A 142401-nucleotide genomic window follows, 5' to 3' on the forward strand; every position below is an offset into this window, starting at 1 on the left:
CGGCTGCGGGGTGCCCCAGGCTGTCCGGCTCCGAGTGAGTGACAGCCCCATGTGCGGTGGGGCGCGGCGCCCGGGGCCTGGAAATGCTGACAGAAGCGCTGGTGTCTAAAAATAGCCGCTGATGGAGCGGGGCGGGCGCTACGCAGGGAGCCGGGGGCGCAGGATAGGTCGGGGACCGCCCCGCGGGCAGCCCGCTCCCCCAGCGCGTCCCGGGACGCGCAGTCCCCCTGTCGTCGGGGCTCCGGGAGGGCGGGCGCCGCCGGGTGGAGATGGGCTCCCGCCGGAGACCCCTGAGCCGCTCCTACTCGGGCAACGGGCGCTACTCGCTCTACAGCCCCAGCAGCTCCCCCGGCCCCGGGGCGGAGAGCGAGGAGGGCGAGGGCCCCGGCTGGAGCGCCCGGCCCGACAGCCGCAGCTACCTGCTCAGCATCCGGCCAGAGAACAGGTGGGGGCCGGCCGGGGGTCTGGGCGCTAGGCTTGGCGGGAGCCCCGGCCCCGACGCGGGGCTGGGTCCGAGCAGCGGGGCGGGGCGGGGGGGCAACTGGGTGGCGGGGCCGGGGAAGGGGTTGGGTGCCAGGCTGGAGGTGTCTAAGAGCAGGGCTGCGGGCCAGGCCGGTGGGGGCGGCGGGGGTGGGCTAAGGCGCCGGGGGCCCCGCGGGCGGGCGCTGTGGCTGCGGGGGAGGCCTGGCGTTGGCCCTGAAGCTCCTTGCGCCCCGCAGCTGCAGCTTGGCGTAGCTCGGGCCTGAAGGACGCTGGGCGCAGGGACTGCCGCCTGTCGGGTCCCTGGCACGTGGGGCAGCAGCCAAGGCTCCCGCGGTGGAGAGGGCCGCCCTTAGAGGAGCACCCACGTGTCGGATCCAGGGTCAGTGCTGGCCAAACCCCAGTGCTTTGTCTCCTCTAGGGCACCTGTGCCCTCCCAGCCCAGCCCGGACTAGCCAGGGTACAGCCGGAGCCTGTCCCCTAGGGAAGTTCCCTTGGTAACTGGCCCAGGTGCAGGACTGGGGCTAAGGCCAGCTGAAGAAAGCCGGGCTGGTGTGTAGGACTCAGTGCTGGGGCCGTTTCTGGAAATGGGTAATCCAGACGGTCTGATGTGTGTGTGCCCTGTGTGTGGCTTTGGGTCATTTCGCCTCTCCCCTTGTGAATTTCCCTGAGTGTGTTTGTGTAACTGCCAGCCATTCTGGCAACCAGTTTAGGTACTATTGGTAGGGAATGCTATTATCAAGGCTTGCCCTGAAGTGTGGGTGAGCTCGCACTGTGCATTACACCCAGGTAACTAACACAGAAACACAAATGGCATCAGTGGGCAATAGCAATGAATATTGTAGGAAGCAGAAGAGCAGTAGCATGCTCCTTCTAACTGTAATGGGAAATGTAATGGCAGAAAAGCCCAAAAGCCCAGTGCTTCTCTTCTACCTAAAGTGGGTCCCTTTCCCCATTCCCCTGACCCCCAAACAGTTGCTGAGTTTGTGTGGAACTTGGGAAGGTTTGTTGTAACTCTTGTATAAGCACCTAGTAATATACTTTGATGGATGACTTATAAATCAATAAAAAGAATGACACTTTAGGGCCCACAGTGGAGAGGCATTATTCCGATGAGGCACTTGTTTCTGAATGATAGAACAGTCCTTTGGAACAACACATAGCTTTGCACTTAGGAGACGCAAGGGCACTGGCTGGCAGTGATCCTCAAGAGAGGAAGAATGAGCTTGTATTTGGTGTGACAATCCTAGCTCTGTCACAGATTTCCCGGGTGACTGGGCAAGCTGCTTACACAAACTGAGGGCTGACTTTGCAAACTCAGGTACCCAATCTGCCTCCTGGAATCTGTGCTCCTTATGAGAAGAGAAGCAAGTGCATTGTTGCTGCCCTCTGCTTCAGTCTCAGGTTGGGAGGGGTAACTCCTGTGAGTGGTGTTCTGGTTTCATTGCTGGTGGAAAGCTGAGGAGCAGGAGGTTGGATTTGTATCTGGAATAAGCTCTCCCTCCTGCTCTCTGGAATCTCATTCTTGTTTAGAATGTCCTGATTTTATAGGGACAGTTTTGATATTTGGGGCTTTGCCTTCCATAGGCACCAATTACCCACCACTCCATGTCCTGTTTTTTCACACTTGCTCTCTGGTCACCCTAGTCTTGTTATGACAGCTCCATTGTACCTGAGGGGTGCAGTTTTCTTGCAAGGCTTCTGTGATGGAGAGGAGGAGATTCCTTTGGTAGCTTGGGCCCACTATATGGTGGAGTGATACATGTATGCCACAAAGTCCCTAAAGTTGCATAGCAGTAACCTGTGATTCACAGTATCAAATGTTGTACATATGTCCAGTAATGAGCACAGAGATGTGCCTGCTGCCCATGGCTGAGGAGATCAGTGTGATCAAAGAGCTGTGTCCCGCTCTACAGCCCGTGGGAGAGGGCTCCAGGTCATGGGTGAAAGGCAGCTACTACTGGAGTTGGCTCTTTAGTAGTGTCTTGAGTCTTGCCAAAAAATGGCAGCTTAGACACTGGGTTAGTGGGTTGGAAATCTGATTGTGTCCAGCAATTGCTCCTTAAATGCTCTTGGCAGAAGAGTGAAAAGTGTCATGATGTTCTGGTCATTTGTCTCTCAATGACTGTCAGAATTGCTCTGCTTACAGGTAAAATCATCTGCAATCCTTACAAACTCAGCCTGGGCTCTGAGACTGACACTGGGTTCTCTGCTTCTCACGTGTCCAGACTCTAATCAATACCCTGCAGGCCAAATTATGCATTAAACCTCATCTTTGCAACCTATGAATGTTATGAAGGGGCCAGTAGAAGTTGGCAAACAATTGTCTTAATTCACTGGAAAGAAAGTAATTGTTTGCTACATTTTACAGGAGTAAAAATACGAGTTGAAAATTAGGTGCTGAGGGAATTTGAAGAGCAATTGTTTATACATAAAACAAATTCATGCATTTGAAGCAGGAATCTTGTGAGAATTTTAATTCAATATTTAATTTAATCTTGTGAGAATTCTTCACAGGGAGTGAAGAAGCACTTAAGTGGGATAAGAACAGTGCAGAGAGGACAAATTGCATCAGTCTTTGCCACACAGGATGCTAGAGGTACCTACCTCAAACCTATACTTTTTGGGTAATAAAGAGGTACTAAGAGAATGAAGTGTCAAAAAGAGGTATTGGAACAAAGTCATAAATAGCAGAATAACAAGTCATCAAAACCAGATAATACATGCCAGAGTTCTGAATGAATTTAAGAATGAAGTGGCTGAGCAGATACCAAATATTTGCAGTCTCATTTAAAACAGTTACTATACCAGAGAAATAGGTATAATATTTTCATTCTATAATGTGGGAAGAAAATGAATTAGGGGGACCGGAGAATTACAGATCTGTGAGGCTTCCTTGGTGTGATAACTAAAATAAAGGAAAAAGTCATGCCTTTGCAATCTGCTAGAATTCTTTCAACTTTACTGGATAAAGGAGAGCTGATTGCTCTAATGTATTTGGACTGTGAAAAAGTCTTGGACAGTTCTTCACAATTGCTAGTAAGAAGACTAGGGATAGGTCTTCATTGTCAAAACACTTGTGGTTTTACAGGTTGAGCTGACTTCAGATGGTTATCTTGCTGTAAAATCCCTCATGGAGACAAGGTCCTCTATTTGGGCTTATCTACACTGGTACTTTACAGCGCTGCAACTTTCTCGCTCAGGTAAACCTCCCCCCCGAGTGCTGCAAGTTTCAGTGCTGTAAAGTGCCAGTGTAGACAGTGCACCAGCGCTGGTAGCTACGCCCCTCGTGGAGGTGGGTTGTTTTTTTTATAGCGCTGGGAGAACTCTCTCCCAGTGCTATGCCGCTACTCAGCGCTTTCACATTGCTAGTGAAGACATGCCCTTGGTTTACTGCAGTATAGGTAGGTAAAGTCAACTGTTGGTGGAGGGGGAGACAGTATTGACTTCAGTTAACTACCTGTGCCTTGCCTCCACTAAGATTTCACAGGGAGTGTGTGTGTGATCATCTCACTATAATTTTACTGCTAAAAAGGGGTGTTGACATAGCCTAGGTAGTCATGAGGAGAGAGATGTAAACTACTGTCCTGGATTAGAAACGGGCTAAAGCAGTAGGAATAAAGCCTTTTCTTCACTAGGAAAAAAGATGTGTCACTGTGCTAGCTAACTAAAGATAGCTAACTTGAGGTAATTCTTAGTGAAGACAAGGCTGTTGGTAGTTTTCACACAGTAGCACGTCAAGGTAAACTTTAATTCACATGAAGACTACAGACTCGCTTGCTTTCACTGGGATTTTAACGTGAGTTAAGAACACATCTATTTTCTAGTGAAGAGACACGGTCAGTGGTCAGTTTTCAGCATGGCAAAAGGCTAACGGTGCCCCAAGGATTCTGGGGTTGGCGGCAGTAAATATCTACCAATTATATACAGAAAAATCAAAAGAGCATGAAGATTGGACAGTCAGGAGCTCAAAAGTTGGGAAGTGTCAGAATTAGGGTTGCCTGGGCACCCTACTCTGCACAGTTTGTGTTATGATGCACTCTCTAATTACATGATCACATGCTGTTATTTCCACAAGACTGCTGCCTCACCCAGTGCACAGGACAGATGGTGCTCACAGAGTGGCTAGCTGTTCAGTATTTATTATTCCCGTCATTCAGTATGATCTCAGGCTAGATATATTGCACACCCTCCAAAACCAGACCTGAATACAGAATTAATTTCTTCATTTTTATGGTGGCTGTCTCCACAGTATCTGAATACATTATGAACATTAATGAATTTATTCTTACCACCACTCTGGTGAGGGGGTGGTATTATCCTCCATCTATAGCTGGGAGCTGGAAATAGAAATGATGTATAAATCATTCATTGATTTGGTGGGGGTGGTTTGTTTGTTTTATTTTGGGTGCCCAACATGAGGTGCCTAGGGCCTGGTTTTTTTTCCCAGAGAACTTCGTATGTTCAAAGCACAGCTCCAGTCAGTCGACTTTTGCAGCTGCGAGTGCTTCTCATTTCTGCAAGTTAGGCCTCAAGTTGGGCACCTAAGAAAATGAGGCACACACGATTAGTGACCACTTGGGAAAACTTTGGTTTAAATGGATTGTCCAGCATCACACAGGAACTCTGTGGCAAAGAGAAAATCCAATGCTGCTGATGGCATGCAACTGCCCTAACCACACAACCATCCTTTCTCCCTGAAATCACCTGCCTCCTTCCCAACACACCTTATTTCTGCAACAAATGAGGCAGGGATCCTACAGCCAACAGTCTCCCTCACTATACAGCCCTGATTCATTCCCTAAGCACTGTCCATCCTGTGCACTGAGGGCTTGACCTGGCTCCCATTGAAGTTGATGGCAAAATTCCCTTGTCTTCTGTAGTACAGGGTCAGAGACTGAATAAAGCAAGGTACTGTGGGGAGTAAATAGTTTGCAATCATGTAATTAAAGACTGCGCCCTAACAAGATTGAAAAGGGAGTGAGCCATGATGCTGTATCGCTTGTAGATGACCGCTATTTAGTTAGTCCAATCTAGATAAGACTAAGGAACTTCAGAAGGACCTAAAAAGTTAGGTGAGTGAAGAGCAAAATAGCAGACAGAATGCAATATTGACACATGCTAGGTAATGCATATCTGAATTACTGATCAACGCTTCTGGGTTCTTAATTAACTGTAGGCACTCAGGCAAACTCCCTGGGCATCACTGTGGCCATGTTAAGGAAAACTTCGGGTAACTTCACTGTGGTAGTTAAAAAAGCAAACTAGATGTTATGCTTTAAAGAAAGGAATAGATAACACTGACAGTACAATGCCATTATATATAAATCAGGGGTGTCCCTTGACCTGGAACGCTGCATGCAGTTCTCCGCACCCTCACTCCAGAGAATTAGAAGGGGCGTAAGATGGTGAAAATCATTAGATGCATGCAGGTTTCAGAGTAACAGCCGTGTTAGTCTGTATTCGCAAAAAGAAAAGGAGTACTTGTGGCACCTTAGAGACTAACCAATTTATTTGAGCATGAGATGCATGCAGACTTCTACATGAGTAGAGACTGGGAAGAACTGCTTACTTTAGAGGAAATGAATAAGCAAATACATAACCTGGGTAGTCTCTGACCTTTCTTACAATACAAGAACAAGGGAGTGTCACAGGAAACTTAAAGGGAGCACATTTTAAACTGGTAAAATATATTTATTTGGGAGTTAACTTACTCATTGCCAAAGCCAAGTGATTTGCAGTATTAAGAAGGGCTAGACCTGGACCAGGCCTCAGAGATTGGGAATATTTGGGTGGATGGGTGTGTCCCCAGAATATCCAGTAGCTCAATGGTTAGAGCACTCACTTGGGTAGTGGGATCCAGATTCAAATCCCTGCTCTGGCTGACTTGGACCCAGGTCTCCTATCTCCCAGGTGAGCACCCTGATTACCAGGCTATTGGATATTTTGGGGTGGTGCTCTGTTTCTCTTGTTGAAGCCCTTCGACTCTATAAATATTCATTACGCAAGAGCAAGAAAGAGTTTGAATCTGTAGCCCGCTGGTCAGGGCACTCACCTGGGACGTGGTACAGTCAAGTTCCAGTCCTGCTCCAAATCAGCCAGAGCAGGGATTTGAATATGGGTTTCCCACATCCCAGCTGAGTGCCCTAGCACTGGGCTATCGGTTGTAACGGGGTGGGGTTCCCCTTTCTGGTTGTGAGAAATGACTGATCTGGCCGAGATTTCTTACTGCAGGAGAGGTTGATGGCTAAGAATCCTGGACAGAGTTCGGGGTCTCCCTCCCGCCTGTGAGACAGGCACTTAAGCAGCTGGGACTGAAGTCCCAACGCTTTTCTCTGCATGTCAGTCCTGGCTGGCTTAGACAGATTCCCACTCAGTGTGCTGGCTCCCGAAAGGTGCCCAAGGATACGTCCACACTGAGCACGCCTTACGGTGGCCTGTAGAGTACATAGATGGCACACCAACTACCATGGGTGTATATAGCAATGTAGATGGTGAGGCACTGCTTAGGCGAGGAGATTAAAGACACATCTGAACCCTTAGGGTACATACCCTACACTGCTCTGCACGTGGCCAAGCAGTGCTTCCCCTGCCTACACTGCTATTTTTATAAGTCTAGTGTCCCACTGCCAGAGCCTTTCCCCACCATAGGGAAGGACTCTGGCAGTGGGGAAAGGCTCCAGCAGCTCCCTCCTGTGAGAGCCTTTCACTGCTGCTTGTAGCTACACACTGCAGTATGGATGCAGCCCACTTTTCACTGCAGCAGGTAGCTATGCATACTCTACATGCTGCCACCACTGGTGGCAGCATAGAAATAAACAAACTCTCCCAGTGCTTTGTGTGAGGAATTTGGGTGACTAACTCAGGGCTGACAATATCAGTAGGTGGCAGGGTGCATAGGAGTTGGCATTTGGCATTGTCCCTTTATGGATCTAGCCCCTTGTCAAGGTTTCTTCCCCACTCTGAACTCAGGGTACAGATGTGGGGACCTGCATGAAAGACTCCCTAAGCTTATTCTTACTAGCTTAGGTTAAAAACTTCCTCAAGGTACAAACTTTGCCTTGTCCTTGAACCCTATGCTGCCACCACCAAGCGTGTTAAACAAAGATCAGGGAAAGAGCCCACTTGGAGACATCTTCCCCCCAAGCCCTACACTCCCTTTCCTAGGGAAGCTTGATAAAAATCCTCACCAATTTGTACAGGTGAACACAGACCCAAACCCTTGGATCTTAAGAACAATGAAAAAGCAATCAGGTTCTTAAAAGAAGACTTTTAATTAACGAAAAAGTAAAAGAATCACCTCTGTAAAAATCCGGATGGTAAATACCTTACAGGGTAATCAGATTCAAAATCCTTCTAGGCAAAACCTTAAGCTACAAAAAGACAAAAGAACAGGAATATACATTCCATTCAGCACAGCTATTTTACCAGCCATTAAACAAAAGAAATCTAACGCATTTCTAGCTAGATTACTTACTAACTTTTTACAGGAGTTCTGAGCTGCATTCCTGATCTGTTCCCGGCAAAAGCATCACACAGACAGACAGACCCTTTCTTCTCCCTCTTCCCCCCACCCCCCTCCAGCTTTGAAAGTATCTTGTCTCCTCATTGGTCATTTTGGTCAGGTGCCAGCGAGGTTATCTTAGCTTCTTAACCCTTTACAGATGAAAGGGTTTTGCCTCTAGCCAGGAGGGATTTTATAGTTCTGTATACAGAAAGGTTGTTACCCTTCCCTTTATATTTATGCCACCTCTCTTAGCCTTGTCTTGGATAACTTTCTTGCATCTGATGAAGTGAGCTGTAGCTCACGAAAGCTTATTCTCAAATAAATTTGTTAGTCTCTAAGGTGCCACAAGTACTCCTTTTCTTTTTGCGAATACAGACTAACACAGCTGCTACTCTGAAACCTTTCTTTTCCATTGTAGACCAGCTCAGAGAGATGCTACTATCACCCAGCATATGGAATGAATTTCTAAGTTCTCTGATTTTCTGACCCAGCAATTGCTCCCAGACCTACATGTCGTGCATCAGCGTATACTATAAAGTGAAGGTGAAAGATCTGGCTGTAATACAACAGGCTGAGAACATGGGCATCCATTTAGTTCCTGAAAAGCATGCTCCGCTTCCTTATTTTATAGAAGTTCCTTCTTGGATGGTTTGGCTTTTGTAAGCTCCTTAAAGAGTTTGCTTTGTCAGTAAATGTTTGCCAAGAAACCAGTTCAAGGAAGGCCTTAACATCCTTGTTATTATGGGATGTGGGGATTTCGGTGTGCTGATGTTGTCTGGACAATGTCCCAATCTTGGAAAGGTAGCGGGACCATTAGTTGCTCCGAAAGCATAAATAACTCTTCATGAGATGGTCTCTAGATAGTAGCTTTTTAGGGCAGAGACCTCTCTTTTTTTCTGGGTTTGTGTAGCACCCAGCACAAGGAGGCCCCGGTCCATGACTGGGCTGCATTTTCAGGCCTCTTCTGAAGAGACCTGCCAATATCAACTAGCTATATCGTGAGTGGTCAAGTGCTGTGCACCTGTGAGCTGGTCCAGAATCAGTGTGTGGGAAGAGACTGAAACTGACCCCCTTTATAAAGCTCTTTGAGATCTAGTGATGAAAAGCTTTATATAAGAACTAGGTATTATTACTTGGTTGTGCCTCTCTCTTCTAGCATTAAGAAAAGGAGTACTTGTGGCGCCTTAGAGACTAACCAATTTATTTGAGCATAAGCTTTCGTGAGCTACAAGTCACTTCATCGGATGCATACTGTGGAAAGTGTAGAAGATCTTTTTATATACACACAAAGCCTGAAAAAGTACCTCCTCCCACCCCACTCTCCTGCTGGTAATAGCTTATCTAAAGTGATCACTCTCCTTACAATGTGTATGATAATCAAGTTGGGCCATTTCCAGCACAAATCCAGGTTTTCTCATCTCCCCCCCCCCCCCACAAACTCACTCTCCTGCTGGTAATAGCTTATCTAAAGTGATCACTCTCCTTACAATGTGTATGATAATTAAGTTGGACCATTTCCAGCACAAATGCAGGTTTTCTCACCCCCCTCCCCCACAAACTCACTCTCCTGCTGGTAATAGCTTATCCAAAGTGACCACTCTCCTTACATTGTGTATGATAATCAAGGTGAGCCATTTCCAGCACAAATCCAGGGTTTAACAAGAATGTCTGGGGAAGGGGGGTAGGAAAAAACAAGGGGAAATAGGCTACCTTGCATAATGACTAAGCCACTCCCAGTCTCTATTCAAGCCTAAGTTAATTGTATTCAATTTGCAAATGAATTCCAATTCAGCAGTTTCTCGCTGGAGTCTGGATTTGAAGTTTTTTTGTTGTAAAATAGCGACTTTCATGTCTGTAATCGCGTGATCAGAGAGATTGAAGTGTTCTCTGACTGGTTTATGAATGTTATAATTCTTGACATCTGATTTGTGTCCATTTACTCTTTTACGTAGAGACTGTCCAGTTTAACCAATGTACATGGCAGAGGGGCATTGCTGGCACATGATGGCATATATCACATTGGTGGATGTGCAGGTGAACGAGCCTCTGATAGTGTGGCTGATGTTATTAGGCCCTGTGATGGTGTCCCCTGAATAGATATGTGGCCACAGTTGGCAACGGGCTTTGTTGCAAGGATAGGTTCCTGGGTTAGTGGTTCTGTTGTGTGGTATGGGGTTGCTGGTGAGTATTTGCTTCAGGTTGGGGGCTGTCTATAGGCAAGGACTGGCCTGTCTCCCAAGATTTGTGAGAGTGTTGGGTCATCCTTCAGAATAGGTTGTAGATCCTTAATAATGCATTGGAGGGGTTTTAGTTGGGGGCTGAAGGTGACGGCTAGTGGCGTTCTGTTATTTTCTTTGTTAGGCCTGTCCTGTAGTAGGTGACTTCTGGGAACTCTTCTGGCTCTATCAATCTGTTTCTTCACTTCCGCAGGTGGGTATTGTAGTTCAACTTGTGTGTGTGAATTTTAGTCTTCCTTTCGAACAGTAATAAAGTGATGGCCACAGACTCTGAATGAATCCCACTAACATGTCCTGCACTTGGGCTTCTCCCATCTGATGGAGGGATGCAGAATGGTCTCTGAAACATGCAGCTCCTGTGTCAGTACAGTGTTCTGTCAAGAGTCCGTTCCAGCCTTTGCAGTAACCTTAACTTTGAATCGTCAGATGCAAACCAAACACTACAAGCTCTTTGCAGAAATTATTTTCAATTCAGAAAATGTCTCCTACTATTCATTGAGCCCTAATTCTGACACTTCCTTTGTGACCTTGGCCAAGTCACTTAACCCATCGGTGCCTTCATATTCCAGTCCATAAAATGGTGAATGATACTACTAAAAAATTCTTGTAAAGCTCTCTGTATTCTGCCGATAAAGTAGTGCCCCATACTAATTATCACTGTGCATGAAGCAGTAAGCACATTTGTGACATAAATGCTGATGCATGATATTTGGTAGGAAATGGGATACTTCATTACAGGAAATACTTGAAAGCAGACTAAGATCACAACATGTATGTGATAGCTTCATTGTTTTTTTGGTCTTAAACTCAAAATGCAAACAAAATCAACTCAAACTCCTTCAGAGTTCCACCACAACTTCAACACCGACCTGTCCATTAAACTCTCTGGAATGCTCCCACACTAGCATCAACTTCCTGGACACCATGATCAGCTTCAACAATGGAATCCTACAGCCAACCATATACAAGAAATGCCTGGATCACCACACCTACCTTTATAGATCCAGTAACTACCACAAACACACCAAGAAATCAGTTATCTACCGCCAGACACTCAGATACTGCAGAATGTGCTCTGCGAAGAAAGTCTGGGATATACACTTTAGCACACTTAAAACCACATTCACCAAACAACGAACGGGCCTCATTGAACGGGCTGCCTAAATAGCCTGAGAGAACCTGCTTCAATACAGAAATAAAACCCCTCTGACCTCACACCCCTACCACCCCACATTGGAACCCATGTGGGGTATCATCAAACAACACTGCCATACTCAATGGGGTCCCCATCCTGAAAGAAATCTTTCCTGAGCCCTCACTTCTGGCCTTCAAACCACCCCGCAGCCTCTCCAAGGGGCAAGTTCATCATCAGAAGCAAGCTCCCCACAGACCAGGACACACCCACTCAAAGCGGCACCAGAACAACAGATGGAAAACCTTCAGACAGCTCTCCAGTGCTACAGTGATCAACACCCCCCACAATTCACCTTTCAAGAGTCTCATGGATCCTGCATATGCATATCACAGCATGTGGCAGTGTACCTCATCCAGTGCGCTAAATGCTCCAATAACCACTATGTGGGTGAGACCAGACAGTCATTACACTCTCAGATTAACTCACACAGGAAAATAAGAAACAAATACCCTATTGCTTGTCGATGAACACTTTTCACAAAGCAATCACTCTGTATCTGACCTATCAGTCCTCATCCTCAAAGGAAACCCATACAACACTTCAAAAGATGAGCTTGGGAGTTTAAATTCATAACTCTGCTAGACACTAAAAATCATGGACTTAATAGACACTAGATTTATGGCTTATTACAACAATCGGTAGCCCACTAACTCCCTCCTTTTGTGGTAAGACTGCAGAGGTGTCGATGGGCAACTCCTACCTTGTATGATCCTTTAGAACAGTGGTTTTCAAACTTTTTCTGGCGACCCAGTTGAAGAAAATTGTTGATGCCTGTGACTCAACGGAGCTTGGGATGAGGGGTTTGGGGTGTGGGAGGGGCTCAGGGCTCGAGCAGAGGGTTGGGGTGAGGGCTGCAGGGTGGGGCTGGGAATCAGGGTTCAGGGTGTGGGAGGGGGCTTTGGGCTGGGATTGGGGTCAGGGCTCCTGGGTGGGGGTGCAGGCTCTGGGGTGGGGTCGGGGATGAAGGTTTTGGGGTGCAGAAAAGGGCTCTGGGTTTGGGGGGGGCTCAAGGCTGGGGCAGGGGGTTGGGGTGCAGGCTTTCCTTGGGCAGCTTCTGGTCAGCGGGGCTGCTAAGGCAGGCTTCCTGCCTGTCCTGGCACCACAGACTGCGCTGTGCCCTGGAAGTGGCCAGTAGCCAGTCCGGCTCCTAGGCAGAGGCATGCAGGCACTGTCCCCTCCCCCAGCTCCCATTGGCCGGGAATCGGCCACTGGGAGTGTGGAGCTGGTGTTCGGGGCAGGAGCAGTGTGCAGAGCTCCGTGGTCCCCCTGCCTTGGAGCTGAACCTGCTGTGGGCCGCTTTCGGTGCAGCATGGTGTCACAACAGGTAGGGACTAACCTGCCTTAGCCGGGCAGCACTGCCAACGGGACCTTTAACAGCATGGTCGGCAGTGCTGACCAGAGCTGCCGAGACTCAGTGTGTTACATTCTGCAACCCAGTACTGGGTCGTGATCTGCAGTTTGAAAACCACTGCCCCTTAGAATATTTGCTAACTACTTATGCTAAACAATCTGTTCCACCTTGTATTTAGCTGTGACCTGTGTGGTACCTTTCCCAGAGCTGAAGAAGAGCTCTGTGTGGCTTGAAAGCTTCTCTCTCTCTACAGAAGTTGGTCCAGCAAAAGATATTACCTCACCCACCTTGTGTCTCTTAAAAAAAAAATTCAGGGTAGTTACTGGACAGTAGAGAGATTGGAAAATGTTCAGTCTGGCTCATGGCTCTAGAGGTCCCTTCCACCTCTACATTTTTTTGATCCTATGTTTCTGTTTCCAGTACAGTTAACCTTGCAGGCAGAAAAGTTCAAATGAAATCTTAAACCAACCCATTCGCATGTGCCAAGCGGTATCGTGTGTCAGAGTGCAGTAAAACAGATCCGACTATGTCTAGCACTAAAGTAATCATCCAGGAGATCCCACCTTCTGTCACCAGAGAGAATGAAATCCTAGCTTCACTTTGTGTGGGCCCGACTCAGATCTTTTGACCTGTGGGACAATGGCATGCAGGTGTGTGCGCGCACCCCCACTTCCCCCTCTGAGGTTGCTTAAATGAGCTGCTGTGCGGGAACTGAGGATTGAAATTTGTTAGTGACTTGCTGTGTCCACTGCAGCACATGCAGCTCACTAACCAGCTATAGTGTAAAAAGAACAGGAGTACTTGTGTCACCTTAGAGACTAACAAGTTCATCTGCATATGTATGTGTGGAGCCATGCTATTCAGGTAGCCCCTCACCAACTTCTGTCCATTCCAGTATGTAGGCTTGACCAGGAAGAACACTGACATTTAACTAAACAATTAAATGGCAGGGATGAGGTGAAGGCAGATATTTTTGGGAGGGAGGGGGAATTCTTTTCCATCAGAGGACTTACAATTAATTGCACCAGGTACTTCTATCTTTAAAAAAATCTTACGCAAAAAATGTGTTTGGGGAGTGGAACCAACACACGCACAGGTTGTCCAGTGTTGTCTTTTTTTATAAAAATTGAATGCTGTCAATTGCTCAGCCTCCTTGGCTTGCAGGAGAACTGAAATTTGGCAGGTATTACAGTTGTACATAACAGAAGGCTTCCCTCTTTTACTGCCCCCCCCACCCTTAAAGGCAAGAAATCCCTGCCTTATACAGGGCAGATGATGCTTAGGGGATAAATCCGGTGTATTTAGTGAAGGAGGCTGTTATATGTAGGACCCTTTCTTGATTTGTTGCAGAAGTTGGAAAGTATGTAGTTCACAAGACAAATTGCAGGAAGAGAATGGATAGTCTTGTAGCTATGACAGATGACTGCTACAGAGAAACTGAATTCCATTTCAGCCTCTGCTACGGAATTTGAATGTGATGCTGGTTAAGCCAGTTAGTGACCAACTGTGAAAATATTGGTATAACTGGGGTTGCCTCACTTCTTGGGTGTCCAACTCAATAAACCTAGGGCCTGATTTTCAGAGGTCGAACGCTCCACTGCAACTGAAATCCATGGGAGCTGTAGATGCTCTCACCCTGGGCAGTCAGGCAGCAGGGTCTGCAGGAATGAGCAGGAGCTGGTGTAAGTTTTCATACCCTCATGTAAATCAGTGGATCTGTGATAACTTGGATCAGCTGAGGATCTGCCCCAGGGAACTCTGAGTTTGAATCTTTCCTCTACCAATGGCCTGTTCTGTGGCCTTGAGCAAGTGACTTGGAGATCGTCCTTACCCACCTCCTGCCACAGTGTTGTGGATTAATTAATGTCCGTAGAGGGCTTTGTAAAATCATATAGTACTCTGGAAAAATAGGGTCCTGGGAGTCTCAGGTTAAGCTCTGTAATTTTGGCACCCAATTTAGGCCTTGTCTAAACTTAAGCTATACCAATTGAATTAAATCTGTTTAGAAACTGATGATGTTCCCCTTGTGTGGAAATGCTTAAATTGGTTTAACTTAGTTAAATTGGTGCATCTGTGTGGAGAAAAGGCCTTAGGGGAGTTTTTCAAATTTTGGCCTGAATCTGCCTGTGCCAGTGTCCTGTCCATAAGACCCAGATCCCCACTCCTCACAGGGGTTTTGAGAAGTTACATCTGTTGTTTGAGTTGCTTAGATCCTTCAGTTATGAGCAACAACATAGAAAAGCCCAAGACCCAATGAATGACACTCCCATATTCTGTGCAGGGTTCGTAGAGGGTTCAGTAAACAAAGCAGTGGCCACACATTACATGTCAAAGATCAAAACAAATAACTGAGCAGCTTCGTTTCCTTAGTCCTGTCCATCCTGTGCACTGAGTGAGGCAGGGGTTCTGTAGAAAATGTGTAATTAGGCTATACCGTAATGCGTACACACAAGGAAACTGAGCTGTGGTTGTTCACATACCACAAATTAAGGGAGCCTTAATTGTGGCACTTCCTAATTTTTGAGTGATTTACTTTACAACCTGAAAAAACAATTTGTAATGTTGCTTTCTTGTATGTGATAAAAAGCCACTGTTGTGAACTTCCCACTTTCTCCAATAATATCTTCCAGTCTCTTTCCCAACTACCCAGGAAAAAAAGCCAGACTGGAAGGTCAAAGGGCCATAGAAAGCCCAGTTCAAAGTGACTAAATGCTTTAAAATCCCTGTCACGGAGCACTCTGTTCCTAGTTCTGCATCTTTGCCTAGCAACACGCATTTCAGAGAAACAGCTCCATCTGGGGGCAGCCCAGAGCACGGGTGTGCTGCTTGAGGACACTCCACATCTGTGCAGCTGCTGCTGTCTGCAGTCCTGCCCCGGACAACTGCTCTGGGGAAAGCCATGGAGAATGCGGAGCCTGAAGCACATCTCCTCTGTATGATCAATGGGGGAGGAAGAGACAGGGAAGAGAAGTAGTAGGATGTGAGTTCCCTGTTTGGGTATTTGGAAGGGTCTGTGTGGTGGGGAGATGAATGGTCTCTCCTCTAACATAGGCTGGCCAGTTACTGTCCCCACATGGTGCCCTGGGAGAGAATGTGTGGCTTGCAGAGTATGTGTTGTGAGGCATCTGAGCAGCAAGTCCCAAGGTATGTGAACAAACCCGCTCATCCTATAGAGGAATTGGCAAGCAAAGCAAGCTGTGGCACTGGAGACAGACAGGCCTACACAGATGTGACTGAAGGTTCTGAGTGGGGCTAGTAACAAAGCTGAGAGACATGGTTTCCAAAACTATGATTTTCACACTGTGTCCTTCTAACTTCGGGGTTCTGGTGGACCTGACAGAGACAATGTTCCTGAGCGGGACCTTTCCTGGAGAGCAAGCCTTAGATCACAGCTGGAGGAGAGACATTCCTCAGGTACCCTAATCCCAAGTGATGGTCAGTAACACCTCAGACTCCACCCAGTGCCATTCCCAGAGCATCAATGTTACCTGCTGCGCTTAATGAGAGAGGTGCTGCCTTCTGGATTTGCCTCTGCTTCCAGGTAGACTGAAGCTGTAGCCCCCTGTAAAGTGCATTGGTTGTGTTAACCAGCACCGGGCTTCTCCCTGGCTCCGAAGTACACACTGTCACACCCTGTCTCCGGCATAGAGATTTGTTTCTTCAACAGAAGTTTTCAAAAAGAAAACAGTCTTACCTGTGTCCTTCGCCCCAGGACCACACCTCCGAAGGGTCTCTGGCATACCAGCTGCTGGCATTCTCCATCCTAGAATCATAGACTTTAAGGTCAAAAGGGACCATTATGATTGTCTAGTCTGACCTCCTGCACAACACAGGCCACAGAATCTCACCCATCTACTCCTGTAACAAACCCCTAACCTATGTCTGAGCTATTGAAGTCCTCAAATCATAGTTTAAAGGCTTCAAGGTGCAGAGAATCCTCTAGGAAGTGACCCGTGCCTCACGCTGCAGAGGAAGGCGAAACCCGCCCAGGGCCTCTGCCAATCTTCCCTGGAGGAAAATTCCTTCCCGACCCCAAATATGGCAATCAGCTAAATCCTGAGCATGTGGGCAAGCAGGGATTTCCCCACCCCCAGTTTTGAGAACTAGTTACATGCAGTGTTGCCAATTTAGTGATTGTTTGGAAATTTGAATTGAAACATTAATACACACTTTAAAAGCATATACAGTATAGGATAAAATACGTGGATCTGAAAAAGTATAATAGATTTGAAAAGTATGAACATCGACTAGCTTCCTTGTACAGCAGTTTATGACCATGTCAGTGCATTCATTTCAGTGATGTTGGCCAACCTAATAATTTCAAATTATGATTTGCAAGCAAAGTCTAAATGAGCTCTCCCTGACAGCTAGTGATAGGCTGGGGGGGAAAGGCTTCAAGACCAGATTGTATTTACATTCACACCTAATCTACCTAGGTATCCAGCAAACAGAGCTGTGTTGCCCAAGTGATAGATTTTGGCTGGGGTTGGGTTACAAATCACTTGAATGCGGGGGGTATGTGTGTGTGTGTGTGTGTGTGTAATGAAATGTTGTTGTTCTTATTGTACGAGTAAAGGGCAGCAGAACTGTACTTAGCCTGTGCTGATTGAGGGCATTGAGAGAGAGAGAGAGAAAGAGAGAGGTGTTTTGCTTGATGGTCTGCCTGAGTCACAAGTACTATTAAACCTGCCCCTCTCCACTGTTTAAAGACAGAGCTGATTAGGCTCCATAGATAGTCTTTGTTTGTTAAGTGATCACTACAGCTGAAATCACTGATGATCAGGTCTAAGTGCTTAGACCTGCTGTGGGACAGTGTTTCTGTGGAAGAGACGGCCCAGCCTGCACTAGCAGCGAGGTTCCTCCACTGAGAGCTCAGCTAAAATCACTGAGAGCTGCTGGAACCTCAAGAGACCAACTCGCAGAGGTCACAGTGGCAGGTGGCAGCAGAAGGTGACGTTGCAGGGCCATTGGCAACAGAGTGATGGAGTGAACGGTGGCACAATGAACAACAGTGTCCAGAGTGAACAGTGAACAGCTGGAGGAACGAGCAAGGTGCTTTCTTGCCCCCCACCTGGGAGATGAACTCATGCGAAAGCACCTCTGAACTCTGAATCTCCACTGACCAAGGACAACACTGGTGAGTGTTAATGAGGCTGTTCAGAATGTTGGAGACACAACACAGTTCATGCGAACAAACATGGCCGTGGCATCGTACTTTCTATTTAAGCAAGAGATACCACACACTACAAACTGGAGGCCAATGTTAAGTCCATTGTCACTTGTTCATCCTGAAGTTGAACACTGGTTCCGAACAAGACCAGCAAATGCTCACTATCTTTCTGCAAGAAACTCAACTGACTGGCTAGATGCATGTAGTGCAACAGTGAAAGACTCAACAGTTGAAAAAGTGAAGAACTCTCCCACCACATTCAAAAAATTTGCATACGTGGCTGATGAACACACCAATGCAAATGGGCATCAAGTATTAAGTCATTGTGTACGTTATCTTGATGTCAGTGGTAGGCCAGTGGATGCATTTCTAGATGTTCAAGTTATAGAAGACTGAATGGCTGCGTCTGTGACAACCCACATCTTAGAAGAGTTAAATGCATGTCAATGGGACCCCAAAAAGATGGCTGCTTGTGAATTGATGGAGCTGGAAACTTCTCTGGAAGACATGGTGGAGCACAAGCTTTGCTCAGCGAAAAGTGTAGCCCTAGTCTCTCCTCTACACACTGCAGAGGCCATCTACTCAAACTAGAGCTAGTACGAGCTGCAGACTCTTCAAAAGACATTTTAAAAAGCTATAAATTTAATGTCTTCATTATATTCTTTTTTCAGCAAGAGTCCAAAAAGACTGAATATCTTGGAAAATATAGAAGATACACTGGGACTGAAGTTCAAATTAGTCCAACCTGGGAAAATTCTCTGGCTTTCTCACAAGTGATCCTTGGGTGTTTTCTTAAAATTACTCCAACCATTATTACTGGCTTTGGAAAGTATCTACCAAGATGGGATGGATCTAAGTAGTGAGGCTGGTGGATTACTTTTGTTACTACGTTCAGAGAAGACTATTGCCATTCTCTCTCTTGTAAGTCTACTGTTGAAACCACTGCGGTCATTAAACAATGCCATCCAGGCATCTGCTACAACAGTAGTAGATATTTGCCCAGCAATAGAAGCTACATTTGGATCAATCAGAGAGCTATCTATTGAAAAAGTACTGGAAGAAGCAAAGACTTCAGTCCAGAAGTTGACTAATGAAGGCGATTCATAGATATTAAGGGCAGAAGGGACCATTATGATCATCTAGTCTGACCTCCTGCACAATGCAGGCCACAGAATCTCACCCTTAAGTGAAGAGGACAAGAAGTGTTTAAGAAAACTGAAAAAGTACACAGACTTGATTCTTAAAAAACCTACAACAGCGACTTCTGGATTCTACTCAACCTCTATGTAGCTTTTACAGATCCCTGTCCTATAAAACACCGACTACCAGCAATGGGGCGGCCATGTGCTCAGGACAGAATAGAAAATTTGAACACAGAGTGGAATATCATATGACTAAAGAATGAAGATTTGACTTCAACTTCCTTTTTATTATCACTAGTGGCTCGACCTGATCTTTATGCTATGTTTCCTGGGCTGAAAGAAGTAGGAATTCATCTCTTGCTACTCCCAGTCACAACAGCTACAGTTGAGCATTCTCTTTCATCATTGAGTAGAATTTTTTGTTTTGAAAGAAGTCGCCTTCTGCCTGATCATGTGAATGAACTAATGAGCATATCAATTGAAGGAATGGAAGTACTGGACACACTAGAAGCCACCAAAGATGAATGCATTGCATTCAAGAAGTTCATTAACAGAGTTGTGCAAAATTATAACAAGAAACCAAGAAGGATGTAGATGTAGAGCTTCATAGAAGGCTTGAGTAGCCAACTTTAATTTGTGTGATGATTTTAAAATCTAATAAAATGGTCATGAAACATTTTTCAGTTTTTTACTATGGTGCTATACAGCTTCACCCTCCACGGTTTCCCCCTCATTGGTCCTGACACCACCCCCCCTGTAAATTTGAAAAAAAAACCCCAATTCAATTCCTGAGGAAAACACTGTGGGCAAGACTCACCAGCCAGACACCCAGGAAAGAATTCTCTGTAGTAACTCAGATCCCATCCCATCACAGGCCATTGGGCATATTTACCGCTAATAGTCAAAGATCAATTAGGATAGCCTAACTTTGGCAACTATCATACCATCCCCTCCATAAACTTATCAAGTTTAGCATTGAAGCCAAATATGTCTTTTGTCCCCACTGCTCCCCTTAGAAGGCTGTTCCTGAACTTCACTCCCTTGATGGTTAGAAACCTTTGTCTAATTTTAAGTCTAAACTTCCCGATGGCCAGTTTATATCCATTTGTTCTTGTGTCTACATTGGTACTGAGCTTAAATAATTCCTCTCCCTCCCTGGTATTTATCCCTCTGATATATTTGAGAGCAATCGTATCTCTCCCTCAGCCTTCTTTTGGTTAGGCTAAACAAGCCAAGCTCTTTGAGTCTCCTTTCATAAGACCGGTTTTCCATTCCTCGGATCATCCTAGTAGCCCTTCTCTGTACCTGTTCCAGATTGAATTCATCCTTCTCCACTCCCTTCCTGGAGCAGCAGCCACAGGGACCCACCACAGCTAGCTTCCCTCCCCAGGGCTCAGCCTGTCTCAGGCCTGCTACTAGCCCTCTTTTTAAGTAGCTGGATTGGGCTCACCTGCTCTGGTCCAGGGGAGCTGTGCTTCGTCTGGCCACACGGACCAGGAGTGGGTCTGGAGGGGTCAAGGGCCTGAGCATATGTAGAAAGGTCTGAGTTGATGGATGTTGCTCCCTCTGGCATGTACGTGAGCTGACGCACGTCGGAGCATGGTCTGGAAATCTGTTGTGTTCTGCTCTGTGGGGATAGGGTGGCCAGGTGTCTGGTTTTCATCCAGAAAGTCTGGTTGAAAAGGGGACCTGACAGTGTCTGGTCAGATCTACTGACTGGACACCCAAAGTCCAGTTACTGCGGACAGGGGAGGCAGGGAGGCACCGGGTCATCACCTGTGCCAGCCCCTACTCAGCTGGGCCACCTCCTATCTGCATCTGGTGGCTGCAGCTCCCAGTCCCTGCTCCACAGGCAAGTCCCTTCTGACCCAGGGTGGGAGAGGCAGGGGGCAGAGTAGAAGAAAAGCAGTGAGAACCGGAGGAGGGAGTAGAGGAGCGAACAGGGGTGGGGCCTTGGGGGAAGAGGTGGGGTGGGGCCTTAGGGGAAGGGGCGGCCGGGGGGAGGTTCCAGCACTCTTGCTAGTGTGTCCAGTTTTAAAATATTACAAAATTGGCAATCCTATGTGTGAAGCTGTCATGCTAATCCATGAGATTAGTGCCAATGACATCAGCAAAACCAGGGAACTGGACTCTACACAGAGTGCTGTAAAATGCTCAAAGCAAACAACAGAAAACATTTCCCCCCACCTGTTTTCATTGCTGATGAACTTCCAGTCACAAACTTATTTTCAAGTTGAGTGACCTTTTAACCCTAGGTAGTGAGAGTGTCCTGTGCGAGGGAATGTCACCTCTTGGTTTGCCACATTGTAAAAAGTCTCTGTGCAGCCATTTGCAAAAGCAAGTGACCTATAAGTTTAAGGGGTTTGTTCCCATTTTTTCTCATGTTGATTAGGGGCTCTGCCTCCGCAAATGGAAACACTGGCAGGCTTGCCAGGTGCAGTTTTCAGAGGCTGTCTTGTGTTACTTTGCTAGCATTAGACTGAGTGCCTCTTTCTGTGCAATGAGGGGTGTAAGGTCTCGGATGTAATTTCAGAAGCTCAGTGGGAGGCTTGACGGTTTTGAACCTTATTTTTGTTCCCAATTGTACTGTTCCCTCATCATAGCATCTTCCTAAAATGAAGGGGAAGCTTCTTTTGGCTGTTGTGTCCTGATCCGAAGCAAGATTGAGTTGACTCGATCAGTTAACAAGTACCTACACTGACAGAAGACTCCTGATAGTAGAGGGCTCTTTAGTCTGGCAGACAAAGGCAGAATAGGATCCAGTGGCTGGAAGATGAAGTTAGATGGATTCAGACTGGAAATAAAGCAGATATTGCAGCAATTTACTTCGGGCTTTGGCAAATTCTCTGTCCCTATCTCAGGATTAGGGATCTGTCTGAAAGATGTACTCTAGCTCAGTGGCTCTCAACTTTTCTGGACTACGGACCCCTTTCAGGAGTGTGGCTTGTCTTGCATAACCCCAAGTTTCACCTCACTTAAAAACTACTTGCTTACAAAATCAGTGTGGCTGTGACATTTAGACATTAAAATACATCACTGAAAAATTGCTTCCTTTCTCATTTTTACGATATAATTATAAAATAGATTACAATGTAAATATTGTACTTTCATTTCAGTATATAGAGCAATATAAACAAGTCATATGAAATTTTAGTTTGTACGGACTTCGCTGGTGCTTTTTATGCAGCCTGTTGTAAAACTAGGCAAATATTTAAATGAGCTGATGTATGCCCCAGAAGACCTCAGCATACCCCAGGGCTACATGTACTCTTGCTTGAGAACCACTGCTCTAGCTCAGCCAGAAGTCATTAGGCTCAATGCAAGACTCACTGGGCAAGGTTCTCTTCTGCGGGAGGTCAGACTGTATGATGATGGTCCTTCTGCCTTTAAAAAACAAAAAAAAACCAATCTCTGGATTAGTGCCTTCTTGCTCATTTACATGTCTCCATCCATTTGTGTAGCCATTTGCAACATGACTACAGCAGCTGACCACTCCTGTACTATGTTCTGCTGAATCTCCTTTGGAAACAAGAAAAGTAAAGCAAACTTAGTTAGCCTCTCATTGCTCCTAACATGTAAACTAATTTGTCTCCTAATTCCCTAAATTCCTCCTGGATAATAGCTGGCAAAAGAATCCTGTGTCTCTGATACCCTTCAAGTAGAACAAAGCTTCTGCTCATCTTGGTTTGTTTCTATATGGATGATGATGTCATTACATAAAATGGCTCTATATGGGCAGCCTTCTCCCATCCCTGTCAAAGATGAGAGGGAAATCTATAGCTGGGAGAACCCCAAATCAAGGTGGGTTATACCTGTTTTGTGAGACACCGCCTCCAGAGTCCCCATAGGAGCATTGTGCCTAGCCACGGGGCCACCAAATCTCTGTCAGCAGCAGTTGGCAGGTCAGGGGTGCATTGCATAACTTGCTTGAGCCCAGCATATCATAAAGGGAATAAACTCCCCTGCTCCCACCACATAACTGTTCTTCAGTTCCTCGTCAGAGTGGTCACAGAGCCAGCCTCTCCCTTGCTCCATGTTTTACATATAGTTCATGAACAGGTGGACAACGTTGTGATGGGTCCACCCGGGGTGCCACCTGGAACTGGAGTACCACTGAGCCCACCTGACCCACCAGCCTGGGCTACCTTTACACTGTACTGCTGTGACAGGCCCTCCAGCACACATACAGGTAGGACAGACCCAGCTACAGCTACATACAGATGCTGAGATCAGCTCTGCATGGGGAAGCTTCTGCTAAGGACCTGCCCAGCTACTCAAGTGCACCCCCCGCCCCCGGAGTGTAAACCCAAAATTATACCGTTTTGCCCTGCACAGAGATCTGTACAGGATAAGCTCATGAAATTCGCCCCCTCCCTCAATGTGGAGAGGAAATATACAACAGCTTTCGGCCCCAAGTTATAACTCCTACACACCGGTTCGTGATATACCAAACACAAATTTATTAACTACAAAAGATGGATTTTAAGTGATTATAAGGGATAGCAATAGCAAATAAACAAAAACGCAATCTAAGCTTAATATGCTAAAGAGATTGGATATGAGCAGCAAATTCTCACCCCTAAATGATTATTTAAGCCGGTTGCAGAGATTCTTAAGGGGCAAGCTGCACTTGCTTGCAGCTTCAAATCCCAGGTATAAATTCCTTTTACAGACTTGAAATTCCTCTAGCCTGGGTCCAGCACTTCCACCCATTCAGTCCTTGTTCCTCCAGGTGTTTCCAAGAGTCTCCTTTGTCAGGGAGTCAGTGAAGAACCACAATTATGTCACTCCCCTGCCTTAAATAGCTTTTGCATGTGGCGGGAACTGTTTGTCTCCAAGTTTGATTCCAACGCCTTTCAGTGGAAAAACACTGGTATTCCAAGATGGAGTCCAGTACCAGGTGATCTGGTCACATGCTCCTGTAGTGTCATGGCAGCCATGACTCAGAAGCTGTTTACAGCATCCTCAGGAAGGCCTCCTGGTGGGAGATTATCCTCTTCTAAGGCCTGTTGTTTTCTCTAATGGCCCTTGTCAGTCAGCCATCTATATATAGCCAGTGATACTCAAAGTGGTGGTCCGCAGACTGGTGCCGGTCTGCGAGCCATCGGCTGCCAGTCTGTGCGCACATTGGAAAAAAAAATTGCTGGTCCCTCACATTTGATAGCTTGAGAAGCACTGGTCTAGACTGAGTGTATTCTGCCTAGTGGGCATTCCCAGGTGTAAACATATTTGTAATACAGATAGACAGTCAATATTCCTAACTTCAGATACAAAAATGATGTATGCATACAAATAGGATAATCATATTCAGTAAATCACACCCTTTCCAATGATCTCAATGGCCGATGTATAAAATACATCATAGTTATGCCATAATCATAATCCTAATATCTCCCTGAAGAATATGGGGTGCAGTGTCACAGTTGTGTCTATACTACACTTTAGTTGGACTTGGGCTGCTGTGCTGGATTATTTTTCTTTTTTGTATTGCCTCAGGCTTTTCCCAAAAGGGTTTTGAAAATGGGTTTGCTCAAGCTAGGGACCTTGACTTGAATGCTTGTGTTCCCAAGTATGTTCTATCTACCATGTACCTGCAAAAGGGTCCACAGTGTTCAGCCATCCCCCTAATAAAACCATTTTTAAAGGTTTCAGAGTAGCAGCCATGTTAGTCTGTAGTCGCAAAAAGAAAAGGAGGACTTGTGGCACGTTAGAGACTAATTTATTTGAGCATAAGCTTTCGTGAGCTACAGCTCACTTCATCGGATGCATTCAGTGAATAAATTTGTTAGTCTCTAAGGTGCCACAAGTACTCCTTTTCATTTTTAAAGGGTGTCTCAAACTGTCCTTCTGGGACTGTAACTTGCCATTGAACAAACCCAAAGCAGCCCTCTTGAGCCTCCCGGATCTTGCAATCTCTGCCATTTCTCACTGAAGTTTTCATTTTTAGAGCCATTACTCGGTCAGGAGGGTCTGAGTTGCACACGCTTGGAGCCAACCAATTTATGCTGTGTTCCACACACAGCAGGGTGGCTACGCTTACCCCTTGACTTATGACAAAACTGCATCCGTTTTTTGTCGACCAGGCTGTGATGGAGACTGTCTCTGCTCTAAAGCCACACAGGGGAAGGGAGGCTACATGCTCTGGATGGTAGTGATGGAACAGACTGCATGTGGTCTTTGGAGAGAACTCTGCACGCCATCTCAGTTTAAAGTCTATTTCTGTGGATAAGAGACTGTGCTTAGTTATGCTATGAGCTAGTAGGCGTCCTGTATCTGAATGTCTCTGGGATCACTTGGCTAAAGGGGTAGCGTGTTTTTGCAGCATTCCCCAAACTGCAATCCATAGGACTGCTACCTGGAGTTCCATTCACACCTTTGCAAATCACTGTTCTCTGGATATTTCGGCAACAGCAGATGTTGGTTTTGAGGGGGCAGGGTTTCAGTCACTGTTCAGCACACGGGTTTCCTCTGCTTGCCTGCTAAGGGAAGTCCCAGTGGCCAGGCACCTTTGGCCAAGCTCTGTGGAAGCAATGGAGGGGAAGAAAGGCTCACTTACCGACAGTAGCTCTTGCTCTCCAAATGTGTTGCGGCCTCAGAGCTGCACTGCCGCTTCGGCCCCCGCCCCCCCAATTCCTTAGGCATCTCTGTCACAAATATGGAGCTGAGGGAAGGTTGGACAGGTCACGCATTCATGCCTTTAGTCTGTGTGGCGTGTTAGGCTCCAGGGAACGGCACATGCCCCATAGCTGCCAAATACTGCTCCAAAATGGTTCTGTGGACAGATGTGTGACTCCCTGGAGGCAAAGTGTTTGGCGAACAGGCTCTGCTCTTGGTAAGTAACTCATCTGCGCCCATCAGATATAGGTGTTAGCATTGGAGTGTGTTTTATAAAACAGTTAGCCTTGTAACAAGTTACCACAAAGGGAATGGAGACCATGGAAGTTTTTGTGAAATGTGCTTACAGTAAGTTCTCGCTGTGACTTGGTTCAGAGCATTACGAACAGGGAGCTTTTCTGCCTCCTGGAATTCCTTCAACATGCAGATCCCACCTCTGAGCTTGGAAGTGCAGTTTGTGGCAAACACACTTGTTGCCCATCAGTAGGTGGCCAGGCCCCAGGCCTGCTCCTCAGGACAAGTAAGTTGGTTCATGGTCTCAAGTGCCATCTTATCAGGATACCCTCTAGACTAAGTGTAGTTTCCTGCCTTGCGCATACACCGCTGTAGAGAGTGCTTGGACCACTCAGGTGCTGTTTTTTGGAAATCTAGCCTTTCAGACCCACATAAAATGTTCTTACATTTCTGCTGTTAATGACCATTTCATTTCAGTTTTGGTTACAGTTTACAATGTAGCTCGCTTATCCTGGCAGGCAGGCTAAGGCAGCTGTGGCCTTTTAATAGAGACTCTGACCTGTGCAAGATGACTTATCATTAATCTGTCAACATAATGGTTTAATTTCTGCTTCTTTTCATGCTTTGTGGTCTAATGGTTTTGTTTGCTGTTTCTGCTTAGCTTATCAGGCAACCGATTATCTCCCTCCAGCTTTAGAAGGTAAACCTCTATTCTATTAAACTTCTCTGACCAAATCCTTTCCTGGACCTGTGACATCGCATGACTAACCTTTAGTGCTTTGGTACTAGCTGAAGAGAGCATGGCACTTATATAATGTGCACGCATGAGATTCTGCATGCTTGAGTCTCTACTACTTGCTTGAAGTGCAAACAGTCAGGCTGGTGTTTATCGCGCACAATTCTGGTAGATGCAAGGACTATCCATCTTCACCATTGAAAGGGTGGAGGTGGGGAAAGGTCTGTTCAGCTATTTCTTACTATTAAAGAGAGACTTTCATACAGGGATACGCTTTAAAAAATAGACATGCCACCTTGTTCAAATAAGAGCTCTCTCTTCCCCACAAGCTGCCCTTGCAACCCAGATTCTCCTTAGCCAGACTGCAGTGAAGCCATATTTGTGCCATAGATCTATTGTCAACGTGGACTGTTGTAAAGTCAAAGATGTCACTATTGCTTCCCTGCAGAAGTAAGGAGGAGAGGATGAGCTGGTGGGGAAGAGGTCCTTCCAGAGTGATTGCTAGCCTCCAGGATTGCTGCCAAAAGGGGCGAGGAAAGAAAAACCACTCCAAGAGCCACAGAAAAGGGGAAGAGGTTTTTTTTTTTTCAAGTCCGCTTTGTCCAGAGGTTTCCCTAGTACAGAAGTCCCTCTTTAATGTAAAAAGGCTATTGAATTGCCGTCCTTTCATACTTCCTTCTAGAATCTGCTCAATTTATGTGCTTCTGATCTGCTGCTGCAGACAACATGCAGATGTAGGAAGGTTGAAAAGCAAACAGATACTACTTACACTCTGCAAAATTTCAGGAGCACTCAGAAAATGGGTACATCGATATATGAAGCAGCTTGAATTAGACAAGTTTTGCTGTGGCCAAATGATAAGGGATAGTGCAGCACTTTCAGAGATTCAAGGAGTTGCTGGGGAAATGACCTAAAACTGGAAGCCTCTAACAAAAAGTCTCCAACATTTACCCAGTGGCTACTGTGGTTCTTCTTCCTCTGCAGAAGATTAAATGGGTCACCAAGGCCACACTGCTAGCGACACATCTTGTCTGAGGCCCAGTCTCTGGTGCTTTGCCTTTTATTCAGCAGTATACCTCTGGCTCTGGAGTTTGCACAATATGGGCCTAGTTTATCCCTGGCGCCACCCACTGTCATCAGTGGCGTTACACAAGGGTTGAACTCAGCTGTATATTTCAGTGTATGCATCACTAGTTTGTGGAGGATGCTGTATGGTTGGCACTCTGTTTATTTTGCTGCTACATGAAATGCTGCACTGATGCTTGGGAAGTTCTTTGAATTTAATCTACATGAATTTGGAAAGCATTTTCTGGGACCAGGACTGAGACAACACTCTCATGAATTCATAATAAGGCCACTAAACCCCCACCAGTGACTGTCTTCATGCAGGATTGGCTGCTTTACCCTGTAGCAGTGGGAGTAGCCCCATGAGCTCTTCCTTATGCTTGTGGAATTCAATGTCCTGGATTTCCTGCAAACTGCCCTTAGCAGGAAGCAAGAGAATGGAAAGGGACGTAGCAGCGTTGTGATGGATCGCTTGGTAAGCTGGGCACAAGAAAACAGTATATGTTTTAATATGGCTCAATGTAAGTGTATACATCTAGGAACAAAAAATGTAGGTCATACTTGTAGGGTAGAGGATTCTGTCCTGAGAAGCAGAGACTATCCACCATGAGCCCAAAACTGTTTGCAGAATCAGCTGAACGTGAGCTCCGAGTGTGACACTGTGGCCAAAAGTGCTAATTTAATTTTTCAGTGCATAAACAGGGGAATCTTGAGTAGGAGTAGAGGGTATTTTATCTCTGTATTTGGTACTCGTGCAACTGTTGCTGGAATCCTATGTCCACAGCTGAAGAAGGATGTTGGGGAAAACTGGAGAGGGTTCAGAGAAGAGCTAGGAGTATGATTAAATTAATTAAAGGATTAGACGCTGAGCTCCTTGAGTGTATCACTATAAGGAATAATCTATTTAGTTTAACAGAGAGAAGGTTAAGGGGTGATTTGATTAGCCTGTAAGTACTGTAGTAAACCCAGGACAAACAGCTATGGGGAGGGGAGTAATCAGTCCCAGAAGGTTAAAAGGCCCCTCCCTATCCACTGAGGAGAGGTAACCACAGGTTAATAAGGTTCAACTGTAAAAGGGTAGCTAGAGAACCAATTCGGTTCAGCTGACTCCAACTGCTTGAAACCTTTTTAAACCCTCCCCTGTTAGGAAAGGGGGGGGGTGGGGAAGAGGGAGAGGGAAAGCTGCCAGTAGGCTGGGTGCAACTAGACACGGAACCTTTCCAGGAAGGGAGGCTGCATCCCCTCTCTAGAAGGGAAAGGAAAACAGGCACAAGGGACTGACTGAGGAAAGGTATAGCTTGACCTTGTGCCACCTAGAAGGACTGCCTTGCCTAAACCCTGTGTCTCCAAGGCTAAAAAGAACTGAGCCTGCTGAGGTGAACAAGGTACTTTGCCACAGTACCTATATGAGGAACAGATATTTACTAATGGGCTCTTTCAGTCTAGAAGAGAAAGGTGTAACATGATCCAATGGCTGGAAGCTGAAGTTAGACAAATTCAGTGTGGAAAGAAGGTATGAATTTTTAACAATTTACTGAGGGTCATGGTGGATTCTCTATTGCTGACCATTTTTAAATCCGATTAGATGTCCTTCTGAGAGATCTGCTCTAGGAATTACTTTGGGGAAGTTCTGTGGCCTGAGTGATACAGGAGGTCAGATTAGCTGTTCACCATGGTCCTGTCCGGTCTTGGAATCTATGAATCTCCTGCTAAATCTGTAGGTGATGTAGGTCCCTGCTGCCGTTGGAGCTGCGTAGGCAGCTGTCACAGCTCAGAGCCCTGACAGTGGGCTCTGCTCTGGGTCCAAGCTCTGTGTATCCATTTACTCTTTAAAAATGTAATGACGAGAGAGTATGTGATGAGAGGAACTGAATTTCCAGACCTCAGGGCTGACGTTCGCTCACTGAACAGGTCAGCAGCAGTGCCTGCCTGTGACCTAGGAGGACCCCTCTAAGAGTCAGGGGAGTACAGGCTCCTGGGACCTCCCACTTGCTCCTCCTGCTGATACTGCCCATACTGAGGCCAGCTAGCACCAGTTGTGGAGCTGTCAATAGTTGTTTCTATGAATCTCCACCCCCTACACACACTCTTCCTGCATGTTTATGGACCTAGGAGTGACAGTGGACGAGAAGCTGGATATGAGTCAGCAGTGTGCCATTGTTGCCAAGAAGGCCAATGGCATTTTGGGATGTATAAGTAGGGGCATAGCGAGCAGATCGAGGGACGTGATCGTTCCCCTCTATTCGACATTGGTGAGGCCTCATCTGGAGTACTGTGTCCAGTTTTGGGTCCCACGCTTCAAGAAGGATGTGGATAAATTGGAGAGAGTCCAGCGAAGGGCAACAAAAATGATTAGGGGACTGGAACACATGAGTTATGAGGAGAGGCTGAGGGAGCTGGGATTGTTTAGCCTGCAGAAGAGAAGAATGAGGGGGGATTTGATAGCTGCTTTCAACTACCTGAAAGGGGGTTCCAAAGAGGATGGCTCTAGACTGTTCTCAATGGTAGCAGATGACAGAACGAGGAGTAATGGTCTCAAGTTGCAGTGGGGGAGGTTTAGATTGGATATTAGGAAAAACTTTTTCACTAAGAGGGTGGTGAAACACTGGAATGCGTTACCTAGGGAGGTGGTAGAATCTCCTTCCTTAGAGGTTTTTAAGGTCAGGCTTGACAAAGCCCTGGCTGGGATGATTTAACTGGGAATTGGTCCTGCTTCGAGCAGGGGGTTGGACTAGATGACCTTCTGGGGTCCCTTCCAACCCTGATATTCTATGATTCTAAGGCAGGTGTTGGGTTGTCATAGAGTTTAAAGCCAGAAGGGAACACCAGATCATCTGATCCGATCGCCTGTAAATCACAGGCTGCCAGCACCTGCAAACTAAACCCAGCCACCAAAATTAGAAGAAAGCATTACAGCCCAGAGGCAACTAAACTGTTCTGTGCCCCAGCCAGAAACTAGGGGAGCGGCTGCACTACGCAGCTTTTAGTGACATGGCTGGTCTGCTACAGCCGCTAAAAGCTGTGCAGGGTAGTTGCTGTTTGTTGGCAGGAGAGCGGTCTCCTGCTGGCAAAAAACTTCCATCCCCCATGAGCGGCCACGGCTTTGTCGGCAGGAGACTGCTTCTGCCGACAAAGCACTGTTTACACCAGCGCTTTTCATCAGTAAAACTTTTGTCGTTGGGGGTTTTTTGTTTTTTTTTGTTTAAACACCCCTGAACAGCTGCCTCTGCCTCCCCGGTCCTTTAAATAGCTGCTGGAGCCCCGTTGCTTCCCCAGGGCTCCTGCAGCTAATTAAAGGACTGGGGCAGTAGAAGCAGGGGAGCCCCGGGCCCTTTAAATAGGCCCCGGAGCCCCAGGCTGCTGCTGCTACTCCGGTGGGGGAGGCACTTACCTTACAGGGTGGGCTGGGGCTGGCTCTGACCCCCCTCATCCCTGCCCCTTCCGCCCTAGGCCCCGCCCCTTCCAGGGGCCAGAGCTGGCCCCAGCCTACCAGTAAGTCACTCAACTTACTTTCCCGCCTGCCCTAGCATATAATGAGAACCAGTCAGCCAAGCACATTATTTGATCTCTGGGTGGAGAACCCTTTTCTTTGTTTCTAGTAACCTAATCTGAGCTCTAAGAATTACTTCTTGATTCTTTTAGGAGCACCTTCTGCACAATCATTGCTCAGCTGACTGAGGAGACCCAGCCGCAGTTTGAAACTACCCTCAAATCTCGTGCTGTGTCTGAGGACTCTGATGCCAAATTCACATGCATAGTAACAGGTAATGATGCCTTCAGTGAAGTGACCCACCCCTGCTGATCGATTACTGCTCCTGGTTAGTAGTAGTAAAAGGGGGGAGGGGAATACAGTGTTGCCAACTCGCTCAATTTTATTGGAAGATGCATTTTCATTGAATGGCTGGAAGTTGAAGCTAAACAATTCAGACTGGAAATAAGGTGTAAACTTTTAACAGTTTGGAGAGTGATTAACCATTGGAACAATTTACGAAGAATTGTGGTGGATTCTCCATCACTGGCAATCTTAAAATCAAGATTAGATTTTTTTTTGAAAAGATCTGCTCTAGGAATTAGTGTTGGAAGTTCTCTGGCTTGTACTAGTATCAGGAGTTCTCAACCTCATTGCACCGTGACCCCCTTCTGACAACAAAAATTATTATACAACCCCAGGATGTGGGGACCAAAACCTGAGCCCACCTGAGATCCACTGCCCTGGGTAGGGGGGCCAAAGCCCGAGCCCCACTGCCCTAAGCGGCGGGGTTGGAGGGAGCCAAAGCCCAAGATCTTCAACCCTAGGCAGGGGGCCTGTAACCTGAGCGTCACCAAGGGCTTTGGCTTTGGCCAATCCTGGCAGCCCCATTAAAATGGGATCATGACCCACTTTGGGGTTTTATGACCCACAGTTTGAGAACTGCTGTGCTAGATAACAGTGGTCCCTTCTGGCCTAGAAATCTGACACTCTCTCTACATGGTATCTTTTCTAACCCTCCAGCTGCTGGAGACAAGTGATTACATGAGAACAGCTTGAAAACATGACCCAAGTGAGACCAAAACACAAATGCAACTAACTTGAAAATCAATTTTAAAAAAAATCACATTTGAGGAAGGAGTAGGGGGTGATTCATGGGTGTTGAATGCTTGGGGTTGTTAATACTGCAGCTTGCTCACTGATCACTTACAATAAAAAGCTCGCACCAGAGCGAAGCTGGCATTGGTTACTAACCGGGAAGGCCAGAATAGAACTATTTTCTTGAGTGCCTCTCAGAGGTTTGCTATCTCAGGAATGTGCAGTTAGCAGCTGAATCTCGCTCTGTTAAAGAGCATGTTTGGTCCCTCACCTTTGATCTCACACAGGGTACATATACACAGCAAAGAAAACCCTGTGGCTGGCCCATGCCAGCCAACTTGGGCTTGTGGGCCTTGGACTGTGGGGCTGCTTCATTGCTGTGTAGACTTCCAGACTAGGGCTCCAGCCTGAGCCCAGACATCTACACAGCAATGAAGCATCCCCACAGCCTGAGCCCCAAGAGCCTGAGTTGGCTGGCATGGGCCAACCGTGGGTTTTTCTTCACTGTGTTGACATACCTCCAGGCAGAGCACAGATGGGGTTGTGCCAGTGGAAAACCCGTGCTTCTTAGAGTGCTGGGCCCTATGCATATTCCACTGTGGGTATGCACGTGCACCATGCTCCTGGAGCTGGAGAATTTTGAAAGCTGTGCCCATTGGTTTATGCATGTGCCCTTGCTCTCCTCATGCCTCCAGTCAAGTAGATAAAGGGTGGAGACAACTGACTACCTCTCCAGTTCCTTCTTACCACCACATGGCCCAGATTGGAACCTCCAATATCCAGAGCTTTGTCCCCTTTATTTAGGGTGACTATATTTCCCTATGCTGAATATGGGACACCTGGTAGAATTACTCGTATTTAAGCAAGTTCAATGGCAATCAATCAGAACTATGCAATACAAATGGTCAAATTTAACATTAACTTGACTGAGCCCCTGTTAAAAAGAAATACTGCTGGAAAGCACTCTTCTCTCCTTCCCCCCCCCCCCCCCGAGCTTGCACGCAGTGGGGGCTGCGCTGATGGCCTGCCACCTGCCTTTCACACCCAGCCCCCTTGACACACACACACCCCACTGATGGTGGGTGGGTGAATGGCTGGCGAGCAGGGAACAGGCCAGCAGCCAGACCCACTGGTACTGATGGTGGGGAGAGGCAGAAAATATGGGACAATTTTCCCATTTTTAAGAAAAAGTTGGGACACCTGAAGGAGGGCTTAAATACGGGACTGTCCCTTTAAAAGCAGGATGTCTGGTCACCCTATCTTTGTTTATCTGTAAAACATATAATATACCTGTGAATAGTGTTTTAGAAACTTTAGAGTTTATTCAGTGTTTTTTTCTAAACATTTTTATAGTTTTGATAGTCTAGCTTCCCTGTCCAGGCATGCTCTGCCCTCCATACTCCCTTACCCCATTATGGGGACAGGATTATGCCCAGAAGTCCAGTCTTCAAAATGTATGCTTTCTGACCACATTCCTTGTCAGTCAGTGATGGCCATCACTGACTTACTGCCTCAGGGAAGCCCACATTGTGGTAAGGTGCAGTATCTCCCTCTCATTCCCCAGTCATATCAGAGAGGGGTGAGAGCTTCCCCTTCAGAAGCGCCTAATGGAAAAGGCCATGAGGTTGCCAGTCATCCAGGCACCACCCACCCCATATATCATCCTGACTCAGCAAGCAGTGCACCTCCCGCCATGAGGTCTGACTGAAGTGAAGGAGTCTACCGCCAGAGATCCCTTGGCAGGGTCTTCTCAGGACAGCTGGGAGCATTCTCATAAACATGAAAGCAAATCCTCCTCCAAATCCACTTCAAAGCAGTCTGGTTCAGCTCTGCCTAAATCAAGCAGCTCTTCAGAGAACGTAGGATGCCCTAAGTCTCAGGAGCATGACAAGAAACCTTACAAGTCTAAGGCTCCGGCAGTACCAACTGGGATCTGTACCATCTAAGCATGAAGTCTGTGGTCCGATGGCACTGATAAAAGGGAGTCATCAGCTACCAACAGAACCGACTCTGTCTTGCTCAAGTGTGGCAAACACTGTTACTACTCTGACTCCATTGGTTCGGGCAGACTCCTTGCACTCTGGGAAGAGCCAAGTCTTAGGCTCCTCCTAGGATGTTTTTGCTGTCCTGGATCCAGTGTCTCCTTCCGTCACAAGGAAGGGCCTGACTCCACTGGGAGATGTGACTTGCGGGAGAAGCCTGTCTCCCATGACTTCCCTTCAGCAGGACCATCAGTGCCACCAGTGGATGCAGAATCATCCTCTTCTTTCTCGGGAGACTCTGAGCCACCCTATGAACCAATGCTTCCTTCTCTGAGGCATGCTTTTAAAAATTTTTGTAAGCACTGTGTGGAACTGACAGCTGGAGGTCCCTTCCCTCCCCGTGCTGACAGCCTGACCTGCCAGCCAGGCGCCGGGCTTACAGACTCAAAAGACTGTCAGCACCGGGGCAGGGGGTGCCCAGCTATGAGCCCTATGCCCAGCTGCCAGGTTGGGCTGTCAGTGCCAGGGGTGGGGGCAGTTGTGAGCCTCACACCTGGCTGCTAACTGGAACTGTCATGCTGGGGTGGGGGGTGAGGCAGTTGTGAGTCTGGTGCCTGGCTGTTAATGCCGGGGCTGGGGGGCTCCAGCTGTTGGTGCCTCTCAATGCCTCCCACAGTTCAGGCAGTGGAAGCACTCCTGGTGAGGATGTGCACCACCACCAGAAGAAGCAGAATGTGGATGTGAACTGCGGCTTTAATTACTGCAGGGCTGTACGTCGACTTGGCTTAAGCTGACTTAATTTTGTAGTGTAGACAAGCCCATAGTCAGTTGACCTGGGATCTGAGACTTGCTGCTGCAAGTTGTTGTTTTTGCAGTGTAGACAAACCCTGAGTTTCATGGATGTGCGGGAGGGAAGAAAATACTCTTCCCTGCCCCAACCACTGCATCGTGCAGGGTTGTCCAAGCTATTTTGGTGCCCCACACAGCCCCCCTGCGGGGGGGCGAGTGCTGTGTGGGGCCCCAGGCCTCCGTGGGGGGGCTGTGTGGGGCCCAGCCTAGGCCTCCATTGCAGGGGGGAGGCTGGCCACTTCCTGTGGGAAGTGGAGTGACCAGGCCCCAGCCTGCTCTGCTCCCCTGGCTCCCAGGCTTGGGGGGAACTGCCCCCCAGCACTTGCTGGCTGCGCAGTTGGGAGCCAGGGGAGCGGAGCAGGCTGGGACCGGGTCGCTCTATTTACCGGTGGGTGCAGGCCCGGCCGGCTGCCCGGCCGCTTCTGGAGTCCTTTGGGGAGCGGGGGCGGGGCAGGGGTGGGGCTGGGGCAGAGTGGGGGCGGGGCTGGGGCGGAGCAGGGGCAGGGACCTGGGGAAGAGCTGGAGCAGGGGCTAGAGCAGCATGCAGCTGCTCAGGGCACCAGGAAATTTGGTACCCCAAATTTCCTGGTGCCCTACACACCTGCGTACTTTGTGTATGGGTAAGGACGGCCCTGGCATTGTGGGTAAGTGACCTATGAAAGAAGTTTTTAAAAACTTGTTTGTGACTCTTCTTGCTACTTTTGGTTGCTAATGAAAGAAACTGGCAATATATTCCTGCTTCTCTGCCTGTCATGCATGGTTGGGCTGACACCGGTGTTGGGGGTTTCAGATATGGAATAGGAGCTCTTTCATTGAAGGGGTGGGGATGTTGGCCCTTTACCAAGGAGATCTTTTCTTCAAAGTCTGTATTAGCACCTAGTTAGCTGCAATATCTAACAAAAAAAAGCCTTTCCAGCACTCTCCCTCTCTGTTCTCACAACACACTAGTTCCCCAGGCACCTGTTTCCCCTGGAACGTCACTGGATCTGATTTTTTCAAATGTACAACTCCAAGCAGCCACACACCCATTTTGACAAAAATCTCTTTGGTTTCATTTCTCCATTATCTAGTCAATTGAAGAGGGAATGGGCATTCCTCCTCCCAGCCTTTTGCTGTGCCTGTATCCCCTTTATTGGTCTAGTTAATCCAGCTGGTTTGCACCCAGTGGCAGTTGTTTTTCTTGGCTCAAGTGCTCCAGTTTTCTTGGGATAAGAGCTCTTGGATGTGGACTGTGCTCGCTACCCCTTGGGGTCTTCTCTAATTGAGGGTCACAGATGACCCTTGCTTGAAGCTGTGTGATGCTACAGCAGGGATTCTGCTAATGGCACAGCAGATGGTACACAGCATGTTCTTATAAATACGGTAGGTGCCTCAAGACTCTTGTATAACATGCTGGTGCCTATTGTGCACATGGGAAAATGTCTAGTGAATAGCTAGTCTTTTAATGAAAGTGGAAGAGCCAGTAGCAAGCCAGTGCTCCATCGACCACTCCTGAGGAGGCTTTGTGCTAGGGGCTGTGATCAGGGTTCCAGACAGTGTATGCTGGAATTGATTGATAAGGCCAGGCTTTAGGAGTAAGGGCTAGGCCTGGCTCAGAACTGTCACTTGCCATCATCCATGTCTCCAAATGTTGCCCATTTCTGGGGAGGAATGCATGGGTCACTTCCTCCCTGCTGCTCCCCAACTCCCCTGTCAGCTGGGCTCCACCCTCCCTGCTGCATTATTCCCCAGTCAGCTGAACAAATCAAAGGGGCAGAGAGGGGAATGATTTGCCTGAGAGTTGGCTGGTGGGAGACTTGTGTGTGTAAGTTTGGGAAGGCAGTGGGGTAAGTGGGATGGATGAGTGGATAGTGCCAGTTATGTTGCATGATCGCAGCAGGCAGAATGGGATTTATTTGATGGGTCCTCGTCCTTCCTAGTGCCACTATTGGCTGATTTCCTGGGCTGGGCTGCTGCAGTTAAGGTGATGGGAAGAAATGTGCAGGGGCTAGTGTGATCGGTTCCCCCTGGTGAGCCACTTGAAATTGGGATACCACAGAGCCCTCCTCTCCCACCAGTCTGGGCTCCTATTTATACTGTTCTGCTGTGACAAGCTGCCAAGCTCTCTCCAGGCTCCAGCCTGCACTTTCACCAGCACGTATACAGGTAGGGACATGCCCAACTGCAGTTACATGCAGATGCTGTGACCAGCTACTGCCTGGGAATGCTCCAGCTGGGATACTTCCCAGCTACTCAGGCACGCACCTCCTCTGGAGTGTAAAACCCCAAATTATACCATCTTGCACTGCACAGGGAACTGTACAGCATAAGCTCATGAAATTTCTCCACTCCCTCAATGTGAGGAATATACAACAGATTTCTGCCCCAAGTTATGACTCCCACACACTGGCTGTAGATAAGGCAAAAACAAGTTTATTAACTACAAAAGATAGATTTTAAGTGATTATAAGGGATAGCAAACAGATCAAAGCAGATTACATAACAAATAAAACATGCAAACTAAGTTTAATATACTAAAGAGATAGGGTGAGGATCTGCTATTCATATCCAAAGTGAGTATACAGGCTGCAGATTCTTAAGGGGCAAGCTACACTAATTTACAGCTTGGAATCCCCAGGTGGTTCAGTCACAGGCTCAAAATCCCTTTAGGCTGGGTCCAGCACTCTTCTCTCCCCCCACCCCCCGGTTCAATTTCTCTGTTTAGGTGTTTCCAAGAGTTTCTTTGGGTGGGGAGTCAGTGAAGAGCCATGATGATGTCACTCCCCTGCCTTATATAGCTTTTGCATAGGGTGGGAACCGTTTGTTTTAAGGCTTGTCAGTGGAAGAATACTGACATCCCAAGATGGAGTCCAGCACTACGTGACCTGGTCACATGTCCCTGTAGTGTCTCAGCAGCCATTACTCAGAGGCTGATTGTAGAGTTCTCAGGAAGGCTCCCCAGGTGTGAGATAAGCTTCTCCTAAGGCCTATTGTTCTCTCTTGTGGCTCATCAACTTGAATAGGCCCTTCCTAGCCAAACATCTAGACTTTTGCCTAGTGGGTGTTGCCCAGGAATGGCTATGTGTGAAATAGATATAGTCAATATTCATAACTTTTGATACATGCATACAAGTAGGATAATCATATCCAGCAAATCATAACCTTTCCAATGACATCTCACATGACTTATCTTGCATAAAATACATCATAACTATGTCATAATCATATCCTAATAATATCACTGTGAAGAATATGGGGTGCAGTGCCAGAGGCAGGATCTGGCTTTGGAAGCCCAGAAAGGAGCAGACCCCACTCAATAGCTTTTCCCACTAGTTCCATGTGCAGCTGGTACTCTTATTCAATACAATCTCTTGAGAGCCAGTCCCTTCTCTCTCCTGGGATTTGCTGATGAGCCCTGTATGTCTGTGCTTTCTGCCCCAGAGAGCAGGATTTCTCCTCCGAGTTACAGAAGATTAAGCCCAGATGTGTGGGATGAAGTGCTGTACTGTGCATGTGTAGAACCCCACTAGTAGCCCCAGGGCCACTATGGGGATACTCCATACCAATGAGGGCAGCAGTATCCAACCCAAGCATGCATTTGTCTGTGGTTGCCCACTGAGTGCAGACAAATCCTGCTGAGGAAGATGATCCTTTGTGCATAGTAGTGCTTCCAGGGGAGGCTCCATCCCCACGGCTTTTGCTCTCCTTGAGGAGACAATAGGAAGCTGTAGAGGACGAGCCCCTGTCCATGGAATGTAATGTGCCACACTAAAAGGGGGGGCACTGGCTGGCTGATGTACAAGATCACCTGCCAGCAAACCCTGTTTCTGTGCTGTCTGCATAGGTGGCAAGTCACAAAAGATCAAATGTACAAATTATGGCCACAATTACCAGCAGACTGTCTGTGCTGTGGTACGTGGCTAACCCCAGGGGCTGTGTCTTTAGGGCATTATCATACAAAGTCAGCTGGTTGGGTTGGTTCCTTCTGAAATCTGCTCATCAGCCCCAGACACCAAGCTACTGCAGAAGAGAGGGGTTGGGGCTGCAGGGGCAAGTAGACTGTGAAGGACATGTCCTTGTTACTCTCCCAGACCAGGGATGGTTTTTTAAAACTGGAATTGTATTTAAAAAAACCACCATAGCTGGCACAAGCCCTGTTGCTGCTCAGTCCTTTCAAAGCACATGCAACTGTGCTGCGGCCCCTTTGGCCCTCTCAGCCGTCCTTCAAGCCTTAAAGGGACAGGGCACAAGTCAATCTAGCCCGTTCTCTGATGTGTGCTACACCCCTAGCCTCCAGGGTGTTCATCAGAATTATTCCTCCTGCCTTCAGGGAGGCAGCCTGCAGCTAGAGCTGCCAACCCTGCGGCTTGGCCTACCCCTAGGTGTGGGGGATGAGGGGATGCTGAGGGAGGGGGGAAGGAGCTAGTTGTTGGAAGTTTGTATTCAGTAATCCCTCCTTCCCTCTACCTCGCTGCTGGGAGCATAGATTCATAGACGATTAGGGTTGGAAGAGACCTCAGGAAGTCATCTAGTCCAACCCCTGCTCAAAGCAGGACCAACCCCAACTAAATCATCCCAGCCAGGGGGCTTTGTCAAGCTGGGCCTTAAAAACCTCTAAGGCTGGAGATTCCATCACTTCCTTAGGTAACCCATTCCAGTGCTTCACCACCCTCCTAGTGAAATAGGAGGAGGGGGAGGTGCAGTGGGAGCTCCCGTTACAGCTGCTTGCTTCCTTCTCAGAGCTTCCCAAAGTGTCCAGGGCCCTGCAGCAGGAAGGAGGTGGGGGTGGGGGAGGTTGGTGTTCCTAACTTACAAACCAAGCAGGAAAGCAGCCTGAGGGATGGCTGCTCTCTTTAAACTCCGACTCCATCTGTACTGATGAGAGGGGGCAGGCCTGCCCAGGATGCAGCATTTGTGGTCTTTGGTCCCCTGAGACTATTTTCAACATTAGCCAGCGGCTTGTGCTGTGGGTTGTAGCCAACCCCATGGGAATCAATCCCTTGGTGCCTGGATTGCCAGCTGGCTGAGGGGCCATAGCCGCAGCGGAAATGGAGAAGTTGGGGAAAGGGAGCCTGCAAGGGACAGTGACTGGGGCTGGTCCAGATTGAGGGTCTGCTGCCATGCACCCTTCCTATGGCACACAGCTGAACTAAAGTCAGTGGGGCTCTTCAGGGTGGGCAGGGTTTGCCGGTAATTGAGGAAGGGGCACATTGGAGGGGTTGCTCCAAACCCTAGGGAGGAGAGAGAAATGCAAAGGGAGCCAGAGAAACCAAAGATGGGAGCTGTAGAGAGCAAATCCTTGTACAGGGTATATTGCAGGGCTGCTACTAGAAGGTCAGGCTTTTGTAGCAGATGTGGACTGGCCACCAAGCTTCCTTCCCAGAGACACATTGGGTGTGTTCACTGTAAGATCCTTCTAATGCATGGCCAGGAATGGCTCTGTTGTGAGCTGAAGGTGTATTACACATGGCACAGCCTAGTGACTTAACTGTAATAAATGCTGCTCATGTATCTGGGAGGAATTGATCCCAGCCTGTGGGGGTGGGGAAATGGGGGAAGCAGGAACCACCAAACTAGGCCTGAGAGTGCCCAGGGAAGGAGGCATAAGGCTGCAAGGGGACTGAGGGTAGGTACATCCAATGGGCTGGAAGGGATTGGTCCTCCAGCCCCACTTGGTCCGTCTCAGCTGCAGGGTGAGGACTGCAGGTACCAAACGATCTGTGTCTAGTTTGCTAAGGGAGTGGGGGAAAGACACAGTTGCCCACAGTGTGGGAAAGTTCAAGGCCAGAAAGGGCTTGTTTAGGGCTTGCTTATTTTGTGGCAGCTCACTAATTTCAGTGAAGGATTGTTTAGGCTTAACACCAGGAAACGTCTCCCAGTAGGAGCACTATGAAGCTATAAAAGTACATGGCTCTTCATAGCTAAGTGCTAACTAGCATGGACAAGGAAAAAGGCTATGAATATCTGAAACAAGTGCCACGTGGGGGCTTCACTGGAAATGATGGGATGACATTCAGAGAATTGGAGCTGAATATCTGGACGAGCTTCCTGCCAGCGAGCTCTATGGCTAAATGGAGGTGTCTCCGAAGGGTGGGGTGAAGGGCTGGTGCTTGGGATTGTTAAAAAGGGTCTAGACAAAGCACTGGGCTGCTGGAAGAAGTGGTCTGTGCTGGCCTCAGGGAGGAGACTGGGCCATCTCCTAGGCCAGAAGCACAAATGGGCCCACACCGAACACTGGACGAGGAGTGCCCAGAGTTGCCTCCTCTGGCTGGAGACCCCTCAACATGTTCTCCAGCCTCCTGACTGTTCTTGGGCAGCTGCCAGAAATTTGTGGGTTATCCCTCTTCTCCCTGCTGTGGGAGGCCACTGTCTCCCCTGGCTAGTGGGTGGGCGGCAACTGTCAGGTGAGAGACTCCCTTTTTCTCTCCTTTGGCTGCTCCAGGTACTGCAGGGTTGCCGAGGGAAAGAAAGTGGTTGGTTGGGCTGGAAGCTCTGACTGAGCAGTGGTGGCAGGTTTAGTGAGTTACAAATTCCCTCCCTGCCCCCTTAGTGGAGTTGTGGGAGTGGGGGGAGATGAAGCTTCATGTCTTGCCTTCCAAATGTGGATGTGTGGAACTGAGACCCCAGATCCATCCCTATGGCCAGGCCCCCTGGAATGGGGATGTTACAGGGGGGATTCATGGAATGGGGGTGGTCGGGGGGGGGGGGAGGGCAGTGATTTGAAGAAAGACAGGGCACGTAGTGAGTGTTGGGACAGAAGCTGTTTCTACTGTAAGAGCTGCTGCAAACGAGGGGAGGCAAAGGGAATGGCGGGGGCTTTGTAGGCGGTTTCACCCTTGAACTTTCCCCAGAAGATGAGGAGCCAGCGCAGAGACCCAGGATGAGGGGAAATGTGCAGATGAATGGGGCCTTGGCAGCAGGGTGGAGGGTGCATTGAATAGCCAAGGGACGCAGGCAGAGGACAAGGAGGTTGTTCTGCCGGCTGAGAAGGGGATGCAGTGTCAGGAGGGCAGGAGAGAGACGGACAGGTTCTGGTGCTGATGTAGAGAAATGAGGGTGGGGATTTAATGAGCCTGTGAGTGATGGGGAAGGGAAGAGGTGTCCAAGATAGCCCCAGTATCAAAGCTCAGGGCCTTGGGGTTGTCATCATTGGCTGGGCTGGAAGGCCGAGGGTGAAGGAGGAAAGGCTCCCATCAAACATATTGGGCCAAATTCTCTGTGGCATCACTGTCCCAAGCCTGCATTGCACCAGGGTACATACCAGCTTGGCAGACTTGGGGCTGGTACAATGCCCAGGAGGGATGAGTGGAGTAATGGCCCTTGGAAGTGCAGGGCACTGTATCCCTTAGGGACACTTAACACTGCCTAGAGATGATATTGGCCACCCCCGCCCCTCCCCTCTCTGCCCTGGCCCCACCTCCCATCTCTCACACACTTGCTGACATCTCTGTTTGGATGCTTCCTGGTCAGATGTAGTCAATGGGCCTGGCTCTAGTGGAGCCAATCAAGATGTGACAAGGATCTGGCCTGCTCCAGAATGGAATGTCTCCTCTTTTCACATCCATCGCCCCTGTCGGCTCCGCCCTTTTCCGCTTCCAGGCCTGCACTCCTTGGCTTTTCTCTCTCCTCCTCCTCCAGCTCCAACCCTTCTTGCTGGGTCTCCCACTTCTGTGTAATCTCTCCTTCATCCACTCTTCCTCCCTGTGCCCGTGGTAAATCCCTGCTCTGCTCCAGCTCTGCCCTTAACCTCATCCCGTTCTCCCTCTCTGCCTACTGCTCACTCACTGGCTCTCTGTGCTCTCACACCTCCCCTCCCGAACAGCTACTCTTTTAGGGTCAACTTCCCACATGCAGCTTTACACCTCGTTCCACGCTGCCCCGTAACCCAGAGCTGCGTCTCCATCCTCCTCCATCCCTCCCCGCCTTCAAAGTAATCCCTCCTCACATCTCTTCCTGCACCCTTCCTCTGCTCTGCTCTTGGTCTGTGCCTGTCTGATTAGAAGGAGCTTTCCTGACCGGGGAGCCAGTCTTGCCCATGTTTGCAAAGCACTTTATAAACTCATAGCTCCGTAACAATAAATATTGAGTTAGCAAGGCAGTGGGTCTCTGCCCAAGCAGGGGAGACATCAGAAGAAACGGGCTCTCATCCTGGCTCTGGGACTTCCTTGGCTAAATCACTGCTGTGCTCAGTCTCCTCGCCTGTAAAATAGGGCTTATGACATGCTCCTGTGTGAAGTACTTGGGGTCTGTGGGGCCCAGGGAAGAGCCAAGTGCTGTAAATGAATATTGAGGGTTCCTGGCTGCAGTCTGTACTCTTTGATCTCTTGCACGCAAAGCTATGAAGAGACATGGCGTGAATGTCACAGCTCGGACCCAGCCACACAAAGTGATTGTTACCTTGAATTCCACTCCAGGGGTTGTGGAGCCCATAAAGGAGACTCTCTTCTTCTGATCATAGAACACGCTCTGAAAGGCTTTTATGAGCTTCTTGCAATGACTATGGAGGGGGATTGTCTTGTGCATAAGGCTTGGGGCTCTAGTCCTGGCTGTGTGACTGTGGGCTGAATCTTGGTGTCTCAATTCCTCTTCCACTCAGTGGGGTTAGTCCTGTCTTCGGGGGGTGACCCAGAGAAGCCACTGATGCTGCTGAGGAGCTCAGATACTGCAGTCCTGGGGTGACACACCACAGATACGTAGTTATAACTTAGTTTCTTGGAACTGCTTTTGCAATAGCTGGCTGTGTGTTCGGCCCCATATGTCTGGCCATGAGCTATTGCCATTCCCACATGAAGCTAGGCCATGCCTTGGCTGGCGCCGCTGCTCGAGCAGACACCCACTCTCCTTTACACTTGCAAAGAGAGAAGAGCTGTTTTCCCCTCTTTTGCCTCTCCGCCCCCCCCCCCCCGCCCCCAGTTCAGATATTAGCAGTGCTGTCCCTTATCGGCTCCTTCCCTGCACGCCTGCAAAGGCAGGGAAGTTTGTCACATCCCAGTAGGTGGGCACCTCTAGGACACTTGCTCTATGGGAGGGTGCCAGACATGTCCCTCCCCTCCAGCAGTTCCCTTTGCAACTTACCAGCCAATGACAGGTTTCAGAGTAGCAGCCGTGTTAGTCTGTATCCGCAAAAAGAAAAGGAGTACTTGTGGCACCTTGGAGACTGACAAATTTATTTGAGTGTAAGCAGTGTCAGGATGAGCTCCACCCTGACATCTGGTGGTGAGGTGTGGCAAGTTGTGGAAAAGAACTTCAGGGGCCGATCTCATTTGCATAGGCACACCCACCACGCCTAGAATGAGACCATAGCTGCCCAAATGGTCACTTTGGCTGCTGTGGGATCCCCAGTGTCTCTGTTATTGGGGCAGGAAGAATAAATTGTTATTACCCTGATTATGGGAACTGTGCTTGGAACTGTACGTGGCCTTTTGTTATGATGGAGGGATTCACCATCAACTAAGTAGCACTCGCTAGGCAAGGGTCATGGGTTCCAAAACTGTGTGAATGGAGAGAGGCTGGGGATAAGTAGTAGTACTTGGTGGCATGGGCCCCTTGGTGAGGGCCTTACATGCTGATTGCACTTCCTCCTCTCTCCACTGTGGAATATCAGAGCTAATTTTGATTTCATTAGAAGTCTAGTTATAGGCTGCTGAGCTCACTTTGGGCTGACAGTGCACCAGCACTGGGGCTCCCCTACTATAAGCTGAATTCACCTAAGAGCTGAAATCACTGAGTGTTGTGTTAAGTAGTGGGGGAGCCTGAAGATATATTGTGGAGCAGTTTGCGAGACGGCTGGTGAAGCAGTTCGACGTGGAGCTGAGTTCGTGGGGCAGCTGAGCGAAGGAGTTCGTGGGGCGGCTGGCGGAGCGGAGCGCAGCTGAGCGAAGGAGTTTGTGGGGCGGCTGGCGGAGCGGAGCGCAGCTGAGCGAAGGAGTTTGTGGGGCGGCTGGCGGAGCGGAGCGCAGCTGAGCGAAGGAGTTCGTGGGGCGGCTGGCGGAGCGCCGCTATGGAGCTATGGGGCGGTCAGCTTCAGATCACGTAAGGTGCCTCTTACCCCCGTCCCATTTCCACCCAGGTTGGGAGGTAAAGCTCCGCCGATAAACTTTCGAACTCTGGGGCTGCCCTGACCAGGGACAGAGACTTTTGGGGCATTGGACTTTTGGGACTTTGGGTGATTTGGGGTTGCTGGACTCAAGAACCAAAGGGAAAAGGGCATGCCCCAATTTGCCTGGGGTGGGGTTGTTTTTGCTCATGGGTTGTGTTATGAATCCTGTTGGTGGTGTTTCCCCAACATAATGCCACATTGTTTCTCTCTGTTATTAAAAGACTTTTGCTACACTCAGACTATGTGCTTGCGAGAGGGGAAGTATTGCCTCTTGGAGGCGCCCAGCGGGGGTGGTATATATTTTTCCCAGGTCACTGGGTGGGGGCTCGAGCCGGTTTGCATTGTGTTATTGGAATGGAACCCCTAGATATTGAACCCGGCCCTTGTTGCTGCCAACTCTGACGGGCAGAAGGGTTACATTTTTGGGGGCTCGTCCGGGATCGCCTGGGTCAGTACCCCTCGCAAGCACCTGTTGAGTGATCCACTACATTGGGAAACAATTTATATTTTTTTTGTTTGTGCTTATATTTTGAGGAAATTACTGTTTGTATAATGGCTAATATGTCAGGTTTGTTGGGCCCTGGCTCAGCAGCTTCTAGCTCGGAGGCTGCAGCCTCGGCTGATGATTGGACAAAAGCTCTGGGGCAAATATTGGAAAAGGTTGTGCTGCCCCATGCTGAGTCAGACTCTTGTCGTAAGTTAAGATTATTTGCTGGGGAGGAGGAGTTTGAACCCTGGTTAGAGCATACCACTGAAATGCTGCAAGAGTGGGCCGTACCAGATGCAGAAAAGCGAAGATGCCTTATAGAGAGCCTTGGCGGCCCAGCATTAGATGTGATTCGCACCCTGAAGCTCATTGACCCTGGGGTCAGTGTGAAGGACTGCCTAGAGGCCCTTGAACACAACTTTGGGAGCGTAGAGGGCCCTGAAGACAGCTACTGTAAGTTCCTTAATTCCCGACAACAAAAGGGCGAGAAGGCTTCAGCCTACATACAGAGACTGGAGAGACTGCTTCAGAGAGCTGTCATGAGGGGAGCAGTGACTGCTGAGCAGATGGATCAGACCAGACTGGCTCAAATTGTAAGAGGAACTCAGTATCAGAACCCGATTCTACTTCATCTCCGGCTAAGAGAACGACGGGAACATCCCCCAAGTTACTCCCAGCTGATAAAAGAGGTCAGAGAGGAGGAAGAAAGGCAGGCTGCCAGTGAGTTTTGGGAAGCCCAAACATCGGAGCCAGCCAGCACAACACCACTGCAAATGGCCAGTGTACTGATGGTGAGCACCAGAGAGGAACTTGCCCAACAAATGCAGGTCCTGACGGAACGGATAGCTGAGCTGCAAAGTACCGTTGACCGAGTTAAGACTTCTAGGAATAAGAAGCCTCAAACTGTGGCGATTGAGAAGCCCGCACTTAGAGCCACCATCCCCCCCAGGCGAAGGGGGAAAGGTCAATTCTTCTGCTACCGATGTGGTCAGGATGGACACAGTGCTGCCAAGTGCCGTAATGAAGAAAACCCCTCCTTAGTGTATGGAAAGCTGAGGATCAGTTGGGAGAGATCCGGTAGCTGCCAGAGGGTCTGGGGACGGGGACCCCCCAGGTCTGCAGGATTTGAAGATTCCCCCAGAAAAGACTGTCCAGCTGGGATCCCTGCAGGACTGATAGGGCCTCGAGCAGAGGTCATGGTGAGGATCGAAGGGGTGGAGTGTAAAGCAGTGCTTGACACTGGATCTCAAGTGACTATTATATTTCAGTCATTCTACCAACAGATGCTTAGGCACCTGCCTATACAGCCACTGACTGGCCTTGGCCTATGTGGCCTCAGCATGGATGAATACCCCTATCAAGGGTATGTCATAGTGCACCTGGAATTCCCAGAGGAGGTTGCTGGGGTAAGAGAAGAGGTAGACACAGCTGCCTTAATATGCCCTGACCCTAAAGGGACTTCCGATGTGTCTGTGCTGATAGGGACCAACTCCAGTCTCTTCAAGGTACTCGCGGATTACTGCAGAAGGCGGGCTGGGGACCAGTACCTGAATACCCTGATGATCCATACGCTTTGTGCTGAAGCCTATAGGAAAATTGAGAGCGCTAAAAGGGACACATCTGAGCTACCGCTTGGGGCACTGAAGTACGCGGGCACAACCCCCTTAGTAGTGCCTGCAAGGACGGAGCAAGAAGTGCTTGTCATGAGTACCTGTCTGAAAGGCAGTAAAGGGACGTTAGCAATGATAGAGCAGCCGATGGGAGGAGAGCTCCCTGAAGGAGTGCTGGTCCCCAGTGGAGTCATAACCCTACCTGCTGAAGCCCAGGAAAGGGTGACTATACTGATTGCTAATGAAACGAGTCGTGATATTTTTGTGAAGCAAGGACAAAAGATAGCAGACCTCTTTGAGCCTGAGTCGATTGTAAAACCCCAGTATGAAACTCCAGTTTCGGCAATAGACCCAGCAAAGTTTGACTTTGGAGATTCACCAGTGTCCGAGGACTGGAAAGATCGCCTGAGGAAGAAACTTTGTGAAAGATCCAAGGTGTTCTCACTGCATGAGTGGGATGTGGGATGTGCAAAAGGAGTAGAGCACAATATCAGACTACATGACTCTCGACCTTTCAGGGAGAGATCTAGGAAGATTGCTCTCTCTGAGATGGAAGATGTGCGACATCATCTTCAGGAGCTGGCTGCGAATGGCATCATTACAGAGTCCCGCAGCCCATACGCCTCACCCATTGTGGTAGTCCGCAAAAAGAATGGGAAAATCCGGATGTGTATTGACTACCGCACCCTAAACAGCCGTACTGTGGTCGACCAGTACACTATGCCTCGAGTGCAAGACGCCTTAGACTGTTTGCTGGGAAGCCAGTGGTTCTCTGTGTTGGATCTTCGAAGTGGATACTACCAGATCCCTCTGGGAGAAGAAGATAAGGAGAAGACAGCCTTCATCTGCCCATTAGGGTTTTATCAGTTCGAACGCATGCCCCAAGGGATTTCTGGAGCACCTGCCACCTTTCAACGTCTCATGGAGAAAGTTGTGGGAGACATGAATTTACTGCAAGTGTTAGTTTATTTGGATGACCTGATTGTGTTTGGAAGAACCTTAGAGGAGCATGAAGAAAGACTTCTTAAAGTGCTTGATAGGTTGGAGGATTATGGTCTGAAGCTTTCAATTGACAAATGCCAGTTCTGCAGAACCTCAGTGAAGTATGTGGGTCACATTGTGTCCCAAGAAGGTGTGAGTACCGATCCTGATAAAATAGAAGCACTCACTACATGGCCACGTCCAAGTAACTACAGAGAACTCAAGACCTTCCTTGGATTTAGTGGCTACTACCGCAGATTTGTGAAAAACTATGCTACGATTGTAAAGCCTCTGAATGATCTTACCAGGGGACATCAGTCCAGCAAGAACAAATCTAAGTCCAAGAATAAGGGGAGGTCCCCAAAGCCTCCTGTGCAGAGACACAATGGCCCCTTTGCACCATTTGGGCCACGGTGGGATGAGAGATGTGAAAGGGCTTTTCGAGAAATCATTACTTGCCTAACTCATGCTCCAGTCCTAGTTTTTGCTGACCCAAGCAAACCATTTATCCTGCATACTGATGCCAGTTTGGAGGGTCTGGGAGCAGTCCTGTACCAGGAAGTGGAAGGCAAATGTAAACTGGTAGCCTTTGCCAGCCGAGGATTGTCTGATAGTGAAACTCGCTATCCCACCCACAAGCTGGAGTTTTTGGCCTTGAAATGGGCCATCACTGAGAAATTTCGAGACTACTTGTATGGTGCTCAGTTCCAGGTGTGGACAGACAACAATCCACTGACTTATGTGTTAACAAGTGCTAAGCTGGATGCTACAGGGCAGAGATGGGTGGCCGCCTTGGCTAGCTATGAGTTCAGCATTCAGTACCGATCAGGGAGAAGCAATGTAGATGCAGATGCATTGTCCAGGCGTCCGCAGGCTCCAGAAGTTGCTGTGATACCCACAGATGGAGTGAGAGCTATTTGCAGTGTGAGTCGCCGAGAGCCAGAGGCCCGTGAAGACTTTCAGGGATGTGTTGCAGAAGCTTTGGGCCTGCCCCCTGAATGCATGCCTTCTGCTTCGGTGAACTATATTGCATTAGACCAATCTCCTTTGCCCATGCTCAATGCGGCTGACTGGCAAGAAGCCCAGCGGCAAGATATTGACATTCGTGATACACTACTTGCCAAAAGGGAGGGGCGAAGCCCAGCTGCGGTTGTCCCACCTAACCCGGAGGGTAAACTACTATTGAGAGAATGGACCAAACTAAAACTGATTCAGGGAGTGCTACACCGAATGACCACTGACCCTTTACAAAAACAACGAGCACAACTAGTACTGCCAAAAAAGTACAGAGCCCTGGCCATGAGGGCCCTACATGATGACTTTGGGCATTTAGGGATGGAGAGGACCCTGGAACTTATTCGTAGTAGGTTCTATTGGCCCCGAATGGCTGAAGATGTTCGCAGGAAATGTGAGACTTGCGCTCGATGTGTTCAAAGGAAAACTCTGCCCACGAGGGCTGCATATCTCAAGAACATCACCAGCAACAAACCTTTGGAGTTGGTATGCATTGATTTCTTGTCTGTGGAGGTAGACAAGAGGAATGTTGGAAACATTCTAGTAGTGACTGACCATTTTACACGGTATGCACAAGCATATCCCACACGTGATCAGAGGGCCACCACCGTTGCTCGAGTATTGTGGGACAAATATTTCTCAGTCTATGGATTCCCGGCTCGGATACACTCTGATCAGGGGCGGGATTTTGAGAGTCACCTTCTGAAGGAGGTGCTGAAGATAGCAGGAATTAAAAAGTCTAGGACAACGCCTTATCACCCCCAAGGTGATCCTCAGCCCGAGAGGTTCAATCGAACCCTATTAGATATGTTGGGAACTTTGCGACCAGAGCAGAAGGCAACCTGGAGCCAGCATGTCGCATTTCTGGTGCATGCCTACAATGCCACAAAGAACGATGCTACGGGAGTCACCCCATATCTCTTGATGTTTGGGCGAGAACCAAGATTACCCATAGACTTGTGCTTTGGTGTATCAGAGGATGGAGATAGCTATGAAACTCATCAGCAGTATGTATCCCGACTAAGAGAAAAGCTGCGGGATGCTTATCGCTTAGCTACCGCTGCGGCTCGGAAGAACGCAGACCGCAACAAACATCGATATGATGCTAGAGTGCGTTCGCAGGAGCTCCAGCCGGGGGACAGAGTCCTGCTGCGAAATTTGGGTATTGCTGGCAAACACAAGATAGCTGACAGATGGAAGGCAATACCTTACCTGGTGATGGAAAAGCTGGGAGATCTGCCAGTCTACAAGATCAAACCTGAAGACGGTCCAGGGCAAATAAAGACGGTGCATAGAAACCTTTTGCTCCCTGTGGGGGAATTGGTAAGCACCCCTTGTGAGATGGGCCACGGCAGGGCCGCCGGGCAGAACAGAGGTGCTAGACCAAAGCCGCCATCCAACACAGACAGTGGGCCCCCTGCAGCTAACTTACCCCTATTCTGCACATCTGAGAGTGAGTCTGAGGAGGAAGACACAACCCTGGTGTATCCTGGGATGGAGACAAGATTTCAGTCTCGATCAGCTGAACCAAACGAGAGTTTTCCCTCTTCCGCCCTAAACCCAATGGCGGAACTATTTAGGCCCATTTCTGATACCCCGGTGCTGCTGATGAGACCCCCCTGTGATGACACACACAGGTTATTGGACAATGGGGACAGACAGGTAGAGGATGTCCTGGGCACCTTGGACCCTCCAGCGTTAGAACTAGGAGTGCAGGGGCCTACGCCAGTAGCCGAGGGACCCTCCAGGGAAGCCTCTCCATCCGTCACTCAAGAGGATGTTCCCCCTACCTCGGCAAGAGAGATTCTCAATAGACGAGACAGGGTGATAAGACCAGTGAAACAGTTAACTTATGATGCACCTGGGGTGACTAGTGAGGAGCCAATACATTTAGCACACAGGTTTGTGGAAGCTAAAGTGGGCTTCCTGAGGCCCTTTGGAGGAAACCAATGAGTTGGTATAAAGGGAGTGTGATTTGTCGGGACGACAAAGTCTCGGCTGGGGGGAGGATGTAAGCAGTGTCAGGATGAGCTCCACCCTGACATCTGGTGGTGAGGTGTGGCAAGTTGTGGAAAAGAACTTCAGGGGCCGATCTCATTTGCATAGGCACACCCACCACGCCTAGAATGAGACCATAGCTGCCCAAATGGTCACTTTGGCTGCTGTGGGATCCCCAGTGTCTCTGTTATTGGGGCAGGAAGAATAAATTGTTATTACCCTGATTATGGGAACTGTGCTTGGAACTGTACGTGGCCTTTTGTTATGATGGAGGGATTCACCATCAACTAAGTAGCACTCGCTAGGCAAGGGTCATGGGTTCCAAAACTGTGTGAATGGAGAGAGGCTGGGGATAAGTAGTAGTACTTGGTGGCATGGGCCCCTTGGTGAGGGCCTTACATGCTGATTGCACTTCCTCCTCTCTCCACTGTGGAATATCAGAGCTAATTTTGATTTCATTAGAAGTCTAGTTATAGGCTGCTGAGCTCACTTTGGGCTGACAGTGCACCAGCACTGGGGCTCCCCTACTATAAGCTGAATTCACCTAAGAGCTGAAATCACTGAGTGTTGTGTTAAGTAGTGGGGGAGCCTGAAGATATATTGTGGAGCAGTTTGCGAGACGGCTGGTGAAGCAGTTCGACGTGGAGCTGAGTTCGTGGGGCAGCTGAGCGAAGGAGTTCGTGGGGCGGCTGGCGGAGCGGAGCGCAGCTGAGCGAAGGAGTTTGTGGGGCGGCTGGCGGAGCGGAGCGCAGCTGAGCGAAGGAGTTTGTGGGGCGGCTGGCGGAGCGGAGCGCAGCTGAGCGAAGGAGTTTGTGGGGCGGCTGGCGGAGCGGAGCGCAGCTGAGCGAAGGAGTTCGTGGGGCGGCTGGCGGAGCGCCGCTATGGAGCTATGGGGCGGTCAGCTTCAGATCACGTAAGGTGCCTCTTACCCCCGTCCCATTTCCACCCAGGTTGGGAGGTAAAGCTCCGCCGATAAACTTTCGAACTCTGGGGCTGCCCTGACCAGGGACAGAGACTTTTGGGGCATTGGACTTTTGGGACTTTGGGTGATTTGGGGTTGCTGGACTCAAGAACCAAAGGGAAAAGGGCATGCCCCAATTTGCCTGGGGTGGGGTTGTTTTTGCTCATGGGTTGTGTTATGAATCCTGTTGGTGGTGTTTCCCCAACATAATGCCACATTGTTTCTCTCTGTTATTAAAAGACTTTTGCTACACTCAGACTATGTGCTTGCGAGAGGGGAAGTATTGCCTCTTGGAGGCGCCCAGCGGGGGTGGTATATATTTTTCCCAGGTCACTGGGTGGGGGCTCGAGCCGGTTTGCATTGTGTTATTGGAATGGAACCCCTAGATATTGAACCCGGCCCTTGTTGCTGCCAACTCTGACGGGCAGAAGGGTTACATGAGCATAAGCTCACGAAAGTTTATGCTCAAATAAATTCATTAGTCTCTAAGGTGCCACAAGTACTCCTTTTTACCAGCCCTTGTGGCTTGATCAGAAGGTCTGGCGTGGGCAGAGCTGAGCTGGGAGCCTGTGTCTCATTGTGCATGGGCACTTGAGCCCCACACCCTCTCCCTTTGCTGTTGCTGCTGCAGCAGGCCAAGGTCTGGCTTGCAGGGGCTCTTCTGCAGCTTCCCCTTTTGTCTCTGCTGAGCCCTGTAGTAGTGGGTCTCTTCTTTTCACCTGTCCCTGCTGCCACTGGACCCCTCAGCATCCAGCTCAGGGAAGCAGCTCCTTCCCCACCTCACTCCAGTGCCTGCTGCCTCCAGGGAAGGGGACCCAGAGGAAGAGTCCCCCAGGCAGTGGGGGGAGGGGGGGAGGCAGAGATGGAGAATCCCCAGAAGGCGGTGGAGAGAATCCCTCAGAGGCACAGGGTCAAGGGAGAACAGAGCGGGAGGGGTCCCCCAAAAGGGGAGCAAGGTGGATGGTGACAGCATGTCTCCCGTGAGGTGGTAGGCAGGGAGGGGCCACCACTGCCTTTGTTGATCTTTTAAAGTCTTTTGTTGCCTTCTTTTCAGTGTTTGACTTCACTGGAGAAACCCAGTCTGCAGTGCGACACTCCCAAGAATTAGCCTATTGCTCCCGTCCCCCAGATTCTAACTAAAGGGTACTGCAGCCTCCTCAACAGAATAACCCTGCTGTAGCTCAAACACAAGGCAGGGCTCACAGAGGGAGGTTCCCTGTGGTCTGTATGATGCAGGAGGTCATGCTGGATGATAATCCTGGTCATTTCTGGCTTTGAGTTGCCCTGAGAAGCCTGGAAAAGGCCACACCTTTGTGTGAAGGATGGTGTGAAGGATGTCTCCACATGGCCTTTGGAGGGAGTGCTTCTTGGGCTATGAAGGGGAGGGAAGCCCCTGTCCTCCAGCATGCAGCGGGACTGGGGCAGGTTGGGATAATACGGAGGAAGAGCAAGTGAACAGTGCACGGTTGTCTAGCCACCTTGCCTCTACAGAAATGCAGCCTGTAAAACCGATCAGAATGTTTGCAGGAAATGAGTCTTAGATTAATAGCTTGGGATTTAGAGCTGTAATTATCACTGTCCGATGCAAACCTCCTTAAAGCTGGGAGGTGACTTGGTTATTGCAGCTTGCTCAGTGTGAGTCTCTGCCTGTCTGCACATGGAGTCCTGAACACAACCTCCAGAAACAGATGACTGAATTAACCAAGGGTTGCTTGCCAGAGCGGTTTTCCCTTGGGGAGGAGGCTAATCACAACCAGAGTTAGAGCTGCTTTGATTGGAGGAAAGAGCATATCCAAAAACACCATAGGGAGCTGATAAGGAAACCCTACACATTGTAACAAGCACCCACATGTAATTCAGCCACATACTGCACAGAAGAGGAGAAGTTTTAAAGGAATAACACGTGGAGTGGGACATGCTTCCCAATACGCCCTAAGATAAATGACCTATCTAGCATTCTGCAAAACTAACTGAAGCATGATCATTATTCTTGTTTCTGCAGCAGAGATGGATAATCCTAAATCTACCTCCCTCTGCACAGGAACTCCCAGTAGAGAGATCTCTGCATTAAAGCAGCTCTCCTGAATTTGCCCTGCACCCCTTGTCTGGACAGGAAGCTGCTTTGTAGAGCAGGTAGCTAACTCGGCTTTGCTTGGGGCAGACCCACTGACTGCTGATCTCTTTTGCCACAGCTGATCCGGGTAGGAATGTATCTGTTTCCCTGGCTCAGAGACCAGCCAGTCACATATGTCATGATGTCATTCTACTGAAAAGGCAGGAAACATCTGTTATCAAATAGCATTTGTAGGACACAAACCAACTGTGATGCAATCAGGGTTGTTTCTGTTCAATGGAAACTTTGGGCTCAGTTTACAGAATTTGATGCGTTGTGAAGAGCTGGTAGCTACATGGAGAACCAAGTGTCTGTTTTTTAACCTTAGGCTTAATCCAGTCCAGACATGCCTGCTTTGTCTAAAAGTGTCAATGTTCTCACCTCCTGGCTGTAGCCAATGTGACTGAATGTGGTCTAATGGTCCACTCTCCCTGCTTAGGAATGAAGGGCTCCAATTTTTGCTCACAAATAGTTGGATTCTTAATAGTGTAAATTACAAGATTACAAACTGCGGTACTCTCTCGCTGTGCAACCTGCTGATTGGGATGAGCTTGGGGAAGAGACCCTGGCTGAGGTTTAATTTACTATTGATTCTTTATATCTCTGAGAACAAGATCTGCAGCCCTCCTTTCACGTTCATTGTAATGTCCCATATGCTGATATGCAATTTCCTGTCCAGGGTACCCCCTGCCAGAAGTGACCTGGTATAAGGATGATGAGGAGATGGACCGATACTGCGGCTTACCGAAGTATGAGATTTTCCAGCATGGAAACTGCCACACCCTGCAGTTATACAAGTAAGAAAGAAAGCCAGAGAACATTTGAGTTTGCTGGAGGAATCCTCTCCATATAACTTGTTTTAACAGAGAGAATACAGATTATTCAGCACAGCCTGAGCTATCTGCTTCTAAATGTGTGAATGCCAGTTTGAGAGAGACACTTCTCAGTCCTGCCTTCCCCTCACCCCCACCATCCATTCATAATCCTGAGCTTTGAATACCTAATATGGTAGCCATCATCAGCTGTTCAGTTTGCAGCACTCACCAACTTTCCATCACCTTGTCCCTAACGCCACCCCATTCTGGTTGTTGTCACCCCCTTTATTATTCTGACCCCCACCCTGGCAGCCCAAGGCCTCAGACAGAGCCCCCACTACTGCTACCATTCTCTGGTGTAATGCAGAAAGCAGCAGGTGGGAGAAAGGTTGGGGGTATTAATATCTTCTAAGTATATTAACTCTGGTAGCAGCATGTGTCTCAGTCTGCATGGGAGGAGGAGACCCTACAGAATGATGGGAGCTGTGAGATGAAAAGGCAGAGGAGCTGATGGTGAACAATAGTGGTGAACGCAGCAGACAGATAAGATAGGATGAGGCTGGAACTTCCTTTTAGGAATAGCTAATAGTCCCAGAGTAGCTTTCGGCAACCTTGGTGAAGCCACAGTCAATGGAGTGGTGAGGACAGACTCCAGATTGGAAGGGGTCAGGAGGAGAGCTGGGTCAGAGGAAGTTGAGGCAGTTAGAATAAACAGCAGGGTTTTCCCAAGCTCTGCCCACAAACCAAGCTCTACCAGTATATGATGCTGCTCACAATAGACCCTACAGATGGTCAAATCATGGTCACGTGGGCTCTGCTATTCCCATGGCCAGGGCTGAATTATGGTATTGGCATGTGCTAAGCCCCATCTCCCAGTCACATGGTGATCTGAAAACTATTTTTAGTCCACACAGCAGGTTAGTAGGAGGAAAGTGCTGGTATTCTCCCAGGTGCCACCCATTTATGACACCAAAATGAAATTACTCTCTGAACAGATTGTGCAGCTCTTCATAATACGGTTGCCCTTCTCTTTTCTGGCATACTGTGATCAGCAATGAAAGAACTCTCAATGTTGACATTCTAATTACTGTAATTGGGCACTAGAGTCAATACCTTACTGAGATGCATGGGGCAGATCACACCTCTTAGAGCCATTGTTTCAGGCTCTCTGCATACTCAGGCAGCTATTGCTGCATTGGTTGTGCTCACGTCACATTTTCAAGGTTTTCTTCACAACCTAACTGTGAGAAACTAACCCACTTTTAAAATGAAAGCTGAGATTCTGGCTAACAGCTTCAGTGTTCTGATTCAGTATATCCCAGCCCAATTCGAGTCCTGGGTTTTGGAGACCAGAGAGAATAAGGGAGATAGGACAGTGTTTAAGGGTGGCACATAGCCACTGACACCAGCATGTGTTCTCCCTAAATTCATAGCTCATGTTGTGAAGTTTACAGGTGGAGAGTCAGCTCTGCTACACTGACTTCCCACCATAGGCGCTGACTTCTGCTTGTGCCAGTGGGTGCTCGACCCCCTCACTGTCCCTATCCCCGCCCTGCCCGCCTACCCCTGCCCCATCCCCATTCCAACCCCTTCCCCAAAGTCCTTGCCCCAACTCCACCCCCTCCCTGCCCCTATTCCAACTCCTTCCCTAAATCCCTTCCCCGACCCTGCCACGTTCCCGCTCCTCCCCCCTCCCTCCCAGAGCTTGCTATGCCTCCGCCAAACAGCTGTTTGGAGGCAGCAAGCGCAGGGAGGTAGGTGGAGAAGCGGGGATGCGGTACACTCAGGAGAGGAGGTGGCGGCGGAGGTGAGGTGGGGCAGGGAGGGGAGCTTGGCTGCTGGTGGGTGCAGAGCACCCACTAATTTTTCCCTATGGGTGCTCCAAAGCACCCACAGAGTTGGCGCCTACGCTTCCCACTGACTCTGGGTTTATACCAGTGTAACAGTAAACACGTGAACTTCTTCCCTGAGTAGATGCAGCTGTATATTCAAACTTGGGTGTGTGCGCACCCAGCACCCTGGAGCCAGAGAATTTTGGCTTAAGTACCCACAGAGGGGTGGCAGTTGTCTCATGGCCATAGCTCCTCCCTGGGCTATATGAGGCAGCTCTGCTCGGATCCCCTTCAGTTCCTTCTTACCGCCTGGGACTCGAGTTAGACTCTGTGTGGTTTTTACCTCACAATCCTCTATTTAGTGACTTTTCTAGTTTTTGTAGTTAGTTAGTGTTAGTTAGCTGTAGTTTGTGTTTCCCTGGTGATATCCTCCCTAGGCTTCAAACATTGTCCGTCTTGTGGCAGAGTGATCCCCAGCAACCATCACCACACGCCATGTTTGCTGTATTAAGGCAAGGCCCATATCAAGGAGCAAGGTTTGATTTGCAGATTATTCTCCAAATGGACTCAAGTGGCGAGGGATCTTCGTCTGAAGCGGCACCTGCTTGAACGGGCCATGAGTGCTGGTTTGGCACCTAGGCTCTCATCAGATCGGAGGTCACCCTCCCCCCTGCTCTTCAAGGACCCCTCTCACGAGATACTGCTCCTTGATCAAGTCCATTTTCTGCTGGCTTTAGGAGCGGTGGAGGAGGTTCTGCCAGAACATCAGGGTCATAGTTTCTACTTCTGGTACTTTCTGGTGCCCAAATCCAAGGAAGGGGTAAGCCCATTCTCAGTCTTTGTGGCCTTAACAAATCTATGAGATACATGAGGTTCTGAATGGTCACTTTTGAGACAACGCGGAGAGAATAGTCGACAAACGACTGGCTTGCTGCTCTGGACCTTTAGCATATCTATTGTCATGTGGCGATTTTGCTGGGTCACAGAAAGTTCCTTCGGTTTGTCCTGGCAGAGCATCATTTTCAGTACACGGTGCTTCTATTCGGCCTCTCTTCTGCCCCCTGGGTTTTTTCCAAATGCAAGGTCGTCATGATGGCTTATCTTAGAAAGAAAGGAATCCACATCTTCCCGTATTTGGAGAACTGGTTACTGTGGGATAGGTCCAGAGAGGAAATTCTTGCTCATATCGACACTACATTGTGCTTGCTCGACCGTCTGAGTCTTGGCCTAAATACTGAGAAGTCAGCTTTGGCTCCCACTCAGAAAATCGAGTTAATTGGGGTCCTAACCGATTCTGTGAGTTTGAGAGCATTTCTGCTGATTGATTGTTTTCAGGAGGTTTGCCACCTTTGCTTCAGTCTGCAGTCTCAGCCTACCACAACCATTTGTGTATGCCAGAGACTCTTGGATCACATGTCTGCTTTTGTGCAGGTGGTCCAGTTTGTAAGGTTGCACCTTCACCCTCTTCAAATGTTGCTCTGGACAGTTTATTGTCTGACTCTTCACCCCTTGGACAGATTGGTCCATCTTCCTCAACTCATCCTGGTTTCCTGGCAGTGATGGATGCATCCAGATAATCCAGCCCTTGCCAGCCAGGTCTTTTGTCACTGGCACCTCCCTGATGGGTTGGGGAGCACACCTGGGTCCAAGGTCTGTGGTCAGAGTAGGAGTCCTTACTGCATATCAACATGCTGGAGCTTTGGACCATCTACAATGAGTGTCACGCTTTTGTGGACCATATCAGGGAGTGGTTCACTACTTGCCAATAATACCATGATGATGTATTATGTGAACAACCAAGAGGGAGCTTGCTCCGGGATGCTCTACCTAGAGGTGATCAGGTTATGGCCGTTCTGCATCGAGGAGAACATTACTCTGGTAGCCGACCATTTGCCAGGGGTCGAGAATCATCTCATGGACCATCTTAGCAGGAATTTTTTCCTGAGTCACAAATGGTCTCTGAAGACAAGCATCCTCCAGGTCATCTTCGCAGCTGGGAGAATCCCAGTGATCGACCCATTTGCTATGAGGGACAACAGGAAATGCAATCTGTTCTGCTCTTGAGGGGGCCTCAGACCGGGCTTCTTGTCTGACACTTTCAGTTGGCAGTCAGCTCTCCTGTACACTTTTCCCCCAGTCATCCCACAGGTCATCCTCAAGTTGAAGACAGATTGGGCCAAGCTCATTCTCGTTGCCCAGGCATCGCTGAGGCCCTGCTGATTCTCCTACCTTCTTGAGTGGTCCATTCAGCCTCCCATACTGCTTCCTCTCCCTCCCTACTCGCTCAGAATCATGGTCGCACCTTGCCTTCCTCACTCAGCTCTCTGCATCTCCAGGTGTGGCTGCTGAGTGAGGAGGAAGAGCAATATTTGGAGGCTTCTGTCTGGGACATCTTGGAGTATCTGCTGCACCATCAGTCATCTGGGCTTGCGCTTAGTTCATTGAGGGTTCGCCTGGTGGCGATATCAGTGTTTCATTCCCCCCCCCCCATTCAGGGAAGATCAGTCTTCTCCAATGCCATAGTAGCAAGATTCTTAAAAGGTCTTCTTGGTCTCCGTCTTCCAGACTGAGAGCCGGTCTCTTTGTGGGACCTTAACACAGTCCGAGTGGCTTTGATGGGACCTCTGTTCGAGTCCCAGGCATCTTGTCCCTTTCTCCTTTCGATCAGAAGGGCGCAGTCCTGGTAGTGATAACATCTGCTTGGGGAGTTGAGAGTTTCAGGCTCTGATGGCAGAGCCTCCTAAAACACAATTCTCCAAGGACAAAGTGACTTTATGACCACACCCAAAATGTTGCCTAACATGGTTTCTCAATTTCATTTGAACCAGGTGGTATGTTTACTGGTGCCTTTTTTTCCCCTTAAGCCACATTCATCTCTGGAGGAGAAGTGTCTCCATATGTTAGATGTCAGGCAATGTCTGGCGGTTTATCTGGACAAGACTAAACTGTTTTGTGCTTCGCCTCATCTGTTTGTGCCATATGCAGATCATATGAAGGGACAGGACGTCTCTTCGCAGATGATCTCTAAATGGATTACATCCTGTATTAAGCCTGCATATGAAATAGCTTTGGCTACGCTCCCTCAGCAGGCGTGAGCTCATTCTGTGAGCACAAGCAACAGCAATAGTGTTCCTATGTGACGTCCCAGTCCTGGACATGTTGCAGGGTGGCCACGTGGGGGTCCACACATTTACGAACCATTACACCATCACCGCAACTTCCAGGGCAGATGCAAGTTTTCATAGAGTGGTCCTGCAGTTCTTGTGCAGATCGAGTCCCACCTCCAGGGGTGTGGGTGTGTGTGTGGGGGGGTACGGCTTGTGAGCCACCTACATGGAATACATGGCTGCATCTGCTCGAAGACAAAGACATCGGAGTCTCATCTCTGGGCGTTCAGTGAGAAAGAACCAAGTGGCGTCAGAGTGGCACTGCCCCATATAGCCAGGGGAGAGTCTATGGCCATGAGGCGTGAGCACCATCTCCCACAAGTACCGCTAGGCAAAATTCTCTGGCTCCAGCATGCTGGGCGTGCACAGAGCTAAGTAGAAACATGTCTGCGTCACGTCTCGATGAACCACAATCACAGTAAGTAACCGTTTCGTCTCACAGAAGCAAGAAGCCTTATGGATCTCTGTCTGAGAGGAGCCCTAGAGCTGTGATGGCAGAGAGATGGCGTAGTAGCGTCTGTTGTGTTAATCTTGATGGAATATATGGGCCCAGAGAGTCAGAGGTGTTCACACATTCCTTTCACTGTACAACATTAAACAATTAAACAAGGCTCAGGGTTATGGAATACAGAGACCTCCACCTGCTTAGCCTGTTACAAATCTTTTCAATCTGTTATTAAAGAAATGGGGGGGAACAGTGAGATAAATTTGAAAGGTAAAGTATCAAGTAGGGCTTTCATTATAATGATATTCCTTATTCCCTTTAGCTGTAGAGGGGTTTTAGGACACCGATCCCTGTCGATGGTGTTAAAGATGGTAATAACTGCCCTTTGTGTGGGGTGGGGGAAGAGAAGTTGTTTGTTGAAATGGCTGGAGCTGTCGTAGCTGTTGTGGTTGAAGTCTGGTCTTACCTCCTAGAAGACCAATCACTACAAACACACGAAAGAGGAGAGAAAAGAACACAAAAAGAGAGAACGCAGCTTTTGTCTGTAGGGCTGGCTTGTACTTGTAATCTCACTGGTGGAGAAACACCGGCCCAGCACACAGTCTGATCAGCCACTCCGAGACCCGGCAAAATTGTACCAGCATCTGCCTGTTTCGAGCAGGGGTTCACAATCATTTTTTTGAATTCCACTCCCACCTTGGCATTATTTTTTAATTGGGTTTAAGCGGGGGCTGGAGGTTTATTTGTGGATTGGATGGGAGCTGTGAGAGGGACAGGTTTGGGGGCTGTGGGTGATGTTGTGGGGGTGGAGGGACTGGGAGTGCAGGAAGCTGTGTGGTGGTGCTGGTGGCCACAGTTACCTCTGGCTGGCTCCCTCCTCCACAGCTCATTCCCCGTGTCCTCTTCTCTCCTCCCACTGTGCTTGCAGGCACTTGCAAGGGATGGACTCACCACTGCCACAACAAGAATGGGACTGGTTTGCTGGGCTCTGGATGGACTCTGCCCACAGCACTGTACGGGGCTCCTGGGGATGCCCGGCTCTGGGGACTCCCCCTGCTCATCCTGCTGCTGGGCAGCTTAGCACTGCGCTGGCCCGGGCACTGCCGGAGGTGGGCATCACCTGCTGAGCTGGGCCGTGCATGTGGGCAACGGGGTGGCTTAGATTTGGGGGAGCTGAGCAACCTCCAGCCCTAGCCACCGTTACCTATGCTGCCCCCCATCACAACAGAGGGACAGACGGGCCAACTTTGAGTGGTGTTGTGACCCTGTGGACCTGTGCTCTTAAACAGGCCTGGCTCACCGCACGCATCTAGAAAGTCTGACACCCACACCCCCAAGGTGAAAACTTCTGGTATAGGGCATTGTCTCTCTGCCATAGACTCACAGCAGTGTTAAAACTTGTATAGTCTTGGCTGGCTGAGCTAGACTCTCGTTAGACAGAAGGCAAAAGGACAGGGATAGGAGGGATAAGAAATAAAGTGGGGAAGGAAAAGGAGACCCAAAGGAAGGGGTGTTGGCAGGAACCAGGCAGTGTTCAGGATTTAGCTCAGGGGTGGGCAAATTTTTTGGCCCAAGGGCCACATCTGGGTATGGAAATTGTATGGCAGGCCATGAATGCTCACGAAATTGGGGGTTGGGGTGCAGGAGGAGGTGCGGGCTCTGGGGTGGGGCCAGAAATGAGTTCAGGGTGCAGGAAGGGGCTGGGGCAGGGGGTTGAGGTGCGGGGGGGGAGGGCTCTGGCTGGGGATGCGGGCTCTGGGGTGGAACTGGCGATGAGGGGTTGGGGGTGCAGGAGGGTGCTCCGGGCTGGGACCGAGGGATTCGGAGGGCTGGAGTGGGATCAGGGCTGGGGAAGGGGATTGGGATGCAGGAGGGGGTAGGGGTGCAGGCTTCAGGCGGCGCTTACCTCAAGCAGCTCCCAGAAGCAGTGACATCTCACCCCTCCGGCTCCTATACAGAGGCACAGCCAGGCATCTCTGAGGGCTGCCCTGTCCGCGGGCATTGCCCCTGCAGCTCCCATTCACCACAGTTCCCGGACAATGGGAGCTGTGGGGGCGGCACTTGGGGTAGGAGCAGCGTACGGAGCCTCTTGGCTGCCCCTACACTTAGGAGCCGGAGGGGGGACATGCCCCCAACCCTGCTCCCCAGCTGGAGCGCTGCTGCTCCCCAGCAGCTCGAGGGCCAGATTAAAACATCTGGAGGGTCGGATGCAGCCCCTGGTCCATAGTTTGCCCACCCCTGATTTAGCTGGTCCAGCCGGATCCTTCTGGCCCAGTCTGTTGAAGACATCTGTCATGATCAGGCTGACAAAAGCCCAACAGTGTCATGGTGGATCCCAGGAGATGGTGAGGGTGGCAGCCATGATGGTGAAGCTCACTCCTTTCCTGTTCACCCATCTCTCAGCTGTCCAGCTAATTAACTTTAAGAACCCCTCCCACAAAGGGAGTGATGGGTAGAATAGCCCATCTCTTCATTATTTTACCCTTCTGTTAAATCCTTATTTCCAATGCACTAAGTTTGACTCATTGATTTCCAGTCCCACCCTCCTCTGGTTTACCAGACATGATTGGAAAAGTCCTTGATACATCAGGAGGCCATTCGGTTGCTATAGGTGACTGGAACCTTTTATGAACTTTTATCCACTTTCCCGCAGCGAGATTCATAAATGGGTTTGTCCTGCTAAGCCCCACTTGTTACAACCAGTCAAGGTAGGTTTCAAACAACTACTGGGCATAGGCATGTGAGGTGAGGTGGAGTTGGGGGAGTGATCTCATTAGACTGGTTTCCTGTGGCAAAAGGGAAAGCTGGAGAAGGAAATTCAAGGAGCACGTCAGAGCCTGAGAGAAGAATCCTGCATGGGGATTCACTTGATCAGGGTGGAATCAATGGAGTTCTTGGTGCCATCCGTTCCTTCTTCACCACAGTCCTCTCCAGTTTAGGCCAATGCCAATATTTCAGCTTATGCCTCCTGCATGTGGAAACTGAGGATCATATTGTGGCTGCCTTGCATATGTTAGGGAGTCTCTTGCCAAGGCACCTGCTCCAGGAGCAGCCATCCATCCTCTTGTTGCTAGTGCTCTGGGAGCATTGGGTGTGGGGAAAGCAGGCTGGCACTGATTGTAGTGCTCCAGACCCAGCTGGGCATCTGAGCAACTATGGCTTCACCCCTGTGCATTCGCCTGTGTCTGTGGCACAAGAAGGGGGAGTGCATGGCTGCACCACTGGAGCTGGTGAATCTCACTGCCTCTTAGTACCCTTGCTTTGGCAGCACCCTTCAGTCAGCTGTGGCTAAGAGCTATAGGGAATTCCTCATCTGGCCAGGAAAGCTCAAAGTTTGAGCATAACTCAGTCAAACAGTCACCACTTCTGAGTATGGATTTTTCTTAGTCTTTTTACCTTGACAAATTCATGGCAGTTTCACAAACACTTGGGTTTCAGTTAGACTCTACCTGATGTGAGCCCTTTAGTATTTGTGACGTCATACGGTGAACAGACTTGAAAATAATGGTGATACCAAAATATCCCCCGTTTCCTGAGTGTTGTACCAGGTGGCTACTCTTTGACCAGCTGTAAAAAGGACTCTTCTTCTGAACTGTTCTCACTGACGTGTGTGTGGGTGTGTTCACGCGTGTCTGGAAAGTGCCTTGAGAGGGACAGGTGTGTCTCACTATGTTGTTTTTGGTCACCAGATGCAGAGAGGATGATGCGGCCATTTACCAGGCCTCTGCTAGGAATACCAAAGGCATCGTGTCCTGTTCCGGTGTCCTGGAAGTGGGAACCATGACGGAGTATAAAATACATCAGAGGTGGTTTGCCAAACTCAAGCGAAAGGCAGAAGCCAAGTTGCATGAAATAGAGCAGAGCCGAAAACGAGGGAAAGAAAACATGGAGGTGGAGAAGCTGAGGAGGACAAGCCCTGAGAGATTCCAGCGAAAGCGCCGGCTGACTGGGGATCTGAATCTGCGTTCAGGTGCCTCCCTATGGGAGAAGGAAGATGTAGCAAAGGTGCATGTTGGGGATCCTAAGTCAAGATTATGGGAAGATGTTGCTGAGCCCAAGGAGCCGTCCTTAAATGCAACTGCTGGATATTCAAACAACTTCCTAACAAGGCCTCTGGATGCAGAGGTGACCACCAATGGAGACTCCTCTATAGAAAGCGGGGAGGAAAATGGAAATAGCTTTTTCACATACATCTATGAGACGGTGGAGGAAATAACTACCAAGCCCATCACCAGAGAGTCCTTTGCTAAAAAGAAGAAAAAGAAAGGGGAAGAGCCTGCTGCCCTGTTGGCAGCAAAACAGGAAGTTTCAAGTCAAGAAAATGGGCTGAGAGAGAGCCAAAATCTCTCTCAAAGTCAAAGAAATGCCCCTTCCGTCGCCCTGCTGGGGAGCATGCAATCAGTAGCGGCAATGAGCCAGGTGGTGGGAGATGTTCCAGAAGTCAAAGAACTTGGAACACCCAGCAGTCAGGAGGATGCTGAAACTGGCAAACCTCAGCGATGCTCCCCGCCTTTCAGGGGTGACACTTACTTCTCCTTGACAGAGATGTATCTTGAGAGTGGAGCAAAACATGTAATGGAAGAGAAGATGCCACAAGCCCCAGAAGAAGCCGAGAATGGGGCTCAGCTGCAGTTTCCGGCTGTGAGCATTAACAGGCAAAGAGATACTCCTCCACCAGCATCTGAGATGTTCCTGGTAGAGGCTGTAGCAGGAGAGGAGCAGAAAGGCCAATCTGTGGAACAGGAACTGGAGGAGAATGAGGCCATAGATACAAAGGTAACCAAAAAGGAAAGTGAACCGCCTGGGGATTTGAATAAGAAGAGAGTTGAGCCTCCTAGCAGGACCCTGGAGCCAAGGTCTGCAATGCAGCACCCCCTCCTGATGGAAAATGCATCAGGGACTTCTTGCATCTCCTCGGGCAAAAACATCCAAGAAACAGACTTGCTGGACTCTGTACAAGTGAACACCGAGCAGCCCCTTCGGCATACTACCCCATCTGTGAATCAAGTGGCCCCGTGTCTGGATTTGTCCCAGCTGAGACAGGAGGCAGGAGGAATCTTGCTTCAGGGCTCCTTGGAAGAACAGGTGGTCTTCAAAGTGCCGTGTGAGGTAATGTAAGTTCTATTTTTTTTTTTTTTTGGGAGGGTGACCTCAGGCAAATGTTTCCAAATCAGCTAAGCAGTGAGCACAGATCACTCTTAGCTATAAATGGCAACTGAGAATGCTGAATGTGTATGACAAACAGAGAGCATGATGACATCTGTTCAGCTTAGCAATGAGCCTTGGCTTCTAAGTGGCACAGTTAGTAAGTCATTATGTAAACGAAAAACAGACATGCCAGGTAGGCTTTGTGAACTTCACTGGGCAGCGGGTGGAATTTTGTTTATGGTAAAACATACATACAGTAGATATGGCCATTTGTTGGCTCCATCTGCCCTGCTGGAACAGTGCTGTTGAAGAGTCGTTGTGCTGGCTGCTGAGTCGGAGCACTGCATCTGTTCCTGACTGTCACCAGTTCCTTTCAGTCCGTGTCTATTTTTGTCACTTAATCTGAAGTGTTTTCCATGAAATGCAGTATTGGGCTGGAGGTTACGTGTTCCCTTATTAACATGTTTTACGGCCCAACATCCTGTGATCCTGATTTCAGGGCACGGTTGGGATTTTACATCTGAACAATGACATCAATGTGCCGGGGGGTCATTACAGTTCAGATCTAGATGAATAAAGAGACCAAGTTGAGGCCCCACTGCCAGGAGAATAGAGAGTGGCAGGTGCATGTGGATTCAGTCTCCTGCTCCAGTTCCCCCAGAAGGTTGGAAAAAGCCCAAACTTCCCACCTGTATACCATTGTGATGGCCTGGGCCAGCTAGCTGTGACCCGCTTCTGCTCTCTGAAACCATTTCTTATACACTGTTACTACACCAGCAAAGAGGAGTACCGTATTTCTGAGGGGAGGTTACTCCTGCCTGGGCATAGCCAAATGAACAGAGCATAGCATAGCTGTCACTCACACCACATATTTGGCAGGTAATGCAATACATCCACTGACTGTAATGGGAAGTTGAAACTGCCAGGTGTTCCAGCATTTCCCAAGGCTGGCACCTGCCTTCCTCTTCTAGATTTCCTTGCAGATGTGCAGCTGTAGCCGGAAGCACAGCCTTGTAATGTTAAGGAACCGGTCAAGATCCATTTCTGGACACAAGCTTTACCAAAAAAACCCCCAAAATGGTTACTCACCTTCTCGTAACTGTTGTTCTTTGAGATGTGTTGTTCATGTCCATTCCAATCAGGTGCATGCGTGCGTGCACAGCAGCTGGAAGATTTTTCCCATAGCAGCATCCATCAGGTCAGTCTGGGCGCCCCCTGGAGTGGTGCCATCATGGCGCTCAATATAGGGCTCTACCGACCCACCACCCCCTCAGTTCCTTCTTGCCAGCTACTCCGACAGAGGAGTAGGAGGGTGGGTATTGGAATGGACATGAACAACACATCTCGAAGAACAACAATTATGAGGAGGTGAGTAACCATTTTTTCTTCTTCAAGTGTTTGTTCATGTCAATTCCAATCAGGTGACTCCCAAGCCTAAGTTCAGGAGGTGGGGTCGGAGTTCTCCACTGACTGGAGCACCATTCTACCGAAGGCTGCATTGTCTCTGGCCTGCTGGTAATCACATAATGTGTGGTGAAAGTATGTATGGAGGACCACGTTGCCACTCTGCATATTTCCTGGGTCGGGACTTGCACCAGGAATGCTGCTGAAGAAGCTTGTGCCCTGCTGGAGTGCGCAATGAGCAGAGGGGCAGGCACCTCTGCCAGGTTATAGCATTCACGGATGCAGGATGTGATCCAGGAGGAAATTTGTTGGGAGGAGACTGGAAGACCCTTCATCCTGTCTGCCATGGCCAAAACAGTTTCATTCTTTCAGTGTAAAAGGCTAGTGCTCTGCGAACGTCCAATGAGTGAAGCCTCTGCTCTCTGCCGCTCGAGTGTGGCTTAGGATAGAACACTGGGAGGAAGATGTCCTGGTTGATGTGAAACTGGGAGACAACCTTTGGGAGAAAAGCGGGATGTGGCCTGAGCTGGACCTTGTCCTTATAGAACACGGTGTAAGGTGGCTCTGATGTTAGGGCCTTGATCTCAGTCACCCTCCTGGCTGAGGTGATTGCTACCAGAAACTCCACCTTGTATGACAGGTAGAGCAGCGAACAAGTTGCCAGCAGTTCAAAGGGTGAACCCATCAATTTGAAAAGGACCAGATCGAGGTCCCAGGTTAGGGCCGGTTGCCAGATGTACGGATATAGCCTCTCGAGACCTTTCAGGAAATGGCTGACCATAGGGTTGGCAAACACCGACCGGCCCTCTGAGCCTGGATGGAAGGCAGAGATGGTGGCCAAGTGAACCCTTATTGATGACATGGACAGTCACTGCTGCTTGGGATTGAGAAGGCAGTCCAGTATGGTTGGTATAGGGGCAAGTGTCGGGAATGAGTGATGCTGCGCTGATGTCTCTAAGGTGCCACAAGTACTCCTTTTCTTTTTGCGAATACAGACTAACACGGCTGCTACTCTGAGACCAGATTGAGAATCTTTTCCACTTGTCAAGGTAGGTAGCCTTGGTGGAGGGTTTCCTACTGCCCAGGAAGACTTTTCTAACCGGGTCTGAGCAGGAGAACTCTGTGGGGTTCAGCCACGGAGCTTCCACACTGTGAGGTGCAACAACTCGAGATTTGGGTGCTGGAGACAGCCGTGATACTGAGTTATTAAGTCCAGGAGGAATAGCAAGGTAACTGGGGCTTCCACAGATATTTCCAGGAAAGATGTGTACCAGTGTCGGCGGGGCCAGGCTGGAGCTATCAGTATCACTGAAGCTTCTTTCCTGCGTATCTTGAGGAGCACCTTGTGAACGAGAGGGAAGGACAGGAATGTGTAGAGGAGACGGCCTCCCCATGGGAGGAGGAATGCGTCTGCAATGGAGCCTGGGCTGTGATTCAGGAAGGAGCAAAACTGCTGGCAGTTCCTGTTGCGTCAAGTGTCGAACAGGTCCATCTGGGGAAAACCCCACCGTTGGAAGATGGAGTTCATGATGTCCAGGTGTAGGGACCGCTCATGGCCATGAAAAGACCTGCCGAGATGGTCCGCCAATTCGTTCTTGCTCCCGGGAGGTACGATGCTTGCAGGTGTATTGAATGAGTTACACAAAAGTCCCACAGCATGAGGGCTTCCTGGCACAGGGGAGAGGAGCATGCACCCCCGTTTGTTGATATAGAACATCACTGTGGTGTTGTCTGTCATGACTGATACACATCTCCCTGTCAAGTGGGCTCAGAAAGTCTGGCATATCAGATGCAAGTCTGGCATAGCAGATGCACCACTCTCAGCTCTCTGACATTGATTTGGAGAGCAAGTTCCGCCTGAGACCGGAGGCTTTGTGTCCTGAGGTCTCCCAGATCTGCTCCCCAGCCCAAGGCTGACCTGTCTGTCACTAGTGAGAGGGATGGCTGAGGACCGGTGAAGGGGATCCCTGCACACAGTACCTGCAGGTCAAGCCACCACTGGAGGGAGTTGAGGACCAGGCGAGGCAGAGTGACAACCCTTTCCAAACTATCCCGAGCTGGCCAATACACTGAGGCTAGCCACGATTGGAGAGGCTGGAATCTGAGCCTGGCATGTTGCGCCACATAGGTACAAGAGGCCATGTGTCCTGGAAGTTTCAGGCAATTCCTTGCTGTGGTAGTGGGAAACTTTTTAAGACTTTGAATGATGTTGCCCAGGGCCCAAAACCTCATTTCTAGGAGGTATGCCCTGGCCTGTGTCGAGTCCAGCACCACCCCTGTGAACTCTATCTGCTGAACTGAAGACAGAGTTTATTTCCCCATGTTCAAGTTAAGGCCCAGTTCATCGAACATCATTCTTATGAAGTTGACTTGTGCCTCCACTTGAGCCCTGGAGCAGCCCTTGATTAGCCAGTCGTCAAGGTACGGGAACACCTGTACCTGACGCATGCATAGGAACGCGGCCACAACTGCCATGCACTTGGTAAACACAAGAGACGCTGCTGACAGGCCAAACGGGAGGACTGTGAACTGGTAGTGTTTGTTGCTCACCACAAACCTGAGGTACCTTCTGTGGGACAGTGTAATGGTTATATGAAAATATGCATCCTTCAAGTCTAGGGCGGCATGCCAGTCCCCTAGATCCAAGGAAGGGATGATGGAAGCCAAAGAGACCATGCGGAACTTCAGCTTCCTCATGAACTTGTTGAGCTCCCATAGGTCTAGGATGGGTCTGAGCCTGCCTTTGGCTTTCAGTATCCGGAAATACCAGGAATAGAAACCATTGCCCTTCTGCTCCAGAGGAACCTCTTCCACTGCCCCTAGCGATAGGAGTGAATGAACCTTCTGTATGAGGATTTGCTTGTGAGAAGGGTCCCTGAAGAGGGTCGGGGAAGGCGGATGGAAGGGTGGACGGCAGAGAATTGGAGAGAGTATCCCCTCTCTACCATGCAGAGCACCCAGCGGTCTGATGTGATACGGACCCACGCAGGGTAGAAAGGGCATAGTCACGACCAGAAGGTAAGGCAAGTTGGATCCAGTCCAAGTGCTGGTGTGCCATCCTATTTTGCACCTTCAAAAGGCCTGCTTCTGGCCAGATGAAGGTTTGGACGGACTAGAGCCCTGGCCTGAGGACAGGTGTGGCCTCTTCCTGCCGCTCCTGTTTCTCCTCCGTGAGCCATCCTGCCAGTTCTGCTGTTGGTAGAACCACGGAGGAGGTTGTGGCCTAAAAGCCTCCACTGCGTGGCGGGGATATGGAAGCCCAGTGATTTGTGAGTCTTTTAGGCTACGTAGTCTTTTATCTGTCTTTTCAGAAAATAGAGTCACGCCCTCAAAGGGGAGATCCTGAATGGTCTGCTGGACCTCGTATGGCAGACTTGATGCCTGCAGACCCTTCTCATGGCAATCCCAGTAGACATCACTCGAGTGGCCGCATCAGCCCCACCCAGAGCGGCCTGCAACGAAACTCAGGAAATGAGCTTGCCCTCCTCCACCAGGGCCGAGAATTCGGCATGGGAGTCCTGTGACAGCAGCTCTATGAACTTTGCCGTTGCCCCGCATGTATTGTAGCAATACCTGCTGACAATGGCCTGCTGATTAGAAATGCGGAGCTGCAAGCCGCCAGTGGAGTAGACCTTTCTCCTAAAAAGGTCGAGTCATTTCACCTCCCGATTCTTTGGGAAGGGGCCTTGGTAGGTGCTCACATTGGTTAGCAGTATCCATGATCAAGGAGTTTGGTGGAGGACAGGTATACAAGTGCTTGTAGCCCCTGGACAGCACAAAATAGCATCTTTCATTGTGCTTAGCCATAGGAGGCAACAAAGCTGGGGTCTGCCACACGGTTTTGGTGGTGTTGGCAATAGTCTTTATGGGGGTAGGGCAATATGAGCAGGTCCGGAGGGGGCAAGGATATCCACCGTTGGATCTGCATCCTCCACTACCTCCTCCACCTGAATGCCTAGGCCCTGGGCAACCCTCCTCAGCAATTGCTGTAGGACCCTGTTGTCCTCCAGGGCCGGGGCTATCAAAGTGCCTGCCAGTGCTTCATCTGGAGAGGAAGAGGAAGAGACCCCTCAAGGAGTGGCTATTCTCTTCCCTCCACACCCAAGGAGTCCTGCAGTGCTTGGGGATCCTGGGCTGAAGCCGATGCGAACGGTGCTGTGGCCCTCGGTGCCAGAGCTGTATACGTCAGTGCCGAGGCTCCCGGTGCTGAAGTTGTTGAAGCTGTCAGTGCTGAGGAGTCGGCGCTGAAACTGCTGGGGCTGGCCTAGACGATGGGTTGGAGTTGGGATGGTGACGTCAGGGAACAATGGAGCTACCCCTGATTCTGCTAATGCCGACGGTGCCGGTGGCGGTACAAAAGTAGCCGAGGCCACTGCCGCTGCCCTGGAATGCAACCCTTGGCCTTGGTGAAGGGCCCAGGGAGTCCAAAAGGGCCACTGTGCCGTGTAAGGCTGCCGGTCTCGTGATGACCTGGACCGTTTACTTCTGCTCCTATGAGATCGATAGGAGTCTGACTCAGAGGTCTCCGAAAAGGAGGACCATGGAGGAGCGGTATTTCAAGGCACAGAGGGGCCGCCTTGCAGGCTCGGGGACCGATGAGGGTGTTGACCCTGTTCTGGTGCCGGGGAGCAGTGCACCAGGGATGAAGACCACCAGGCTTCCCCTTGACGGTGCCGGGGAGCGACTGGTGCTGACGACCTCTCCTGTCTAGGCGGGGAGAATGGTGCCGTAAGCTGGAGCAGGTCCCGTGCTGCCTCAAACACCTCTGGGGTCGACAGGAGGTGTAGTTGTCAGCTCGGCCTCAGCGAGCGAGAAGGGTCCAGACTCGACCGCCCTTCCACGGGGGCAGGAGTCGATGCGACCGTCTCTGGCAGCAAGGCTGAAGTAGTGTGGCCCTACTCAGGTCTCACAATGGCTGGCTCCTTGGGTCTAGCTGGGGTGGGGAGAATGACCCCTCTCCGGCCTCCTCTTCTTCTGTGGCACTGGCGATTGAGACCGGTGCCTGCCTGCGGCATGTGAGCTGCGAGTGGAGCCATGACGATGCTGAGAGTCCTTGTTATTACTTGGCACCAATCCCCGTGCCGACGGTGCTGGGGCACTGCGTACCGAGGAGGAGGTACTCGGCACCGGGGTCGCATTGGGGCTGGAGTGCCTCTTCCATTGGAAGGATCTTCAGGCGCTGATTTCTATCTTTCAGTATCCTGGTGAGAAACCTCCTGCAGATCCTACAGCGATCCTTTTGATGGCTTTCCCCCCAAACACTTCAGACACGAAGTGTGAGGATTGCTTCTGGGCATACACTTGCTGCAGACCTCACAGGCTTTGAAGCCAGGAGACCGCGGCATGCCCTAGTGCCGGAATAGCACTGGAGGGGAAGCCCCTCCAAAGGAAACTTAAGAACTAAATAAAGGACTTACTAACTACTTAACGCTATGGAACTAATGAGAACTATATACAGACTGCCAAATGGGCTTGTCACGACAAGAGCAAGAGGAAGTTCCTGCTAACCGTCACTGGTGGTAAGAAGGAACTGATGGGGGTAGCGGCTCGGTAGGGGCCTATATTGAGCGCCATGATGATGCCACTCCAGGGGGTGCCCAGACCAACCCGACTGCTGCTGATAGGGGAAAAATCTTCAGGCTGCCGTGCACGTTCACGCATGCACATACCTGATTGGAATTGTCATGAACAAGCACTCGAAGAAGAATTGAGGTTCTGTATCCTGGAGTCATCTGCAGTTATCCCAGTACAGTCCCCTGGACCCTTCTTTAAGCTGACTGCACAGCCCCCATGGGCCATATCACTTCTCTTACTATCAAACTGCTGCATTAATCCCTGTCGTGCCACAAAAATCCGCAGCAACACTGCTCTTGAGCTTTGCCGCCTGCCACTTGGCTTTGTGCTGCTTGCTCCCGAGCAGGAGGGTTTCTGGCACTAGTCATGTGCTGCCATCCTTAGGGCTCTGTCTACACTGGAAAACGCATCCTCTTAGAAAACATGCTCCTGTCATGGGGCAGGACTCACCCCTGCGGCACCTCCTGCTGGTCTCTCAGGGAATTAGCTCTTCCAGCCTCCAGAGCACCCTCTGCAGGCTGGTGTCTTGCTGCCGCTGGCCCCCGTGTCCCTCCCGGACCCTGCTCCACCTTAGGTGCCCAGGTACACTCCCCAGCAGCCAGGCTCTTCTCCCTCTAAAGGCAGAGAGACTCTGCTCCTGGCCCACTGCCCTCTCATAAGGGCCAGCTGACCCTGATTGCGGCGTGGCCACAGCTGAGCCTGCTTCTCCCAATCAGCCTGGGAACTGCTTGCTCCCAGCCACAGCCCTCTCCTGGGCTGTTTTAAGCCCTTTAAGGCTGGAGCGGGTGACCACCCCACTACAGCTCCCTAACGAACAAGTGGATAAATGCCGTCTCGCACCTAGTGTAGACAAAGATGGTCGTGTCTGAAACATTAGCTGGTCATAGTTAACACTATTGGAGCTATGCCTAGCAAAGACATTTCTAAAGGTGTTAAACTTGTCTACACTGGGTACTAGGTTGTGGTTAGAATGTGTTAATTGACTGTCATGAGTTTTAAAACAAAAAAATCTTTCCCTTGGTCTGGACAGGGCCATCTCAAATAGATTCCCTCTGAGCAGAGGTTGGCTGTAGTGGGAAAACTGGAGACAAAGCCTGATCTACTTCTGACCCAAAGATCAGAGGAGAAGTTGGTTCTGATTTAACTACTACTTCATTCTGCCCATGGTGTAAATGCCGTAAAATAGGAAGTGCTCTTGCTATGGTACAGATAACAGACATTAATTATATTTGCTGTGGAGCATCTTTACAAAATCCTATGACAACCTTCAGTTTTCTAATCAGCTGAAGTTAAATGGAATTTGTGCTCCATCACCTGACCTCACAGTGTGGGTCTAATAAGGTGTCCACAGTACAAGGTCTTGACTTGACATTGTCATGCTGTGGTGAAATGAGTAAGCTCTGGGAGGATGGTGTACATTGAAGCTCATCCACGGCAACTCTTTTCTGTGAGATGTTGCAAATTCTATGAGGTTTGCCAGATCTTCTCCCTCTAGACCAACCCATGGGATGATCTCCTCCTCTCTCATGGATTACATCTACTGCTACACCCTGACTGTCCCTGTCTGTACTGTCCTGCATGTCTGCCTGTCTCAAGGAACTCTCCTCTGGGGTGTCTGCTGCCAGCACGTCAAACTGAGCTCCTCTTCACTCATCCAAACCCCTCCATCACTCTGTAACTTCACCATCTTCTGGGTCACCCCAGCTTGCAATTTGGGGTCACGTGTTGTCTCCTCCCTCATCCACGCCTTTGCCAAGCCTGCCAGTTCTTCCTCTGTTACGTGACCATGACTGACTCATTCCTCTCCAGCCCCATCTCCAGTAGTCCAAGCTGAGGCCATCTCTCTCACCTCAAAGATTGTGTCCATTGTAATAAGAGTCCGACTGAGAGGAGCTGAAAAGAGACTGTACTTCATTGCCTTGTCCCCGTCACATGATCGGGTTGGGTTGACAAGGTTAGTATCCTGTCCCATGATAGGGTTTGTATCCATTGTCTCCAGGGGTCACAGTTACATCTCTCCATCCCACCCCATTTTTCTTTTGTTCAAAGAAGAATAAAACACACAAGCTAAAAATAACCACAGACTAATGAATAGCTACGAGCTAACCTAGTGACTGCATCCGAGCCTCCAGGGCTTCCTTCTGCAGGGGGATGCTTAGGTGATTTCACCACATGAATCCTGTATTTGCTGTTCCTCAAGTTCTTCACTGTCAGTTCTGGTGTGCTGAAAGAAGTAGAATGCCCCACTGTCCATCATATCAAGAAACAGAGCCGGTGTCCTCCTGGGTTTTGCTTAGCGGTGTTGTGTTGTGCCTACAGGGCAGCCGTGATGGAGATAGTTTAGATGTTACCTGGTCACATTGCCAGGCGTTTGCTCTTTGGAATCTGAACGTTCTCTATCATTTTGCGATGGGGGTACCTGTCTGCCATTCTTGTTGTAACATTTCTTCTCTTCTAGTTTCCGTGCTCCTCTTTTTTGACTGTTTATGGCCATGGCTGCACTTGGAGCTGGGGGTATGATTCCCAGCTGGAGGAAACATGCCGGCACTAGCTCTCATCAGGCTGGCACACTAAAAATAGCATATAGCTGCAGCAGCACGAGCAGTGGGAGCGGCTCTCCCTGAGTGTGTGCCCGTCACAGCCCAGCCCAGCGGAAGAGACTTTCAAAGCAGTTGGAGCTGTGGTGTAGCCTGCACCCTGGCAGCCAGAACTGCTTTGGCTAACCACAGCCGCACACCCATCAGTCTTCTTGATTGCCAACTTACATGTGACACTGAGACCTGCTCTTCCCTATGTGGATACACAAGTGGAGGAGTGATTATATACTGTGCATCCCTCATTCTCTCCCATTCTACACAGCTCATGCTGTTACAAAGTTTGTTGCTGTATGCTGTCACCTTTCCTGCTACTTCTTCCCTTTTGGAATTTGAGAACACTCCTGTGGCAATTCCAGAAAAGACAATATTGGGAAATCCTGTTCTGTATTATGAACCTCTTTTGAGGCAGGTCAGAGTGTCTTTGGTGATGCCTTGGAAACAGTAGCAAGTACCCCATGGCCAGTGGAGGTGAACTGGCTACACCGATTGCCCATTGAACTGTGTGAATCAGAGTCCTGCTGTACCATTCCACTGGACATGGATGTAGGGGCAGAGTTGAGGTTGTGTGGGAAATGTCACCTTAGCTCTTTGTTTCCTGGTTCTCCAACATTTGTGTTTTTCTTGCTGGTGTTAGCTAACACTCTTGTAAAGTGAGGGCATGAGGGACCTTAGCTCTGCATTCCCTGGGGTTCTAACCTTCGAAACTCAACACTCCTTTTCCGGGAGAGCTGGAGGACATGGGGTAGGGTGAGTGCCTGCAACTGGCCTTCTATGGTAGCAAAGTGTTTGTGGGTTAATATGACTGCTGGAGAGGCCAGTTCTCTCTGATCCTTTTTGCAGGAAATGCTTTATTAACAGCTTCCTAGGGATTTTCTGATTTCAGCTCCCCCTCTCTTTGGGGAAGCCCAGGAGTGAGTGTATTGGAGGTTCTTGGGCACTCGGAACAGTCCCCTGCAGGGCAGATGATTTGCCAGCAGAGACTCAGGGAAACAGCTCTTTGCACTTCTGTTCAGCTAATGGAGAGTATAAGGGCCTCCTCTCTGCCTGCAGTCAGATTCCACATGAGCAGTTTATCAGGTTTTTCAAGAGGTTTCAGCACTCAGAATCACATGGTCTCTGCATCACCAAGGCTGAAGTGGAGGCTGTTTGTCACTTGACTATATTAGGTGATATGGAGCAGTGGCGGGCTCAGTGAGAGTCTTGCTTTGCGTGGGGGAGGGGGAACTTGTACTCTGAGCCGTGACCTTCTTCCCTCAAGAATACATGGCTGTGGATGCGAAACCCCGCTGCTAATGTGGCACTGAGAGGGAGAGGTAATCGCTGAGGATCTCATGGCCACATGGCGCATCGGCAGTGATGCTGCCGTGACCCCGAACTTCATCTTGCCCAAATGGAAGGACCGGGGTTGGCACCTGCCCCACGGGGAAGAGGGGAGGATGCCAGGTAGTGTACATTGGAGGGAATGATTTGAATGACTCCTACACCTTACAGAGTTCTGAACAAATTGTTAACTCAGGAAAAAGCTCTGGGCATCGTTGCAGACAGCTCAGTTAAACCTCTACTCCATGTGCAGCTTCAGAAAAGCAAACTGAATGTTAGGCTGCGTAAAGAATGGGATGGTGAACGATACAGGGAATAGACTAATGCCTTTATGTGAATCAATGGAGTAGCCTCATCTGGATTCTGTGGGCAGCACTGGCCATCCATCTCTAGAAAGATATTGCAGAACTAGAGGGGTTCAGAGAAGGGTGACAAGAATGATTAGGGGCTAGAAAAATTCTCATACAAAGAAAGAGAAAAGACTGGGATTGTTACCTTGGAGAGGAGATAGTTAAGAGGGGACATGATAAAAGTATATAAAATAATGACTGGCCTAGGGAAGGTAGATCGGAAACTTCTTCAGTTCTCCCTGTCTCATAACACAAGAATAAGACAGAAGAGATTGGAAGCTGGCAAAGTCAATACTGATAAAAGGAAATATTTGTTTACACAACATGTAATTGGACTATGTAACTCATTGGCAACAGGACGTCAGAGTGGTCAAGAATTTAGCAAGATTCAGAGGGAGACTGGGTGTTTATATGGATATCAGGAATATCTAGTTATAATAGTTGATGTTTAAAAAAGTTTTGGGAAGGAGATAAAACCACCTGCTTCAGTCTTTAAACTGATCTCTCACTATTAGGGGTTAGGATGAGACCTTCACAAGGGGGCACATTATCCCATATTTGCCAGGTGAGAGGTGTCCTGCAGCTTCCTAAGGAGCATCTGGCGCTGATCATTGTTGGAGACTGACGCTGGGTTAGAAGAACCTCTGCTCTGATCTGTTCTGGCATCCCCATGCCCTTTTCACATGAATGTTACGAATTGCTAAGGGAGAGATGGGAGAGAGTGATTCTCCCATTGTTTCATCTTGGCATCTACATTTTGGGATTTGCAGTCAGCAATAACATATCACACTTTCTGGGAAATGGGCTTCTCCAGGCTTATGTACTTTGTGCGTGCCATTTCTTGACGTGTTACAATTGCGTAACATAAAGGGTAAGTTCTGGCATGAAGACTCCAGTCAGTGACTCCGCTCCTCCAGCCCACGGAGCACTCTGCAATAAGAGTAAAGCTCATTGGTGTAGGAGACAACTTCCTCAACGGCTGGTCCGAGACTGTGGAGTGAAGTCCCCATCAGAAACCTCCCCACCTTCGGCTCCAACTGCCAGGCACATTTCTTTGATCTTGCCTTCACTAACATAAGCACAAAGGAGCAAGGGCATTTAAAACAATAACATTAAAAAAATCCAACAAGACACTTAACTGCACACACATCTCGTCCTGAGGAGATGTTGTTTGTTCTCCCAACACATGACAGAAGCTTGTCACGTTGCTTAATGCACTGCTGGAAGGTGCTCCAATGCTATGGTGTTGAGCACTATCTGAGAACATGTAGAGAAGAGAATTGTGTTGTAGCCATGGTCTTTGCACGGCAGGAGCATAGTTACAAGTGAGGGCCTGATTTTTCAGAGGTGTTGAACCCCCACAGGTCCAACTGCAATCAGTGGAAGCATGGGGCACTCCGACTTTAAGGTCAGAAGGGACCATCTAGTCTGACCTCCTGCATATTGCAGGCCACAGAACTTCACCCACCCACTCCTGTAATAGACCCCCAACCTCTGGCTGAGTTAATGACATCCTCAAATCATGGTTTAAAGACTTAAAGTTACAGAGAATCCACCATTTACACTAGTTGAAACCTGCAAGTGATCTGTGCCCCACGCTGCAGAGGAAGGTGAAAAACCCCCAGGGTCTCCGCCTATCTGACCTAGGAGAAAATTCCTTCTCTACCCCAAATATGGTAGTCAGTTAGACCCTGAGAATGTGGGCAAGACCCACCAGCCAAACACCTGGGAAAAAATTCTCTGTAGTAACTCAGGGCCTCCCCATCTAGTGTCCCTCAACTCCTCTCATAATCAGGCCCTAACTGTTTGGTCCTATCCACAGAGGCAAGACCAGACCATGATCCAATATGGTATCCAGACCCTGTGCAGTGTAGCGTGTAGATGGGCCAAAGGTGCTAAGTTAATGCCAAGTGGATCCAGGCAGTAACATAATCATGGTTTTCCTTTTTACCTAGGTTCAGGAGGCAGCGAAGCAGGTGTTGTCCTCCACCAGCGACCTGAAACATCCAGCGTTGGAGCCAATGGAGGACCGTAATCTTCAAACCAGACAATTAAAGGAGCTCACAAGAGGGAAGCCCATCTGCATGGAGAGAGAGATGGAGCAGTCTGAACAGCCAGCCAGCCCCAGGCCGCGAGGAACAGGGATGCTGAAAATAAGCCAAGAGAGTTCCCAGAGGCCTCCTGCTGGTTCTTCTGGTCTCACACAGCCCAGCTGGGAGGAACATCCCCCTTGGAAAGAGGAGGGAGCAGGGCATTCCCTGAATTTCCCAGGCAAAGAGACCCAGCAAAGACCAACTCCTAGTAAGGAGAATGAGGAGCTAGCTACAGCTGGGTCAGCATTGAAGGAAGCAAGTCGTAAGCCTAGAGGCAAAGCCCTGTTTAAACCAGGTGCCTGCTGGAGTGGAATGGGGGAGGGTGAGAAGATTGTTCAGCCATTAACTGCAGAAACAGAGCCAGCTGGAAGCTGGTTAGGGGACAGCTTGTCCTGCACAGAGGTAGAGGAGAGCCCTGTGGAGCCCTCCCATGAGACCTCACAGCAAGCAGGCGGAGTGGTGGGTGGGATGTCTTGGGTGCCTAAACAGGCAGCTCCGGTCTCCACCCAAGTGAGTAAGGAAGTGCTGTGTCCCATTTCCATCACAGAGATCTCTGAGTCTATGGAAGCACCAGGCTCAGCTTCCTCTTTTCCAGTCAAAGAAGCCCCTGCTGATGAGAACCAATCGGCAGCCCAGCTGCCAGGTGGCGTGAAAAGAGAAATGGAGACTAGGAAAACAAATGAATCTGCACCAACGCTGGCTGCCATGCCTCACCACAAACGGTTTCCAGTCAGCTCCGCTGAGGAGGGCAGTGCCAAGCTGGCACCTGTGTCGCTGGCTCCTAAGAGTGGGGAGGAAAGTGAGCAGAGAGCTGTGACTCTAGGCAAGGAGCCAGCAGCTGCAGCTGAGAGAAGCAGCATGACCTCTACAGGTAGGTCTGAACTGAAAACGGAGGCACCACTCACTCCGCGGGCTGAAGAGAGAACTCCGGAGGGGGAGGTATCCCTGGAGCACAAAGTACAGCACAGAAACCTAGTGTCCTCCTTGAAGAATTATTTACTTCTGCTTTTAAAAATGTCCTCGTCCGAGCCAGATAAAAGTGCGGGCCCCACAAAGAAGGACGCTGAGACTGAAGAGGAGGGGAGGCAGCCTGCTGGGGAGGAGAAAGCACTGCCGGAAGTGGGCATTGCAGGGCTAAGCCCCAGCACATCAAGGAAAATCTTAGAAAGGGTGCAAAATAACCAGCTCTTCCAAAGTGCAGAGAGCTTGCATTTAAGCCCCAGAACATCTAGAAGGCTCACGGGAATGATTAACCAAGAGTTAGTTACCAGCAAAGAAGCTCTGGGTATCAGTCCTTTAGCATGTAGGACACTGCCAGCCAGGGAGGCATATGAACCAGAAGGGTCAGCCCTGCTGTCTGTCCCTTCTATTGTGGTGGGTAATGTGCCCCTGGACAGAACAGGCCAGGCAGACTATGGGCTTTCTGATCTGCATCTCGAAAGCAGCATGAAGGAGAACTCCAGCGACCTGGTTGCAGCATTACCTTGCGCCACACCAGAGGAGCTTGCCTCCGGGGCTCGACGCAAGATATACTTGCCTAAAAACAAGCAGGTTGAGGAGGTAGAGGCTGCAGCCACAGAGAGCCAAGTGCATCTGAAGAGGGACAGCCCCACGGTGCCTCCCCGACAGTCCAGGAAGAACCCAGCTCTATTACAAGCCCCTGTCCCAACTCTGTCTCCTCCCATGGACCGACACTCCCCAACCCTCCCCAGAAAGATGGCAACACTCGAAGTTCCCAAGGCATATGAGGAGCCCTCAGAGGAAAGCAGTCGGACCCCGGAAGGCCCTGAGGACACCAAGCAGGAAGGACAGGCAGGGGAGTCAAGGAAAACAAACAACCCATTTAAAGGTAAGAAAAGCATAAGAGACGAGGGCAGCATGGGATGCCCCCAGGCAGGAGAGACGCAGACACTCTCTCCCAGCCTGCATATTGGACACACTAACCCCCACCCCAGAGTTTGAGAGCCTGGGGGGATTGCTGTGGGAGTATGTAGGATGGCAGCACGCAGCAGTGACAAGTCCTTGCAGTAGCAGGGAGCCAAGAGGGCATCTGGGAATGGGTAACACGCAGAATGTGAAATCTCCACATGTTTCCAGACCTACCCATGCCTGTCCTTCCTTTGACATGGGTACAGGCCAGTCCGAGGGGCATCTCCTGCTCCCATTGAAGGCAGGTGAATTGAAAAGTCACCCCAGGGTAAAGAACCTGCCATTTCAGATACCGGTGCCCCTTCTCTCATCCCGGGTGGGGAAAGCTCCACCTCCTTTTCTGTGGAGTTTGGAAAGCAGAGCAGAATCCTGAGCAGGTCACATCCCCCAAACCTGTACAGTTACTGAGTAATTACCCGGAGGCCCCCATTTAGAGTATGCATCCTGAACACTGAGAGCAGGAGACACCCAAAGCCAGCAGTACTAGAGAGACAAGCTTTGCTGAGGCTTTCTCGGGTAAGGAGGAGCAGAGCCAGGATTAGGGTAAGGGCTGGGTCCCAAGGATCGGTAGAGCCCACAAAAGAGAATCCACTGTAGACCACATTGTAGCTCACTGTGAGGCTCCTGGAGTTAGAGCGACAATGCTGTGCTCACTTGAGTTACCAGAGATGGGACTTCCCCAATCTCTGTGTCATGAGGAATCTAAGTGTAACCCTTCTGCCAGGTGGAGCCAGCAGCAACAAGGGTTGGGGTCAGTCTCTCGAGGTTCCTTTTCAACAAAACAGGCTCAAGCCCCCACCCAGTGACCTGGGACAATTACACACCACCCCCTGTCTGCCTCTAAGAGGAAATACCTCCCCTCTCATAAGCACAGAGTCTGAGTGTAGCAAAACCTTTGAATAAAAGGAGGGAATTAACTCAGCATTAATTTGGGAAAATACTGCAACTGGGGTTCATAAACATAAACCATAACAAAAAGACCCACCCCCAAGTGTCCTTTTCCCCTGAGGGTCTTAAGTCCAGAAACACAGAAGTCCCTTTAACGTGCCCAATCCTTTTCTGTACCCACTCACAGTTGCTGTCGTTGGCCAGTGCAGCCCAGGAGTTCAGAGGTTCCTCTGCAGAGTTCACCTCCCACCCTATGTGGAAGGTGGAGGAGTAAGGAGGCACCTTACACACTGCACTGCTCAGGCACTCACTCATTGCACCAAGGATCAATTACCGTGCCTCTGCTCTGGCCCTCTCCACCAGCTTCTCTGCTGGCTTCTCACCATGCCTCTCCACCAGCCACCCTGCTGGCCATTCACCAAGATGCCTTCAGCCCCCATACAGCTCTCAGTGATTTCAGGGAACCACACTGCTAGTGCACACTGGGCAGTCTCTTGCAAGAGAGACACTGTCCCAAAACGGATCTAATTCTTAGACATAGGTATCAGTGATTGCAACTCTACAGCATGTAACAAGACTCTGAATTACATCTAAGTTAGCTCTTTTATTATACCATGGTCAAATGACCCACCCTTTCTCAACTCATTGGGCTGTGGAATCCATGTCCCTTGCCTAGTGAGTGCTGTTCAGTTGAGGATGAGTCCCTCCATTGTGGTATACCAGGTACAGTTTTGCTGCCCTTGGTTCACACAACAAGGATAACAACACTTTATTACTCCTGCCCCAATAACAAGGAGACTGGGGATCCAACACCAGCCACAAGTGATCATTTGGATAAGCAATCCCATCATGCTGAGCACCTAGGCAGGGTGGGTGTGTCCGTGCAAACAAGATCAGCTTCTGAAGTCTTTTTCCACAGCTCACCACTAGATGTCAGGGGAGAGCTCATCCAGACTCTGCTTACATCAGTGAAGGCCAAGTTATCTGAATGCTTGTCCTGGTCTCTGCTGTGCTGCACACACAGAGGAGGCATGGTTTAGGCCAGAGGTGGGCAAACTATGGCCCACGGGCCACATCAGGCCCGCGGGACCATCCTGCCTGGCCCCTGAGCTCCTGGGCTGGGAGGCTAGTCCCCAGCCCCTCCTCCGCAGCTACTCCGCCGTGCAGGCAGCGCTCTGAGTGGCGGGGCAGCGCGCTCATGCGGGGCAGCGCGGCAGCGTGTCCAGCTCCGGTGCGGCTCCGAGACATGCTGCTCTGAGCAGCATGGTAAGGGGGCCAGGGTCGGGGGGTTGGATAAGGGGCAGGGAGTCCTGGGAGGCAGTCAGGGAGCAGGGGGTGGTTGGATAGTGGGTGGGATCCCAGGGGGATGGTTAGGGGTGGGGGGTCCCGGGAGGGGGCGGTCAGGGACAGGAAATGGGGCTGTTGGATAGGGCAGAGGTTCTGGGGCGGGCAGTCAGGGGATGGGGGGGGTGAGATGGAGGTGGAGTCCCGGGGGCGGTTAGGGGCAGGGGTCCTGGAAGGGGGCAGTCAGGGGAAAAGGAGCAGGGCGGGGTTAGATGGGTGGGAGGTTCTGAGGGGGGCGGGAAGTGGGAGGGGGCGGATAGGGGGCAGGGGCCAGGCTGTTGGGGGAGGCACAGCCTTCCCTACCTGGCCCTCCAGACAGTTTCACACCCCGATGTTGCCCTCAGGCCCAAAAGTTTGCCCACCCCTGGTTTAGGCTGCCTGAGTGTCCCCCGCCCGCATTAAAGATGCAAATCTGATTATGCAGTAGGTAAAGCTTGGAGACCATTGAACAGTCCTTGGTCCCACTGCAGCACTGGCCCATCTGTTTCCTGTCTCATATTTTACATATTTTCAAATGTTGTTTTCAAATTTCTGTTAAGGCCACCAAAACAAGAGCAGTTTGGTGCCATTGGCCACCCAGTGCTGAGATCTGCCACCTGACGAGCAAAGCAAGGTCAAGGTGGCTCAGAGGAGGATGGGAGGTACTCATTATGCTGGTGTTGCAGGTAGTGGTGGTGCAGGCTCATTGGTGGCGCTCCACCTTTGCGGTCAGTGCTGCTGGGGTCTCTGGGGGCACTGTGGGACGGAAGAGACTAGCCTTCAGATGAGCTGTAAAACTGAAGATGTCCCCTTCGGGGCCACTTGATATCCAAGGGCAAAAGCAGGTGTGTCCAGCACAAATTCCCACTCTAGTGAATGCCTTCTGCCTCCCTGAGTTCCCTCGGCACTTCAGGCTGGATCTGGTATTTTTCTTAATTTCCCATTGCTGCGAACAGCTGCTGTGCTGCATCGCTGGATGAATTCCTCCTTTTATGTAGTTGGTATCTCAGTTTGTGTAGCACTTTGAGAGCCTGCCTGGTGAAAGCTGTATTACGGGTATATGCTTTGTCCTTAGCCCCCCAGCTGATTCGTAAGATCAGAGCAGAACAATTTTCGGATGCATCAGGAAACCTGAAACTTTGGTGCCAGTTCTTCAATATTTTGAGTGACTCAAAGCTGACGTGGTACAAGGATGAGTTCCCTGTAGCAGAAGCCAGACGGAGGTAATCTGCCAGCTTTGCTGTATTTTACTCATTGTGCATGTCCTGTGGCTGATGTGTTAAATCTAGCCTTGCCCCTTGCACTTATCAAGCTCTGAGGGTGTATCCACACTGCAACCGGGAGGTGTGATTGCAGCCTGTGTGGACATACCCAAACTAGCTTTGATTTGGCAACAGCAAAGCTAGCTCCAGGAGCAATAGTGTGTAGTGCAAGCAGTGCAGGCTAGCGTCTGGAGTACAACCCCGCCCAGGACTTTGCGTGCATAGTTGATCAGCCACCGCCTGTGTTTCACTGCTATTGTTACTCAAGCTGGCTTTGATCTAGGCAGATTTAAGCTAGTTTGGGTCTGTCTGCATGTGTGACAATCACACCTCTCGCCTACACCGTAGACCCACCTTGGTCATTTTGGGGTGAAGGTGCTCTCTGCTAACAAGTCCAAACATGGATCCATTGGTATCAGAGTGAAGTACACCCGGCCATTAGCACAGAGGCCCCCTGGCTGTGGAGAGAGAGAGAGAAGCCAAGGTGGGATAGAAGGAATCACAGAATCTGTTCATTGTTAACCACAGCAGACGCTAATGCTCAGAGCCCAGCTCCTAGGGCAGAGAGCGAGCGAGAAGACCATGAACCTCACTGAGGGAACATCTGCCCAGCCTGTAACAATGGTATGTCCTTCTGCACTGTGCATGGAAGGGACTAGGTCAGACAGAAGCAGGGCCTGCACTGTCTCCAGAACCCACATTTCCAACATCCTATAATGGAGACACAGGGAGAGTTGGGAAACACTGATAAGGGCAGGGGAAAGCAGTCTGCCCCCTAAGCAATTGGACTCTGGGTTCACCTACAGCACATGGTTGCCATGAGGGGTACAAGTGATGTTCTGGCTTCACTGAGAGGGCCCAGGGCTTGGTGCCCCACCAGACCAGATGCTTCTCTGTAAGGAGCTGTGGCCCCTGTTCTTGGCTACACCCTTCCTGCACAAAAGTGAAATGCTTGCAAGCAGCATGGAAACTTTTTCAAGACATCCTACCAGAGGCTCAAATTAAATGTATACCCCAGATTAAAAAACATAGTAAGAGAACCAAAAAACTGCCACCGCAGCTAAACAACAAATTAAAAGAAGCAGTGAGAGGCAAAAAAAGTGGAAGTTAAGTCCTACTGAGGAAAATAGAAAGGAACATAAACTCTGGCAAGTCAAGTGAAAACTATAATTAGGCAGGCCAAAAAAAGAATTTGAGAAGCAACTAGCAAAAGACTTAAAAACTAACAGCAAAACAATTTTTAAGGACATCAGAAGCAGGAAGCCTGCCAAACAATCAGTGGGGCCACTGGACAATTGAGATGCTAAAGAAGCACTCAAGGAAGACAAGGCAATTGCAGAGAAGCTAATGAATTCTTTGCATCTGTCTTCACTGCGGAGAATGTGAGGGAGATTCCCATTTTTGATTCCTTCTTTTCAGGGAACAAATCTAAGAAACTGTCCTCCTGCGAGCCTGCCTTGCTGGAGTTCAAGGGGCTGCTGGGAGAAGGAGGTGATGTCTCTCTTCCTTTTAATTCTCCCCAAGTACAATCTACAGGAAACCGTAATAATCCCTTAGCTCCTGAGTGTCATGAAGCAGCAAGGTGGCTTCCTGAGACCCCCTGGGTTGTGTATCGCTGGATCACACGGGAACATTCCTTTCCCAACATGCTACGTACTTCACTCCTGATAGCATTCACCTGGCTTTCAGTTCACATGCACCCACTGCAGGGCTGAAGTCAGACTGCAAGCTCTGTGGGGCAGGGCCTGTCCTTTCATTGGATGGGTGGGTGCGTACAGCTCCTCACACAGTGGGGCTGTGGTCCGCAGCTGGGGCTCATAGGCCCTACCACAATACAGGTACTACAGGGCTGCCCAGCACTAATCTCCAGCTGGCTCCATTCTTCTTTAGCTCAGGTGATGAGGGGCAGGCAGCCCTGGCCATTGTGCAGGCATCCCGGAAGGACTGTGGCGTGTACCAGTGCACCATCGAGAATGAGTATGGCACCGACTCCACTGACTTCCTGCTCAGCGCAGAAGGTGAGGCGGGTTGGGTATGGGGGGGGGGGCAGGTTGGGACTGGATAAGGGGAGGGGACAGAGGAATGAGTTGGATACCGGGCGACGGGGGCAGGAGAGTGAGGGCACAAGGGCGCAGCAGGGCCCAGCGGTCAGTGTAGTCACTGTGTCACACTGGTGCATTCGTGCGTGGGCGCTGCCAAGGCACTTTCAGGTCTGGGTGTCCCTGGGGCACTCAGAGAAGAGCCCAGGCTCTGGGAAGGGAGGGGGCTGGGATGAACGGCTGATAGACAGGCCTGTCCCCCTCAGGGCACTAATGGCCAGGGCTCTGTTTCTCCTCTAGTGCTGTCGGGATTTGTCTCCAGAGAAGAAATTGAAGGTAAAGTGAGAACAGCCAGAGGAGCAGTGAGTGCTGGCCAGGCCATTACCGCTGGACTGAGAGTAAACCCAGTGTCCCCTCGCGGGGTGGGGCTGGGTGCCTGGTGGGAGGGGTGACCGCACAGTGCAGTGTGGCCGGAGCCAGCCATTCCTCCCTAACGAGCTGGTGTCTATGTGCAAGGCCTTGCACCAGGCAGTTGGCCAATGCCAGCCAGATGTCAAGCTCACTGATCGCAGACCCGGAGCTTCTTCCCAAGGCCCTGCAGCGAGGGGCTCCTCCAGCACCATGCCACCAGTCTGCCAGAGAGGGCGCTAGCATGCGCCAGGAGCTGTTCCCCACCCTCCTCCTCCTGGGGCTGAGCGTGTTGCCCTCGCTATCTCTCTATGCACTAGGGGCCCAATCTGCTGCAGGCCCTGGCAGGGTGAGCCTAATGCCTGCTCAGCCCCCCTGGTCCCAGCAGCACCTGCCACCACTCACTCGCTGCTTTCCTTCTGCCAGTCGGCGAGGAGATCGAAATGACCCCCATGGTGTTCGCCAAAGGCCTGACTGACTCAGGCTACTGGGGGGACAAGTTCTTTGGGCGTGTCGTGAGCGAGGACGTGGAGGTGGGCGCCGGCTTCCTGCGCAAAGCATGTCGCGCAAGGACAATTTATGGCCTGGAGCCCGTCTTCGAGTCCGGACGGACCTGCATCATCAAAGTGCACAACCTCATCGTCTTCGGGACCAAGAATGAGAACACGCTCATCGAGAAGAACTACGACATCACCATCCAGGTGGGCCCAGGCCCCGCACGCTCCCTGGCAGGCACACCCAGGTCATGCCCCTCCCCCCGCACTCCCCGGGCATGCCCAGGCTACATCCCCTCCCCCGACACTCCCTGGCAGGCACGCCCAGGTCACGCCCCCTCCCCCCGTGCTGCCCAGCAGGCGTGCCCAGGTCACACCCCTCCCCCCGTGCTGCCCAGCAGGCATGCCCAGGTCACAATCCCTCCCCTCACACTCCCCAACAGGCACACCCAGGCATGCCCCCTTGTTCCTGTAGTATGAGGACAGCCTGAAAACTCTGACTTGGCTCAGTGCTTTGATTGTTGTTACGTGCATTGCACACACCCCCATACCCTTCATATCCCTCTCCCCACCTGGCACACTGCTCCTGCCCAGCATGCTTCCCCCACCCCTGCCCAGCTGGCCTGCTCCTCACTTGCTACGCAGCTCACTGCCACTCCTTAGCGCCTCCCTGCACCTGCCAGCCTGTCCAACCCTGGCCCCACTCCTCTTCTCTCCTCCCACTTTCCCTCTCCTGTCTTTCCTCATGCACACCCTAGTGCCTGAAACAGCCTTCCTCAGCCTGGGCACAGGCTCCTGGCCTGCTGGCCCCTCTGACCAGTTACCCCCTGACCTCTGTTCTCCAGCCACTGCCTGCTTCTCCTGAGCTGTCCCTTGTGCTGCCTGCCCAGCCCTGGCCTGTGTCCTGCCTACGTCCTCCCTGCTCCTGAGCTAGCTGCTGTCACACAAGCCCTGAGGGGCAGGGGCCAGCACCCGCAGCCTACTCCACGGCTGTCCAGTACTCACACCTGTCATGTCTGCTGTTCCCCACACTGTGTGGTGCAGAGGCTCTGGTGCGCTGAGCTGCCCTTTGTCCTGTGATTGCCAGCGAGGACGTGCCCCGGTGCCCGTCTATGAGCTCTCCAGGAGGAGTAGGACGCTGTCTGAACCTGGCTCACCGGCACGGCAAGGGATAATGACTTTGCTTGAATCCCCAGGAGTGCAAAATCCAGAACTCGAGCCGGGAGTACTGCAAGATCTTTGCTGCTGAAGCACGGGCCATCCCAGACTTCGGGGTGGTGCCGGAGTAAGTTGGGCCTCTGCCCTCCATCCTGAGCATGCAGGGGCCACAGGGCAGCATAGCCTCCTCCTTCCACCCTGAGCCTCACTTGCGGGGGGGATCCATGGTGGGCAGCACTGGCATGGCCTTGTCTGCCCCATCACTGCAGGGATCCAGCGGCCTGTTTTCATTAACAGGTGCGCTCAGAAGCCAAATTGGGAGCGTTGTGTGGGAAGGGCCTGGGGCCTGGGCTCACGTGAGCAGGTCCAGTCGCTAGCATGGCTGAGGTGTGGGCAGCTTGCCGACAGGCTGGAGCCCGGCCCAGGGAGCAGCCAGGGGACTGTGCTCAGGGCAGTGGGCTCTGGGTTGGGGTCCGCCATGCGCTCTGCATGCTAGATGCACAGCTAGCCCATCAGCTTATGTCCTGGCTCACTCTGTGCTGACCCAGGCCGTTTGCCATTGTCCAGGATCATCCCTCTGTATCTCATTTACCGACCTGCCAACACTGTCCCTTATGCCACCATCGAAGAGGACCTTGTGGGGCCCTTTGAGCGGTACTGCGTGAAGGAGCGGGATGGCAGCCTAGCTGTGCAGAGCAGCTCGGAGATGGCGCAGAAGTGCTGTGCCTTCCAGCACTGGCTCTACCAGTGGACAAATGGAAACATCCTTGTGACCGACATGGAAGGTACGGGCCGAGGCAGCCGTCTAGTTTCCGGCGAGGGAGGAGTCCCTGGCTCCTCTGGCCCAGCGCCACAGGGCCCAAGGCAGCGGTACCCCCTACAACACACCACCCAGCACTGTGTCTGGGCAGCCCTGCCCCCAAGAGAGAGCAAGGGAGTGGTGGCTGCTGGAAAAAGGAGATGGGCAAATCTCCTTCAGCCAAGGACTCCAGCCACGCCCCCACACCCCGCCATCCTGACAGGCATGGTGGCAGACAGGGCCTTTCCCTAGTACTCTCTCCCCCAAGCGCACTAGGAGGTACTAGAGTGGCAGCCTGCATTGGCATCTGGAGGTGGGAACCTGGGAGATCTGGCCTCTGTTCCTGTCTCTGCCAGCCACTGGCTGGAGGGCCTTGGCCTCAGGCTTTCAGAAAGAGCCTCTCCTCTATGGTCCCCAACTCCAGGCCCCTGGGGTCTGATTTGCAGAGGTGCAGAGAATGCCCAGTGACAGCTGGAGCCAGCAGCTGAAAGCGTGCTGACAGGGCACTCAAACCCAGTGCACACTCAAAGCCCAGGTCTGTGACCTCTCTGAGCCGGGGCTTCCCCAGGTGTGAAACGGGGACTGTTCCATCTCTGCTCCACTGGATGATGCAGTGACACGGGCGGGGGCTGCTGCAGTCTCTGTATGGAGGGGCTCTGCGGGCTGGTCACTGCTCATTGCTCCTTAGGTGGTAGGACTGTCCCCTCCCCAGGCTCTCTGTGACTCCACTAAGGGCCCTGCCAGCCCGCGCTCTCCCAGCCCCTCCTTCATGCTCCCAGCCTTCCCGTGGGCCTTGGCCTCGGCCCCAGGGATGGCAGCAGCTGCGCCCTGTGGGCAGGAGTGAAGGAGGGAATTTGGAGAGGGACAGAGCTAAAGGCGCATTCAGTTGAAAAGAGGGCAACTTGGGGCCTAAACGTGATTTGTCAGGACCCCGCAGGGGTGACTGGAACCCCATGCCGGTGCCCCTCGCACCCACCCTGCCTGCGCAAGGGTGACCGGGACCCCACACCGGTACCCCTTGTGCCCACCCCACCTGTGAAGGGGGGACTGGAGCCCTGTGCTGGTGCCCCTTGCCCCACCCAGCCTATGCAGTGTGACTGGGATCCCACACCAGTGCCCCTAGCCCCACCACGCCTGTGCAGGGGTGACTGGGACTCGTGCTGGTGACCCTCGTGCCCACCCTGCATGTGCAGAGGTGACAGGGACCCACCCTGGTGCCCCTCGTGCCCGCAGCACTTGTGCAGGCGTGACTGGGACACACACCCCCCCGTGCCTCTTGTGCCCACCCCATCCCTGTGGTGGGCTCAGTGACTTGGACCCCAGCCAGAGAGCTGAGGCTCACCACATGCAGGAGACTATTTGGGCCCAATCCTGCTCTCCTGGCAGAATTAGTGGCCAGGCTCCTGCTGACAGCTGTGGGAGCTGCATCAGGCTCGGCCTGAGGCTGGTGACTGTTCCCTTCCCTTGCAGGCGTTGGGTGGAAGATCACAAACGTGAGGATAGCTACAAAGCTGAAAGGGTAAGTGACTGCAGGGCCAAGGCAGAGAGCTGGCAGACCCCCTGCTTCTCAGAGGGGCTGTGGGGGCACTGCCCTACCTGGGCTGTGTCTGTCACGCAATGGGGCTGCCCCAGCCTCTCTGCAGGGCTTGTGGTCATAGCGCACTGGGGTGACCTTGCCCCCCTACCCTCCCTTCCCTGTCACTCAGCCAGCCATAGCTCTGTCCTCCTCCTGCACGGTACAGCCCCAGGCCCATCTCCTCTGCTGCTCTCCTCTTCCTGTTCCAGTTCCTTAGTGTGTGATGGCGGGTGGGAGGGGAAGTGACTGGGGACTGTGTGGGGAGGTGGGGTATGTGATGGCAGGTGCGGGCTGCAAGAGGGGAGGCTGGGTCTGGGGGACACACAATGGCGGGTCCAGGAGCTGCTTTGCCCCCTGCTGCAGTGCCACAGCCCATGCAGTGAGCCCCGTGCAGCGGTGCCCCAGAGGGGATGGGAGCCTGGTGGGGAGTCAGCGCCCCCACCCACGGCAAGGGGTATGTGCCCAGAGGGCAGCAGCCCTTATGACCTGCAAGCAGCCCCGGTGTCTTGTCTCCTCGCTGTGCCAGGGGGTGTGTGGGGAGCAGGGCGCCCGGGCCCAGAGCCCCCTTGGCAGGGCACTGGCCCTGAGTATGGCTCTGTTGGCAGGTACCAGGGGCTGAAGGAGAGCTGCTTCCCGGCCCTGCTGGACCAGTTTGCTGCTGTCCACCAGTGTAACCGCTATTGTGAGATCCTGGGCCTGAAGAGTCTGGAGAGCCTGCAGCAGCCAGCCAAGCCCAAGGGCTCCAAGAGCCCCTCCCTGGGCAGGAAGGCCCCCTCAGCCCAGTCCAGCCCCCAGTTACAGAAGAAAGGCCTGGCAAGCCCCCAGGGCACCCGGAAGGGCACTGTGAGCCCCAAAGCCTCCCGGAAATCCACTGAAGCTGGGGAGGCCCAGCTGGCCCTGAAGCACAAAGCGCTGGATAGTGACAGGTCCAGCCAGCTGCAGTAGCCAGAGTCTCGGCGCAGCCACAAAGGCAGCATGCCACCGCGCACACCTGGAAAGGGGACCCAGCCGCTGCTCCTTCCTGTGGCTCCCAGTGCGCCCCCCGCACTGCGCTCTGTGTGGTGTGTGAGTGAAGCAGTGACTAGGCTGGCACCAGTGCGGGGTGCCCTGGGTAGCCTAGTGGTCTGGAGCTGGCTCGGTGCACGGCGGGGCCTGCACAGCCACAGCAGGGTGCATGGCAGCTCATCTCTGTTACCTCTTTAAAGCAACAGCTCATCCAGGCCTGCCCAGCCTGCCAAGAAGCCCCAGCTGCCAGGGCCATGCAGCTGCCACAGTGCCCAGTGCAGAGGGTATTGGGGCAATGCGCCAGCCTGACCACCAGGGGGCACTGGCTGTTGCCTGATGGTGACTTTGGGGCTCGTTTTCCGAGTCCCTCCTTTAGACTGTGCTGGCTTTTCCCTGGCTCTGCTCCGACGCCTGGCCCTGGTGTTCTCTGTTGGCGGTAACTCGAACCAGCGACCCCTGGAGGAGAGCGAGCAGGCTGGTGCTCCCCTGCCAGCCTGCAGCTGTCTACAGTGCACTGACCCCGCTCGGGCATGTGCGCCACAAAGGCGTGGTAGCTCTTTGGTCCCCCCTGGCTCTCAGCACCTCCTGGTGTTTTCCCTACACGTGCCCAAAATCCCTGACCCCAGCTCCCTGACGGGCCATACACAGGCCCTACTAACCTCAGCTGTAGCTTCCCTGAGCCCGGCCAGTTGAGTACTTCTCTCTCCGGTCCCACCCCATCCCCAGTACCTACTCACTAATCTGTAAGGGGAGCATGACTAGACAGCCTGCTTGGTCCCTCTTTGCCCTGTGGGGATGTCCCTGTGTTTTCTGTGGTTCCCAGGGCCCGGAAAGTCTGGCAGCATCCAGCCCTCACTACAGAACCATGTGGCAGATTTTTTGCTTTCTCTGGTGCAAAGCGATGCAAAGCCAATCTTCCACGTGTGCGTCACATATTACTAATGCAGCATTGTCTGCCCGAGTATGTGGGGGGGGGGGTGTTGCCTGGGGCCTCTCAGCTGGGAGTGTTAACTTTGGAATCTACTGGGCGCAATTAAAATGTCACCATTTAGTTCCCTGCTGCTTATGGTAGTGGAAGTGCTTGGGGTATCTGTGTTGTAATGTGCCAATCACCATGGTAGGTGGGTGCCAGTCTTGCCAGCCCAGAGGGGCAGATGGGGGGGAACACTGAGTTCAAACCTCCTGCTTCTCTGAAAAAATATTCCAAATCTTCTCCAAGGGGAGAGGGAAAATCCTATCCCTGCCAGCAGAGCCAGTACACTCTGCGGCACCCTCGCTGGCAAACCTAAAGCAGCTTCTCCTGCACCCCATCCACATGCAGCCCTGGGCACTTGGATCACTGCAGAATTGGGCTGGGAAGAAATAACCTAGCCTTGCCCTGACCAAGTCAAGCCGCACCCTGTTGTCCTCAGGCCAGTCACACCCTCTCTTTGTGAGCTGCCAAAGTCACGGGCTGGGCCGCAGCCTTGGGTGCGTTTTGGCATGGAGTCGGTGGGATGCATTGGAGCCAGCCCCTCTCTGGGGAGTGTAGGGATCAGGGCTCTGCTCAATCAGGGCAGTAGGACATCCCAGCGAGGCAGCCCTGAGTGGGGTTAAGATTTAATAGTGGCCTTGCCCTGGTGATGCTGCCATAGCACAAACCAGATTTAAAGCTGCCCTAAGGCAGAGCTGAGGATTCCCCATTGTATGCAAGTCCTGTCCTGTGCTCCCCACCTTTCCCATAGGGATGGGGCCACTGATCCCGGCCACCAGAGAGACTTAATGGGAGCTGGTTCAAGTTAGTGCAGCCTCAAGGCTGTTCTACCTCATGCAGGGGGTGCCAGTTCAGCCCCCAGGCTCAGCGGTGGAAAGATGGCACATTCTCTATCTCCCCTGTATGCCAAGAGCTGCTGTGGTGCACCTGGGCATCTAGCCCAGTAATTTAGCATTCATCTGGTCTTCTCGCTCACCCCTTTGGATCCAGGGAAGGTCTGAACCCACCTTCCCAGCTGTTCTCTATCGACTCTGCCCTGCCTCTACACACCCTCTCGCTCCTGGGATCAACAGGTGAGCCCTTCCTTTGCCTCCCAGAGGCAGCCCCAGCCCTGCCTGCCTCTCACCCCCCAGGCCTGTCAGCCCTGCCCCCACAGGCCTCCATTCTTCTGGTTTGTCTCTAGGTCTCGTGGCTTCAGCGCTGGCGATGTAGCTGCACCGGGGGCAGGGAGCGAGATGTGCCTGTGGCTTTATGCTGCCAGACTTTGGCTCAGGCACAAGTTCCCTTGGCTACTGCCTCCCAGTGCGGCTGGCAGCGAGGCTGCGGCCTTGTTTAAAGGGGCAGACACGGGCCATGTGCTCTCTTCTTGCTTCTTCATGGCAGACAATGGGGGCCTGAAAATGCCCTGTCTGCTTGTTCCATTAGAATGCAGGTCCTGTCTGGGCTGGGGAAGCGGTGAAGTGAGGGCATCACAACAGCCAAGCAGCAGGGGCTTGTTTGCTTTAGCGATTTGACCGCAAGTTGGTTGGTCGCTTATTGCCTGGGGGTGTCACTGCCACAGTGTTTGTGGCTCAGCCCAGGGCTCGTCTAGACGAGCAGGTCACTGGAAGTGAAACTTCAGTGAAGACAAGCCTGCTCCGTAAGCGTGAGCTTCTGTTCGGTGCCCTTTGGTTGGTGTGTTGGTAATGGCTGTTCGGCTCCAGTACTAACAACCCTGCAGCTGGGAAGGCCTTCCCTGCAGTGACAGGGTTACGCGCAGCCAGCCCGAGCCTTCCCAACAGTCCTGGCAGGGCAAAGTCCCACAGCACAGACACAGCCTCTGGCTGTTCCTACAGGGAAGGCGCAAGCAGAGCCAACCTTGGAAACAAAACAGTCCCCACCAAGCTGCCGAAAGCCCGTCTTTGCAAATCCCCATAGGCCTCATCTTCACCAGGAAAGGAGGTGTGATCTTACTGCAAGCTAACAGGAGGGGAAGCCCTAGTATAGACATGGCTGGGGGTAGTTTTCATGAGTTATCTCCACCTGCTGTCTCGTGTGAAAGCTACACCTTGCCTTCGCTGCTCTAGGGTTGAGCCTGGTATTTGCCAACACATCAGAGCCCTCCTGCTGGGGTACCGCCGGCAGCTGCCATAATGCCCCAGTGCAGAGAGCCACTTGTAACAGGTGCAGCTGGATTTCCTTCTCCCTCTTGATCCCTGCTCGTGGGAGGACAGGGAGGGTGCACATTCGGGTGGTGTTTTACGAGAACGAATACACAGCAGCTCTCTTGCTGTGAATGCCTAGCAGTGCCAAGGCACAGGGAGCAATTTTTACTGCTGTGGAGCTGGGGAGGTCAGTACTATACCCCCCGCAGGTGCCCTTGCCTAGCTGCACTGCGGTAAAAGCTACCCCTGCCTTGTTTCCATTAGGATCCCACAGGAGCAGGCTCGGGCCTGTTAACTCACTCACCTCTTCTAGCAGTGACCGCAATTAACTGGCTAGTGCAGTTAATGGTCAGCCTGGGCCAGCTCAGAGGGAGGGGAGCTGTTGAGCCCTTGTCCCATTGGGCTCAGAGCACAGAATAGCTGCGACCATGGGGTGTTGGACCAGGATGCCACAGAACTTCAGTACCAATGGAGGTGACTGGAGCTGGCAGCAGCAGTGCTGCGGTGTTACAAAGCCGGGTGCCCAGCCAAGGCTGCAGGCCCGGCTGTCTGTGCTAGGGAGCTGCCTGGCTGGTGCTTTGTGCTCTGTGGCTGCGGCTGCACTTCACCTTTCTGCCGGGGTTGTTTCCTGCTCTCAGTCAGCCTGTTGTAAGATAACCATGGACATACTCGTCTGTGTATTGGCAACCAGGTGTGCGCGAGTAATAAAGCGCAATGGACTGGCCTGCTCTCCAGTGCGTCTCTCCCGGCTGGAGGGGCCAGGATACCCCTCCTTCCTGCTCTCCAGCTAGCTGGGGGGTGATATGGTGCCTAGCAATGTGTTACCCAAAGCCCAGTATAGCAGGTGTTTGTCTGTGGGGTGGAGGAGGTGGACTGTGTGTGGTGCTGGGGACAAAGGATAAGGGTTTTCATTTTTCTAGAGTCTTTTTGCACCTACCCCCTCCCAGGTGTAGGGTAGGCAACACCACCCGGATCCTGAGACCAGTGCCTCAGTTGGCACCCTCCCTGGCACAGCTACAGCCCCCATCCCAAGGCAGGTACAATCTCTGAGGAGTGCAGTGATTAGACCCAACGGCTCCCAGTCATCCTGGCTGGAACTCCATCGCCTGCTGATGAGGTACACCAGAGCCTGGCCAGCGATGTGGTCCAAAGGAAGGTCTGAAACCCCTGCTCCCATGGCTGCAGTGATGTTGCTTCCTGAGCCATCAAGCAGGGGCTGGCTTTTGCCCTGATGTCTGAAAGGTTTGAGCCCTTTGAAATTTTTCTCCCCTCTCATGGAGCTGCATCCCTTCTCATTATTCAAATCATACATTCCAAAGCCAGCAGGGACCATGTTCACCATCCTGCTGACTGAGTGGAAGGCAGGCCGGAGAACGTCCCTGAATTAATTCCTTTCTGAAATCCAATTCGCATTCTGTGTTCAAGCCTCCTGAGCTCTGGCCCCCAGCACTTGGGGCAGGGAGTTCCACAGGTTCCATTTATAAACTATAGTGCGTTTAAAAACAGTCCCCTTTTTCCAGTTGGAAAGTTGCTGCTTTTTAATTTCATTGGGCTTCCCTTTGGGCTGTTCATCTGGGAGTGCAAACAAGAGCCCCGGGAGTGCAAGAGCCCCAAACTAATCTTACATATCTCTCCATGTCCCCTCCTTTCTAAATGCTATATGGCTAATCTGTTCAGTCTCTGCTTGGGAAAACCTTCCCCCAGCTGCATTCCACCTCATCTTTGCACCTGCTCTCTGGCACCAGGATTTCTGAGCTGGGGTAACCAGACCTGAACATGGCAAGAGTGTACCAGCGGTTTAGAGAAGGCACAATGGTGTTTTCACCGCTGTTCTCAATCCCAGTCTTTGTGCACCTAAACATGTTGCTGGTGCCTGTAACTGGTCCTGCTGCACATTGGGCAGAGGCTTTCATTGAGCTGCCCACAGGGATGCCCAGCTCCCTTTCTTGGGGCCACACAGGTAATTTAGACCCCTGAGATGCGTATTAGTAGTATTCCCTCTAAGGTGTATTACACTGTATTATTCACCAGTGAAGTTCACCTTGCTGGATCAGGTCCCTCAGAAGTGCCTTGCAGTCCTCTCTGGACTTGACTAGCGTAAATACCGTTGTGCCTGCTGAACGCTCACTAATAAACATATTGAGCCACATGAGCCCTAAGACGCAACCTTGAGTTTCCTGTTCTCCTTTTGCCATGCTGGAACTTGACCTTGCTGAGCCCTGAGAGCCTTCACCTCTTGCCCTAGGCTGATGTGGGCCTTATTTGCTCTGATTACAGCCATGGGGCTACCCCAGTGTAGCTGCCACCCCCTAGTGCAAAGCTGTTGTATGCTGCCATTTGCACCTCTGCAGCTGATCCTCATTTCAAGTGGGGGTAACCTGCATGGGTGTCCGTGCAGTGCAGTCGCAGCTGGGCCTGGCTGCATGGGGCAGCTAGGTGTGGGCCTGGTTGCAGCTCCCTGAGCCCCTGCTGTAGACCCACTGGTGCATAAGGGGCTTTTGGAAGTTCCATTGATCTGCCTGAATGGGGATGGTGCAGGCAGGGGGCTGGGACAGACCCTGCCCTGAGGGGCCACAGGTCAGAAGCCAGAAACCTTTCTGAATAACTCTCAGGGCTACCCCTGGGACCTCCCAGGCTCCCTATGGAGGCGTTCAGCTGTTACCTTTTCGTTGCCACTCCTTCGGCCTCACAGCCTGGATTAGTCTGCAGCAGCCTTGTTGGCTTGGTCAGGCATGGACTCCCCCTACTGCTGTTGTGCCCCACCTGCGCTGGGAGGATTATCGGGTGCATGAGGCAGATTGGGGCTTGTCGTCTAAGTGTTACTGTGAGGGCACAGGGCCTAGGCGCTCCCTAGGGAGATATGGTCAGACACTTGGATTGGGAGGCAATATAGGGCCCAATCTCACAATGCAGCTGGGTCTGGGGGCCAGGGAGGAAGGACCTTTTATTACAAACTAGCCTGGGTAAGTCTGATTTTGGCACTGGTGACCAAGGAGGAAGGTGCCTAACAGGCTAATGCTCGACATGCAAAAACCTAGAGTTCCAGGCCAGATGGGAGCATTACATCATCTAATCTGGCCACCTGGATACCACAGGCCAGAGCCCTTCCCCCACTTACCCCTGGAGTGAGCCAATAACTTGGGTTTGGGCAGCGCCCATCTCCTGGAAAGGCATCCAGGCTGGATTTGGAGACATCAAGAGCTGGTGAAGCCACCACCTCCCTCAGTAGCTTGTGCCAATGGCTTCAGCATCCGGCCACTGGTTCTTGTTCTGCCTTTGCTAGATAACCAACGTCTCTCACTGCTCCCTTGGCCTTCCTACCCCACCTGTGCTTTAGGGTTCTCCATAAATCTGTGAGTGCTGTGGGACAGAGACTGTCTTTTTGATATTGTTACAGAGCCCTGCCCCATGGGGCCCTAATCTCTGCTTGGGACCCCGAGGCATCACTGCAATACCAGCAGCAAACAACACAGAAGCAGTTTCTGCCCTTCTCAGCCTCCAGGAATGGTCCCAGGGTAGAAGTCCGTGATAACCATGATGAAATCTAGTACTGACCACGTGACCTGGTACACAGCATGGCTGACACTGCTGAGAGCTGCTAACTGCGGTCAGGAACCCATCTCCTGCCAGAGGCCTCTTTCTGGCTCCTAGAACAAGCTGGTGGCAGTGGAGGCTACCTGCTGTTCTGCACCAGCTCCCAAAGTGGCCAGAGTGGTTCACGACTCCTGCTGCTTCCCGGAGTGCCATATAGGCAGGAGCATTTCGGGTCTGTCTGCACTGCAGCTGGGGATGCGTTCCCCACTCCGGCAGGCAGACTGGCAGTAGCTTAGTGTGAGCTAGCGGGCTAAGAACAGCCCTTCTCTTCTCCCTGAGGGCCCTCTGCAGGCAGGCATGTTCCCCACACACCTTTCCCAGCCTTAATGCCCGGTCTAGGGTTAGAATCTCATTGACATACAATAGGACTGAGGCTCCTAAAGTCCACAACAGGATTTGGGGGCCTGGCACTTAAGGTGCGGAAGTCCAAAACGTAGAGCCTCAAAACTACTGCTCAGTGGCCACCTAACTCTCTAGGTGCCTACATTTGCACTGGTAAAGTCCCCTAGGCACTTAATTTTCTACCCTGGGGTATATCCATGGCTGCCTCTGGCTTGATGCCCAGTGTCTAGCTTGCTCCTAAGCCCCAGCAGGATTTTCACACTAGTCATCCCCCCGCCTAGCTCTCCTGCAGGGCCCAATGGTAGGGGGAGCTAGAGGCTGCCCTGGGGAACATCAACAGATCAGCCCCACACTGAGGAGGTGGAGGTGCCTCCCTTATACCAAATAGCCCCATGAACAGAGCACTCACCCAGGACAAGAAACCCAAGTTCAAATCCTCAGTCTGCATCAGGCCTTGGCCCCATGTCCCTGATGTTCCAGGCCAGTGCCCTGCCCCCCAGGTTAGGGTGTACTCCAGGGTGAGGCTTTGGCCACCTTGCTTGTTGAAGCTGTTCCATTATGTCTCCTTATTGGAGCAGGGATTGAAGCTGTGCCCCCCGCCCCATCTCAATGACTAGTTAAGTATTTCTGATGACAGGACCCACCTCCACTCTGCATTCGTCGCTGCAACCCTGAGTCTAGTCCCTTTGTGGAGCTATCCCTAAGTCGCTTTTGAAATGGGACTCAGCCAGCAGTCACCTGGGCCTTGCAAAGCTATTTAGAGTTACACCAAGTACCAGTGAAAATCTGGGCCTTTGTCTTGCCATACCTTAGTTCCCCACCTGTGAAATGGGGACAGCAGCAGCCCTACCTCATTGGGTCTTGTGAGGATTAGTAGCACAAAGATGGTGAGGGACTCAGCTGGGGATAAGAACCAAAAGTACCCACCCAGACAGAGCAGGGAGAGATCTTGTCTGACTTCCTGTTTGTACAGGCCTAAGCACAGTGTGACAGGAATAGTGATGGCTGGACTGATGGGGGCTGGCAGGGAGAGGTGGAGCACCAGAGAGGTGCATGGTGGGAAAGAGCTGACAGTGGATCCAAGCAAAAGGACAAAATGAAGTCTGGGGTTTCCAGAAGAGCTCAGTGCCCCCTGCCCCACAGCTTGAGCCAGACTGTCTAAAAAGCCCAGCTCCCCTGTTCACACACGAGCGCATTTGAAAACCATGCCCCAATTGTGGGTGATGAGCACTGAGCCCTTCTGAAAATTTGGCTTAAATGCTCAGGGCAAGGCTGGGTGGCCTCTCACCTGGGGAGGAGTCCCCCTGTCTGGATGAGTGGCAGCTGCACAGTCCAACCAGGAGGGCTGGGCCAGGAGCACCGCAAGGAGCTGTGAGGCACCCGGGACTCCTCATGATTTTATTAGTAGGTAGTATTAACATACATAAAGCCTCCTTGAGTGTGTGGGACAAGCCCCCCAGCCCAGCAGCTGGGCAGGAAGGGACCCAGTCCACAAGCAGGAAGGGTCTGCAGGGCATTAACCACCGTGCCATATACCGGAACCACAGGGACTGGTCAGATAAGGCCTGGATTGTCAACAGGGCCCAGCCTGGGGAGCCACCCAGGAGCCTTCCGGTGTTCCTTGGTTCTGGGACCAGCCCCAGGGTGGTTGCTGTAATCTGCACTGGTGGGCACAGCTCCAGGGGACTGGCAGAGGAAATCCCCATCAGGGGCCTTCTGGCTGCTGTCTGTCCTGTGTCATCTGAGAGGTTCATGGGGCTAGAGGGAGGAAGAGCGTCGAGCCCAAAATACAGCATCTCCCAGCTCCTGGGCAGTGCAGCCAAAGGGAGGAGAGGAGGAAAGGCTGATGGGGCTGTGCCTGTCGTGCTCCAGAGAGGGTTAGCCATGGGCCAGCAGTGCCTGGCCAATGCCCTGCTCTCACACAGTCTGTAACTGGGCTTTGGGAGCCGGCCCCATGGGCGAGGGCTGGTTTGGGTGGCTGCCTATCGCCTCTAGGGCAGCCCAGCGCAGACTGTGTTGTTATAGTACCCGCAGCACTGTGTCAGAGAGGCCATGCTGAGCTCGAGTCCCACCCAGCTGCCGGTGAAGGACAGGGTCCCGTTGTTGCTGAGCACAGTGCTGAAAGGGAGAGTGCAGTCAGGGTCAGTTGCACCAGACAGGCACCTTGCCATGGAATCAACACCTCGGAACACCATGGCCTGACACTGCCCGCAGCACAGCACCCCCTCCCCACTCCCACCGACCCACCCACTTCCACAGGGTCTCCTCTCCCCACGGCCGAGAGCCTCGAATCCTCCGCCCGTCTGGCTGGGATGGCTTATCTCCCTTGAATGCCCTCCCCCACCTCAGTGCTGCCCAGCCAAGAGAGTTTATCACTTGCCCAGTGATAGGGGGGGGTTTCCTTACAGCCCCAGCTCCTGGAGTCAGGTGATTACAGGAGATTCTCAGATTTCACTGGGAAAAAGGCAGTGTCTAGCCCTCCCGGTTGTGATCCCAATGGCTCTGCTAGGAGAAGGCAAACTCGGACCCAGCTGCATTAGTTGAAAAATCTCATGATTTTTTAGCCAAACTCATGATAGTTTGGGGCCTGAGTCATGATTTTTGAATGGCTGGGATTGGTGACACTGTCTTCTAGTCCCAACCTCTCCCATGTCCATCCAGCTCTACCCCACCACTCCCCACATGCCCAACACACACCACAGCCTCTTGCACCCAACTCTCACCCGTCCCACCACTTCCCCAAGCTGAGAACCCCTCCTCGTCCTATACAGTCTCTCCACAGCTCAACACTTCCCTCTACTCAGAGCCCTCTCCCACTCATGATCAGCCCCCTCCCCCGCAGACACCCACTACCAGGATCAGGCCCTGCCTGCCGTGCTGGGTGCCTAGCCCCTACCCCTGCATTCCCTGCAACGGACCTCTTGCTGCTGCATTTTTTGTCTATGGCCAGGGGAAATTTTTTAAACATTTTTTTCCATTCAAAACCAGCAGCCTTTTTTCCCAAAACCAAAAAGTTTCAGGAGGAACTGTCACCGCACTGGCGCTGGCCTGCGAAACAGTCAGTGATCGCTGTGACGCCAATGCCTGGAATTGGTTTCAAAATCTCCCCTTTGCCCCACCTGGGCTCTCAGGCCAGGCTACAGTGCAAAGGGCCTTCGGAGAACTAGTTCAACACGCGCCACTGCAGCCCCTCAAGCTGGGCCCGTTCTGAGCCCTGCCAACCAGAGCTGCTGGCCCTTGTTTGGGACACTGATGGCGGCCCTGCTTTTTGGCCTGCGCCCTTTAGGTGAGGGTCGAGCCCCCAGCGGCAGAAGGGGGTACCTCACCATGCCACGCTGCACTGGTGTGGGTGGGTCTGAGCCTCATTAGCTCCCAAAGGGCCAGCTGCCCCCCCGACATAGATGCATACCCAGGCCAGGCAACAGCCACACCCAACCAGTGTGGCCAGGCCCCTCGTGCTTGGTTAAGGACAAAAAACTCACTTAGCAAACAGCTGCCGGCAGCACATGTAGATGTCGTAGCTGGTGGTGTTAAAGGTTGCCGTGCTCAGGAATGCAGAGCAGTCGGCCACTTCCCCTCGGGGCACGTACAGGATGCCTGGCGGCAAGGAGGAGTTTGTTACACGAGGTGTTACTGGTCTCAGAAACGGCCAGTATTTGGTAGGAGTGCCTTGTGTTCACACCCGTGACCTAGCGGCCTGGAGTGGGAAGCAGCATAATACCTTCTAAGGGAGCCTCTCCAAGCCTGCAGGACCTGCAGCAGCCAGGACCCCTGCCGTGGCTTTGAGTCAATGCCAGCCGTACGTGACTCGCTTGACTTCCTTGCGTTTGGGATCTCCTGGGTGTGCTCTGCCGATGCACACGGTGCCTCAGTGACGTGGCCCACGGGGGAGGCAGAGAGACACCCCTGGACCGGTCTTTGAAACGGTCACATGAAACGCCCCGAGGTTCATCCCGGGAGGCTGCACAAGCCAACAACGGCAGCTCTGCGAGCAGGTGTTATGGGGCCAGCCAGGCTCTGGGCCCCACCCCAAATGTGCTAGGTGCCCAGGAGAGTCTGCTGGACAGCAGGCGGATGGGAGAGCCTGTGTCTGTGGGGCAGTGCTGCTCAGCCAGAGCACAGCTAGCATCAGCATGACACTTGCCCAGAACCAGCCGCAGAGGAGCCAAGGTGACATAAAGTTGTGTATGGCCCAGGCCCTCCTGGGGGTCCAGCACCATCCAAGGGAGCTGGAAAGCAGGGACTGTACCTCCCACCACCACAGGGCTCCAGTGGTGAGTGAGTCTTTGGGTGGGTGGTTGGCGCTTTAGGGAGTGTGTGAGGAAGTGGGCTGGGGGTCACCACGTGCACAGGGCAGGGTGGAAGCACACACGGAGCTGGGAGTATGGGGGGCAGATGTGGGCTATTCCCCATGGCTGCAGCGAGGGGTGCTCCAGGGGGCCCTGGGCCAGACTATTTTGCCCCCAGCACAACCCCTCTCTGTGCAAGGAGCACTCAAGGGCCCAGCACCATCGCAGAGCATCCAGCTCAGCCTGCCCCTGCCCCAGGCCTCTCCATACCCGTTCAGTGAGCATGCTTGGCAATTAGCACAGCCCCACCCACACAGTGACAGGGCCTGTCCCCTTACACCTGGGCACTCACAGTGCCCAGCCACCTATGGGCCTGCTGGCCCCTCTCCGTGGCCAGCAGGGCTGAGGCCTGTGAGTGGCATTATGGAGAAGGGCTCTTCTCTGAGAGCGGGAGCCAGTTACACAAGGGAACTGAGTGTCCTGCTGCAGCCGCGGGGCTGGGCCTGCCTCACATCCCTCTATGGGGTGGCCGAGCCAAGCAGCTGGGCCACCTGCCCTTGCTGCTCCTGCGCAGGGCACAGATGTTCCAACCCAACCAGGACTCTCTGACTGAACCTTTGCATAGGCCTCTGCCAGGATGTCACCCAAGGCTGTGCCCTGAGCTGCATCTCCTGCTGCTGTGTGAGGAGAGGATGCTGGGTGTCGTAACGCCCACTGGAGGGGTGGGGAAGGCTGGCGAGAGGCAGGAGGGCCAGGAGCAGGCTTCATTTCTCCTCCTGCCCCACACTGCTTGGGTCTGGGCAGAATGCATGCTGCAGAGAGACCGCAAAGCCTCTATTGGAAGGGCTTAATCCTCCAGCCCCTGGCCAGGCAGCACTGTTCCCTAGGTCCTCAGGGACAGGAGCCAGACAAAAAGCAGCCCAGAGCAGGGCCTGACTCTGCGCACAGCCGTGGATCTGGAAAGGGAGGAGAGGGCAGACACTGAATCTGCCTGTGCTGAGCCACGGCCAGCCAGCCACACTCCTGGGCAGGCCGGCAGCCAGCACAGAGCCCACCAGGGAGCACTTAGTGGTCAAGCCGGGGTGCTGGTTGGCACTGGTGCAGCTGCACCTCGGGCTGACCCCATTGTCGCTCTGCCTAGCACAGACAAGCTTTAGTCTGAGGCCAGAGGCCAATCGCAGTGGGTTAGCGCGTGGGCCTTTCTGCTCTGTTGACAGAGGGACAAATCCTGGCTCCAACTTTCTAATTTCTAAAAACCAGACCCTCCCTGCCCCACCTCTTCCCCCTGAGGCCCTGCCCCCATCCCGTCTTTTCCCCCAAAGGTCCTGCCCCTGCTCCGTCTCTTCCCCAGGCTGCGCCCACACCCCAGCCTCTTCCCTCAAGGCCCTGTCGCTCCTCTTCCCCCCACCCCTCACTTGCTGTTCTCTCCCCTCCCTCCTCCTCGCTCAATGCTCTTCACCTCCCCTGCCACAGCTGGGCTCCCTCTGCTCTGGGGCTGGGACAGGAGCTGCAGCCTGCCCATGAGATGCAGGTAGGAGGCAGCGCAGCGGAGCAGGGGCTGGCGGGGGTTGATGACGGTAACCGGACTTTTGGTGTCTGCTCAGTACATCTGACTGGACACTGCCAGGTCGCCTTTTCGACTGGAATTTCCGGTCGAAAAACCAGACACCCGGCAACCCTAGGCTTCGGTCACTAGTGAAAATGAGTTTGATGGGTCTCGGCCTAGTCCGTGTTGAAGATCATAGAATCATAGACCATCAGGGTTGGAAGGGACCTCAGGAGGTCATCTAGTCCAACCCCCTGCTCAAAGCAGGACCAATCCCCAATTTTTGCCCTAGATCCCTAAATGGCCCCCTCAAGGATTGAACTCACAACCCTGGGTTTAGCAGGCCAATGCTCAAACCACTGAGCTAGCTATCCCTCCCCCCCAGGGAGGGGCATCAGCCGGCGGAGAGCCTACAGTACTGTGCGCCTAACTGCCATCTCTTTCCCGCACTATATTCAGGGACTGAGCTGGGGTCTCAAACAGATTATCTGTCCCCATCAATGGCAGTTTCTCAATTCACTTTCCCAAAGACCCAGTCTACTCAGCAGCCGTCTCCCCCTGCTCGCTCAGAGATCCAGACTCCCCTCGTCCCCACCGCCCGTCAGGGGCCCGTCCCAGCAGGCGCCTGGGACAGTGAAATGTAGCTGGGGCCGTACCTGAGACACAAGCGTTGAGCATGGAGACGCAGGCCCCGGTGAGCAACGCTCGCAGCACGATGCTAGCAAACTCACTCTTCCGCTGAGGAACCATGGACGCTGCAGGGAGCAGAGGACAGAGGGTGGTGAGAAAGGCTCTGTGCTCAGAGAGGCAAAGGCTCACCTGCCTGTTGTGCCCTGGATGGGGTTGTGCAGGTGGCAGGCAGCTGCCAAGGGACTTCTAACCCCTGCCCAGCACTAGCCCGGGATGGCCCCTCAGCCTGGTGCCAGGCATGCCCTCCCATCTCCCATGTAACCCAGGATGCACAGCTGGTGGAACTAATTCTCAGTGTTATGGTGTCTCTAAAATCTACTAAAACATGTTGGAAGCAGAAAGTCCCTGCAAAAAATATTTCCTTGTGCCATGGAAAGTAGTTCCTGCCAGGGAGAAATCTGGAAATGTAAGTGGGACAGTATGGCTGTGGCAAGGAGGGGGGGTGCTGCCTCTCCAGCTTCTGCCCTCCATGGGGGAGAAACGTCAAGATTGATGCAAAAATGGGTAGAATTAAATTATTATTACTAGGGCTGTCAATTCATCGCAGTTAACTCATGCGATTAACTAAAAAAAATTAATCACGATTTAAAAAAATTAATCGCGATTAATCGCACTTATAACAATAGAATACCAATTGAAATTCACTCAATATTTTTGGATTTTTTTTACATTTTCAATATTGATTTCAATTACAACACAGAATTCAAAGTGCACAGTGCTTACTTTATCATTATTTTTTATTACAAATATTTGCACTGTAAAAAAAATAGTATTTTTCAATTCACTTCATACAAGTACTGTAGTGCAATCTCTTTATCATGAAAGTTGAACGTACAAATGTAGAATTATGCACAAAAAAACTGCATTCAAAAAAAAAAAACAATGTAAAACTTTAGAGCCTACAAGTCCACTCAGTCTTCTATTGTTAACAGTGTGATTAAGCAATTAATTTTTTTAATTGCATGATTCATTGCGATTAATTTTTTTAATTCCTTGACAGCCCTAATTATTACACTACATGCTTATGTTGTTAGTTCATTATGTTGTGAGATGTTCAACCCAATCAAAGGAATTCCAGGAGGCGCCTGCTTTCTGCCCCGCAGAGACAAGCCAAGTGTCGAGAGAGAGCATCATGTTTATGACCCTTGGAATGCAGCTTGATATTCGATGTGATTTGCTGTTGGCCAGCTATCTGCAGGATGGGGCTGGGGGTCTAGTGGTGACTGATACATTCTGTGGAGCGTTCCACAGGCACCTCTGAATGCAAACTGTAAAAATATAGTTTATTCTGAAACAACAGATCATGCAGCTATTTAGGTCCTGACATCAAAGGGGTGTTGAGACCAAAAAGGGATGTCATGTGTAGACTTGTCTTGTCAGAACCATAAACGAGGAGTAAGGTGAGTTTCTTTTATAAACACTCTAAAATCTTCATTCTTCAAATGTGAAGGAGAACTGTAGCATTTCAAGTGTGGACAATACCTATGCCAACAGGAGGGGCTCACCTGTGGGCATAGGTACCGACTCCATGGGTGCTCTGGGGCTGGAGCACCCACAGGGAAAAGTGGTGGGTGCTGAGCATCCACCAGCAACCCCCCATCAGCTCCTCTCTTCCTCCCAGTGCCTCCTGTCTGCCAGCGGCACTGTTCCCTCTAAGCTGTGTGCGTCTGCACGCGCACACAGATCCTAAACACCACATACATGGCGAAACACCGAATGCAGAAAAATTTGCACAAAAGCACAACAATTTGCACAGAAGAAATTTTTTGCGCACATGGCCTGTCAAAAATTTGCACAGAAGAAATTTTTTGCGCACGCGGCCTGTCAAAAATTAGAGGGAACACTGGCCAGAGGGCTCCGCCAATCAGCGCTTCCCCCTCTCTCCCCGTGCCTCCCGCCCACCGTGATCAGCTGTTTCGCAGCATGCAGGACACTTGAGAAGAAAGGGAGAGGAGTGAGGGTGCTGCACGCTCAGGGGAGGGGGCAGAATGGGGTGGGAAGAGGCACGGCGGAGCACGGGTGGGAAGAGATGGGGTGGGGGCTTGAGAGAAGGGGCAGGAAGAGGCAGAGCAGGGTGGAGCCTTAGGGGGAGGGGTGGAGTGGGAGCGGGGCCTGGGGCAGAGCCGGGGGGGTCAAGCACCCCCCAGCACATTGGAAAGTCAGTGCCTGTGCCTGTGGATGTAGGTAATCCACCTCCGTGAGAGGCGGTAGTTAGGCTGATGGAAAGATTCTTCTGTTGACCTAGCACTGTCTACACAGGGACTTAGGTTGGCTTCACAACGCTGCTCAAGGGTGTGGATTTTCCAGTGTAGACCTCATTTTCTAGTGTAGACCAGGCCTTAAGGTTACGTGAGACTTTCCTGCCACAAAAGAACAAAGGCAGCTAGACTTGCGTTGCTCTCTGCTCTCACCTTCGAACACACTCAGAACAGCAAAAAAACTGCAGCTGAAAAAGACAGCTAAGAACAGGGAAGACTCAAGAAGGCACCAGTCTGATGACAACCAAGACTTCAACATGATGAGATGGAAGTAGCCAAAAGTCTTGCCAAGGGGTTAGAGTTAAACTTTCCGATAATGATTTTACTGGGATATGGAAATGCTGCAGTAATTTACAAAGTTCACAGTCTCTCCTGTTAATCACCAAATAGTAAGACCACATGATCCTGGAGAGGAGAGAGGCCATGTCTACACCACAAACTTATGTTGACTCATGTTACGTTGGCATGCAGTGGCTGCAGTTAGTACATTGCTTGTGCACATGTATACTTGGCTCCTTGTGTCCGCGATGCATGTACTCACCAGGAGTGCTTGCAATGATGCAGAGTGCAGTGCACCATGGATAGGCATCCCACTGTGCAACTCACCACCATCCAGCACGCTGTCTTTTGGGAAGATTTGGCAGTGCACGATGGAGCCAAAATGAGTTGCGCAGGGGGGACTGGGAGCATGGGGTCAACTGCCCAGTTTGCAACTGTCTCCATCCCGTACTGTTATCTCTATTCCATAATTTTCGCCGCTTTTTTCAAAATCCCACAAACCCACGTGGCCTTCCTCGCTGTCTGCCGCCTGTGATAGAAGCCTGGAGGCTGCCTACATCTGCATTGTTATGAACATTGTAAGCACAGGGCACGCGATCCTGGAGTATTTGCAGAGCTGTAAGAAGAACCGAATGGGTGGGGAACGTGACGATTCCTTGGAGGACAGATTGCTGTGCGACATAGTGAGAACCAATTCAAGGTTGTTGGCTGTGATCATGGAGCAGCTGCAGATAGTGAAGCACCAGTTCTGGGCCCGAGAAACAAGCACTGACTGGTGGGATCGCATCACAATGCAGGTTTGGGATGACAAGCAGCAGCTGCAGAACTTCTGGATGCGCAAGGCCACATTCCTGGATCTTGCCCCAGCTCTCCAGTGCAGGGACACCAAACAGAGCTGCACTGACCGTGGAGAAGCGAGTGGCAATTGCACTGTGGAAATCTGCACCACCAGATTGCTATTGGTTAGTCAGAAATCAATTTGGATTTGGAAAAACCACTGCAGGGGTCATTGTGATGCAAGTGTGCAGGGCCACTAATTGCCTCCTGCTGGGCAGGACTGTGACTCCGGGCTATGTGCAAGACATAGCCCATGGATTGATTTGCAGCAATGGGGTTCCCAAACTGCGGTGGCGTGATAGATGGCACGCATATCCCTACTTTAGCACCAAACCACCTTGCCACGGAGTACATCAACAGAAAGGGCTACTTTTCAATGGTTATGCAAACGCTGGTGGATCATTAGGGATGCTTCACCAACTTCAGTGTGAACTGGTCAGGGAAGGTGCATGTTACTTGCATCTGTAAGAACACAGGACTGTTTGGAAAGCTGCAAGCCAGGACTTTCTTTCCTGACTGACAGATTACCATTGGGAATGTTGAAATGTGAATAGCGATCCTACCCCTTGCTCCCCAGCTCATGAAGTCATACACTGGCCACCTGACAGCACCAAGGAATCATTCAACAACTGGCTCAGCAGGTGCAGAATGACAGTCAAATGTGCTCTTGGTCATTTGAAGGGTCACTGGCGTTGTTTACTCACAAGATTGGACCTTAGTGAGAAAAATACCCCAATTGTTATAGCTGCCTGCTGTGTCCTGCATACTGTCTGTGAAGCAAAGGGGGGAAAGTTTTGGCTGGGGGTGGAGGTGGAGCAGCTCTCTGCTGAATTTGAACAGCCAGATACAAAGGCTATTACAAGAGCTTAGCGCAGAGCTATACAGCTCAGGGAGGCTTTGAAAAGCCATTTTAACAGTGAGCCAGAGTAGTGCTGTGGGGTTGTAATGTGCTCTACCTGGCCCTGCTCTTTTGTGGCCTGGTAAGAATCATGTGGTGATTGCTGTACATATAGGAATATAACACTGTCAACACACCTATTAATTTTGTTTCTGAGTGAGTTGTAAGACACTACACAGTAACAAGTAATTGGGTGCTTTCAGAACCGCTGAGCAGTCAGCAGTATATGTTGTGAACTAACAGAGATGAATTATGTTCCAAGTAATAAAATTTTACCCTGTAACAAAATCAGTGCAAAAAGAAAACCACATTGTGGTGGGGCGACCATCCCACCCCCTGAGAAAAGGGCTGGAACAGGCCTTCTGAGGCTGTGCAGACCAGCAGTCAATCAATAAAGGCCTGTGGAGGGCCAATCAGGGGAAGGAAGAGGCAGCCAATCAGGGCCAGGTGAGGCCCTATATAAAGGCTGCCTAGCAGAAAAGAAGGCAGGTCCTCCCTGATTAGCGAGGGAGAAGGACAGGCTCCTGAAGCAAGGACCTTGGACAGAGCAGTGCTGGGCAGGCTTGGGGGAGCAGGAGAGAGCTCCAGCCCCATTACCTGCCAAGTTGCAGACCCTGATACAAAGGGCAAAGAAGGTGCACAGGGCCAAAGGGGAAGTGGCCCAAGGAAGAATAGGCAGACAAGAGGGGAATGAAGGAGGGCAGAAAGAGGCTGGGACCCAGAGTAGCAGGTGGGCCTGGGTTCCCCTCCCCCCTTCCACCCTTAGACTGCACCTGGCCATAGAAGATGATGGCCAATACAGACTGCAACTTGCCCCTGAACTAAGGGTTGTGGGGTTGGGTTGTGGTTGGCCACTGAGGCAGGTACAAGTCCCAAAGACTGCTGTTAACCCCCACACCGAAGGGGGTGAGTCTGGAATAGTGGGCACTGCCGAAGGGCAGTGTCCTGAAGTGGACACCTCTGAGCAGGGAGCAACGCGGGTCCCAGGGCAGCCGAACAGACAATGGGCAAGACACCACGTGCTAAGGAAGCCCCACAGCAGACACAGCTAATTCCCGGAACATCCAGCTGGAGGCACCAGCGGTGGTGAGTCTTGATCCCGTCACACACATTCAATTTTAAAACAAATCTCAATGAAAGCTTAATAAATAAATTAAGAGACCAGAACTTATGAAGGGAAAAGAACATTCATGTCCATTTCAGCTACACATACGCCTACCGTGGCTTTCATAGGTCAGCATATGAGAAGCTGTGATTGTCTTTAATGTCCCCGGGTTGGAATGGTAGGGATAGTGCAGTGACCCTTTGTGCTACGTGGAATGTTGAGAGGGGTATAGGGAGGTTTCAGTATAGAGTTCTCAATGAGCTGCAGAAGGAGGCAACTATGGGATGGTTGAAACTGCAGGTCCACCAAAGTCTGCAGCATCTGTGTTTTTTGCCTGAGAAGCCACACTATATCTTGGTGTATCTCCCTCTCCTTTTCTGGCTGGGACGCCTGGGCTTTTCTCCTCTCTACTTTCTCCTTCTCCAGGCTGTCCACAATGTTCATCCTCCAGGCCCTGTGCTCATGGTCTGATGCAGCACTGGCTTACAGGATCTTCTGGAATGTATCATCCCAAGTCGTCTTCTTTCTCCTCTTTATCTGGGCTCAGTTGTTTTGCGGGAGTGGAGGGCGTGACCCTGAAGGCCGCAAGAGCAGCAGCTGCAGATATAACACACACAGGTACCATTGTCAGCATATTCACTACAAAAAGCAAAACTTAAGATGCAGACCTCACTCTCCTTGGTCCCTAAAAGTTGTGAGCACTACATTCTTACTTCAGCTTGGGATGGCTTGCGCATGGCACCTGTCACAGCACCAGCCACAGTGAGTATGGCATGCTGGGAGTTGGGACACGGGGAGGGAATTGCTTGGATGCATGATTCTAGTAGTGCAGGGCAACTGCACTGAATACTGGCATCGTTTTTCACAGGCGGGGGTGATTTTAGTCGATATCTCACTCCTGAGGATAACAAAAGCATAAAGCTCACAGCTGCTCTGGCATCCTGAAGCCATCCGGGTTTGTATGCTGCTAGCCTGCATACTGCAATGGTGCTTGCTGAAGTTATTGCTGAGTGGCATGGGAAAGTGTCCTACCACGGAGGAAGAAATAAGGCAGCCCTCCCTAGAAACCTTCGGCAGAGGATTGCAGAGGACCTCCATGGAAATGTCATCGAGATCCCAGAAGGATTCAAGGGACATCCCTGTGTACATAAATAAACAGCTCCACATGGCCCCCCTGCCTAACTCTAGAGAGGACTGAAAAGCAGTTAGCTACTCTACCTCTCTGCTGTACCATGGCCTCTTCTAGTACGAGCAAATTAATGAAAAGACAAAAGATGGTGTCCTGCTATTTTGGGAGGCATCCCTGTAATTGAAAATTTATCTACATGGGGTTCTTACCTGTGGTTCCTTCTCCTGCATTGGACTTGCCCATGCTCGACTGGTGGGACTGGCTGGACTGTAGTGGAGTCAAATCAGGTCCTGGCTTGCTGTGCAGTTGGATCTCCCAGCCGCCTGTCCCCCATACTCCTCCTCCTCCTCTTCTTCATCCACCACCTCCTGTCCTCACTGTTCACAGCAGGGGCCTGTAACTCAGGCTCCTCAGAGGTATCCACGGTGCTGTTGTGGGTGGTGGTGGGGTGTCCGCCAAGGATGCTCGTAGGTGTCGATCATTTCTGTAGCTATGCCTGCACAGCCTCTTCTCCCCACAGACCCGGAGACCCAGTATCTCCTGTCTCCTCCAAGCCGGAGCGTGTCTGGAGTGCGTAGCAGGCACTAGCATTATCCTTTGTGTTCTGGTTTGCACTGTTTAATGTTTTCTTTTCCTTTCTTTAATAATAGAATGACCCTGGTTAACAAGTGGGATATTTGTGCTTTGTTTTAACTGTGGTATCATTGAAGTATGTAAAAGAGCCCCCGGGATTAGGTTGTAGGAGTCAGAGCCCTGGATTGGCCGTGAGAACAATGGGAAAGGGCTGGCCTCCCATTTCTTGCTTCTCTCAATTAGATGGTTTTAGTAATTTTAGGATACAATTACTTGGTGCTCAACAATCTAAACCTTGCCCTTTCCACCCTCACCCCCACTGGGCTGGGGTGCAGAGTTCCCCCAGCAGGATGGAAAGGCACTGTCCAGTATAATCACAAAGGGGAGGAATGGGGCCTGGGCACAGGGCATCAGGAGACTTTGGTAAATTCCAGCTCTGCAGCTGGGTGACCTTAGGCCAGCCACTGCCCCTCTTGGCATCTCTTTCTCCTCCCACCAGTCTGTCTTGTCCATGCAGATTGTGAGCTCTTTGAGGTAGGAACTCACTGTATCTCTGCCGCACCAGAAAGACAGGGCCCCCCAATCTCAGTCGGGGTCTGTGCAGCACCTGGCACAATGGGGCTCTGATCTCCGTCAGGGGATCTTCCCCCAGCAATACCACTGCAGGCTTCACCCCTGCTCTCAATTCCCCGTCCCATCATGCTCCAAACTCACTCAGTCCTCCCAGCATGATCCCAATGGAGCTGAGATTGGCGAATCCACAGAGGGCAAAGGTCGTGATGGTTTCAGCTCGCATCTAAACAGCACAACAGCAGGTCAGAGGCACAGTGGAGATGTGTCCCCAGGGGAGCCACCCCCAGTGATCCCCCCCACACTGATCCTGCTGGCCTCAGCCTGTGTGCACCAGTCAACAGCCCCTCACAGGGCAATAGCACAGAAAAGCCAAGGCCCCGGAACTGACCCTGGGCAATCCCATGGTGCTGAATGGCCCTTCCCTCTCCTTGGAGCACAGAGGAACAGCACAGTGCATGGCAGCACCCACCCTGGGCCAGGGGCTTGCTCTCCCTGGCATTTCAGGCCCTGACCTGTCTGCCAAGGCAAGTGCAGCTCAGCGAGTGCAGGGACAGCCTTTGTACTGTCTGTGTGGCCCCTGGACCTGCCGAGACGGAGTGTGGGGATTCGTGTTGGGAGCAATCAGAGACACCTGTCCCTGCTTGCTGGCAGCTGGCACTCCCAGGGAGCCTGCAGCCCTCGCTGGGCAGCCATGGCTTTCTTTCTGCCTCAAGCCTGATGCAGGGCCAGGCTAGCCCTGTCTGGGCAAGGAAGTCTGAGATGCTTGGCAGATTGTTATTTCCCTCTGCCCAGACACAGAGTCCCCCCGAGTTGCTCAGCCCATTCCCCAGTGTGGCAGCTCATGGCTCTCACCGAAATCCACTGCTTGCGACCCCCACTCCACTCCTCCAGCCCCGACAGCCGGTTCTTCTTGTACGTTGCCAGCTGCTCATATGCCACAAACTCGTTCAGGAAGATTTTGATACCTAGCAGCTCAGCCACCAGAGGTGAGTCTGCCCAGTCTGCCCCCATGAGGAAGGCCACAGGCATCAGGATGTAGGAGCAGATTATCTGGGACATAGCCCCCCAGAGATGGTTAACAATGATGTGTGTTTGACCCACAACCCGCCCCCAGCTGCTCCATTGCATACCACCCTCGTGCCCAGCACCAGCCTGCGCTGGGCTCCTGGTGGTGCTGTGCTGTAGCAGACCCCTAATGGGGGCAGGAGAAAGCATCACCCCTCTTTGGCTCTATCTTAGGCAACTCATAGCTTAGGGGGTAACAGCCTCTCTGTGCTCACATGGCAGAACTAGGCTTGCCAGGTGTCTGTCCAGTTTACAACTGGAACACCTGGTTGAATAGGGACTTTGGTGGCTCCGGTCAGCACCGCTGACCAAGCCATTAAAAGTACAGTTGGTGGCATAGGCAGGCTCTGTACCTGGCTCCTGGGAAGCAGCCACATGTCTCTCCGGCTCCTAGGCGGTGGCACGACCGGGAGGGCTTCGCACACTGCCCCTGCCCCGAGCGCCACCAGGAACTGCAGCCAATGGGGTGGGATCTGAGTTACTACAGAGAATTCTTTCCTGGGTTTCTGGCTGGTGAGTCTTGCTCACATGCTCAGGGTTTAGCTGATTGCCATATTTGGGGTGGGGAAGGAATTTTCTTCCAGGGCAGATTGGCAGAGGCCCTGGGGGTTTTTCGCCTTCCTCTGCAGTGTGGGGCACAGTTCACTTGCTGGAGGATTCTCTGCACTTTGAAGTCTTTAAATCACAATTTGAGGACTTCAATAGCTCAGACATAAGTTAGGGGTTTGTTACAGGAGTGGGTGGGTGAGATTCCGTGGCCTATGATTCTATGATTCAATGGGAGCTGTGGGGGCAGCATTTGTGGGCACACAGAGCCTCCTGGCTGTGCCTCCACCTAGGAGCCAAAGAGGCAAAGATACATGTGGCCACTTCCCAGGAGCCGCCTGAGGTAAGCGCCGCCTGGAGCCAACACCCCTCCTGTGACCCAACCCCCTACCCCAGCCCTGAGCCCCTCCTGCACTCTGTATCCCAACCCCCTGCCCGGCCCAGAGCCCCCTTCCAAACCCTGAACCCTTAATTTCAGGCCCCCCCGGAGCCCATACCCCCAGCCCCAAGCCTGTACCCCCTCCCACACCCCAACCTCCTGCATCAGCCCAGAGCCCCCTCACACACTCCAAACCCCTCAGCCCCACCCCCACCCCCCAGCCTGGAGTCCCCTCCTGCACCCCAAACCCCGCATCCCCAGCCCCACCCCAGAGCCTGCACCCCCCCGCCGGAGCCTTCATCCCCTTCCACAACCCATACCCCTCCCCCAGCCCGATGAAAGTAAGCAAAAGTGGGGCCTTGGAGAAGGGGGGAGCAAGGGTGGGGCCTCGGGGAAGGGGCATGGCAGGGGCGGGGCAAGGGTGTTTGGTTTTCTGCAATTAGAAAGTTGGCAACCCTAGGCAGGACTGGGGAAGGCTCTGCACCCTGCTCTGCCTCTTTGGCCAGAGCCCCGCAACAGCTGACCTGGGGCAATTTGCCCCCAGTGGGAGAACACAGCTGTCACAAATCGGGCACCTTTTCTGCTGGGCCTGGAGCTGTTCTGAGCCCTGTTTTGAAATGGGCAGGGTGGACAAGGTGGTAGGCGCTCTCAGGCTGCCTGGCACTAGCAGGACTCAGACCCTCCCTGGAGAGTGGGGAGGCAGGGCCGTCCCATGTCCAGCAGCTGCATGTGGCAAAAGACAAGCTCCAGCTCACTGGATGGGAGCTGTCTGGCTATGTGGAGCTCACAGTGCAGTGAGATCTGGCACTGCCGGGAGGCTGGGTTGGGGCATGTGTCTGGGGGGAGTGGGCCATTCTTGGGGGGTGTGTAGGTTTTCAAAGGACAGAGCCTCTGATCTGGGCTCGGGCAGATGGACTGGGTGGGAGAAGGGAGATACTGAACACAGTACAAAGTGTGTGTCCCCCCCCCCCCGTCCCCGCCCCCCCGGCAGACATTCTCAGCCAGGAGCTCAGGACTGAGGCAGCAGGAGGGGCTTGGGAGACGGGCCCAGATGTGGGTCTGGGGGAGCCAGGCTGGAGAGGAGGTGGAAATGCGAGTCCTTAGTACAGAGGTGGAGGGGAGCCAGGGCAGGCTGAGTGGCCCTATCCCCGAACCAGCACCCCCAGCCCAGACCCCATACCCCTAACCCCTGCCTCAGCCCAGAGCCTCTTCCCACACTCCAAACCCCCCATTCTGGAGCCCCCTCCTGCACCACAAACCCCTCATGTCCAGCCCCACTCCAGAGACCACACCCATGCCCCAGTCTGGAGCCTCTTCCTGCACCCTGAAGCCCTCATTTCTGGCCCCACCCTGGAGCCCAAACCCTCCTGCACCCCAACTCTTTGCCCCAGCCCAGTAAAAATGAGTGAGTGAGGGTGGGGGAGAGCAAGTGATGGGGGGGGGGGGTGGAGTGAGCGGGGGTGGAGCCTCAGAGAAGGGGCAGGGCAAGGGTGTTCGGTTTTGTGCAATTAGAAAGTTGGCAACCTTAGGAGGAAGGAGGGGCAGCTTCTTGCTCTGCTTTGAGCTGGGGGAGGGGCGGCATGCAGAGTGCGGGCGGGGTGCTTTCAGGAGAAGGTGAAGGCCATGGGAGAAAGGGGCATGGTGGCTGTGGTGCAGGGGAAGCACTGCAGTGGGCAAGGGAGAGGGCGGAATGAGGATCGCAGAATGGGGCGAGTCCCTGCGAGTGTGGGGCTGCCTCCAGGTGCTTGGCGTGGCAGTACCTGGAACGAGAGCTCCTTGATGTTCACCAGCTCCCCGAACCAGGACAGGGCAGCATTGATGAACTTCAGCACAGCCAGGAAGGCGATCAGGTTGGCTGCAATGTTAGCGACCAGCCCCACGGAGGCGGCGGCACCATTGCTGGCAGCTTCCAGGATATTCTGCTCAGCCCTGGTGGTACAAGGAGAGCGGTCAGTGCGAGGGACCCCTGTGGTGCCAATTGGCAGAGAGCTCACTGTGCTTCAAAAGCAGCTCATGTCAGACCTGATAATTCACTAAAAGAAAAGGAGGACTTGTGGCACCTTAGAGACTAATTTATTTGAGCATAAGCTTTCGTGAGCTACAGCTCACTTCATCGGATACATTCAGTGGATTTCCACTGAACGCATCCGATGAAGTGAGCTGTAGCTCACGAAAGCTTATGCTCAAATTTGTTAGTCACTAAGGTGCCACAAGTCCTCCTTTTCTTTTTGCGAATACAGACTAACACGACTGCTACTCCGAAACCTAATAATACACTGTTATCATGGGACTGATCCATAAAGAGCAGCATGTGAGGTCACTTCTCGGCACTCTGGATCACTATGAGATGCATGGACAGGTAATAGAGAAGGACTAATGTAACTATACTGAAAATTACATCCCTATAGTCTTGCAGTGAACGAGAGTCACGAAGGACTCATATTTCTTGAGATGGCCTCTCCCTGGCTAGCTGATTACATCAGCTTGTTTATGTCTCAGCTATGCACTGCTGAAACAACCCAGGCAAGTCAATGGAAAACCATCAAACTATAAACCTCGCAACCACAAGGCAGTGACCAGGAACGACAGGGCAGCGAGGGGCTGGGCCTGTCTGGGAACAGAGACAAAGGACTGAGTCAGTGTATTACAGGGTGGGGAAAGACTGCATCCATTCACTGAGGCAGTACCTTGATGAGCGGGATGCTTCCTGTACTGAGCCCTGCCTCCTTGGGGCCAGCAAGTGCTGCAGAAGACCGAACTTTAGGGTGAGAACCTAGGGATGGGAACTCATTGCAAGTGTAGGCCCAAGGTCGCAATTATGATTTTGTTGTTTGTAACCACTAGTTTCCATCACTCACACTTGTTTCTGTTTGAATCTCTATTCTCTCTTAGATCCATTTCCTTTTTTTACTATAATTTTCCTCAAGTGCTGTGTGTGGTATAGGACTGGTAGGCTCACTAGGGGACACTGCTCCTTTGGGACCAGAGGCTCTGGGATTTCTGTGGGTATCCAGCGATCAGGGGCTGGACACCACAGGGGGACACTTTAAAAGGACTTGGGGGCTGGGGTGCATCGATTGTCAACCTGCAGGGTGAAGGCAGGGCTGTTGTAGCCCAGAGGAGAATGTTTGAGTCGGAACCCAGTGTTCACGGCACAGTGCAGGATGAAGGGGCAGATGAGGTGGTTATCCGGTGTGTTGGGAGGGAGCATTGTTCGGGAGACATGCTGCAGGGCTTGAGGCAGGGCTAAGCACAGCATGGGAGTGGCATGTCTGCAAGATGCGGGGAGCCAGGCTGGTCGGGTTGGTCAAGGACAGTTGTGCCAGGGTAGGGCAGGTTCGGGGCAAGGCAAAGTAGGGCATGGCCGGGTTCAGGATATGGCAAGCAGCGCAGAGTGGGGCAGGCAATATGGGGCAGGGTAGGCAGCACAGGGAAGGGTTGGGCAGAGCAGGACAAGGCAGTGCAGTGAAGGGCAGGTCCAGGCTGAGCAGGGAATAGAGGGGTGGGTCAGGGCCGGAGGGGCAGGGAGCGCAGGGAAGGGTGGGGTGGGTCAGGGCAGAGAAAGGCAGGGTGTGGCGGAGCCAGGCTAGGTGGGGCAGGGCCAGGCAGAGCAGGGAAGGGCGGTGTGGGGCGGGGCAGGACAGGGAAGGGCTGGGGGCAAGGTCAGGCTGGGGGTGGGACAGGGTCAGGCAGTGCATTGTGGGGCTGTGACACTTCTCAGGGCACCCAGAACTGTGAGTCACCTTGTTGCCACCTGCCCCTAGAGCAAGGGAGTCTCGCCTGAGCCAGCTAGGTGTTAGCACCCCCTGCCCCGAGCACCACATCACTCACCCTCTACTGAGCTTCACGCCTTCCTTGCTCTTGAATTTGGACTCTTCCACTTCCGGATAGACCAGCTTGGCCATGGCGAGAGCACAGGGCGCAGCCATCACAGAGGCAGCGATCAGCGAGGAGGGGTCAATCTGCAGCGCACACGGCGGGGACATTCCCAGTGGTCAGCCCTGGTGAAGTGTGTGCAGGAGTGCCTGCCAGCAGGATGCATGTGCCCCCAGCTCAGAGGGCGTGGAGCACACTAATACTGCAGGGACCCTGGTGTGAGCGGCAGGCAAGCAGTGACAGGAGAACCATGGACACCTCTGGTTCTCACCATGGCTAGGAAGGGAGCTGTCGGCTAGGTGATTCCACCACACACTGTGTGCCCAATTGCTCAGCCCATTCCTAGGGCATGACTGCACATGTCCCACCCCCAGCCTCAGATCAGCTGCTCCCAGGACAAGAATGGCAGCAGCTGGTGCTTACAGGCTTCAAGTTGGGCATCCAAGAGACCCCATTCTGGATCTCCAGTCAGCTTCAAGCGGGGACCTGGCTAGCGTGGCTCTTGGTTAGAGCCGGGCTTGGGTGAGCCCCCTAGATCTGAGCTCTGACCCTAGCTGTGCGTCTCCAGGGCCCATCTACACTACAGGAATCCAGGTGACACAGTCTCCTAGCCCGGGCACATGCAGTTCCCAAACACAGAGATCAGATATTCTGCCCACACAGGCCAGAGCCAGGGGAGCTCTGTACCATACCTGCCAGCACAGACACAGACTGTGACACTCAATAGTTTAGTCTTTTGGGGTATGTCTACACTGTAATGAGAGACCCGGGGCTGGCTTTGGGGTATGTCTACACTGTAATGAGAGACCCGGGGCTGGCTCTGGGCTTCCAGGGCTTCAGCTAATGGGCTATGTAATTGCAGTGCACACATCAGGCTCTGCCACCCTCAGGGTCCTAGAACCCAGGCTTCAGCCTGAGGCCAGACGCCTACACCGCCATTAACCAGCCCCGCAAGCCTGAGTCAGCTGGCACGGGCTTGCCGCGGAGGTCTAATTGCAGGGTAAATGTACCCTTGAAGGCTGTAATACTTTGGTCTAATTCTGGTTGCTGAGTTTCACAAGGAAGTGGCCTGTGATAGCGGACAGCCTAGATGGGCTGGCCTCAGACTCTATGCCACCTTGGCCTTGCTCAGTGCAGCCTCCGTCCCATCCTCAGGGCTGAGCCCACACTGAGAGAAGCCAAAGAAATCCATGGACTGCCCCCATGGGATGGGCTTGCTGGCTGTCATGGCAGGGCAGGCAGGGCTGTGGATGGGTGCCGTTCGGGTGCCGTTTAGTCATCCTGGGGAACTTTACATCTGGCTGAGGGCAGGTCTGTCTCCTACCTGCCCCCCAGCCCCTTTGCCTCCCCGTGGCAATTCTTTTGCCAGTCCCCCTATGTGCTAAGACCCCAGCACAGACCCTATGGCATATATGCTGCAAGAAGCCTAGGCCCAGATATTGCATTGCCACCTTTCTAATTGCTGGTAACCTTACTCCGAAGGCCCCACTCCTGCCCCACCTCTTCCCCCAAGGCCTCGCTCCTTCTCTGCTTCTTCCCCAGACCCCGCCGACTTCTCCACCTCTTGCCTCCAAGGCCCCGCCCCCATTGCTCGCTGGATCGTCTCAAGGAGCCTGCCTGCAGGTAGGAGGTGGCTGCAGCTGAGCAGGGGCTGGTGCAGGATGATCCGGCGCCTCTCTCCGCCCCATGGTAACCGGACTTTTGGTTCAGGTGCCATTTACCAGGCACCTGGCCACTCTAAATGGTGCCCGGACACGGAAGCCAAAAACCGGCCTGTCCGGGTGGCAGCCCTGCTCAGATATCGCTGCCTGCACTGAGGCAGGGGAGTCTGGGTGCTGACTGCTGCACTCACCCCAAAGGACATGTAGGCTCCCATCACGCTGCCGGCAATGGTGGCGAAGCCCCCGGTCATCACTGCATGAACTTCTGAGAGCGTCATGTCTGCCAGGTAGGGGAGGACCAGCAGTGGGGCCTCTGTCTGCACCACAGGAAAAGGCAATGAAGCTCCAGCTGATTTGCAGAACAAGAGATGCTTCCCTGGCCAGCTGTGCCCTGGGCAGAGGGGGTTCACCCCACAGTGTTACCCCAGGGGCTCATGTTTCCCCAGGGATCTGGGGGATGTCTGAGCGCATCCTCTGGAGCCGTGAGCAGGCTAGAGTGGTCCATAGCACACACTGCAGCAGAGCCTCCCAGGAGCCTGCCCTCTGACAGGGGAAATGGGACATGGGGCCTGGCTTCCATCATGGGGCTGAGACATGCATCTCCAAAGGGACTGGGAGGGACCTAGAGGCCACAGGCAGGGAGGGAGGGGGCACTCTGCCCCTTGCGGGGGGGTGTGAGGTGTTTGGTGGTCATGTCCTGGTGCTGCCCTGCCTGAGGGATGCTGAGTTGCTTCCCAGCAGCTCTTACCTGTCCTACAAAGATGTTTCCTGCCACGCTGAGGGTCTCAGTGGGCGTAGTACCCATGGTGATTTGCAGCAGCCAGGAGATCTGCAGGGAAGCAGGCAGGGCTCAGCCACAGGACAAATCCAGGACATTTCACAAAGGCTTTGCCCCTCGTGGCCAGACCCTGTCCGGCTGTGGGCCCAGATCCAAGACGTGTGGCTGAGGCAGAGATACAGGAATGAGTGCTCTGGTACCAGGGCTTTGCACAGCCCCACAGGAGCTCCCGAGAGCTCAGGGGCAGCCTCTCTGGGGCTGAGTCCTATGTTAATACAAAGCTTCCAGCCACGTGTTCCCCTTTCATAAGGAGTCCTGCTGCCCCAGCCTGCCAGTGCCAGGAGCTTCTGGGACATGGGTGGGCGCCGCACGGCGAGCTGGGGCTCCTAGCAAGCTGGCTAAACCAGGTACCTTCTCAGATGTAGCCCTGGCAGGGGCTCCACCCGCCAAAGTCTAGGTTATTTCAAGGGGGAACAGGGGGACAGGCTGGTTAGTGACATGAACACTGGGGCACCAAGACCTGTACAGCCTCATGCAACAGGTGGGAGGAGCAGGCCCTACCATCAATCCCCCCTTTTACCAGAGCTGCAATCCCCTGAGACCCAGGGCTTGGTCTTACCTTCAAGATGAGCCACTGCATGAGGCCAACGTAGTAGAGAATGGACATCACACAGCTGAAGAACACGACAATTGGTAAAGCCTGTGGGCAGGACACCAGCACACAGGGTCAGCACAGGGGCCCAGCAGGGCTTGCTGGGGCCCGTGGCAGAGCATAGGCTGAAGCCCCACATCTCGCCCCAGTGCCTGCAGCTGGGCATGGCATGGCGCAGAATCGCAGCGCACAGAATAGTCCACAGGATGGCCCATGAGCCCGGAGGTCCGGCAGTGCTAGGGCTGCATGCCAGGTAGAAGGGGGATCTCACAGCACCAGCTCTCACTGCAGGCACAGAATGGCAGAATGAGAGCCAGGGCTGCTCTGCACCTAATGCTCCCCTCCCCTGGGCGGTGCCAATGGCCTCTCCCCGTAGGCCTGGCAGGGTGATCCAGGCCAGAGGAAATCTAGTTCCTAACACCCACTGTCCTCCCCACGACCCACGTGCTGACCTGAAAGGCAAAGGCCTCCTTGATCAGTGTGTCCCCAAAGACGAAGCTGGAGCCAGCAGTGGTGTAACTCAGGAAGGTCTGTGTGGGGAGATGGTACATGTTGGGAAGCAATGCCCAGGAGAATATGCCACAAGGCCTCCTCAGCCGTGACCGTCACAGGGAAACCCCGCAAGCCCCCTCCCCCACACAGTGCTCTAGCCCTGCCTGGGGATCACAGCAACAATCCATCCTGCCCCAGTGTGCACTGCATGGCATGGGGAAGCCTCTAGAGCCTCTGCCCTGGACAGAGTGGAGGAGGGGGAACTGGAGGAGAGCCAGGAGTGTAAGGGAGGTGTCAGTGGCCTGACAAATGATCTGGAGGCAAGGGCTCCAGCAGCCACCAGGGACTTCATGGCAGTGTCGGAGTTGGGGTCTCTGTGGCAAGGAATCAGGCCCAGATAAAGGGAACAGGGTGGGAGGCTGCCTCCTGGGTGCCAGGACAGTGAGGGCCACGGGAGTTGGGGAGCTCCCACTTACTGACAAGCTTATGGGAACCAACATGAGAGAAGGGCCAGCGCCTGTGGGACCCCAGGACAGAGGGAGCCGCTTTCTGCTAACACTGAACAAGGAACTTTACTAGTCCTAGCCCTAGAACTGTTCAGCCTCCCTCTGCTTCTCTGCACCACTCCTGCCCAGAGCCAGGCCCACTCCTTGCCCGGCTTCCTGCTACAGTTAAAGAAACAACTAGTCACGCCAGGTCCATGTGACGGCCTCGCCAGCTCCCTTCAGGCTATTGGCCAACACCAGCTTAAGCTTCCATCTCCTGAGCAATAAAGAATAGTTAGAACCTAGCCCCATGCCTGCTCACCTGGCCCCACCTCCACCCCACCCCCATCCTCCACTCCAGCCCCAGCCTTACCTTGATCTTCCACCCCTCCCTTTCCCTCCCCACCTCCATATGCAATCTCACCCCAGCCTCACCCCCATCCCCACCCACCCCATTCCCACCTCCACACGCATCTCCATCGACTCCAAACACACCCATCCTACCTCACCTCCATGCCCTCTCCCCGCTCCACCTCAAACCTCCCCCACCATCTGAGGATTCAGTACCTGGATCTGATTGCCAAGCCACTGGAATGCTTCGAATCCAGGATCCGTTCTGATTATAAAGATGCCAAGAACAAACTCCAAGCCAAGGCCCCAGAAGACAGCTCTCCAGGGCACCTGGGACCAAGACCAAAGCAGTGCCCTATGTTTTAAGTCCCATCATCTTTCCACTCTAGCCTCTGTTAGTCATATCAGACTCCAAGCCCCACTGTCATTTCAAGGGAGGAGTCAGCAGGCACTTAGCTGCCATGGTGATGGGTGCCATAGAAACCCCTAGACAGACAGCAGGTAGGACCAGGTGAGGGATGTGAGCATTGACCCCACCATGCTGGGCTGAGGGAGCCTCTTGCAAGATGCACTTTCCCCTCTTCTCTGAAGGGGTCCCTCCAGTCCAGAGTGAGCTCCCACCTCTGTTTGGCTGACCAGGCCCCGCCCAGTGAGAGGCAGGGCTATCCCATGGACTCTAGTGCACTCTGAAAAAGCGGGCTAAGGAGGTGGAATGGGAGGAAACCAAGGGGCAGACAGAGAGAGAGCAGAGGAAGGGACCAGGGAGACAGGCAACGAGATGATGCAAATCAGGGAATGGGTGCCAGGGGAACAATTCCTCCATGTAAGGACACATCACCCTTTGCACACATGCCAGGCTCACTCTCAGAGGAGCTTTCCTGTCAATGGCCCTGCACCACTGTGACCCAGATCAGAGCCTGACCCTACTGAACAAGAGACAGGTTGCGGGGGGCAGAATTACAAAGGTATTTAGGCACCTAATGTTGCAGCTAGGAATTTTGCAGTAGGATTTTCAAGATTACCTAAACAGGTGAGGTTAAAAGTCAATAGGAGTTGGGTGCTGAACTCACTTAGGTGCTTTGTAAACCCCACTAGGTGCCTATCTGCATCTAAGGGTGCCTGACTCCCTTGTAACTCTGGCCTGAGGTCAGTATTTCTGTCCCCACTGCGGGTGGAGGGCGATGGGGAATTTATTGCCCAAGCTCAGAGGCGTGTCACTCGGAGAGCCAGAATCTGGGCTCAGGAGTGGGTGGCCTATGCTCTGTTCTCTGGCCATGCTGCCGCTCTGATCTCTACCAGTGAGCTCCGCTGGCTGGGCGCCCTCCCCCTTTTCCGCTGGTGCCCCAGAGGCTTCTTCTATGGGGCACCAGGAGATAACAAATGCAAACAGTACAAGAGGGTGCATACTCCCAGAGACAACCTCTGCCTTCAGCCCCTAGGACAAGCCAGAGCTGAGCTGGTCAGGGAGACCTTCCCATGGAGAAGCAGCATCTGCAGCATTGGCCCAAGCCAGTCCTTCCTGCATGGAAGTGCAGAACCCAAAGGAAACACATCCACTTACTGCAGCATGATGTTTGGAGCAGCCAAAGAGGAACAGAACAAATGCGCAGAGGCCAGCAAATGAAATCAGTTGCTCTGGCCTTTTGGAGGTGTCCAGAGCCAGCCATGTGACCAGACCAACCAGAACGGCCAGCCAGAACACCCTGCAGGGGAAGAACCAGACAGCAAGTTGGCCAAGTGATGTGGCTGCAGGAACTCCCGGGAGCATGAGGATCACTTCTCCCCCTCCAGTGAGATGACAAGGGCTCAGTGCCAGCAATATGCCACTGACACTCTACTTGTCCCTCACCACACATGATCACATCCTATCCCCAACCTGGCCCAATGGCAGCAGCTGGTTGAAGTTAGCCCCAAGGAGGAGGGAGGTCATGCTGAATGGCTGAGGAATATTCCTACAGGAGCCTGCCATCTCCTCTGGTTGGAGAAAAAGACCCCCAGTTGGTCAGGGCAGTCTGCAGTGCAGAAGGCTTCGGGGTGCCTTGCTATCACTAAGCTATCACAGCAGCATCCGTGGGTGACACTTTCTACCATTCGTGGCTGGTAAGGAGACTCCTTCCCAACCTGGCAGGTGATGACTTGGCCTCAGCAATATAAGATCCTGCTCCGGTTAGCATTGAGCCATGCCGGAACGCTGTCCTGGCACTTCCTTAAGATTCCAAACAGCATTGTGATACTTCTGCTGGACCTGGTCCTTTCCCTCCATGGCTGCAGAGCATCCTCCAAGCTGTCAGGTGTGGGTGCCAGGCCCACGTGGAGACTGCTCGGTGGCAGGTCAGCACAGAGGGAGCCAGGACGCTGCAGCCAGGACCTGGCAGTTCACTGTGGTGCTGACCAATATCGGGAGCTGGGTAGTGGGGACACCTGGACAGCAGAACCCCTCACAGGGATCAGGAGCCCCGCAAAGGTAGGGGGGATGCGGGACAGGATGGGCTCTGTGAGGAGTCACCCTGCTCCCTTGGGCTTCTCCCAGCACCCTGCACTGTCCTTATCCCCTGCTCTGCCCAGCTCCCCCACTACCATCCATCTTCTGCTCCCTACCGGGGCCTCCCACTGACTTGTGTTCCAGCACTTGTATTTTTAGGACTCCAACACTGGTTCAGGTACCTATCAGCTGGTTAGCGTGACACAGACTTTAGGCAAAATCACGGCGAGGTTGACATGGGATGCACTCAGTAAAAAAGTTAAGGGTGGCAGCATAATTAATTCATAGATTCACAGATTCCAAGGGCAGAAGGGACCAGAGCTCATTGAGTCTGACCTCCGGTACAGCACAGTTCCAGAGAACTTCCCCAAAATAATCCCTAGAGCAGATCTCTTAGAAAAACATCCCGTCTTGAGTTAAAACATGTTAATGATGGAGAATCCACCACGACCCTTGGTAAGTTGTTCCAAAGATTAATTACTGTCATTGTTAAAAATGTACAGCTTATTTTCAGTCTGAATTTGTCTAGCTTCAACTTCCAGCCATTGGATGGTGTTAGACCTTTCTGTGCTAGATTGATGAGCCCATTATTAAACATTTGTTCCCGTGTAGGTACTTATAGATTGTGATCAAGTCATCCCTTAACCTTCTCTTTGATAAGCTAAATAGACTGAGCTCCTTGAGTCTGTCAATATAGGGCGGGTTTTCTAATCTTTTAACAAGTGTCATGAATCTTCTCTGAATTCTCTCCAATTTATCAAAATTGTTCTTGAATTGTGGACACCAGAACTGGTATTGTAGCAGTAGTCACACCAGTGACAAAGACAAAGGTAAAATAGTCTCTTTTTTCCTACTCAAGGTTCCTCTGTTTATGCATCCCGGGATGACATTAGCCCTTTTGGCCACAGTGTCGCACTGGGAGCTCATGTTCAGTGGATTATCCACCACACCTCCCAGATCTTTTTCAGAGTCCCTGTTTCCCAGGATAGAGTCTTCCATGCTGTAAGTGTGGCCTACATTCTTTATTCCTAGATGTATTCATTTACATCTGGCCACATTAAAACACAAATTGTTTGCTTGTGTCCAGTTTACCAAGCAATCCAGATCGATCTTGTATTAGTGACCTGTCCTCTGCTATTTACCACTCCCCCAATTTTTGTATCATCTGCCAACTTTATCAGCGATAATTTTATGTTCACTTCCATGTCATTCTCTATTTACATTTACATTGAGACCTAACAGTTAGCCAGCTTTTAATCCATTTAATGAGTACCATATTAATTTTGTCTTTCTAGGTTTTTTAATCGAAGTGTCATGTGGTACCAAGTCAAATGCCTTAAAAAAGTCTAATTATATTGCATCAACACTATTACCAAACTTGTAATCTCAGCAAAAAAAAAAAAAAAAAAGATATCAAGTTAGTTTGACAGGATCTATTTTCCATAAGCCCATGTCGACTGGCATTAATTACATCACCCTCCTTTAATTCTTCATTCATCAAGTCTCGTTTCAGCTACTCCATTATCTTGCCCAGGATCAATGTCAAGGCTGACAGGCCTATCATTATGGGAATCATCCTGTTTAACCTTTTAAAATATGGGCACAGAATGAGCATTCTTCCAGTCTTCTTGCACTTCCCCGGTATTCCAAGACTTATTGAAAATCAACATTAGTTGTTCAACGAGTGCCTCAGCCAGCTCTTTTCAAACTACAGATACAAGTTATCTGGACCTGCTAATTTAAAAATGTCTAACTTTAGTGGTGCTGTTTGACATCCTCCTCAAATAAGAGTGGATTGGAAAGAGTGTTATCATCATCATAATCATCAATGTTAGACCTATCACATCTGTTTTTTCCCAAATACAGAACAGAAATATCTCTTGAACACTTCGGCCTTTTCTGCATTATTATCAATATTGCTGCATTTCCACGTGGTAATGGACCAATACCATTGTCGGGATTCTTTTTGTTCCTGATATACTTTAAAAACTCCTCATTATCCTTAATTCTGCTGACCATAGATTTTACCTTGTGTCCCTTTGATTCTACTGGAATGGAAAGAGTATTCTCACCACCACATAATGAGACTATATCATGTTTTCCCCCAGATACAAAACAGAAATATTTATTGAACACCTCAGCCTTTTCTGCATTATTATTGATAATTCTACCATTTCCATCTAGTAATGGACCAATATCATTGTCAGGATTCTTTTTGTTCTGAGTATTGTTTTAAAACAACCACTTTCTTATTGTCCTTAACTCTCTGGCCATAGATTTTTCCTTTTGTCTCTTGGCTTCCCTTATCAATTTTCTACATTTCCTAGCTTCTGATTTATACTTATTACCATCAACTTCCCCTTTCTTCCATTTATTTATCTATCTATATTATTTTTTTAGCTGCCTTCATTACCCTTCTAAACTATGTCAGTTTTTTAACCAGTATGGCCTTCTTCAGTGATGGGATTGTGGATTTTTGGGTCTCTAGTAAGGTGGTTTTAAACAATTTCCAATAAGCATTCACCTTTTTCTGGTTAGATTTAAATTTCTTCCAACTGGTTTGGCTCATAATTGTTTCATCAGTGTTGTGAAATTGGCCCTTTTAAAGCACCAGGTATATATATATTACTTGTTTGGTCTTTATTCTGCTTGCACAATATAAATGTGATCAAGTCATGATCACTCGTCTAAAGTACCGTTAATTTTCAGTTCTGTGATCAGTTCCTCTTTACCTGTCAAGACAAGGTCAAATAAAGAATTCCCCCATGTTGGCTGCAACACTTTTTGAGTTAGGAACCTGGCATGTATAATGTTTAGAAATTCCAAAGGTGTTTTAGTACTGACAGCATGAGACCTCCAGCATATTTCACTCAAACTGAAGTCTGCATGATCACTTGGCTTTTCTTCCTACATATTGAAGATAGGTGGGTAAAGAGATGGTCATTCTGTTCCCTAGTCATTTAGTGGTCTGTAGCAGACACCAACTAATATGCCATCTTGTGCTTTATCTATTAGGACATTGATCCATACATATTCAAAATAATTTCCTTCTGAGTTATCAGTGACTTGGAAATAGGTAATCTCATTTTTGACATAGAGGGCCACTCACCCTCCCCTTTTGCCTATTTTGCTTTTCACATTCCAATCATGGGAATTATCCCAGTAGGTTTGAGCAATACCAACAAAATCAAATTTATGTTCATAAATGAGCAATTCCAATTCTTCTTGTTAGTTACCCAGATTCCTAGCACTGGTATTTAGGTAATCTAAGAATGTCTTCTCTTCATATTCTTTGATCCTTGACTAATTTTGTTCTCAACATCTTGATTCTGTGCTAAATAAGTTCTCATATCTTCCCTCTATTTTAATACCAGTCAACATGTCTTTATGGATAATAGATCTGGTCAAACAAACTAGTCATCATTTTCTGATGAAATCACAAGTTTTGTGAACTACTTACATGCAGTGTTGCCAATTTAGTGATTGTTTGGAAATTTGAATTGAAATTGAAACATGAATACACACTTTAAAAGCATATACAGTGTAGGATAAAATACGTGTATCTGAAAAAGTATCATAGATTTGAAAAGTATGAACAACGACTAGCTTCCTTGTACAGCTGTTTATGACAATGTCAGTGCATTCATTTTGGTGATGTTGGCCAACCTAATAATTTCAAATTATGATTTGTAAGCAAAGTCTAAATGAGCTCTCCCTGACAGCTAGTGATGAGCTGGGGACTGGGGGGGAAAGGCTTCAGGACCAGATTGTATTTACATTCACACCTAATCTACCTAGGTATCCAGCAAACAGAGCTGTGTTGCCCAAGTGATAGATTTTGGCTGGGGTTGGGTTACAAATCACTTGAATGCAGGGGGTGGGGTGGGGGGAGGGTAATGAAATGTTGTTGTTCTTATTGTACGAGTAAAGGGCAGTAGAACTGTACTTAGCCTGTGCTGATGGAGGGCATCGAGAGAGAGAGAGAGAGAGAGAGAGAGGGTGGGGACAGGTGTTTTGCTTAATGGTCTGCCTGAGTCACAAGTACTATTAGACCTGCCCCTCTCCACTGTTTAAAGACAGAGCTCCATAGTCTTTGCTTTGTTAAGTGATCACTACAGCTGAAATCACTGATGATCAGGTCTAAGTGCTTAGACCTGCTGTGGGACAGTGTTTCTGTGGCAGAGACGGCCCAGTCTGCGCTAGCAGCGAGGTTCCTCCACTGAGAGCTCAGCTAAAATCACTGAGAGCTGCTGGAACCTCAAGAGACCAACTCGCAGAGGTCACAGTGGCAGGTGGCAGCAGAAGGTGACGTTGCAGGGCCATTGGCAACAGAGTGATGGAGTGAACGGTGGCACAATGAACAACAGTGTCCAGAGTGAACAGTGAACAGCTGGAGGAACGAGCAAGGTGCTTTCTTGCCCCCCACCTGGGAGATGAACTCATGCGAAAGCACCTCTGAACTCTGAATCTCCACTGACCAAGGACAACACTGGTGAGTGTTAATGAGGCTGTTCAGAATGTTGGAGACACAACACAGTTCATGCGAACAAACATGGCCGTGGCATCGTACTTTCTATTTAAGCAAGAGATACCACACACTACAAACTGGAGGCCAATGTTAAGTCCATTGTCACTTGTTCATCCTGAAGTTGAACACTGGTTCCGAACAAGACCAGCAAATGCTCACTATCTTTCTGCAAGAAACTCAACTGACTGGCTAGATGCATGTAGTGCAACAGTGAAAGACTCAACAGTTGAAAAAGTGAAGAACTCTCCCACCACATTCAAAAAATTTGCATACGTGGCTGATGAACACACCAATGCAAATGGGCATCAAGTATTAAGTCATTGTGTATGTTATCTTGATGTCAGTGGTAGGCCAGTACATGCATTTCTAGATGTTCAAGTTATAGAAGACAGATTGGCTGCATCTGTGACAACCCACATCTTAGAAGAGTTAAATACTTGTCAATGGGACCCCAAAAAGATGGCTGCTTGTGAATTGATGGAGCTGGAAACTTCTCTGGAAGACATGGTGGAGCACAAGCTTTGCTCAACGAAAAGTGTAGCCCTAATCTCTCCTACACATACTGCAGAGGCCATCTACTCCAACTAACGCTAGTATGAGCTGCAGACTCTTCAAAAGACATTTACAAAGCTATAAATTTAATGTCTTCATTATATTCTTTTTTCAGCAAGAGTCCAAAAAGACTGAATATCTTGGAAAATATAGAAGATATACTGGGACTGAAGTTCAAATTAGTCCAACCTGGGAAAACCCTCTGGCTTTCTCATGAGCGATCCTTGGCTGTTGTCTTAAAATTACTCCAGCCATTATTACTGGCTTTGGAAAGTATCTACCAAGATAGGATGGATCTAAGTAGTGAGGCTGGTGGATTACTTTTGTTACTACGTTCAGAGAAGACTATTGCCATTCTCTCTCTTGTAAGTCTACTGTTGAAACCGCCTGGGTCATTAAACAATGCTGTCATAAATATAAAGGGAAGGGTAAATCCCTTTAAAATCCCTCCTGGCCAGAGGAAAAATCCTCTCACCTGTAAAGGGTTAAGATTCTAAAGGTAATCTCGCTGGCACCTGACCAAAATGACCAATGAGGAGACAAGATACTTTCAAAAGCTGGGAGGAGGGAGAGAAACAAAGGGTCTGTGTCTGTTGGTATGCTGCTTTGCCGGGGATAGAACAGGAATGGAGTCTTAGAACTTTTAGTAAGTAATCTAGCTAGGTATGCGTTAGATTATGATTTCTTTAAATGGCTGAGAAAAGAATTGTGCTGAATAGAATGGCTATTTCTGTCTGTGTGTCTTTTTTGTAACTTAAGGTTTTGCCTAGAGGGATTCTCTATGTTTTGAATCTAATTACCCTGTAAGGTACCTACCATCCTGATTTTACAGGGGTGATTCCTTTACTCCTATTTACTTCTATTTCTATTAAAAGTCTTCTTGTAAGAAAACTGAATGCTTTTTCATTGTTCTCAGATCCAAGGGTTTGGGTCTGTGGTCAGCTATGCAAATTGGTGAGGATTTTTACCAAACCTTTCCGAAAAAGTGGGGTGCAAGGGTTGGGAGGATTTTGGGGGGAAAGACGTGTCCAAACTACATTTCCCAGTAAACCCAGTTAGAGTTTGGTGGTGGCAGTGGTTATTCCAAGGAAAAAAGATAAAATTAATTTGTACCTTGGGGAAGTTTTAACCTAAGCTGGTAAAAGTAAGCTTAGGAGGTTTTCATGCAGGTCCCCACATCTGTACCCTAGAGTTCAGAGTGGGGGAGGAACCTTGACAAATGCCATCCAGGTATCTGCTACAACAGTAGTAGATCTTTGTCCAGAAATAGAAGCTACATTTGGATCAATCAGAGAGTTATGCATTGAAAAAGTACTGGAAGAAGCAAAGACTTCAGTCCAGAAGTTGACTAATGAAGGCATTTATATTGAATCCTTAAGTGAAGGGGACAAGAAGTGTTTGTTAAGACAACTGAAAAAGTACACAGACTTGAGTCTTAAAGACCTACAACAGCGACTTCTAGATTCTACTCAACCTCTATGTAGCTTTCACAGATCCCTGTCCTATAAAACACCGACAGTTGAGTGGAGTGAGGCACTACCAGCAATGGGGCTGCCATGTGCTCAGGACAGAATAGAGAATTTAAACACAGAGTGGAATATCATTCGACAAATGAATGAAGATTTGACTTCAACTTCTTTTTTACCATCACTAGTGGCTTGACCTGATCTTTGTGTTATGTTTCCTGGGCTAAAAGAAGTAGGAATCTCTTGCTACTCCCAGTCACAACAGCTACAGCTGAGCATTCTTTTTCATCATTGAATAGAATTTTGTGTTCTGAAAGAAGTCGCCTTCTGCCTGATCATGTGAATGAACTAATGAGCATATCAATTGAAGGAATGGAAGTACTGGACACACGAGAAGCCACCAAAGATGAATGCATTGCATTCAAGAAGTTCATTAACAGAGTTGTGCAAAATTATAACAAGAAACCAAGAAGGATGTAGATATAGTGCTTCATAGAAGGCTTAAGTAGCCAACTTTAATTTGTGTGATGATTTTAAAATCAAATAAAATGGTCATGAAACATTTTTCAGTTTTTACTATGGTGCCATACAGCCTTCACCCTTCACGGTCTCACACCTCATCAGCCCTGACCCCGCCTCGCTGTAAATTTGAACCCCCACTAATTTCAATTCCTGGAGAAAACACTGACTTGATCACAGTCATTAAGTGCCTACATGGCGACAAGTAGCCTGACCAAAGCCAGTGGGACCACTGGGGTGCCTCAGGGCCACTTGTGTGAGCGAGGGTTGCACAGTAAGGCAGGAAAGTCCAGGGATTACCCATACCGCCCCGAGCACATGGACCAAGGTGAGATGTTTTCTCTTTGAGCGAATACCCCATAGTGGAGATCAGCTTCCATCAAGGAAGAGATGGGAATCGTTTGAAGAGACAACCAAACTGCAGCCCTTCCGATCAGTATGGAGAGGCACAGTTCATATTATCACAATCCTATTTAGCACACCTGCAGTGGCTGTCAGATCCCTCCCCGGAGAGGCCTCTAGGGCCACGTCTGTCTGGGAATGTGTGCCAGCATGTGTCTGCCAGCTTCAGCACAGCCCCCAGCCCTGGAGTCCAGCGCAGGCCCAGTTAGTACATGCTCCGTGTGTGCACACCAGCCCAGCTCTCCTATGCTCATCAGGCGTGTGTGTGTGCACTGACGTGACGGAGACCCAATGCACCTGGTGAAACATGCAGCCCAGAGGAAAGTTGCTTTCCGGTGGATAATGTGTTTATTGCCAGACTCACCATTTTAGCCATGGCCAGGACTTCAGAAAGCATTTCCGACAGGGGCTCAGAAGCTTCGTCAGCTTGGCTCCACAGTGTTTCTGAATGAAGCCCCAGCCCACGAAGAAGATGACCAGACCAGTGATAACGACCAAGGCAATGGCTCGCTGGAAGTCCAGCCAACAGGCCGTGATGAAATAGGCCAAGTAAGCTGAGGAAAAGCAGGGCAGAGGCAGTGAGTGGCTTCAGGGGCCTGTGGGCAGACTCAGCTCTCACAAACCCTCCTTGGCCTCCAGCTATTCCTCCCCCATCCCTCACCACACAACCTCTACCACTGCAGAGCAATCCCACAGCAGTCAAGTGAGCTAGCTCATGGGCTTGTAGTGACCAGCCATTCCTGGGGGCTGGAGGGACTGACAGGAAGGCAGAAGTAGAGATCTCTGCATGTTCACCAGGAGGGGTAAGGGGGGGAACAGGGTCATGCTGTTCCAGGACTAGAGATGCCTGAACCCCCCGTGAGGAGAAGGTCTGACCAGGAGCAATGGGGTCAGAATGACACAGGCCCACTGTAGCTGGAAAGATATGAGATGAACTGGGCTCAGATGCAACCTTCGTGACAAGGGGTGGACCCCCCCTTGCTTGGGACATGGAAATCCAGACTAGCCCAAGGCCTGGAGAACATGCTGAGGGGATGAGTCCACTTGGCTGAGGAGGGGCTCTTGGTTCTAGTGTCTCTGATTCCCAAGGAGGATCTCCCACATGTTGTGAGAGGGCCCGACAGTCTCACCTGCACACAAGAGGCCCAGGAAAACCTTCCGGAGCACCTTGCTGTGAGCCTTACACACCCTTCTGGCCCACGACACGGGCCGTGCTGCACGCCTGGGGAGATGCAAACAGAGACACCAACGCACATGCAGTGTGCTTGCCGAGCAAAACTCCCCTGATTCAGGAGCCACTTGTGCCCAGCAGGAACTGCAGGATCCGGTGCAGCCTATTCACACCCATGTATCCTAACTGGCCTCCAGCTGTGGACAGTCACACAAACACCTCCAGCCTTCCTGGGATTTGGGGAAAGATGCCTCCCCACTACTGCCCTGCAGTCCAGGGAACAGTGCCCTCCAGAGGCACCGACTCCATGGGGGCTCTGGGGCTGGAGCACCCACAGACAAATAGTGGGTGTTCAGCACCCACCAGCCACCTGCTGATCAGCTGTTACTTCAGCAGGTTGTGCCGATCAGCTGTTTGGTGGCATGGGGGGGGGGTAGAGAGGAGGCAGGAAGAGGCGGAGCGAGGGTGGGACCTTGGGGGAAGGGGCGGAGTGGGGGCAGGGCCTCAGGGTGGAGCACCTACCCAGAAAAATGAAAGTCGGCGCCTATAGTGCCCTTGACTGCAAGCTCAACAGAGCTCTTCCACTGACTGTGGTTAATATAGCCCTTCACATCCCTCATGGAGAGCCAAGCCCTTGTACAGTGGGTGAGGGACAACTATCATCTGTCTGTGTTCCTCATAAGATAACTGGGCACCTGTACAAGGCCACTGCAGGCAGAGCTCCTTAAAAGAACAAAGTCCCAGCAGCTTTGCCGTACAGCCTCTTGGAAGGAACATGCCAAATCATCTGCTTCTGTGACAGGCATCAACCTGTTGCTGGTAGACCACATTTAGAGATCTATGAGTGCTGCTGTTCCCAGAAAAAAGAGAGATGGCTCTTTAGCTTCTGCAGTGTGGGCGAGCTGTGGAAATACTGCAGTTTGTCAAGGTCGAGGGGCCTGGAATAGGACAAGACACAAAGGGTTATTGTCTCCGATAGCTTGGTGCAGGAGAACAAAAACTCATTTTGGAATTTCAAGGACAGAAAATGTTACCTTTTAAAACTGAACTTCAATATATTGACAGTAGGCTGCTTCAGCCCACAGAAGCTCCCTAGACACAGCCCAGTTAATCGCAGTGCAAGGAGTGGTTGGGAATGAGTGACAGGGGTTGGATCACTTGATGATTACCTGTTCTGGTCGTTTCCGAGAGTGGCCAGTGCCTGGTATGTGTGTGTGGCACACCTGGCACTGGCCACTGTCAGAAGACAGGATACTGGGCTAGATGGATCTTTGGTCTGACCCAGAAGGGCCTTTCTTATAGAATCATAGAATATCAGGGTTGGAAGGGACCTCAGGAGGTCATCTAGACCAGCCCCCTGCTCAAAGCAGGACCAATCCCCAATTTTTGCCCCATATCCCTAAATGGCCCCCCCAAGGATTGAGCTCACAACCCTGGGTTTAGCAGGCTAAAGCTCAAACCACTGAGCTATTCCTCCCCCTCCCATGTTCTTATGCTGAGAGAATGGTAAGTTAAAAATCACAACATTAAAAAATAAATTCAAAAAAATGGAATTTGGGAGGAGGTTGGTGGCCAGGCTGTTGGTGGGAAACCAGGTGTGTATGCCTCTGAAGTGTTCAAATGTATGGTGAGTGAACAGCACATCTATGAGTGGAGTGGGCTGGTGAGCTACCAAGGTAGCCCTGAAAAATACATCCTTCCCCGAAATGTGACTACAGACATGGAGTTCCAGCTACATGAAAAGTTTGCAGCTATCAGCCCCCAGGATTGGGTCAGAATTCATGAACGAATCAACAGGGTGCTGCATTAGCATTCACATGGCTTAGCGTCTCTCCACGGCTTCTGATGCAGCCTGGTAGGATGGCGTGCAAACACCTGGAATGGAACTCCACAGCCATCCCCCTTCTCCCCCTGGCAAATTTCTGAACTGACTTCAAACGCCTCGTTGTATTTGGGATTAATGATTTCGTCACCCATGGAATGCATGGACTACATTTAACAGAAATGGACTACGTATGAAAACAGACATTTGAATCACTTCCCCCTCCCTCCAGCAAAACAATTCAGTCTTTTCAGGCAGCTCATTACACCATGGGGTTGGTACTGAGTGGTGTACATATGGGAAAGGTAATATACGGTTCTTATTTCAACAAAATAGAAAATACTAGCAAAAATGGGCACCTTCCCAGGAGAGATTTCTTTTGACTTGCCTGTTTTACTGCTGGCATTTCCTGGTCTCCATTTGGAATTCCATTGTTGGGGGCAGGAACAGTGAGCTACTAGCAGCTACATGCTGCTATCCAGGGCTTATAAACTTTTGGCATTGGTTCATGGAGTGGAAATCTCTCCCATTCCCATATTAATAAACAGAAAAATGAACCCAGAAACTTACCAGACTCTGGGGCAGCTATCCCTTGTCTGTTTCTGCTGCCAGCTCCACGGTGGGTTGTTCCTCCAGAGGGCATCAAAAATCTCCTCTGAGTATGGCCCCAGTATGCGCTGCAGCTGTTCCTGTGGCAAAGCCTCCTCTAGGACCAGTTTCATCAGCAGAGTCACTTCATTTGCCTCATTCAGTAATTCCCATGCAGGCTTCTGAGGCCACCGGGGCCTCCTCCCAGCTGACCAGGTCATTGAGCACCACTGGTGGCTCACTGCTCAACACAGTCCTCATCATACTCAAACTCATCATAGGAAGGGCGTGATGCTGGTGAGTTGCCAGAGGTGCAGCTGTAGTCCTGGTTTTCTGGTACTCATTCTTGAGCCCATTCATCTGTTCATCACACTGGTTGCTGGTCGGTAAATTTCCAACACTACCAGCTTCTTTGCTATTTGTTGGTATACGTGGGCATTCCGGTACTCTTACGAAAATCAGTTGTTTTGCAGACCTAGCACCAGAGACTAACCAAGATCTGGCTCTGGCTGTCTCCTGCAACCATGATGCAGTGCACTTTCTGTTTGGTATCCGTTGCAAACACAGACTGCTCTGTGCCCTCCTAAGGTATATTTGCAGCTTGGCCATCAGAATAAAACAAAAGGGTTAACTACAAAGCAGCTGTACTAGAACAAGGGGAGGTGCTTCCGTTTCCCTGGAGTCAATTAATGATTCTTGGGAGAGAGAGGACAAAGGAAGTCGGCCCATAGCATTGTGGGATACTTTTGGCGGACTCCAAGAACCTATGTCCAAGGGGTGCTGCATCTACACTGCAAAATGACAGGCCTTGAACTCTGGGCCCCACCTTGACTCCGGCTCAGACCTTCCGTCTTCAGGGGTCATAGGACCATGGCCCTGAGGCCGAGAGATTTGTGTGTAGACGGAAGAGGGGTTAGAGTTAGAGCCTGAGTCTGAGCCTGGGCTTACCTTGCAGTGTAGACATACCCAAAGTGGTTGTGTGCTAATCTCTGGTTTACTGTTGTGTTTGTAGTGTGTGTGTTTTGGTTAATGGGAGCTATATGGGGAGCAGTGACTCTTCCCGGGGTTACTATACCTCCAGAAGGTGGGGCGTTCGGCCCTCTGCTCTCTGTTCTCAGGAGGTGGATTCTGTGCTCCCTCAGGGAGTCCCTCTTCTTCCTGTAAAACTTCCTGTTAGTCAGTGTTCTCAGAGCAGGTCCAAAGGCCAGTGCAGAAGAGAAGGGAAGATTTACCATGGAGTCGAAAGCCGTGTTCTCCAAGCCCTTCTCCAGGTCACCGAGTGAAATTCTGACATCCTCCATATCTAGATATGCTCCCGCTACAACACAAACTCAGGAATTAGCTGGATGGCCCCGCAACAGTGCATCTTGTGAAGGAATGATGCCATGAGCACCATCTGGTTCCCGAGCTGGGAGGCAATAGCCATTTGCTTCCCAAGAGTGGGGAAACCCTGAGCTGCTTCCTTGTTTTGGACCCAAGGGAGAGAAGCCCAGAGCTCATAGATTTAAGGCCAGAAGGGACCATTTTGATCATCTAGTCTGACCTCCTGTATAGCACGGGCCAGAGAACTTCCTGAAATAATTCCTAGATCAATCTTTTTGAAAAACATCCCATCTTGAGTTAAAAATTGTCAGTGATGGAGAATCCATCATGACCCTTGGTAAGTTGTTCCAATGGTTAACGACTCTCACTGTTAAAATGTACACTGTATTTCCGTCTGAATTTGTCTAGCTTCAGCTTCCAGCCATTGGCTCATGTTTGACCTTTGTCTGCTGAACTGAAGAGCTGATTATTAAATATTTGTTCCCCATGTAGGTACTTATGGACTTTGATCAACTCACCCCTTAACCTTCTCTTTGTTAAGCTAAATAGATTGACCTCTTTGAGTCTATCACTAGAAGGCAGGTTTTCCAATCATTTAATCATTCTTGTGGCTCATCTCTGAACCCCTCTCCATTTTATCCACCTCCTCCTGGAATTGTGGGCACCAGATCTGGGCACCAGATCCCAGCACAAGTAGCACCAGTACCAAATACAGAGGCAAAATAATCTACTACTTGACATTCCCCTGTTTATGCACCCTAAGATCCCATTGGCTCTTTTGACAATATCATCACACTAGGAGCTCATGTTCAGCTGATTATCCACCATGACCCCAAATCTTTTTCAGGGTCTCTGCTTCCCAGGATAAAGTCCCCATCCTGTACGTATGGCCTGTATTCTTTGTCCCTAGGTGTGTCCATTTATATTTATCCATCTGGTTCCTGAGCTGGGAAAGTGAGACCCTATGCACCCCTTTATTCACACCCTGCACACTAGTGTAATGATAACTGTATAAAATACGCCTTTTGAGCTATCATTTGAAAACTATTAATGTACTGGTGAATAATATCATTGTAAAATATATGTAACAACGTTTAGACACAACAAATCTTGCATCTTGGAGGGGATTAGACTACATGACCCTTGTAGTCCCTTCTAACCCTATGGTTCTATATGTGAAGTTATAAATTCTCTCAGTGTGATGTAACTGGAACATATCTAAAGCCAGGTAGCCTAGCCTAGCCTAGCCTAGGTAAAGGGAATAAACAGGTTTATCCTAGACAAAAGAATGTGGGTTTACCCTAATGTATATTTTAGCAATAAACAAAGACATCAAGCTAAACCAGTGGGGATATTCTGAGTCTGAAGTCAAGAGACAGAGAATTAATATGGCTCCTGCACCCCAGAGAGACACAGGAGACTGAATCCCCAGGAGACCTTCCTGCCTTTTAGGACAAAGACAATTCCTTTGGGGATATAAGGGACAGAGAGAGATCTATCTTTAGCCTCCACCTGAGGAGACAAAGGAACCAGGCACTTTGTGCTCCATGTATGGGGTCCTGGCCAGAGGGTCTGATCAGCCATGCTGGTGATGGTGAGAAAATTACCTAGAGCAAAATCTGTCGCTTGTTAAGTTAGGTCTCAGTCATCAAAAAGTGTATTTTTACTTGTCTTTGATTGTAACCCATTCTACCTTCAGTCCCTCCTGCATGGTATCATTTAACCTATGTCCTTTTGTTAATAAACATGCTCTATTTTGACTATAATCCAACTCCGTGCTGTGTTTGAATTGAAATGATTGTTCACTCCAGTTAAAGGAGACCAGGGAGAGGCTGTTGTGTTCTAGGCAGACTGCTGGGTCAGAGCACTGAACAAGGGAGGCACAGCACATGGACAGTCAGGGAACTACATGCTTGTCTGCTGGCTGTTGGTGTCCGGGCTGTGAGCCACAGTGGGAGAGCATTTACGGCACTCAGGGTTACAGGGAAGGGGGTGACACAAGCTCACACTGGTCTGGGTTGAACCCCAGTGTGTTGCAGAGGGGAAGCTGGGATCTCTTTCCTGGTTCTGTATCAGGCTCCAGGAGACGCCAGGAGCAGCTTTGTTATTCTAGGCCTGAGAGAGGAGTTGTCCTGAATTTCTCTCCTGTCAAGAGAAGCACTGAGTTTGTTCCTCCACCAATAAAGTTAATGGAAGAGCTGCCAGTGAGCTCAGAGTTGCAAGGCTGGCTCATTTGCTCTCTTCCTCTTCTTTGCCTAAGAGCTCTCTTCCTCACCTCTCTACCCCGACAAGGGGGGAGCCCTGAGCAGTCTTCCTGTTTCCAACTGGAGTGGGGGAAAGCCCCACATTCCTGCCTGCCCCAGAACTTCCTCACAGGGGACCAGGAGGCAAACAGACAGTCACTGTTAATAAAGTACGTTCAGCCCTTTCCTGAACTCATTTCCTGGGCCCTACCCCCCGATAAAAACGATATTCAGCTGGTTGAGAATAAAAATAAGTGCCGGGCTAATCCCCAAAACAAGCATAGCAAACCCCAGAAATTCAGAGCCAAGGTTACACTTAGAAGAAACCCAAGCATGTGACAGTGTGGAAACACACAGCTAAGGCTCCCAGACATCCATAATTCTGCCCCGTAGTGACTCCATGCTGTAACAACTCTGTTATGACTGGTGCAGAACAGAATTTGTGGTCCCAGATTAGATTAAATTTGAATAGCTCCGCCCCCTGGAAATTGAGTCATCTTCCTAGGGCTCTGACATTGGCGTTGTTAGCCAGGGGCTCAATGGTGACCAGGGCCCACACAATGGGCTGGGGGCAGGTGCCTTCCCCCCACCCCCACAGCACTCACACAGTGCAGCTGACCCCAAAAGCTCAGTTGTCATCAGTCAGGTCCAACAATCCTAGAACTAGCCCCCAAACAGTGAGATTTTTCTACCAGGTTATAACATGGCTTGGTCTGCTTTAGATTACTGACCTCCCCCTATGCCCCCCCCCAACCTAGTGCATGGGGGGCAGCTGCAGTGCACCAACAGGCCTAACATACAGATAGAGGGATCTGACCCCGCTGCATGGGCCCTGGCTGAGCCTCCAGCTTCCCAAGCCCAGCCTTGGAAACAACTCATACTGTGTGGAACCCAGCCCCGCCCCATGCCATCCATTGTCAGTCTCAGCTCTGTCCCTCCCTACTCACTCATCCATTGCCACCCCATCCCAACCCCTTCCCACCCAGCCATCCAATCACCCTACACCTGTCCCACCCCTCCATGTCCCACAGCCATCCATTGCCACCCCATCCCGGACCCACCTTGCCCAGGCCCACACCTGCCCCCTCCCCACACAGCCACCCATTGTGCCCCCCTGAATCTCCCAGTGATCTTCATCCCCCACCACAAGATCCAGGGAGGGGGAACTTGTAGCAGGATCCTCTTTTCTCTCCCTGGCAGACCACAGGGGCAGCTCCTTCCCCATCCTGGGTGCTGCAGCCAGGAAGAGGAGCGGGGGACAGCACGAAGCAGACAGACCCATGGCTCACAGGAGGGGAGGGAAAGCAGGGAGCAGAATGACTAGTACACACTCTATCTCCCTGCCATGTCAGCTGGACGTTGATCCCCAGCAAGATAATGGAGTGGCTGTTATGGGACTCAGTTAATAATGACGTAAAGGAGGGTAATGTAGTTAATGCAAATCAACATGGGTTTATGGAAGATAGGGCCTGTCAAACTAACGTGATATCTTTTTTTCATGAGATTACAAGTTTGGTAGCTAAGGATAATAGTCTGGATGTAATAGACTTCTGCCAGGCATTTGAATGCATGGTATTTTGATTAAAAAACTAGGACAATATAAAATTAACATGGCACACATAAAATGGATAAAAAACTGGCTAACTGGTAGCCTCAACATGTAATTTAAATGGGGAATCCTCATTGAGCATATGTGTGTCCAGTGAGATCCTGCAGGGATCAGTTCCTGGCCCTACGCTATGTAACATTGTTATCAATGACTTGGAAGAAAACAAAATTATCACAAATTGGG

At 51.0% G+C, this 142401-nt stretch overlaps 2 protein-coding genes across 3 annotated transcripts in view; one reads left to right on the forward strand and one right to left on the reverse strand.

The window, feature by feature from the left end:
* Window positions 1-269: 269 nt before the first annotated feature.
* Window positions 270-92968, forward strand: ALPK3 (alpha kinase 3; the record flags this gene model as incomplete). The annotated part of the gene is made up of 13 exons (XM_084640925.1): window positions 270-445; window positions 31375-31496; window positions 55052-55169; window positions 64321-65740; window positions 78980-80966; window positions 84333-84480; window positions 86410-86537; window positions 86859-86894; window positions 87393-87667; window positions 88657-88745; window positions 89186-89403; window positions 90888-90936; window positions 91599-92968. The coding sequence occupies 13 exons, from the start codon at window positions 270-272 to the stop codon at window positions 91936-91938; spliced, it is 5106 nt and encodes a 1701-aa protein (XP_084497051.1). The 3' UTR covers window positions 91939-92968.
* Window positions 92969-100433: 7465 nt separating this feature from the next.
* LOC311527524 (sodium/nucleoside cotransporter 2-like) overlaps window positions 100434-142401 on the reverse strand; it is a 44581-nt gene continuing 2613 nt past the window's right edge. For both annotated transcript variants that reach the window (XM_084641600.1, XM_084641599.1), the window contains exons 2-18: window positions 138276-138361; window positions 138119-138201; window positions 134593-134684; window positions 133827-134016; window positions 125075-125216; window positions 123730-123843; window positions 122638-122715; window positions 122153-122233; window positions 121504-121584; window positions 120947-121072; window positions 119050-119180; window positions 116979-117147; window positions 114081-114278; window positions 113370-113451; window positions 105543-105641; window positions 102534-102648; window positions 100434-101169 (exon numbers count right to left, since the gene is read on the reverse strand). In XM_084641600.1, the coding sequence (XP_084497726.1) occupies window positions 101043-101169; window positions 102534-102648; window positions 105543-105641; window positions 113370-113451; window positions 114081-114278; window positions 116979-117147; window positions 119050-119180; window positions 120947-121072; window positions 121504-121584; window positions 122153-122233; window positions 122638-122715; window positions 123730-123843; window positions 125075-125216; window positions 133827-134016; window positions 134593-134684; window positions 138119-138201; window positions 138276-138344 (1977 nt within the window). In that variant the 5' untranslated portion in view covers window positions 138345-138361 and the 3' untranslated portion in view covers window positions 100434-101042. The remainder of the gene's footprint in view (window positions 101170-102533; window positions 102649-105542; window positions 105642-113369; window positions 113452-114080; window positions 114279-116978; window positions 117148-119049; window positions 119181-120946; window positions 121073-121503; window positions 121585-122152; window positions 122234-122637; window positions 122716-123729; window positions 123844-125074; window positions 125217-133826; window positions 134017-134592; window positions 134685-138118; window positions 138202-138275; window positions 138362-142401) is intronic.

This window comes from Lepidochelys olivacea (assembly GCF_965140295.1).
Source record: "Lepidochelys olivacea isolate rLepOli2 genome assembly, chromosome: 10".
Taxonomy (NCBI): Eukaryota; Metazoa; Chordata; order Testudines; family Cheloniidae; genus Lepidochelys; species Lepidochelys olivacea.